This window comes from Trachinotus anak, unplaced genomic scaffold (genome assembly GCF_046630095.1).
Source record: "Trachinotus anak isolate AG129_WGS33_773 ecotype Australia unplaced genomic scaffold, CSIRO_AGI_Tana_v1 ptg000016l, whole genome shotgun sequence".
Taxonomy (NCBI): domain Eukaryota; kingdom Metazoa; phylum Chordata; class Actinopteri; order Carangiformes; family Carangidae; genus Trachinotus; species Trachinotus anak.
The window spans coordinates 4,992,941-5,137,119 of record NW_027273867.1 but is presented as its reverse complement, the minus strand read 5'-3'; the positions used below and the strand labels follow the sequence as shown (position 1 = coordinate 5,137,119).

Here is a 144,179-nt window from a genome sequence, read left to right as displayed (position 1 = left end):
TCTCATTAAAGTATTGGGGACATATAAAGTCACTAGTTCAGCCTTTTAGAGGAGGCAGTTGTCACTATTTTTTGTGAAACTCAGCCCCATTTGCTCCTAATGAATCTTCAAATAGCTGCAGTTCACATATACAGAATACAGAAAGGAGGAAAGAGTAGGGGACCGTTGGGGACTATTTTCAGTGGTGGATTGATATACATTTGATGTGCTAGGGAGTTTTTCTGGCACAAAGATGGTGTACTTGGTGACAAATGTTCATGGGTTTAACTTGACAGTGGTCTTTGCCACATTTAAATGAACACCAGTGAAAACAGGTGCAGGTCTTACATTTGAGAAAGTTGTCTCTAAAGCCTGGATGAAGAAGAGTCTCGCATCCAGACTGGACAGAAGGGGGCAGTCTACCTGTCTCAGGGGGATGCAGTGGAGCTGGGAGGGCTGTGTTGTGGTAAAGACCCTGGCAGGGACTGGGGAGGAGGGCTGCATCTATTGTCTTTTAATGAGAGCCTTTGATGTGGCCCTCTGTTTGCTGTTTGTACACCTGGGTCACTGTGCCTGCATTCAGATTGGCTGTCTGCTGGTGGAGGGGGCGACTCGGCGTATTCCAGGTAACACTTTCCAGTCAGCTGCTGCTGATGCCTGGCGTGGGAAGGCTGTAAAAGCAGCCCGGCCCCCTTTGTTTACCCCCCTCCAGTTTACGGTGCAACGGGGCCCCCCTTCCTCTTCCTACAGTCCTGCTTGGCCTCCAGACCCTGCAGACAGGCCCTGGCTGTCTCTCTGGGGCCCCTGGACACCCGTAGAGGTGTAGCTGCCTGCCAGGGCTCTCAGGCAACGATACTTCCTTCCAGTAGAGCAGGAAATGAGTGTTACCTTACAACTGCTGGTAACCAGGGCTGAGCCGGACATGGAGCAGCGGCTGACAGCAGCAGTGTATATATGAGATATGCCTGGGTCATCCAGATTAAAGGGTCAGATCACCCACATTACAGACATGTTTGTCCATTTCCCTTCAGTGCTTTCTCACAGTGTAGATAGTTTGCTTCAGTTTTAAATTATCTGTATGAATTTTTGGCAAAATGCAAAATACAATGAAAGTTAATGGAATTTTGTTGTAAAAAAATCACCTCCTATAAACTAAAACATATCCTGGTTATTCTGGATCTTCCTCAGACCTGTAACTATAAACAGTTTTCACTGGAGCTGCTCCCAAAGTAAATTATCTCATCTTACTGTGACATTAACTTGATTCTTGTCAGGTGACATTGCCAGAAGGTCTTTCAAATTTCTTTTGGGAAATACATGATCCCATTCACTTCCATCATATTAGGATGGTGGTGGGACAGATCTCAGAAATGTGAATTCAAAAATGTGGCTACAGACTGTTTGCATTAAGTGAGAAATTATGTTTTCTGTAATATGAACTGGCACTGATGTCATTATGAGTGGTTTAAATGGATATTCAGTGTCAAATCAGTGCTTAAATGTTGTGTTTGGGTTTTTATTTATTCTATATATTATCAATTTATTCATTTGTACATTTATATGTTTAAATCAGTATTACCAAGCCTTTTTGGCTTGTGACCTGCTTTTTGTGTGCAAACTCAAAAATGACAACCTAAAATAAAAAGGTTTGCTGTAGTTGAACCATGTTTCCCACAGTCCAGGATTACAGTCCTGATCCAGGTCTCTTCTGAAAGGAGACGCTTGAATGTTTACTGTCACTGTAACAAGTTTAAAGAAACACAAACATGGTACAAATAAAGTATTTCTTTGTCTGAATTTGTTCCTGTTTTGTTTGTATGTGGTCCTGATGTAAAATAAGCCACTGCTGCAGTGATAATGGGGCCTTTAGCAGGCAGAATTCAACAGGAGACCCTCTCAAGGGAATAAACCTGTTTAAGCTGCTGCTTTAACCACAGAGTGAGTTTTTTGTCTTGTTTTGGTTGAAGGCTGAATTTTAAGGAGTTTGACAAGGCTCTAAAATTATCCGGTTATTCACAAGACACTAACTAAAGGAAAAGCCTGAAAAAACTGTGAAGCATACATTTATTCCTGTTTACCATCTTGTGACCCTCACAGATCTCCCTCATGTTGTTTGACCTCTTGGTTGAGAACCACAGCTTTAGACAGAAACTAATTGCATTTTGTAACATCCATCAGTGGCACCTGTAATAAATGACAAGTGCATTTTAGTTAATAAACTGTTGTTTTTTAAAGCATTTTATTCTTTTATTCTCTCTTTATGTTGTTATTTCCTGTTGTTAAAGTCAAAAGTCAATGATCGCCCACGTGCTGTATATATGATGCCATTATTAATCCTCCACATTATGGCTTGGTAAGGTCATAAGATGCTGATAGCTCATTGGTCATGCATCAGAAGGTGACACCATGTTGTGTGAACATCTCATTTTAATTGTGCATTTATAGAGAGAGGAAGTGCCTGCAGAGGAAGAGGGTGATGAGCTCAGAAGTCACACGTCCTCTGACTCTGGGTAAATAATGTTCCTGGCTGCACCTATCATTAATCCTCTGTCTTTAACACTTACTGTTTGTCAGTGGAAACTGGTCTCGCTCCTTTTGATCTCCCCCCTTTGCCCATTCAACCCTCCCACTAAAAAACTCACCCACCCAGGTCAGAGCAGAGACAGAGAGAGAGAGAGAGAGAGAGAGAGTTCTGCAGGTTATAAAAAGTCAGGGGCAGACAGCGGGGCCTGGTTATGATGATCCACCCCAAAGTCATGATTAATATCTGCTAATATTTGCTAATGTCTTTCACAGCTTCCCAGCACAGCTGAAGTGGATCCCTCCTCACGTCAGAAGGAGATAGGCTGAAGTGTGATCTCACTCCCCAGGGTCTGCTGTTAGTGTGTGTGTGTGTGTGTGTGTGTGGGTACATGTGCACACAGCTGGAGGCTGCAGCGAGGAGATTTAACTGTGTTTTCTCACACACTGGTGTCTGCTGACCTCAGCTGCTCATATTTACATCAGGCAACACCGATCGCAGTGGAAAGAAAAAAGAAAGAAAAAAGGGAAACAGGCAAAAACAAACCTGCAAGGAAGAAAATGTGTGTGAAATACAACTTCACTGCACTCCAGGGTGGAGAACCATGAATTAATGAGAATGTTTTTTTGTTGTTGTATGTCTGTGTATAGTACTGTATTGATGGTATTCTATATAAATCAAAATTTATAAGCAATGCCGAGCAGTTCTGCCTTAGATATGTCTATAAATAAAACCTGTAAGGACACACAAAACACACACTGCAGGACACAGAAGCCAAGACAGTCAAATATTTTACTGGCCCTGTCTCTCAGGCTGTTGCTGCTTAGAATAAATAAGATACACGATCAAAGACAAATCACGATATAATAATATGACAAAATAAAAATGCCCATTTCAATATCTATTGATTTAATTACAAATTTAGAAACAGATAAGATCGTTTGTTGAATATAAATCTCTGAATATCGGCTGCATCTTTTCTTCAAAATCATTTATGATATTTCACAATGGAAACTGTCAAAGCTGTTATCATAAAGAGATTTAGCAATAAAAGAGTTAGGATTCATCCTAAGAACATTTTTTAATCTCAAACCAACAAACAGATCCGCAGCACAAGTGTCTCAGCAGTGGAAATAGCAGAATGTTGTTTTATTTCTTTTTCATTTTTTGTCTCTGGTTTGGTTTATTCTCACATTTTCTGTCAAATAATACACATAACACACTGGATCAAATACAGACAATCTGCAAAACTAAAAGCTTGTTGTTAGCAAAACAAGAAGCACAGATTTAATACAGCATGAAACAAGGACGTGTCCTGTACTTATACTCTAGAGCTGCACATCAACCCTGCGCTTATCGTCCATACAGTATTTATTATTTGCACCATCACTCTGCACATTACAAGACACAGGAACAATCTGACAGCTGAGATCAAAAGTTTTTCTATAATAACTACATGTAAAAGTCTGATTTACCTTGTGATTTTTTTAATCATCCTGTTTGTATGAGTATCGTCCTGTGGGTGTGATCTCAGTGTGTTTGCGTACGTTGAAAGGTGAGAGCTGGAGTCGGAAATGTCAACAGCGTGTCAGCGTACCTGGAAAGTGAACACGTTCTGAATCTAACTCTGATGAAAAGTAAACACAAGTAAATAAATGAGTGAATGAAAACAAAGTGAAAATAAATGATATAAACCAGTTATAACATGTGACACAAGCAAGATGCTGTTGAATAAAAGTAAAGTACGAAACAACCTTTCCTTTACTGCACTGTTCTGGGGTTTGTGCACTCTACCTGAATATTTTCTTCTGATGCCACTTTACGCTTGTACTCCACAACACATCGGAGTAAACTATTGTAATTAAAAATAAAAAAACTCCTTCACATTTATAGCAGCTTTAGTTGCAAAAAAATATGATCACTCTTATGAAATTATGATGCTTTCATTCCTGCATTTTAGTCCAGAATTCAATCCAAACTCCTTTTAAATGACCCCCCCCCCCCCCCCCCCCCAGTGTAGTAAAAATATTCCAACCTGATTTCAGTTCAGTTTGTTTCAAGTATTTTCTAAAATCTACCTCATAAATTCTGGAGCAGCGACCTGGCTCAGAGCTTTTATTTTTCAAGGTACAGTCAGTATTTAGACGGCTTCACTGAATTTGTTTTACTAGCTTTAAGAAAATAGATGTTGAGGACCTGCTGATGGCTCGAATTACCTTCATTATCTTTGGGCTTTTACACTGAACTGAACCAACAGTGGATAAAGTCAGACTGAGGTCTGCATCAGCTTATAAATAACTATGAAGCTGGTTTTTACTTGTGATTCTTTATTAAGTGCAGATCCCTGCTGACCATTCTGCACCTCTACTGAAATGAAAGGTGAACATCACAGATGATATCTTCACACTAAATCATTAAATATAATGATTTATTCTCTTTGAGATCAAGCTTTTCCTCTTCAGGAGAAACTGGTAAAAACTTTCATCTAATCTGCTGTAATCTAATCTAACATCACTTAATCCAAACTAAAACTTTTCTTTACACACACTCACACACACACACACACACACACACACACACACACACACACACACACACACTGGGGTTGTAATAAACATGAAGTGCCATCCCTGAGGACAGATGTTTAAATCTAAGTCTAACTGTTTTACTTCTTATATATAATAACCAATGAAAAAGGTTTTCATGGATTTTTTTTTCAAATTTCTCTGATTTGTTTCATCATTTCTAAATGTTTTAAAGTTTATTCTGCACTCCTGACATAATTCAGCCTTTTACTGATTCATGTCAGCCGAGTGTCTTCATGTTTACAGTCGCTCCGTGTCCTCAGCAGCTTCATCACCAGATCTCGGCCGGCTCAGCCTCTGTAGTGTCAAAACTGAGCCTCCTATCATTAGCATGCCAAAGGTCCCAAGGTCTACTGTAGGGCACCTTAGATGAGGGCCGGCGGGGGTGGGTGGGTCTGCGGGGGGCAGGGGGGGCAATTACTGTCCCCACTAATTCTTTTTATCCCTTTCAAAGGGACGGGTGATTAGAAGAGGAAAGTTTAGATTTCCTGAACTTGAAGTGGAAACGCAAAAGTGACAGACGAAGCTCAGGCCTCAATCCACATCAGGGAGGGCTGGGCCTGAGTGTGAGCGTGTGTGTGTGTGTGTGTGTGTGTGTGTGTGTGTGTGTGTTCGGGGGTCCTCAGTCTCAGTAAGCTGAGTGGAAGTGGTGGCTGGTGGTTGTCTCTGTCTTTACTTGCACACAGTACTACAGTTAAAATAACAGAGTGACATTAAAATACAATAGAAGAATAGAAGAAGTTGTACTTTATACTTGTCCTTCACTACATCTCAGGGGAAAATACTTTCAACTACACTTTATTTGTCTGACAGCTGTAGCGCAATACATAACATTTTTTAATGTTTGCTGTATGTTGTTTGAAGCAGCGTACACACATCTTATAATCTCAGTGGGACTCACCTGGTTCAATAAAGGCTAAATACATTTAAAAAAACTCATATTTTCTATGGAATAAGATAATTCAATACAATATAAAGTATTGTTATGGATTCACCTGTCTGAGAGTGTTTTTTTACTCCACTGTAACAATAAAATGCTTCTTACACAAATGCATCTGTAACAATAATCCAGAAATATAGTAGCACATGTAATAACATTAGACTGAAACAGATGTTCTGTATAATAAATACTTTTATTCTAATAATTGAGCAAGATTTTGAGCAAGGACTTTTCCTTGTGATGATGAAATACTGCTACACTGTAAAATCTGACAAGTTGATCTTACTTATTTAGAAAAAACGATTCCCTTGGAAAAGGTTAATAAATATAACAATTAGTCTTAAGTTATGTTGACTTCATATTTAGTAAGTTTAGTTAAAATTTTGTTGTGTTTACTTAATTTCTGAAGTTTTCCCAACTTAAAAATGGCAAGTAAAATGAACTAAGTGTGCACTTTGGTTTTTAGAACTTTTGATTAAAGCAAGACTTTGTCATGTTTGACCGAAGAAATGAAAAAGTTGAATTTATAGACAATAGTACACAACCTCCTTCCATTCAGTTCACACCGTACCTTGTTTGGTCGGGTGTGAAGCGAACTTCAGATGTGTTTGCTTGTGATACTGTTACACAACAGTTCAGCTCGGTCCGATGATGTTGATGATGCTTTTATAGCCACGAGCTTGAAAAATTCTGTCATTTCCACTTGTTTATTCGCCGTTCAGCAAAAGTGACACAGTCTCACTTCAAGTAAGTGATCAAGTGATCTAATACTGATCATATAGGAGTAAACAAGACAATTTAGGCCAATAGTAAGGGAAGAATTCAATAATTCTCCACCAGAATTTGACAAGTAATACATTTAAATGTTTACATGAATAATAAAATATAAAGAAAATCTCAAAAATAGAGGCTGACCCTGGCTGTGGCCCCAACGGCGACAACAGCAAGGAGCTGTTTACTTATAACAGATAAACACAGACATATGTCACAGTTATCAGAATCAGATCATGAAAAAAATTGTCCGTAAACGTCACATCCAAGATTATATCCCACAAATCCCACTGTCATGCCCTTCATCTTTTCCATATATGACATTTTGTGCATGTGATGCATTTTCTCTAATATCCGACTCATTATCACATCATTAATTCACTGTAGCTGCTTTCTCCTCCGAAGACTTCCTCACATTTCTTTGTCCATATCAGTAAAATCGGAGCTTGAGTTATAGTGTTGTTTTGTCCATTAACCACATTATGTCATAATTCATGAAGAAAATAACTTTGTCTGTGTGTGTGTGAGTGTTTTTTCTTCCCAGGGCTGACTCATCCACCTCCCTGTGTTTAGGCCAGCGAAGTCCTCTGGAAAATATGCATCGTTATAACTGTCCCTTTGTGAAGCACCAGCCCTCTGCAATATTTCTCACCTAGGTGTGTGTGTGCCGATGCCAGAGCAGGGCCTGCATCAGTTAACCCTCGGCTTGCTGGGCAGCAGCAGCAGCAGCAGCAGCAGCAGTGTGTGTATGAGGAGAAAAGCTGTGGGAAACCTCCGGTGGCTTTTTCAAGCAAACTTTATATTTCAGAGCAGACGTTCGCTCACCGTGTGGAACGGAGAGGCTCCTCCTTTCACCTCGGCTTGGACTTGCCAGTCAATCTGTGAAGATGTGTTTGGGTTGTGTTGTGCGTTAGCAATTCTTGCCGGGCAACACCTGGCAACCACAAAACACAGCTGAAGTTCAGCCAAGAGAGTGTTTTGTTGCTGCAGCTACAGACGTCTCACCCCTAACTTACCAAACACGCATGATAACTAAATTGAATCTTAATTTGGCGGTATGATGCAGCTTCCTGTGTGTGTGTGTGTGTGTGTGTGTGTGTGTGTGAGTGACCTTGTGTCAGCAGAGCCTGCAGGCCTGGTCTCTTATGGGAATTATGTCCAGTATGCAGCTGCTTTGTAACACTCTGTTTCTCTCAGCCTCCAAAATAAAACACACACACACACACACACACACACACACACACACACACACAAACACACACACAGACACACGCTCAGGGGGAAAAGGAAGAGGTTGCTGAATGATACGGGATGGAAAGGTGTGAGAGAGCCCCTTTACATTTATGGCCTCTGTAGAACTGGAGGAAGTGGTGTAGTAAAGTGGAGTCGCGCTCCAAAGCCCTCACTCAATTCCAAGTACATCACAGACAGACAGTGGATTCAGAAGCTTCGGGAGGAAAAGGCTCAGATCTGAAACACAAAACCTTTGGCAGGATCAGCGGGGGCCACGTAAAACACTGAGTACTGTAAGGACTGACGGCTCGCGAGCTGGTGGCTGCATATTAATAAGCTGCAGTTAATATATTTACAAGTGTATTATTTCAAGCCGAGTCCTGACAGGAAACAAACATCTCGACATAAAGAGCGTTTTCAAGACAAATGTCCACATTTAATCTTGTCAGTGAGTTGAAGATAAGAGAGTAAAACAGTGAAAGGTGGAAGAAGGGTTCAGATCTTTCACTTAAAAAAAAATAATATAAAAATACTATGAAATGTTTCATATGTGTCTCCAGATTTGGAATATTTCCTCCGCTTCTCAAAGTAAAGAACAAGAAAAAAGCTGACATTTTGATGAAGTTTTCAAAAAGCACCAAGGTAGAAGCACCAAAAGATATATTTCTGCATTCTTCTGTATTACAGTATTATGGATTCATTAATGTATAAGCTGCATTTAAACTGTTGTTTGGCTTCTTTATTCTGCAGTGATGCATCACATTTTGTAAAATAATCACAGAAAAGAAAATCTTCATCTGAAATCAGTCTGCAACTGTCGGTGTCAAATAGACGTCATGGCACAAGAAGCACAGCGTTTCTCCCTCTGGTGCAGTCAAAGTATACAGAAGAAGAAAATGGAAATGCTCAAACTTTCACTACAGTTCAGCACTTTACTAAATGTACTTTAGTCAGCAACAGAAGTCACCAGCAGCATTTAACAGTATCACTGGGTGAAATACAAAATCACTGAAAGCTTAACTGAACTTAAAGGACCCATCAGGCAGCAGACTTTATATTCTCATGTATGATGTTATCAAATGATTATTGCTGATGCATGAAACAGTCTAAGTGGAGCTAATCTCGTCTACTTCCTGTACTTTTAGGGAGTTTGTGTCTAATTCTGTATAAAATCTTCATCTGAACAGAACTAAGTGGTGATGTGGAGTAAAAAGTGATGGAAGGTGGTAGAACTGAAGCATAAAGTGCCTTGAAACTGAACAGCAGCAGAGCATCTCAGTAAATGTATGTTGCTGTTCCCATTGGTGTAAATTTTACAAACTCATCATGGGATTTGTTTAAAAAAATGACTAATAAAAATACTAATCATTAATTTTGCTTTGATTTTTACATTTCCTACTTATAAGATGTGGCATGTTTTTACATGAACTGTAGAATGTCAGCTGTAAGAATGAAGAAAAAGGGTTCATTGTTATTTACTGAACTGTCAAATAAATGTAGATAAAAGTATAAATTAATATAATATAATAAAATAGAATTAATGGAAAAACTCAAGTAAAGTAATGTTTCCCACATTTACATCACAGAAGAACAAAGACAAAGCAGAAATCTGAGTTAAAGATTCAGTCACTGTGCAAAGTTAAACTCTGTCGTATGTCACACTGACTACACTCTCTTTTGTCACTTTCTTTACAGGTGAATGATTTATTAGACTTTGAGTTCAGTAAAGTGCTGTTGCATTTAAACAGTAGAATAATCCTGTGAGCGCTGAGCACTCAGCCTCCACCAGGCTGAGATGTTTAATATTAGAGCCTCGGAGGGAGACCTGCAGGCCCATTATGCAAATCTGGGCATCACTTGTGGGCTGTCCACACTTTGGCACAAGAGGAACACAGAGTCTGCCCTAATGGCTCATACCCAGTAAACACTCTCCCTCTCCCATGTGGATTAGAGACAACAAAAGATTAGCACTATTTGCAAATATACAGCTGAGTTCAAAGGCTCTCTCTTTCCCCTCGCTTCCCTTCTTTTGTTTGAACGCACAGCTTTGAATGAGTCCAGCATCAAATGCTATGGACTGAGACAGAGTTTTAGGTATTAAACTATAAATCCCAAACTTCACACTGGCAATAATTTCAGCAGCAGAGTCATTATTTGAACATCTGTAAAAGCTGTAAAAATGTGGATTTTATGAATGGAGTTTGGTTGTTGAAAGGAAATTTCAAATTAAAAGGAAAAAGTTGATTTAGTTTTTAAAAAATCTGTTGAATTGTGGAGAGGGGGTCAGTGTGGTGTGTGGGCGGCGTTTGGAGACGTTGCACCCGCTCAGACAGGCGAGGTGTGTGCGCACAAACCACGCCCCGCATCCCCATGAGGTCCCTGGGGGCCCTTAAATGATGAGGCCTCGGGGGCAAAGGAACCAGTATCACTCACCGGGCCTGATCTCTCTGTCAGCGGCTGTGTTTGAGTCAGAACCCGCACGAAACGTCTTGGATTCAGGTCTTAACTGCTCTTACTGTGGAAATATGACTTCATCCAACCCCGACCAGCGCCTGGAGCATCTCCTCAGCGCCGTGGAGAGCGAGTTCCAGAAGGGCAGCGAGAAGGGAGACGCGTCCGAGAGGGATATTAAACTGACGCTGGAGGATGCAGACTTATGGAACAAGTTCAAAGAGTTAACCAACGAGATGATTGTCACCAAGACTGGACGGTAGGTTCAATAATTCAGTTTACATTTTTTTTTTTTTACAGGTTGGGCACTTTTTTTTATTATGAGTAGCAATTTGTTGCTTTGTAAAAAATGTGTTGAAGGGTGGGCATGGGTGTAAATGTTTTTTGTTTTTTTTTTAACTTAACATCAAACAGGCTCACACACACACTGTCAAAGGTGCTGCTCCTGAGGCCTTCGAGGCCTTGGGACGTTTAAAGAAACTGAACTTTCTGTGATTTGATTGAGCTTCAGTACAATTATATGTTTAAAAACAATTCAGGAAAATGCGCTCACGACGCCTCAGACTAATTCTTACCAATGTGACGCTTCTTCTTCTCTCCAGGAGGATGTTCCCGGTGCTCAGGGCCAGCGTCAGCGGCCTGGACCCGAACGCCATGTACTCGGTGCTGCTGGATTTCGTGGCCGCGGACAACAACCGGTGGAAATACGTGAACGGGGAGTGGGTCCCCGGGGGCAAACCGGAGCCCCAGAGCCCCAGCTGCGTCTACATCCACCCGGACTCCCCCAACTTCGGAGCGCACTGGATGAAGGCGCCGGTCTCCTTCAGCAAAGTCAAACTCTCCAATAAACTGAACGGGGGCGGACAGGTGAGGAGACTTTAAACCAGGCTTCAAGGCCTGAAGCAGCTTCAGTAACTGGCTGAGATTCACTTTAACAGGTTATTTAGTCTCAAATTGTTATTTTGTAATAATAAAATATATCACTGGAATATGAATTTTAAGCTGGTTTCCAAAATCCTCGTACTTATTTGAGTAATTGTAGAATTTCTTCATTGTTTTGAAACATGACAAAATAATATGGATCATTTGTGTCAGGAGAAAGACACTTTTCACCTGATACAACGACATTTTACTGCCGTATTGTCACTTGATCAGAGAAAAACACCAGACTGATATTACTGATTAAATCTCCTGTCACAAATAGTGGCAAACAGTAATATTATGGTGTTATTTATTTCCATAGATTATGCTGAATTCTCTGCACAAATATGAGCCGAGGATACACATCGTGAAGGTGGGAGGGATCCAGAAGATGATCAGCAGCCAGTCTTTCCCCGAAACACAGTTCATCGCCGTCACTGCTTACCAGAATGAAGAGGTCAGTTGTGCCTGTAATATCTCATGAACACTGATTCGTCTTAAATCATCTAAATGATTATTGATTTCTATTGATTGAAATGCTAACAGCTTCTGTCACATTCGGCCCACAGATCACTGCTCTGAAGATTAAGCACAATCCCTTTGCTAAAGCTTTCCTGGACGCTAAAGAAAGGTACAAATTCATGCTCAGATGATCAAGTTAGGAACAAGTGAATAAGCTCTAATAGTGTAGCATCTAATATTATTGTTTTTGCTTGCAGGAGCGACCATAAAGAAGTCCCTGATCACAGTGCAGACAGTCAACAGTCTGGATACTCTCAGCGTGAGTTTCTTTTATTTCTACATGTTTAAAGGTGACAGCAGGATGCTTCTACTGCAATGAAGAGCTTGTTGTTCAAGTTAAAAGTTAACATGCTGTATGACTTGATTGTGTCTGTTTAATTCCACAGTCGGAGGTTGGTTCCTCCCGGGCCAGAGTCCCATCTGCCCCAGCAGCAGCCCTCCTCAGTTCAGCAGCACAGCGGGCCACTCCTCTGGCTCCTACTGCGAACGCTACTCCAGCCTGAGGAGCCACAGGACCGCCCCGTACCCCAGCCACTACCCCCACCGCACCTCCAGCACGAGTAAGACCCCCCGCCCCCCTTACATCTTATATGTACAGCGCATATTATATGTTTCATGTTAAGACGTTAAATAAAAAGGAGAATTGGTTAGTAACATGGTCTGTGGCTCGTTTTCAGACACCTACATGGACAACACTTCGGGTTCTCTGCCCACCCATGACAGCTGGTCTGCTCTGCAGATCCCCAACTCCACAGGCATGGGCACTCTGTCCCACAGCACCAACTCCACATCCAACTCCAGGTGAGCCTCGTTTCCTTATATAGTTCAAACACCTGCACGCTTTGTAATTAGAAAGGTGCCGAATGGCTGCACAAATTCAAGGCAGTTGTGCTTTTATTGTTATTATCTAAAGCTGATCAGTGACTTTCATACTTGGTGATGTCTTTCATCACTGAGTACATGTTATGGGCTGATGATGCAACCAAAATAATCCAATCCACCAACCCTCTTCTCCCTCTCATCCACAGTCAGTACCCCAGTCTATGGTCAGTAGCCAGCACCACCCTCACCCCTTCAGGCTCGGCCTCGGGCTCCATACCTGGAGGTTTGACCTCCCAGTTCCTGAGGGGCTCCTCCTACACGGGCCTGACCTCCTCGCTGCCTGTCTCCTCACCTTCCTCCATGTACGACCCCAGCTTGGGCGAGGTCGGGGTCGGGGAGGCCCAGTTTGAGAGCTCCATCGCCAGGCTGACCGCGTCCTGGACGCCTGTGGCTCAGAGTTACTGAGGAGCTGAAGATTCAACTCTCGTGGCTTTGCTGTCATCTCTGAAGGCTTGAGGCTTTAGGAGCAGGACTAAAGACATACAGAGAGGTCCTGGGGAAGACGCGGAGATGTCACAAGACCTGCAAAGACCCATGTTGGCTGTAGATTATTCATCCCAGAGCCTCTAATTAAAAAAAAGTGCAAGGTTGGGTCAAACTTGACTGATGTTGATGTGCAGAGACAGAACTTGAAAGACAATCATCTTCTTCCATGTTGGACAATATCACAATAGAATAACAAGCCTTAGAATAGCTGCATAGTCAGACCTCTTTCTTTGCTCTTAGTAATTCCCAACGTGCTTGTTACACATTTATAACATGTTTATTACACTTTTTTTTTTTTACTCTTACGGCTCCACACAACCGTCCCAAGCCAAACAATCATGGACACAACCTTTAGTTTCAGAAACATTAAAGATATAAGATGAAAAAAAAATATGGTTCAGCTAACATAACGTGTATATGTGTGTATATAGAATAAATTAACGTCCAGTGTTTTCCATATAAATGTGCCTTTTTCTGGTTGCAATACAAATGTTCCAAGATTGGACTGAAAGTCACAAGTGCCTTCTGTATCCTGGCAGGGTTTTTTTTTTGTCCCCCCTGCACAAACACATGTACATAAACTATGTATTTGTATTTGAACTCGCTGTGAGTTTTATTTATGTCATTTAATAATAAATTAAATATGTTTGTTTTCTCAAACTTGATTTCATTTTGTCTGTTTTGTGGGAACTTATCTAATGATTTTTGTGCTGTGCCTTAGCTTTAAGCACCACAATAAGCTTTTATTACAATGTTAACAAAGCATAAACACATAGAAAACATTAAACACATAATAAAGTCATATCATCTCCCAAAGGGGCAAACAAGGGCCGAGTGGTTCCATTAATAAAGGGTCAAGCAAGAGATGCCTAAAAATGTCATGTCTCTTTTTGAAACCCACAGGTTAGCTTCGAGGTGTAACCCTCACTTTGCCCTCGCGCATCAAACCTCAACCATCCACTTTTTGGCCCTGCGATATGAGCTTTCTTTAAATAACAGCGTCCACACAGCTGCTCTAAGTGAATGTGGCTTCTTTGACGTGTAGCTGAAGTGACAAGGTGACGGAGAAGTGTCCAGTTTGAGGGATCCATCGGGGTACTTTTCCATCACTGGCACCCTTTCGTTACAATCTGCATTGCGGTGCGACATACGGCTAACACGTTCAGATCAGCATGTGAGGAAGGTTGAAGGGACTGAATGTAGACCCAAAATACTACCAACTGAGATTAAATAAATAAAATTAAATACATAAATAAATAAATACAAAATATGCATAATAATACTGATATTTTTGTAAAGTCATTATCAGCAGGAACACAACACAAACCAAACTCAACTCAGTTGAGCAACCTTTTCATTTGCTTGTTAAGCAAACCTTGTCGTCTTAATTTTGTTTAACTTTGTTAATGATGACAATGTTTATGAAAAGAATTCAGTTTTATCATCAGTAAAACCAAACAGATGTAGCCTTGTTACATTAGATGAAGAAAGGGTCTTTTAAAGAAAAAATCATATATAAATTATTCCAAAATAGTAACTGATTTTAGTTTATAATTTTTAAAAATTAAATTAAATAAAATTTTATATTTTTATCATAACTGACTTGAGGTCACAGCTTACACAGTTTTATATTTACCTTTATATTATTTGTTAAGTACAAAGACAAATCTTTAAAATTTACAATAATACATGCTGATGTAAAATTCCATGTACATATATAAATTAAAATAACATCAAACTTACTATAATTACAGGGTTCATTTTATAACAGACAAATCAATACTTGCAGTATCAAGTTTAACTGAAAAGGGGGTAAAAAGGCTCAAATAGCTAAAAAATAAATGGACCTCAGTTGATGCAGCTCTATCACCAGCTCATACCTGAGGCCAGTGGCTTGGCCGTGTGCTCATGATGTCAGTGGTGTGATGTGTGTGTCAGACCCACAGAGGTTCGGCCCCTGAAGAGTGATGGAGTGGTCCTCACCGAGGTGCAAATGAAGGCTGAAGGGTCACGGGGCCACAGGCAAACAGTAATGAAGCAACAATGTGACCTGCAGCTGGTGGGGCCAAACGGAGCAAAGGTCCCCTCATGAAACGCTGACATCTCCCAAATCCTCCACTTTACTGCTTTTCAGGAATTTATCTCTGTGACTTAAATAAAATACAGAAGCTGTCTTTGTTGAGGCTGTACAGTGTCATATGGACTGATCCGTGATATTCAGATGAGCAAATTAACACTGAATGTAGTTTTCATCTAGGCTACACATTGTGCACTTGTGTCTCTGGATCAATAAGACACAGTAAGTGAACGGGATACAAGAACTTTTAAGCATATTTTTTATTTAAAGCAGCTACTATTAATTTCATATTAACAGTGGATCAAATTACTGTGTGCATTGTGAAGGGGTTGCTCATACCTATGCAAAAATGTAATGTAACATCGAGAGTGATGTTGCCATGTATGTGTAATATAAGGGGATAAATTATCATCCCATATAAACATCCTCTGGATATATGAAGATATAAGTCTATAACATACATATATGAAATACCCATAGTAGTAGGAGTAGTTTATGTGCATGTATTAAAAATTTCTATATGATAAACTTTTATATGGTATATCATGTTGTTGCCATGTTAACAATATATATTCAATTTATATTTGCAAGTTCACTAAAACAACATATATATGAAACTTCTATATGCTTATATCTTTTTCTTATTAATTCCTCATTAATTTTAAACATGTATTATTTTCCCATTCTGGAAAAGTGGTAGCAGATTTTTGGACCTAACTGTAAATAATATCTACATATATTGACAGGCCTTAAGCATGCATACATAAGCATACATATTTGTATGGGCTAGACAAAATGTCAATTTATGAAATCTTATTAGATGTCATATATAATTTTTAAATTTTTTTATTTTATATGTACATATTTTGTGTATACAAATTCAATATATCCACATATATGACATTTGCGAAAGGAAAGCGACAAATCTGCAGAGCAATATCAGCTGAATTTGCACTTCCTCTCAGCTCTCTGGAGCGATTTAGCTTCTTTTAGCTCACTGTTTTGGTTTGACAGCCTGTAACTTCAGTGTTTTGGTTCACTCATGCTGCTCTCATGGTGTCACTTTATACAACATCAGGCAGCTGTTTGTAGCGAAAACTAGCTTTAAAAGTAGGATGTGCTACATCCTCAGCGCCAAACAGCAGACAGACAAAGATAGCGACTAGTTTCGATTCATCAAGTTGTCACAGACACGGCTCCATGAATGATCATTTTACTCTGTAACTGCTGGATGTGTAATAGGTGTTTGCTAACAAGTTCACTATATCAATCTAACATGTGGCAAAAAAAATCTGCATTGAAAGTAAAAATAGTAAGAAAAATAAAAAAAACCAAAAATACTCACATAAGTAAATGTAAATGCAATTTAAGTAAAAGTCCTGCATTCAAAACAGCAAAATGTATAAAAGTGTCAAAAAGAACTCAGTAAGCAGAATCTTACATTATTATGTACTCAATATATATTTATCTTAACGTTACTGAAGCTAATTTTAACTGTTTGGATGGTTTAACGTATATGGATCATGTTATTCAACTTTTTAAGTTTGTTTTGTGAGTAAAACTTTAATCTATAAAATATTAATATAAAATATATATAGGTAAGTAAACGCTACAGTATTACAATAATATTGACATAAAATAGACAACTAAAAGAGGAATAATTAAAGTACAAGTTCCTCAAGTACAAGTGTATTTGTTTTACTTTTCACCCCTGTTTTTAAGGCTGTGTTAATCGAGTTTTTTTCTTTTCTTGGTCACAAGCAGAGATCTAATGTTGATGTATTATCACTTTATACAACTGTTATGGCAAAAAGCTGATGATTTTCCAGCAGACGCTGCACAACATCGGTGTTAAATTAAAGTCGTGTTTCTGACCACCTGACAAATTCAAAATTTCAAACTCATTAGATGTTAAATGCTCACCAGTAGTTGGTAACATTGTCTTTCTCTTTGCTGCAGTGTAATAATAGTCAGTCTTGCACAGGTCTGTCATGAGTTTGACTGTTTTACATTTACTGCAGTTAATGTTTAAATCTGAGCGTCAGCCTCTGATGATCATCAACAATACAAGAGTTCTTCACTTCAGCAGTAGATGTAAATACCTATTTGTGTAATTCTGTAACAATAAAAAAAAATGGTGTAAATAAAATATTTTATATCCAAGGAGAGAGAAGATCAGGACAACGTCATATTTACAGGAGCAATATATCAGTTTTTCATTTTTACATTATTATGTAAATAACATACGTTATCCAACTACTTTCTGTGAACATGTTTTATTCAATATGTATTCCTCATATGTCACCTCATATATTTAATCTTCAGATGTTCCTAATATTGTATCAATAATCAACAATGACTTTATTTTGATATTAGCGTGTACATGTGAATCATATCAGATGTAACAATGTACAATCTCTAACAGTTTAGCACAGAAGCCAAAAGTAAGTCATTGAGCCGTTGTGTTTCACCTTCATTGTGTGTGTGTGTGTGTGTGTGTGTGTGTGTGTGTGTGTGTGTGTGTGTGTGTGTGTGTGTGTGTGATGGGCTGTTTATGAGCAGTTGTCCAGACTTGCTGAGGAGGATGTTTGCTGATGGTCTTTGCTCAGTCTGGAGCGGTAAACAGGTCCTGCTGGGCTCAGGGCCATCTCTTCCCACTCAGTTATGGTGTGTGTGTGTACGTGTGTGTTTGTGTGTGTATGTGTGTGCTGATCTGAGGACCCTGAGCTGACTGAAGCGTTTGTCCTCCAAGATGGCTGATCCACTCTGCACACTGCAGCCTGCAGCCTGTGTTGGCCTTCACTAATTGACAACTGGAGTTTGCCTTTGCACACCGGCCTCCTCCTCTCCACCCCCTGGAAGTGTGTGTCCCAAATACGCTTTACAGAGTGTGCCCAGCACCCAGGTGTGGAGGACGGAGGACTCCAAACAACAGATGCAGATGTTGGGTTGGGTCAGTGTTGCCTGATTGTGGTTGAAGTTTTTATCTGATTCACTGACAGGAATAGAATTTACTGAAATAATGAAATGGGACTGAAGTCAGACTTGTGTTTTCATCCAATGAGGCATGAAAATTAAAATCTGACAGATGAAGAAAATACCAGCCTCCTGTCCCGTCTTTGTCCTGGTGTCCCCTCACGTATCCCTCCTCCACTTCCAGGAATGAGCCACCGAGCAGCCTCATGGAAGAAGAGAGGAGGGCGACTCCGCAAACATCACAATTATGATATTGAGTCACATTGTGCGAGGCCTTACGGGTGATTTATGAGGGGCCGCTGCCAAAAAACAAGTCGTCAAGTCTGGAACAGCGAGTCAGCGCGGTGGCGGGGAGGTGTGTTTGCAGACCGCCCCCTCGTCCGCCCCTAAACCCCAACCCCGTTCCTCTGATGTCTGTGTGTCTTCGTTAATGAAGAAATTCTGGTACCTTGGTGAGACATTGCTCTCAGCTGAGCAGACTCTGCCTCCTCTGTGCCCTCAACCCCTGCACAGTCACACAGCCGCCCCACCCAACCGCAATCCCATCAGGCCTCAGGCTTCACCTCCCTTGCTGAAGCAGTTAAAGGAACTTCTGGAAGATTCATGACGTTTGCCAACACATTTTTATTTCCTGATTTTGGGAATTTTGGAGAACAGAGCAATAACTGATCACTAACAAGATATCCTCTTTAAGTAAATATGACTAAACTTAAGTTTAGAGACACCTTTTGTCTTCAGTAGCTGACTAATTGTTGCTTTCATTGAAACTTCTAGCAAATATTGGCAAACTGGAGAAGTTAGTTTCCAACCCAAGTGACACAAACAAGTTTAAAGGACCATACCAGAGTTTTGGCATTTCATGTGTGCACATGTAGAGTTCTGCACTGGGCTAAACCAGAGACCCAAACCCAGCCCTTACCCATGTTAAGACCCAGCCTGGCAGCAGCAACTGGCACCGCCAGGAAGAGAAAGAGAGGAATTTGAGAAACTGAAACTCAAACCCAAAGGTCTGAACACTCTTGAACACACCACAGTGTTTAAGATTTTAATATTACTGCTGTCATTTTTGTACAGTGTAAAAAAAGTTTAATTAGCTTCTAATTAGAGATTATCCTACAATAATAAGACATCTGCAGTGTTACAGCAGCAAAGTGGACAATACAAAAAAATGAAAGCAAAAAAGATAAATAATAGATAATAATACCATATGTAAAATTAGATTTTTCATTCTGTTTTGTTTGATGTTGCATGGTCATGTGGTGCAGACAATCACAATCTGCACTTCACAATAACATTACCATGAAATAATAACTGAACTAATCAAGAGTGTGGATAAATAAATGGAAACCAATGACTAATGACTATGACTAAATATAATGTGTGAAAGGCCTCACTCATAATGAACCAAGAGGAGAATTATCACCCAACAACTCTCAAACTGCAACTCATTTTTTTTAATAAGCTGACAGACATAGTGAAGAACTGGCTGGTGAACATGGTGGAGCATTTAGCAGCTAAACAGACAGATAATTCCCTCAGGAGTTGGTGACGACTGAAGACAGAGCTCAAAGAGGGAATATTTGGCTTTAAAGGTGTTAATATACAATGTTGTTTCAACAGTTTGTGCGACTATGGCAAATAGAGAAAAAAAAAAATCTTTTAATTCAAGTTAAAGAATCTGAAATACTATTTGTAGTAAATTGGCTAAAACATGAAAAAGGGGCACAGACCTTTAAAGTTCTTCTCCAGACATGTTTTTAAACTATGTGAACATCCTCTGCTATGATTAATATTTAGTTTAACATGGTTTTCCCACATAAAAAGTGTAAAAAATGTACCCTTACTTCCTCACTGATAAATTCTGTATCAGGGCCCGCCCACCATCACTGCTTAAATTGGGTCGACCAATCAAAGAGCAGCAAGTATAAGGATGGTCAGAGGAGGAAACATCAGAGAGACTCGGCCTCATGTTTGAGCCTCAGTCAGACCCAGACTCACATGAGGAGTCTGTTGAGACCAGAACCAGAGACTAGCAGAAGTTAGCGTAGTTAGCATCTTTAGCTTGTAACTGGCATTATTTTGCCCGTTCCCAGTCCCTGCAGGTTGACAGGATTGGTTCGGAGGTTATATGACATATGAATCCCTCCCTGTCTGAATCTGTTTTTATGAGACTGTCACTGGTTCACTGCAGTTCAAGGTGGAAATAGTCTTGGTCATTGCTTTGACTACTTATTTCACTCATGATGTGTCTTGTATTATAAAAAAACACCATAAGGACATCTTTGAATCCAACAGCACCCGATCTCAAGATGATTACAGAGAATAGAAAAAAAACAAAACAATTATCCGTTAACCCAAATTATATATACGTCCCAGAAAATTCATCCTTTCATTCTTTAACTGGGCTCAAGACAAAAGCACTGCTGGACACCAGTGGTTTTAAGTCCAGAGAAGACTCTAACAGCAGCAGCTACTCAATGACTAGGACACAGAACCATATAAATGAATGCTCTGTAATATGTCCTGTGTGGTTATGTACATGACGGCCTAAAAATCAAAGCTCAAACATGGCGAGCTGGTCTGTGATCAGCAGATCAGTCTTTGCGAAAACACCACTGTCCCTATGAGACAGATGTGCCAAGAGTGTTTTTGAACTACATGAGCAATTTCACACATTAGGAGGACTTGCTAGCCAGCATAAGCTAATGTATGTTTCCTCCGGTCACCACAGAGATGGTGACAGCCTCTCACCATCCTGACAGGCCAGTCCAGTTAGCTGTGGACAGTCACACAAGCAGGGAAGACTTGTAAGCAAACTGGTCCTCAGTGAAGTAACATTTAGCAGAGGTGCATGATATCCAGTGTGGTCTGAGTGAGAAACCATGTTCTTCACTCAGTCGTAGCTGTATGCTGATTATCTCAGGGTTTGGACGACGTGTCGGCCGCTTCACACAAGTCACGATCTGTAGCTTCTGAAAAGAGCGAATTACACAACAGGAATAAGCCTATGTTCCAATTATGATCACAGCGATCTCTGTTTTTATAATCTTGGATACATGTATTTTGATGCGTGTATTCTGTTTTGTGTTTGTGCATATTAAGTGTGTTATCATGTGTTTGTGTTTGTGTGTGTGTCTGCATATATCTGTGTGGTTATGAATATCCCATTCATCGTTGGCCTGATTGCAGTTGTGATGGTGCTGTTTCACTGCTCCCCTCACCTGGAAATTAGCAAGTGGCTAAATCCTGTATGAGCAACTTTTGTCTTCTTTGCTATTAATGTATTTTGCACATGGTCCCTGATATAAATAAAATGGAAAAAAAAAATAATTTTGAAAAAAAAAAATTTTTATTAAAATTAAAACGTTAAAATATATGGGCATGCTGAGTTAGGGAGATGTGAGCTCCAAACCTACTAGCTAGCTAATTAGCTACTAGCATAACACCCTAAAATCTTTGACAAAATTCAAGTTGCATGCTGGGTGATGTAGCCACAAGGTTTTGACAAGGAAGAACAATAAGTTGAAACCACAGCCATTTAATGTAATCCAGCAAAACCAATCTGATCTTTTCACTGGTCTGATATCAAACTTACTGTTTTCCTTCTGCTACGTCACATTAAAGGCATTTAAGAAAGTAAGCAGGCCTTAAACTGAAACACAGTGCAGCTTTAAGAGACGGGGCCTTTAAGTTGGTTAAGATTAGATCCTTGACGGGTGCAGAGCACAGACGGAGATCAACACCCACCTTCTGAGACGTGCTTTGGAGTGACTGTACAATGTGTGTAATATAACAGGTATAAATCAGAATAGGGTCATCTTAGTTTATGAAAGTTACAGCTGCTGATTTCAAAGTGCAAATGCACATTTGACGTATTTATTTTCTTTGCATTAAAATGGGAGCAAACAACTTTCCCTCCTGCTCTCGTGTTTTCCCCAACAATCAAATTCATATTGTTTCATCAGTGTTTACATTATTGTTACTACTAATATAAATACTATTATGTTACTACTCTGAATATTTTAGATTACTGCTATGTTAAAATGTTAAATACTACTGGAGGTATTAAAGATTTCAAAGAACATGAAAAAAAAAACATGTTTACGTAAAATGAGATCACAGAGAAAATTGATGGATTATAGGTAGGACAAATGGTAAAGTCTTGCATCTGACTTCCCTTTGCACATGTGATGACTTATGTGATCACTTGAGAGCTGCACTAGAAGGTGTAAATTCACTTGCAAAAGGCATCTTATTCATTTAGTTAATAACTTTCTTACTCTTATGAGAACCGGCCTCCCAGATTTCAACTTGTTCATTTATGATAATTTCTTCTGCAACAGTCCATCAGGTTGATAGGACTGGTGCGGGCACTCACTGCACATTAACTAAACAAGGTGACACTCAGCCTTTAAAAGCACTCGGCCTCTTTCCTCTTTAATGAAAACACTGCTGCTCTCTTGTGGTTCAAAACTGAAAATCTTTCCACTCCGTGCACAGTGTTTCTTTGATCCTTAAACATTTAATTGGTACACAATTAGCTGCAAATATCATTTGACTATTGACTTGCATATAAACTTCAAAAAAGCTTAGAAATATGTGGCATCTACATCAGGTCTTCAACTATTATGCAATTCCCCTGCCTGGTGGTTTTTAGGAAAACATATTCTCAATATAGGCCAGCAGCCTTTGGATGTGAGCCAATCATAACACACGGCTGAGTTCAGTGACTCAGAGGGCTGGTGAAAATCACGACTCTTGGCCTTGAACTCTTCAAGGTTGTGAACTTTCAAATTCACAGCCAGTAAAGATACTTATGGGAGCAGGATGAAGCTTTGCATTAAAACTTTACTGCTTAGTTTTTTTCCCATTAAATTCTCCTAGATCAGAGAAATGACACATCAGGTGAAGTGTTAACCCTTGTGCTGACTATGCAGTAAATATAAACACTCACGTCACATCACATCACTCCGGTTTTAAATTCATTTAATAAAAAAATCCAGACACAACATTAAATATTCAAACGACATGCAGAGGGAGAGTATGGGCATTACAGTCATCAAACCTGTTCTCCTGACATGAGAACACATGAGGAGGACACATGAGGGGGGGCTGGTTGGTGCCTGACGTTGGCTCTGATGAGATTCACATGAATCATTATGTGGATTCTGCAGGTGAAGATGACGGCAGCGGGTCTCAGCTGAATTTGGCTTTAGAGAAATCCATCTCTGGATGCTGAGCCATGAACCTGCAGAGACGCGGACAAGGAAACAGTTAACATGTTGTCTCCAAAGCAATAGAGTCATTTGAAATCATATTTTCAAAAGCTTTTTAATGCAAAATAATTATCTTGCTCCATTCATCAGAAGAAATTCTAGTTATGTTCAGGGACTATATGCTGGTTGCTTCTTCCCATGCTTTGATTTTGATCAAACTTTTTCTCCTGCTCTGTAGCACCTCCATCTGGCCACTAAGTGAACTTGTTTAAAACAGTGAAAAGATCCATGATCCCTGTGAGGTGACACCATCAGACAAGACATTTGATTGGACAGACACGATGTGAACTTTATGTCAATAAAAAGAAACTCTGAGACCAGTTATCTCCACAGCTCTATTGTTTAACTCTTATAAAACTATACGGGAGCTTTACAGGCAGCTTTAAAGAGCTTAAAGAGGAAGTGGAGTTGAACATAACAGCAGAGGAGGGCGAGGGGTCATTCACTTCCAACCGTGACGGGAGATCGTCCTTCACATCTGTGCCAGCTATGACGTTAGTCCACATCCAGGGTTTATCTCACTTAGCTACTGCTCTGTGTAATATTTGACACGATGTGACCCACAGGGACGACTGACTCCATAAAACACTGACAAACAATAATCCAGATCTGCATCTTTAAGCATCAGAGAGTTTGATTGAGCAGTTTGAGGAAAACCTTCCCCCTTTAATATGCAGAATAAAGCAGCGCAGTGGTGGTTCAGTGTCTCTGCCCTTTAGCTATGAGTGGGATATACTTCACTTTACACCATTTTCTCTAAGTACATGTGGTTTTGATTCTTGAGATAGTCACTGGTTTCAGTTCATTCTCCTGTTCAGAATCAGTCTGCAGAGACAGGAAACTTGTTTGACCAAGGACATCCAGCATCAGGAACCTGGCCGCCCAGGTAAATGAAGGCTTATCTGTGCACAGCCGCCTCGCTAGCATCTGTCGATACCCTGCATGTGAGGCGTTTAAACTGTACCTACAGAAAACAACCTTTAAATTCACTAGAGTCACTGTGTGCTCATCGGTCACACGCTGCAGCAGACATATAAATTCTCAACTGTGCTGCCTTCATTTTTGTGTTTTTATGTTACGGTACCCTGGTGACAGCTGGAAGCAACAACTGTTTTGATAATTCTTCCTGTTGTTCAAAGACAATCTGATATTTGAGATCTCTGCGTCTTTTTCAAGTCTATTAAACAAAATGATATTGTTAAAATAGCATCAGACACTGCACTCCCACACCGAGGTTAAAAAACTAAATCCGTGCAGCAGAACTGTGGATACTGTCTTTTATTCTTGCTCCTTGTCAAAACCGGACACCTACTTTACCCACAATACAACTGGACCACTTGACAACAGCTCAGTTGGAGATTAGGGTGTGTTATGCTGCTAGTGGCTAATGTGTGTGGTAAGTTCCCTTCTGTCTAACTCCACACCAATTTTTTTATTTTCAATTTTGTCTTCAGCCCCAGCCACCGCTGACTCAAACGACATCACTTGAGGACATTTGTCAGATTTTAATCACAGCTCCCTCTGGAGCCACAAAAGGCTTTACCCAACTTCTTTCACATATGCAGCTCAGGAGTTTACCCTTTAAATGCCCCGACAAGAATCATTTTTAAAGGCTATGCAGTTAACCACCATTAAATAAAACGTGTTTCTTGTGATGGATTACACAGCTCAGCATTTACACTGTGGAAATCACCTGGCAGAGACTAAAATGAAATGAAACCAATGGAAGCCTCCAGGGAAGGAAATCAATGTAAAAATTTGAAGCATGGCATGAAAAATGGTTGGAAGTGACATAAAAATAATTTACAATTTTATGGGAAAAAAACGTAAACCACAGTAAACTATGCTAATACATTTAAAGTGCACTAGAACACATTTCTACATGTTTCCACACTACATGTTCTGGCAGAACATGAGTGTAAGACTGAGGTTTCTGTCAGTTATTGTTCATTAATACAATAACTGACAACAACTAACACACATTGTGTCAGGTCTCTGTGTGGACAGCAGACGCTGTTATTTACGTACAGTTACAGCCGGTGAGTCTGGCCTTGAGCAGAAAGGTAACAAAACCACACAGACGTCTTTCAGATTCACCGTTCTTATAAAATCTTTTGTAAAGCTTTTATAAAGCTTCTGTTAAACTGGCTCTGAGCACAGAGAGAGACTGTCAGCTGACAGAGGGTAGAAAGATCCTTTACAGTTTCATGATGAAACCTGAGCTGAACGGTACAGGTGTTTCATTCTGAGCTGATGTAACTGGAAACTTACTTTTTAAGAATGTCTTGTTTCTTCTGCTCTTCAGACGTAGGCAGACCCATAGATTTCTGCCTTTGGTCGTACATCATCTTCTCTACCATACCACGCGTCTCTCCATCCAGGTCTGACAGCTGCTCGGCAGGAAACACACACGGGGTAGAGCAGGAAAACAAAAAAGTATCTGTCAGTCATCTTTTTGTCATTTTCATTAACGCGCAGTTTCTGCTTCAACGTGTCATCTTTTACCTTCGAGTTCTCTGGACAGATTTTCTTGGTGTTGATTTCTGGATCTGTGGTAACAATCTTGCTCCACCACTCCATCTTATTAATCTGGTGTTAAAGGAAAGAAACAAATTAAATAAAACAACTCAGCAGTTAAAGGTTGGAGTCAGTCCACAGTGATCCACACCAACTCTTTTCTCACCTTTTCCAAGTGCACTGTGACCACTTTGCCGTCGTCGATGAGCCAGGAGCTTTCTTCCACCTTCACCTCGTTGAAGAGCTGCCCCTCAAGAACAGGAGGGTGTCCTTTCAGGCCCAGCTTGATGGTGCGTCGCTGGATGTCCACCACCACATCTCTCCCCTTGATGCGGAACTTCACGTCAAAAGGCACGGCCAGCTGTGAGGAGGTCACCAACAGAAACACACATTAGACTTTGTTTAATTCATGTAATTTAAGACCAGTAGTGGACAGCCCGTTGGGAGAAGTGGGTCATTTCCCCGTGGACTAAGAGTCTTATAGTCGCTGCTAACAGTCAACTTGACCAGTGCTAATATTACAAGCAGGGAGGAACTGACCTGTGTATGACGGCTGCTTTTGATAATGACCATCAGTCACGTGATTTTTGTTCATCCTCGTTTGGAGCGTGAGAACAAGAGCACTGGAAAACTACTGCCCTTCACCTGATGTTTCATTAACTTAGTGACATAATATAGTTGTATCCTACATGTGTTGTCTGCTGTGACTATATCGTACACATGTAGCCTCCATTTTCTCCTGGAAAAAATATTTATAATTGAACTTTTTTCCAAATTTGTTGGTCAAACATCAAATTTTCCTCCCACAGTGAACATTAGTGGCCAAACTAGTCTTGTGGCCCATTAAACCAACAAATATGGCTGCCCTCTGACATCAGCGGTCTGATGGTTTGTGAGGGGGGTCTGGGACGGTCCCAAATTCCCAGCATGAGTTATTGTTTCAGTGCGGCCCTGGTTAAGACCAACGCGCTGGATTTACAGCTGACAGACGATCAAACCTACAATTCTTCTGTTGATTTGGTTCATTCATGTACAAACTTGCTCAATTACAAGAGAACCATGTGTGGGAGGGTGATAGTTACATTACTAAAACTAGTTTATGACAAATTATGTAAAGAATGACTTCATATAAAATATGTATATGTGTTACCTAATGATTGAATGATAGCCATGTCAAATAAATCCACTTGTGAAGGCAAACCTCTGTGTCTCAGTAGAGCTATACAAAATAACCCACAGGAGGATTTCAAAGGTTGTGGTAGTAAATTACATGAAATGATGTTCATATTAAGTGAGACATTGTTTGACAGTTGCAAATATAAAGGAGTAAATTCATCAACATACTGACTGAACTGAATTTGACCTGTTAAAAAAGAAAGTGTTTCCACTAAAAAGTATTAAACAAGTCTGGTTTAGAGGACGGAGCCGATGAGGAACAGCAACAGAAATGGTGAAGGTGTCACCACCACCACACGTCGCACGCTGCTGCTGTTTCACCCTTAAGAGTGAACTGTTGTTTACAGCTGCTCCACAAAGACACATCCTCCCTTCAGAGAATAAGACATGGAGCAATATAGTGCTGGTCAATGCCTTGTACTCTACATAGCTGCATGACATAAAATAGGAAGACTGGATTCCACATAAAACAGACTGTGAAATCCATTCTGAGTGACAAGGTCTTTTACTGCACAGTGAACAGTGTGAACAAATACTACTGACATCACTGTCTCCAACATTTTCAGGCAAAAAGTCTGAATCTAAACATGAGCTCATAGGACTGTCATGTTGAAAATGAATATTATTGGCAATTGCAGCTGAGATCCAGGCCTATACAACCCAGACTTGCTTTAACAGAAAATCGGTAAACTAAGGAGGTGAGGGTGTGTCACATGACATCACTGTGAAGGGTTTTCAGCAAACATCTGGCTGCATGAGCAGGAAGATGATCAGCAACACCGACTGAGAGGCTCAGCAAACACAAGATGCTGAAAGTCAAAGTTTTATCCTGAGGTAAAAAGGAACTCACATCAACTTCAGACAGGGTCTGTGTCCACTTGTAGTTGGGCAGGTCAGCTCCGTTTCCTGCGTTAGGCTTCAGTTTATCTTTGTCCTTCTCATCCTCCTCTCCCTCTGACTCAGACTGTGGACATGGAAATCAAGACAAGTCAGAACCAGATTTTACTGCTCAACACCAAACTGTTGAACCAACATTTCACTGTTCTCTCACCCCCTTCTCTTTTTCTTCTTTGTCAGATGGCTTTTCTGCGTTTGTTGTTGCATTCTTTGTTTTCTCCTCTTCTTTCTTTTTCTAACATACAAAGCACACACAAATTAAAATACATGAAGTAATACAACTGCAGTTATTCATGTGACAGAGCATCAAAGCACCCAAACGTCACCTTGTCGAGCTCGGACTGAAGTTTCTCAGCTTCTTCATCAGTCAGCTCCTGAATTCTGGGACCGTCATCATTTTTCTTTTTCCCCTCTTCCTCTGCTAGCTTGGCAGCTCTTTCGGCTTTCTCTTTCTTTTCCTGTTCCTGTTTCACCTGCTTGTCTTTGTGGGCCTTCAGCGCCAGCTTACTGTGGTGGGCGAAAGAATCCTTGACTAACTGAAAAAAAAAAAGAGAAATGAAGGTTAGGTGAAGATGTGCCTACAGCATAGTCTCAAATATCAGAGGCCCTGTTCAGACCATGAGTTTCCACATTTGTCTCAAGCGACCACTTGTGATCAGATCTCACTTCCTCGCTTTACATGCAGATAAACACATATGTCCGTTGTCATTGTGCTTCTGCATATGTGTGTGTGAGCAAGAGCGGGGCGCAGAGGGGCTGAATGAATGAGACTAATTAGACTGTGGAAGAGGATGTCAGTAGAGTAGGCAGTTCTTCAATGAGGCCCAGGACATATTCATGGTCACACTGTTTAAAGTACATGGTCACATGTGGCCCAGACCCCCCCCAACTGTGGTCTGAGTGATCAAATCTGAAATGCATCCTCAATGTGTCCACTTGTGATTGGATCACTGGAGACAGATGTTAATGCCAGGTCTGAACAGGGCCAGAGAAGCTGTGTTTATAATGACATTACTCACCTTCTCTGCAGCACCTGTGTCGCCACCGATGAAGAAATCAGTTTTGCGGCGGAGGAAGCTGAAAAATGTGTTCACTAACTGTTGAGAGAAAAACAGGGAGAAGATATGATTATAAAACAATGAAAGACTTAAGAACTAAAATGTGTAACAGCAAACTACTGAGCTTGATTATCCCCATCCTTCCACTGACTCTCAGCCTTCTGATAATTAAAATGTCAAATATTATTAGCAAAGAAATGTGTGTTGATGGGGAAAATGATGATTCTTCTAGAAAATTCAGTAAATTGACACCACCTCGCCAAGACACAGTAACCCAGTGCTATTTACAAAAATGTAACTGTAGAAAGTCAGGGAAACAGACCATCTACAACTTCAGTTTGTCAACAATTAAAAGAGAGATTTTGTTGATATGTCCTGCTGCTTTCTTAGTCACATGTAAGCCGAATTCACCACAGCACCCCACTGATTATAGAGGTAAGTTTATGCTCTGTTCAGCATGAGAGGTTTTTCATAATGACAACAACATTAATTAAAACGTGCAAAAGAGCTTAAAACATTTGCTTTGTCGCTATTTGAATGCTAACAGACGAGGTGTGCCCACTAGCTTACAGGCTAACTACATTAGCTTCTACAGTGGCACAGAAGCTTTAGCACATTAGCAACAGTGTGAATTACCTCCTGTACGCCTCCTTCGTGTTGCTGCGCCATAACGAGCAACATCCCGTCATACTTTTCTTCATCGTCGCCCATGGTTGCGGAATAAGAAAAGGTTCAATAAAATGTTAGCAGTGGGAATGACAAGCCAAAAGTTCAGTTAGCGACAATGTGAGGGCCGTAGTCACGCCACTTACTTCCTGGAAACAAGCTCCGCCTACACTGTTTGGGCCAATTGGAGGAAGGAATTCAAAATGACAGCTGAAGTTACCAATAAAGTGACCGCTTTCTGTCGGTGAGGGACTGATGTGCTCAGTAGGAATGAGAACTTTCTAGAGGGAAAAAAAAACGAAAATAACGATTTTACTATAAATATTATTTTAAACCACGGTATGTTACGTTATTATTTTATAGTTCGTTAATTTAATTATAGCAGCAATATAGCAAAATAGCTTGAACTTTGTGTAATGTGGGTTGACATTGTGGTAAAGTACATTTTTATACAGTTGATGTGGTGATGTCCTAACAGTGACAGTGAATGTCATTTACAAAAACATTTTTTTGGCCATGACCATAATTGATCAGATATCAGTGTTGTGCAATATGACAGATGAAATATACGAGGGTGTTGTTTTTGATGTTAATTCATTTTGTTAATTCCATCTTTATAGCGTGTCCATACGGGCTGAGTATGGTGTACTGTCAAACCACATTACTTAATTGCTTCTTTAAATCAGGGACAACTTTTCTGAGCAGGGGGGATGGAGCCAGTAAGTTACCAATGTACTAGTACACCAGTTAAGACAGATATCATCATCTCATGAAATTAGTTTGAAAAATTGTTCACATCTTTATACTCTTTCGTGTTGCTCCTCTCTGGCAAGTGCACTGGGCCAGATGGCTTCCTCATCAATTTTTATAAAACGTTAATTCACAAATTGGCACATCTCTTGATTTATATACTGCACATAATGAATCCTTTGAAACCCATGTCTTTTTTTAAAACTATTGCTCCATCTTCCTCATCCCTCAAAAAAACAAAAAGAAAAAATAATGAGTGTAGTGTAGATGATATACTGTATCTTGCCCAAACAGCTTAATGAATGTGGACTTCATGTATTTAACCAAACTTCCATTTCTTCCACTCTGGAGAGGCAGTCTCTTCTGCAGACAGACTACTACCACACTGAAGAGGGGGCTGCTGCTCGTGGTTTCCTCTTCTGTCTCTTCTCCTGCAGTAAGGAGGTGCGCCTTTCCTCGAGTTCCTTAAATTATAGATTCTACATAGATTGGCATTCATTCATTTATTGTACAAGTACAATTTGAGTAACTGCTTTACTCGAGTAAGTCACTAATACACTAGTACACCATTTCATTATCTCGTGAAATTTTACACGTCTTAATACTCCACTGATTGAAATGCAGGCATTTCATGTTTTTTCACTTTCAAAATTAAAAATTCTCATTGACAGGACACCACCTTATATTTTAGTGAAGAACTGTTAAATACATTTATTGATTATAATGATCAGTCTAACATTAAAAGCCATGACTTCTTGATTTAATGGATCTCCAGTCTCTACTTCAAAGGGACACAACAGGACAACAGCTGAGTTAAAAAAAAAAAGAAATTTATTAACTGGCTGATACTACAGGATAAATGCAATTTTTGATTATCACCAAGAAGAAAAGTGGAGCAAAAGAACAGGGTTAAACAACAGCTGATAAAATAAGCTCTGCAGGGCAATGGTGGGAGAGACCATGACGGCTATACTACCAATTATACTGAGGTGTCTACGAGTGAAACTTGATGGGTAAAATATTATTTTATCTCAACATCAATCCAGTCATGAGCAGAGTATTAAGATCTCGCCTCCTGCGAGTTGTGCTGTAGCTGTAGGTTTTCCTGGTCATAACCTGCAGTAGTTGGTGGGGGACGTCGGGAACTTCTTCACAACGGACTCTGAGGTGGTTTTCCTGGAAGTGATGTTAGCGGCCAGCTAACACCCATGTGTCTTCCACCATCACCCATGAAACATTAAATGAAACAACATATAAAGCTAATGGCATAATAATGACAGAAAGGAACAATACAAACATGGATGTCACATTACATCCTCCAAAATCGTAATTTAAGAATAGTACAAGTGGTTAATTGATCAAACAACACAATAAATGTTCCCTACAGCTAAAAACAAATAATTGTGGGTTGATTATAATGATAATATTAAAGACACTGTGAATGTTTTAATGTCTGTTACCTTGTGTGAAGGATGCTGACAGTATGGTCACATGAAAGATATTGTCTTACAGTATGTGTTACACTTCAGCCATTCAAAAGGACAGACGATCTGGGGACTGACTCATTACATAAAAACACGACATCGGTTACAAAATAGTTGGTTATTTAGTTTTATATTATTTCAGAAATAAGGAATGTGTGTCTGAAAAGAGTAAACTGCTGGTTACTAGTCAGGACTGGAATGTGGCTGGTGATTTATGATTCTGTTATCTAAAGAGGGACAGAGGAAGAGCGGGAAACTTTAGGTGTGTGTGTGTGTGTGTGTGTGTGTGTGTGAGAGAGATCAGAAGACTGCTACTAATACACTATTAGGTTTACTGGGGGATTAAAAAAAATACAAGTGTGATATGATATGATATTGAAGGAGAAGGAGCTCAGCTCTGGCCCAGTTTAACCCCTGTAAGGCACTGATGGAGTGAGGCAGGTAGAGGAGACGTTCGCCTGATGTCAAGGTTAAGTGGTAGGGTCCACTTTAAGGCTGAAATCATACTACAAGATTCTTCCAGGCATGAATATGGGAAATACAGTGTAATATTTGCAATTACAGGTAAGAAAGATATATAAATGTTTCAACCCCCCCAAACTGTTGTTTTTACCTCTTTTTGGGGGGAGTCCAAGCCTTAATGAGGGGGTCAGACCCCTCCCAATACCCCCGTAATTCGAACCCTACAATGAATTTGAATGGCTTCTGACTGATGCCAGGATGTCTGCTACAATTACATTTACTTCTAGATTGATTGATCACTATAATCATCATCATCATCGTCATCATCATCATCATCATCATCATCATCATCATCAGTCTGTCTGCTGTTCTGGTTAATAGATCTATCAGTAATCTATATATCATAATCATTAGGTATACGGACACACAATATGGCAAATTATTATTACAGGTTGAGTTAAGAAATTAAAGATCGTGTATTTCTTAGTTCTGAACCATAAAACACAGTCCTGTTCATTTTTATGATTACAGATGTGCCTGATTAGACAATTAGAAAACATGTATTAATTTTCTGGTTTTCTGGTGTTAGACTGTATTAAAGGATTTGTTACTCAGTTTGTAATGTGAAAACAGATTTCTACCCTGTAATCTTTGGTGCTGGAGCGTTGCTTCTATGATCCAGATGTAAAAAAGAGACACTAGTTTAAATTCAGTAACAAAAATATATTAGGATGGATTGAAGCTTATTTGATTTGAATATGTCCAGCCTTAATTAGGGATACAGAGTCTACAGATTTGGCAAATTTGTCAAACTAGTTTGAGTCATTCAGATAAAATAATGTTGTGGTATATTAACTCAAAGTATCATTACGTATAATAAAGTTTTGTAAAATAAGCAAATGATTACATTTAAATTTCGCTGTATAAACCAGATAAATGAATAACATGAACTTGTACTTGGTGTAATAACTGGCTTTTTCTCAATGACATACTATGGAAGTGATGTACAGTTATACCTCCAACTTTTTACTACAAACTGGTCTCCTGAATTTGATTTGAACGATACTCCGTCACCATTTTCTTCATGTCACGGTCTGCCTTAAGATCAGTTCTTCTGAGCATGGTTTTTGGGCCGGCCAATGGATCATATCTGCATCTATAAAAGAGTGTTCAGTCAGTGCAAATACAAGAGGATAGCACATTTGAACTTTCTTTACGATTTGTAAGGATAATGCTGACTACTCTTTGTCATACTAACATATGCTTAACATGTGTAACATGCTACATTGGTCTCAACTGACAACACAAAGACAGAAAAGAGACATTAGAAGATGCATACTTTAAAACTGCAAAGTGGGAAGAATTGCTGGTTCTGAAATTATTTTCCCCCCTCTGTAAATTCCAATTTAAATTTTTTTGTTGAATTACCTCCCTGATCTTCCTCAACATTTCCTAGATAATTCAATAATACTATATGTTTTCACTGTGACCAGAAGCTTTAATTATTTCAACTTGGTTTGTCAGAAAGTTCTCTCCTTTTCTGCCAGTTTACAATCCATACAATGAGCAGCAGTTCTGGTCAGGTGATCATGAATGTAAACAAAGTAATACTAGAATCTGTGAATCTGCCAAATTTAGTGGCCCTGCTGTTACATCAACAAACAGGGTTAGCCTATAAAATTATCAGTTTGGTGGGTTGGGTGAACCTGGGATGGAGTAAATCTCCAGACCTGAATTATTGTTTCAGTCCACCTCCGCCTTGGACCCTGAACTTCTCCCTTTGTCCCCTGTATATTTGTTTCTTAACAAAAGAATAAATAGTCTCTCCCTATGTTTACATGTTCTTTACAGGTTACAAGATTTTTACATGGCAAATGAAAATTAATATCTACACTAATATTCCCATTTATATCCAACTGTGCATACCTTGATGAACTCTGATTAAAGGTCTGCATTGGGACATTTGCACATATCCAAAAATTGTTTAAAAATATGTGTTTTCCTCCTTTCATTCAGAACTGTTGGCTTTTCTTTTGGGAATGCATCTCTACTCCTGCCATTCAACTTTGTGTAAAATGCACAGAGCTGACGCAAACTGCTGTAAAAACCCCAACTGAGACCCATATTCCAAATGTGCTGAATACATGTCTTAAAGAATGCTCCTAAATAAAAAAAAATCCTCCTAAAATCTATTTCTAAATTTGCCCTTTCAGATCACGTATACTTCAAAGCCCTTAACTCTTACACTCTGTAACCATGCTCTTCATTTGGTCGTACAAATCCAACTGCATTAACATAAATATCTCTACATAAGTATCCCCAACAACATTTTAAATTTTATTTTGACTAATCATTGGAAAACAAGTCTTCTGTCTCAACAGAACTTCTTAAACTACCAAGTAAATGCCCTCTTTTTAGAGATAGCTAAAAAGGCTTATTATAAGTGAGCAGAAATCAACCTACATTCTTTGCCCAGTGTGGCTCACTGACACAATTTCTTATCTTATACTTTTTTACATATTTCATTGGTACTTTCTTTTTGATTATGTAGTTGTGTTTTAAATACATTTTTTTCTGTCATTATTCTAGCTAATTAATCCATTATAAAGTTTTTTTTTAATTAAACACAATTGCCATATTACCCAACAATAGTAAATACAATATTAAAATGACTTACGCTCTAAGGTGTCTCTCAATGGCCTTCCGTTCATACACTGTTCCATGTTTTGTTTTCACAGGATCAACAAATATCTTCTTGGTGAGTGGGCAGATGAGATGGCCGGGTACAAACTGAGACACAGGCTCCACCAATTTCTTTCACATCAGAAGTAGAGAGTAAGTATTAACATGTCACAATTAATTTAAATGTGTAAAATGTGATACATAACATGCACTTTGTTAAAAAAAGAAGCACATTCTAACTTAACTACATACAACTTAATGTCTTATAATTATAATTTATAATCTAATTGGTAAAACTAGCATATCATAACTATAAGATAGTGGATATTCATAATGAAACTCAAGGTCTTGAATTTCTGTTAAATTCAAAGATTGTGTTTAAATTGCTTGAATATATTCAAAGCTACAATATAGACCTAGTTTGGTTCAATAAGGGTTCAAAGGATTTATAGAAGGGATTGGATGCTGGGTTTGTATATAATCAAATACCATTAAACTCCAGTTCTACTGTTTGTGCTATTTATTTAGTTCCCTACATTTTTCCTTTACCCTGTAGAACTTTTCAAAATACTATAGTTCATTTACCTGCTCCATATCGGTCAGTGATTGCCCAGCAGTTTCCTCAGTATGTTTTTTGGCTTCCTGTTCATACTTCTCATGGCTGGTCAGGAATTCCTCAGCCAGAATGCTTCACAAAAAGGAAATGTATTTTACTGAAATGCTTCATTAACCTAACAACAGATGAATGTTTTATTTGCACAAAGATGTTGGTAAATTTCTTTCAGACAGTATATTTGTAAAATGTATTTTATTTTGCCCCTACATTGGTGGTTTCAAAATCTATCAATGCCAGTGTGTTGTGTATAAAATTTGTGGTGTCTAATTTCATGGCAACATGGTTCAGTGTTGTACTGTATGCAGTGGGGGCTGCAAAGCAATTCATAATACCCTGAAAAGATATTCAACAAAATTTTTGAAATGGATACAATTTCAGAACACCACTGAGATCCATCACCCCCCTCACAGACAAAACATGTATTTGCCTACAGCTGGTGACAAAGGCATAAGAAGAACTGAGTCCATGAGCCTAGTATTAGCAAATGTGTGTCCAACCGCCATCAAACTAGTACTTCATTTTTGAAGTGGCTTATTCAACCATTTACATTTTGATGTGCAGACAAAATACAAACTAGCCTAAATGTGAAATTTGTTACTGATAATGCTTAATTTTACATTTGTAAGTAGCATTTTACTGTTAATCTGTAACAACGTGTGAAACTTGCAAAAAGTTGAGCATGCTAGTGACTTTGCTAGGAACTTAATTGTACACTCAAAATAATTTCCAATGTCACTAAAATGATTTGAAATATCATAGAAATGTACTACAACACTTATCTGTCATACTATTAGATTTCTACATCTGCATTATATGCACAGTATACCTTAATCCAGCTTTCTCTCGATTTATCATAAAGTATTTTCAGGTGTCAAAGCACATCCATTAGACAATGAATGATGCAGCAGGTGCAGCTGTATCTGACAGTGTTTATTTATTAAATTCCATTTATGCCCATACAATCTTAAGATGAAGCCTAACCATCTTATATAATAAAAATCATTGATCTGTTGGTGTACCGTGGGTATGTAGGGGCTGTCTTACCTGTCCAGTGGATCTTGAGGCTCAGGGACAATCAGCAGTCCATACACAGCATCGAGGATGTCTCTCATGGTGATTTGGGCGTTGTAGTTTCGGTCAAATATGTTGTGGCAGATGCGCCCCACACTGTTAATATTGCAGTGGTAGATCTTTTTTTGTGTTAAGAAAATGATAAAATATAATTGAAGCACATTATATTACTTACAATTATTTTAATTGTCATGTTTTATTAACCAATAAAGTTCTTAATTTGTGCATATACACCAGTCAAAATGAAACCTATCATTACAGTACGTTTCATTTTCATGATTCGTAACATGTAACTGTTCATTTATTTTACAGGATACGTGTGTTACAAAGCGAACAGTTGGAGGCTTCACCGGGTAGTCAGGACCAAACTGACAGAACAGCTCAAAGACTCCTTTCTCATAAGGAGTGTCAGGAGGGCCTTCCATCAGAATCTTCCAGAAGGCTAAAAGATTGAAATAAGACAGAACAGTTCACTCAAATTAGCTTTTTATTAATTATTGCTTCAAACTAAATAAGTGTTGATATATAAGCCTGCATACACCTTGAATTTGGTGTAAAATATAAACAAATTTTTTTTATTTACTATGTTTTGGGCAAAGAACCAGAGGCACATAATTTTTAGATAATAATTATTGTGTCCCAGTATGTGAAAAGTCTTTGCCATGCTAAAAAAGAAACAACTCAACATAAAAAATTAAATAATGATACAATCAAATTTAAAATTTATTTATTATATTTTTTTAAATATTAGATTTGGATAAAACTTTTTTTAAGAAAACATGCCACTTACTGAAGTCTGATTCAGAAGGGAAGACATTAAAGTAGGGATGTGGGTTACAATGCAGGCTCTTCATCTCCTCCAGGATGCGTCTGTCCTTCTCCATGAAGCGTCCATCTTTGGCCTCCTGGATCTTCTTTTTCAGCACACTAGTTTGAAAGATTAGTGCTTTAGAATTAATACACATTTTATAATAGTTTAGATTATAGACTGCTAAGAGTGATGTAAAACCCTCTTTCCAAAAATGTTGGGACACTGTAAAATGTAAATAAAAACAGATATATAAATATATATATATATATATATATATATATATATATACCAGTCCAGAACTGTCACCCACTGAAAACATCTGGAGTATCACGAAATCAAAACTCGAGCAGCTGATCTCCTCAGCTCCCAGACGTTTACAGAGTGGTGTTAAAAGAAGAGGTGATGAACACAGTGGTAAACATGACCCTGTCCCTGTCCCAACTTTATTGAAGCGTGTTGCTGGCTTCAAATTCAAATTGAGCAAATATTTTTCATGAAACAATAAAATTTCAGCATTTCAACATTTGATATGTCGTCTTTGTTCTATTTTCAGTTAAATATGGGTTTATATGATTTGCAAATAATCATATTCTGTTTTTATTTACATTTTACACAGTGTCCAAACTTTTTTGGAAACAGGGTTGCACATTTACTTAGAGCAAGAAAAAACAAGTGTGGAATTACAGACATTACAATTTTCTCTTTACGAGTGACCTAAGCTGCTTTTACACATGCACTGTAACCCTGAACTTATCTAGACATTACCTGAAGGATAACAGACTTGCCAACTCCCTGGTATTAAGTCTGTGTAATATCCGATTGATCTGACAAAGTAATCTTCTGCAGATGAGGCATGTTTCTACTATCTATGAATCGATGAAAGAAGCCTATTCTGTCACTTACTTCTCTGTCACTGTCACTTTACTTCTCATCTGGCTTGGTAGGATAGCCTCTGGAGATTCATCGTACCCATGAGTAGCAAAGAACCCTGTCAAAAGACTCTGGAAAAATAACAAATGGACAAGAACCAGTACAACAATGTAATTTGTTTAGTTGGTTATTGTTTTAAATGGATTACTGTTATGTCGTCTCAACTTCTAAGCACCTCAAACTGAATCATGTAGAACAATCAATGTACAAACCTCAGTGATGGAGGATGGGTCAGCTTTGTTCTTGGGTTTCCTCATCTCCAAAGAAAGAACAGTCTCTATCTCAAAAAGCTTGAGACCATCTTTGCTTGTCTCTGGTTTGAAACAGCAACCTCCTAAAAGCAAAACAGTTTAAAAATTAACCACAAACTGTGCATACACATTTATATTCATGACATGTTCCAGGATCTGAAAAATAGTTGTAGTTACCCAGGTTTTAAATGTAGTGTCATTTTTCTCTATGAATCTTTTCCTCTTCACATTCCCCGGTTAAATATTTTGTGAAAAGCCTTTGTAGTCACTTGCTGTGTCTCAAATCATGTACACAATATACTCATTGGTGTAGTTTGTGAATTTTGTCAGGGTAGTGTTGTCTCAAATCAAACACTGTTGCTATCCACTTACTGGAAATGACAATCGCAAAATGTGACCTCAATTGCTGACTGCCAAAATTGCCAATGGGTATTTTGCTCTCGACTTGAAAATGAGCATCTAATTTTCCTGTGTGTGCCCCCTGTGTAATGCGACATGGAAATTAAATTCTTATTCTGACAATGACAATTAAATACCCCCTTTTAGTACCATGGATAGTGCCAATTGGCCAGATGTACAAAAACACTTATTTAAAAATTTTAATATTTGATAGAAATAATCTAAAAATGCAATAGCACAACGTGTTGTGAAGTGTAAAATAAAAAGGCTATTGTCAGAGGAGTGCGAGTGCTGATAGCAATGGCATGCTGTGACTTTAACTTCGATGTGCAAGTGGCTGCTGGACTTCCTGACGGGGAGACCGCAGTCTGTACGGGCTGGCAGCAACACCTCCAGCACCATCCCTCTGAACACGGGAGCCCCCCAAGGATGTGTGCTGAGCCCCCTCCTCTTCACTCTGCTGACCCACGACTGCACACCGAAAGAGAGCTCCAACATCTCCATCAAGTTTGTGGACGACACAACTGTGGTAGATCTCATCAACAACAACGACGAGACCACCTACAGGAAGGAGGTGAGCCGACTGGCCGCATGGTGCAAAGACAACAATCTCTGTCTGAACGTGGAGAAGACAAAGGAGATTGTTGTGGACTTCAGGAGAGTGCACACCCAGCACGCTCCTCTAACTATCGACGGTACTGCAGTGGAGAGAGTGAGCAGCACCAAGTTCCTGGGTGTGCACATCTCTGAAGACCTTACTTGGAGCAAGAACACTGCATCACTGGCCAAGAAAGCCCGACAGCGCCTGTACTTCCTCTGTAAACTGAAAAGAGCCAGTGCCCCAGCCCCCATCATACACACCCTCTACAGGGGCACCATTGAGTCCAGCTGCATCACTGTGTGGTATGGTGCCTGCACCGTGTCGCAAGACCCTGCAGCGCATAGTGAGAGCAGCTGAAAAGATCATCGGTGCCTCTCTCCCCTCCATTCTTGACATTTACAACACCCACCTCACCCGCAAAGCCCTCCGGATTGCACTCATCCCACTGCCTCTTCAGCCTGCTTCCATCAGGAAGAGGACTGCGGAGTCTCTGGGCCAAAACCAGCAGGCTAAAGGACAGCTTCATTCACCAGGCTGTCAGGAGGCTCAACCCCTGCACTATATCATTGCACTACATGGCACTGTCCTTTTGTAAAAAGTTGTTGTCTACATTACATTTATATTTTATATTTTATATTTATATTTTTATATTTTTATTGGCACCGTGGGTCCGACAGGACTGAAATTTCAATTGTGCTGCATGTCCTGTATGTGTAGCATAATTGACAATAAAGCTGACTTTGACTTTTGACTTTTGACTTAACAGACAAGCAAAATAAGAGACAATAAGCTCACTACAGCCTGTCAGCAAAGCAATAAAAGCCATGTTGAGAAATAAAGGGTTTCTGTCCACTGAAATGCTAGGGGGCTTTTAATGTGAAATAATCACAGGAAGTTTTGAGTTTGTATTAACATGAAACGCAGTAACTTCAACAATGTGCCTGACCACACCTCATTTTTTTAATTACAATTTTAAGACCAACACACCCATGGGTGCTCAGATGCACACAAGTGTATTTATTATTTAAACAATGTGGCCACTGGGAAATGACAACTGCTTTGGTCTGAAACTCCCAAAGACACTTGAGTTGCACAGATGTCAGATAGTATTAAAAGGGCTACAGCCAGTTCTTTCAATACTGATGTAAACCTATTCAAAATTAAATATGAGCCTTGGCACCTTAATTTACTGTCTATTATTTTGTTTACTTGTTCCTCACTTGTTACCCATTCTCCATGACAGCCTGGGTGATGGCTCCTGAGTCTGTATAAGGGTCAAGTTTCCAAGGGCCTTACATTAGCATGGTTTACTTTGGAGTTTTATTAATTTGGATCATAAGGTTTACCCAAAACTAGAGAACCCAAGTTTCAAAGAGGAAACTGGCTTTTATGGATTTCATACATACCTGTTGCAATGCTGATTCCATGGAGACAATTGTTTTGGACATTTCCAAGAAGAATAGAATCCAAAATGATGTTCGATTTTATCAGTGAGACTGCAACAGACACCGGCTTGTTTGTGGATCTATGCACAAATATACAGATATGTTCTCATAAAACATGACATAATACACAGGAGTTTCACATTTGTATGCAAAGAGCAACACCACGTCAATTGAACAATGCTCAATTCACATCAGCCCAGCAATAACAATATCCAGTATCACTGCTCTGAAATATGAAAAATAGAAACAACTGAAAGAATAACATTAACAATATTATCTAAGCTAAATATAATAAATCAACCTAACATTAGATGTTAAATTGAAGCTCAGCACATGCACCCGTTGGGGTCATTTTAGAATCAGTTAGCTAGCGGGAATGTTTTTGGTTTTTTTTTTGCTTAAATTAGTTTTTTAGATAAAATGCATTTCTTTTTATTCTAATAAACCTTTTTCAAAGCATACTCAGATACAACATCTCCAGTGTCAATGGCACCTATGAATTTGTATCACGAGCCCTCACAGCTATGTAAGTCTTCACCTCAAACAAATTATTTTGTTTAACAATTACTCTGCCCCCTGCAACATGTGATGCAGTGTGTGAAAAGTCATTCTGAGTACTGAGAAGATTTTTGATTGAATCTCTGCATGTAAGCTGAAGATTTTCACCACAGAGACATCAAGCTCAGCCATAGCCGCAAGAGGTAGGGGTACTGGGGGTACTGCAGTAATCCCCACCCCATGGTCACTAAGGTTTATTATCGTCATTGTTACTGTCTTGGTCAGTCACCTCTGCTCCTCATCACCCATAGTATCCTTTGTTTTGATCACTGGGAGCAGCACAAACTTCCCAGATGGTTTTCCTATGATATGTTTAGTGTCCTATGCTAGGGACATATCAGTAAATCAATTCCCACTATTTTTGGTGTGTGTGAACTACAGGACTGCCATGTCCTCACTTTTCAAAATTGTCTCCCAGCATCTAAAACTCAACATGTTCCTTATAAAGAAAGATGTACACACACACACACACACACACACATACACACACACACACTTACTACTATCTTTTTTACTACACGTACTTCTATCTTTGCGAGGACACTCATTGACATCATGCATTCCCTAGCCCCTTACCCTAACCTTAACCATCACAACTGAGTGCCTAACCCTAACCTAAACCTAATGTTAGCTTTGGCATCACAGCTAACTAGGATAGCAAAGGAATTTTACCCAACATCACATCCATCTGTGAGACACAGAATGCGAAGTCGACAGTCTGGAAACTCCTTCTTTACTTTTTCCAGCTCAAGTATTCCATGTTGTAGGGCATCATAAAGCCTGGTTCTTCCAGTTGCCTTAAGAGTGTGCACGTGTTCCTAAAAAGGGAACAGTCGTATTTAGGTGTATTAACCTGTTGCATTATGCTCAAGAACCTGTGCTATATGCCATAAGGAAAGAAAGAACATATCTTAACCTTCAACTGGTATTGAAGGTTTGATACAATTAATGCTATGATGTACTGTATTTACCTTAAACTTTTCAAGCGTCTCTGTGAATGTGTGGAGCGTTGTCACTGTAGAGTTAAACTTAACAAGGCCAATGACATGATGGAAATCATAAGCCATGCTCCGTGTTGCAAAGTTTTCAAAAAGCTCTTTTACAGCATGGATTTTCTGTATTTCCACACTCCCATAGCAGTTCTCTGCCATGGATGAGCTTGTATCTATCAGCACCTGAGGAAATTAAAGGTTGGAAGTGATTGAGTTGTATTCTTTATGCCATAGTAATTTTAAATGAAGACCTTTTGTAATTTTGTGCCATTACACTGCCCATACTGAGTTGTTTGCATGTCTAAAACAAGCTTGTGCTGACTGCCTGCTGACTGTAATGACACACCCTGGAGTACAAACAAAATTGTCAGCAGTTAAGTTGTTCTTTAAAGTGCAGAATTTGGAAACTTGTTAGAGCAGGTGTCTGCCCTCACAGTTTTCTGCCTGAGTCTGATGCAGTTTGATCTGAATTGAACTGAATTATGACTTTTTCAAAATACAATCCAAGTTGAGACTTTTTGACCAAGCACAGCTGTTTTTTTTATTTGTTCACAACAATATTATGTCCACTCTATATGCAGCATAATATAAAATAACTGCAGGCATAGCACTTCCCAAAAGATCACACTAAGCAAATCTAACACCCCCCTCTCCTTTAAAAAAAAAGAATATAACATATACAAATATATATAAATAGCAATACAGGAATACAATTACCAGTATGGCTTCTTTTGGAGTCCTGGTTGTGACAAATGAATGGTCATCCCTATGGTCACCAGTTCTGCAAAAAAAGTGGACATTTCATGTCATGTTAGGTAAGGTATCATGTTTATAGAAATGCATGTATGCAACAATGTATGATTTACTTAATTAGGACATTTTACTGATTCTTTTTTTTCGTGAAGAGAAGATGAGAATTGCGTCCACTATTCAAAATCAAAATATTAGAGCCCCTTTATTAAGTAACCACACTCCTTTTTGAACACTTTTTGAACTGAGAAAATTGCTATTTTTTCCCATCTAAACTCAATAATCTACACTGGCAATGTAAAAGCATGTTTTTAGAAATCTTTGCAAATTTATTACATATCAAACACTGAAATCTCTCATTTACAAAATTATTCAGACCTTAATTCAGTACTATGTAAAAGCATCTTTAGCAGCAATAACAGCTTCAGGTTTCCTTGTGTAAGTCTCTACAAGCAGATCCTCTGAAGCTCTGTCAGATTGGATGAGAATCATCTGTGAGCTGCCATTTTCAGGTCTCTCCACAGATGTTATACAGGTTTTGTGTGGTCTTCACTTCGGCTACTCAAGGACAGTTAAAAACTTGTCTTGACTTGTCCCAATGTTGTCTTGGCTGTTTATTATCTATTTTTTTATTTAGGTCACTGTTGTGCAGAAAGGTGAACTGTCACAACAGTCTCTGGTTACGTACTCTCTGGAGAAGGTTTTCTTCAAGGACCTCTTTGCAATTTGGCTGCATTTATCCTGATCAGTCTTGCTGTCCCTGCCGCTGAGAGGTTCCCCCAATGCATGATGATACCCCTGATTCCCCCACTATGCTTCACCGTATGGATGCTACAAGCCAGGTGATGAGCAATGTTTGGTGTTTGCCAGATATGGTGTTTGGAGTCTCATTAGACCAGGGAATCTTTTTTTCTCATGCTCTCTGACACCTTTAAATTATGTTTGGAAAACTCCAAGTAGGCTATCATGGTTTTTACCTAAAGTGGCCTCTGTCTATTCACTGTACCATAAAGGGCTGATTACTGAAATGCTGCTGAGATGGTCATCTTTCTGGGCGAGTCTCCCATCTCTGCAGAGGACTTCTAAAGCCTAAAGTCCTTCTTGCCTGGTTAATCAGTTTGGCTGGACGGCTAACTTTGGGTTAGAGTCCTGGTGGTTCCAAATCTTTTTCATTTTTCAATTATTGAACTGTGGTCCTGGGAACTCTCTAAACTTTGGAAATGGTTTTATACCCTTGCCCTGATGTATGCCTTGCCACAATATTTGTGGTCTACAGAGAGTTCCTTGGCCTTCATGACTTGTTTTTTTGTCCTGACATGGCGTGGACCTAATAGATTTTTAGAAGTTAAATCTCATAAGCCAGCAGTCTTAGCTCCCAACCCTTACCTGATGTCCCATGTCTACTATACAGCGGCAGTGAATCATTGATTTAAAGTGGCGCTGCTTTATTTGGTGTTTCTATTGGTTTTAATCTTCTGGTCTGTTTGTTGTGGAGAGATGGATACCTCCACAGATAATTCAGCTGTCGGTAAAAACCTCCCAAACATCTGGTTCATAAGTTAGCAGTTAGTCAGTTAGCTTAGCAGTCTAAGCTCTCAACCCTTCCCTGATGTCTGCCATACAGCATCAGTGAAACACTGACTTTAAATGTGACACTGCTTTCAAAGCTTTTAAATGTTATAATCACTGGGTCATTTTATTTTGGAGAGGAGGAGACCTCTATGGATAATTCAGCTCTAGATAAATCCTCCTGAATGACTGACACTGAAGAAATCTAAACCTTGAGAAGCTTATGCAGTGGTGGAGAGGACAACTCTCATGATCCCACGCTATTTTATGACCTCAACCAACACCATCTTTGTTATTGTATTGATTTAGAGACCCCGAATGGCAGAATTTACATACTGTTCATTTAAACTTTTATTTTTGATACTACAAAAAATTTAGATACTCACTGAGCTGCCAAAATGTCCACATCCACCTTTTCAGTTTTGCCAGACAGACAATTGTACACCTCAATCAGTGCAGGTATTTCCTTGTTTTTACTCAGATAAACACCAAGATTGTCTGCAAAAGAGCACTTGTTAAAAAAAATAAGAAGCCCAATAACAGTGCACATACCTCAGCACCACAGAGCACAAGAAATATAACAACAAAAGACAGTGGCAATCCTGAAGCTTCACAGCTCACTTCAAATTAAATAATTTAAGTGCCAAATATCCATGTTCGTGTGTCCTAAGGCACTGAACCCCATATGCTGCCAATAGTTAGACCAGCATTGCAGTCTAACTTGCTGCCATTGGTGGAAAGCATGTGTGCTAGTTGGTGAATGAGAAAGTGAATGAAGCACTTTGGATAGGAGTGCTATGAAAATGTTGCACTTTGTTTAGTAAACAGCACATGGAATAATACTATATGCTAGAGACAATTGGTGACTTCTCAGTTCCCTTAATTGCATTCATGCCACTCTCACTTGCAGCTTTTCCTTGAAAAACAATACAGTAGGGTGGTGGGTGTTTGAACATCTGTACATTTATTTAAAACCTGCATTCTGTACCTATTTATACCATTTAGAGATCAGTGAAACCACAGTTCACAGTGCTCATACACTAAATGCACAAAAACATTTTTAATGGCTAGAATGCATTAATATAAAATTACTCATTAGCATTTATTGATGTTCTGTTTGTAAATTCATAATTCAGTAATCCAGGTTATGATTAGAATGTTTTATAATGTTTTGTTGAAATAATTTAGTGGGCAAAATGTTTTAGACTTCTCAAAGTGATTAATCATGTCTCATATTGTGATTTCTCTCAATGATGAAGAGTCCTATCATAGCTATCATATCATACTGTAGATGATGTGATATTTTTGAGTGAGGATGACAGTAATACTTTTAAAAACTGGACTAAATGTGGTATAAAAGTGAGTGTTTCAATATAGGCGGCAGCTTGTCTGAAACTGACGTATATAAATTTATTTAATTTAAAATTTCACATCTACTTTACTTTTAAAAAATCTTGCTCAACATCTTTGAATGACTGTATTTCAAAATGTTGTCAATTTAGATACAGTAAATTCAATGCTGTCAAAACAGATTCAGACCAAGTATGTAGGAGAGCACAGATCCTCTGTCTCTCTTCTCAGCCTTCGAATTCAGATTTTTTTTTCTTGTTTAAATTACAGAATAGAGTCATGTAGCCTATACTGTATGTACTAGTGTACAGTCAGGTCCATAAATATTGGGACATCGACACAATTCTCATTTTTTTGGCTCTAAACACCACCACAATAGATTTGAAATGAAACGAACAAGATGTGCTTTAACTGCAGACTTCCAGCTTTAATAATTTAATTTAATAATTATTTACATCCAAATCAGGTGAACGGTGTAGGAATTACAACAGTTTGTATATGTGCCTCCCACTTTTTAAGGGACCAAAAGTAATGGGACAATTGGCTGCTCAGCTGTTCCATGGCCACGTGTGTGTTATTCCCTCATTATCCCATTTACAAGGAGCAGATAAAAGGTCTAGAGTTCATTTCAAGTGTGCTATTTGCATTTGGAATCTGTTACTGTCAACTCTCAATATGAGATCCAAAGAGCTGTCACTATCAGTGTAGCAAGCCATCATTAGGCTGAAAAATCTAAACAAACCCATCAGAGAGATAGCAAAAACATTAGGTATGGCCAAATCAACTGTTTGGAACATTCTTAAAAAGAAAGAACGCACCGGTGAGCTCAGCAACACCAAAAGACCAGGAAGACCACGGAAAACAACTGTGGTGGATGACCGAAGAATTCTTTCCCTGGTGAAGAAAAACCCCTTCACAACAGTTGGCCAGATCAAAAACACTCTCCAGGAGGTAGGTGTATGTGTGTCAAAGTCAACAATCAAGAGAAGACTTCACCAGAGTGAATACAGAGGGGTCACCACAAGATGTAAACCACTTGTGAGCCTCAAAAACAGGAAGGCCAGATTAGAGTTTGCAACATCTAAAAAAGCCTTTACAGTCCTGGAACAACATCCTATGAACAGATGAGACAAAGATCAACTTGTACCAGAGTGATGGGAAGAGAAGAGTATGGAGAAGGAAAGGAACTGCTCATGATCTAAAACATACCACCTCATCAGTGAAGCATGGTGGTGGTAGTGTCATGGCGTGGGCATGTATGGCTGCCAATGGAACTGGTTCCCTTGTATTTATTGATGATGTGACTGCTAACAAAAGCAGCAGGATGAATTCTGAAGTGTTTTGGGCAATATTATCTGCTCATGTTCAGCCAAATGCTTCAGAACTCATTGGACGGCGCTTCACAGTGCAGATGGACAATGACCCGAAGCATACGGCGAAAGCAACCAAAGAGTTTTTTAAGGCAAAGAAGTGGAATGTTATGCAATGGCCAACTCAATCACCTGACCTGAAGCTGATTGAGCATGCATTTCACTTGCTGAAGACAAAACTGAAGGGAAAATGCCCAAAGGACAAGCAGGAACTGAAGACAGTTGCAGTAGAGGCCTGACAGAGCATCACCAGGGATGAAATCCAGCATCTGGTGATGTCTATGCGTTCCAGACTTCAGGCTGTAATTGACTGCAACGGATTTGCAACCAAGTATTAAAAAGTGAAAGTTTGATTTATGATTGTTAATTTGTCGCATTACTTTTGGTCCCTTAAAAAGTGGGAGGCACATATACAAACTGTTGTAATTCCTACACCGTTCACCTGATTTGGATGTAAATACCTTCAAATTAAAGCTGGAAGTCTGCAGTTAAAGCACATTTTGTTCGTTTCATTTCAAATCCATTGTGGTGGTGTTTAGAGCCAAAAAGATGAGAATTGTGTCGATGTCCCAATATTTATGGACCTGACTGTATGTCCTACACCAGTGGTTCCCAAACAGTGGGCTAGGAGGGTATTTTAAGTAGGCTGGCAAATTATTAGCAATACAGGACAATTTTGGTAAAAAGATGTTATTAAATGATCATCGTGTTTTAAATGTTTTAAAACACAATGATCTTTAAAAACATTTAAGAAATATCTTTCTTGTCAATGAACTTATATGTTGTTGCTTCTGGACCACATCATATATTTGATGATGCACGCTAAAAGATTACATCCATGGCAAAAACTGTTGAATCAAAATGGATAGCTGGTCAGCAGCAGTAAGAATTAAAAGGAAAGAGACAGATGGTGAATTGACAAATAAGCTGCCCGACCAAACAAAAAAGAAAAAAATTAGCTTACCTCGCATCCAATTCAGTCCTGAATGTTAGATTGTTATAATTAAAGTAAAAAAGTGCTCTGTGAAACATTATTTGGTGCCGTATTATATGAGATTTGATATGGGCCATGAGTTGGAAAAGGTTGGGAACCGCTGTCTTACACAGATTCCCTTCACTGAGACTAACATCCTGTTGTCTTTGTAGCACAAACGATAACTTAGGCATACATACACTGTTATGACTGTAACAGCACCAGATCCACCAACAAACATTTCTGTATATTAAATTTAGCCTGTTCAGCCTGTTGATTTAGTACCTTCTTTCAGCATAACAAGACATGGGTCTTGAACTCCTAGATCCTTCAAACGCAGTGGTGGAGATACTCTGAGTAGAGGGAAAACTTCCAGTTGCTCAGTCATGTCTCCAAAAGTCTTCCCAGTACTTATATGAAAGCTGTAATTTAAACACATGTATTACTGAACAGATTACTGTGTTTTGGAAACTGTGAGAACTGGGTCATCTGAGCAAAAACCGAAGGCAATGAGGGAAACACTTGGTTTTTAATCTAACTATTATTCATAAAGCTGTTTTCAATGTGTTGAGTGAGTTTATATAGTAGTGCAGGATACTGCCCACATCAAGAATTAATTGCTAATTGTAAAAATATATCTCTTTGGAAAACAACCAGCAAACAAAAATCAGTTACTATATCATCATCAAGTATTTTAGCATACCAAACATGCAAATCGGTATAACAATGCTTTGATCACAAATGTGTCTTACATTGTTGTACCTAATTTTAGCATAATTTTTAAACTATGAATTTAATAATACATACTTCTGACCAGTCACATTGCCATGAGAAATCCAAAGATGATATGTTGAAATTGAAGGATGAACACTGAGCAAGATTTTCTCAGTGTTAGTATCTCTCCTGAGAGATGTTTCTTGCAAAACCTCTTCAGAGCAGTTTGGAATCTTTTCTCCATCTTAACATGGGAACAGAAAAAAAAAATATAACGCCCTTGAAAAAATAATCCTCTTAATAACATATAATTACTCACCAACAAAATAAAGAGGGGAGTCGCAAAAATAGTTACCAGAAACCCTTACACCAGGCAATATGGCTCATTTCATGGTCTTGATTGTGACTATAGTTTATCCCTTGTGTTTCTAGTGTTCTTTCCCTTTCTTGTTTCATGTCTTCCCCCCGTCTCTGTGTCTATGTGTGTTTGTCATATGGGTGTGGCTGGTAACATCCTATTTAATGTGCAATTTGAAATTGCATGATAAAAAAGAGTAATGGAAACACATGAATTTCAAAAAATCTCTGATCTGAGTCTCCGTCAGACTATTTGACTTCAAACGAGAGGCAGACTGCTGGAAATCTGTTGTAATATTCAATTGGAATGGTAGTGCGAGAGGAGACAACCCAGTTTTATTTGCATAACATCACTTAGCGGAAACACAGACAATTCGAGATTGTTCTGTCAACTTTTCTAAAAAAAATTTGCAACTATTCTGTGCTTCATTTCCTATTCTTGCCAGCAGTCACACGTGATAAATGCTTCACAGGCTTCGGGAACATTTCCAACTGCTTTCAAACTGGCTCAGGGCACTCCTCTGCCAAAAAAATTCTTGTTTGACCCTGCTCGTGTGGAGAACTATCAACCTGTCTCACTACTTCTTATCTAAGTGTATAGAAAGGGTGGATTCTGAATTCCTGAATTCCTGTTTGAGAGTGGCCACTCCACTGAAACGGCCTTGTTGTCTGTAACAGAAGCCCTAAAGGCAGCCAGAGCTGCAGTTCAGTCCTCAGTTCTTATCACCCTTGGCCTCTTAGCAGCCTTCGATTCAGTGAACCACCGCATCTTGCTATCAGCACTCTCCAACGGCATCATGGACAAAGCCCTTTCTTGGTTTGAATTCTGTCATACTGCACACTCCTTCACTGTGTCATGGCAAGGGAAAATATCCTTAGCCTATCCCCCTCCAAACTGGAGTGCCCAAAGGATCGGTTCTGGGACCCCTCCTCTTTGCTATATACACCACCTCCTTGGGTCCAATTATCTGCTCACATGGCTTCTCATATCACCACTATGCTGACGACAGCCAGCTATACCTGTCATTCCCACCAGACGACCCCATGGTCTCCGCATGGATCTGAACTTGTCTCTCTGACATATCTGCATGGATGAAGAAACACCACCTTCAACTAAACCTCTCAAAGACTTAAGTCCTAGTCATCCCGGCTAATCAATTTCTTCATCATGATATTGATATCGAAATCGCCTGTTCATCCCTTAACCCATCTAAGGTTGCAAGAAACTTGGGCATCATGTTTGATGACCAACTATCCTCCTGCGACCATGTTGCATCCGTCTCTCAATCGTGCTGCTTTGCTCTATACAACATCAAGAAAATCAGGCCATACCTGACTCAGTAGGCCACCCAGCTCTTAGTCCAGGCCATGGTTGTCTCTTGCCTTGACTACTGCAATGCTCTTCTGGCAGGCCTTCCTCTGTGCTCAGTAAAACCCTTACAGATGATCCAGAAATCCTGCTGTGTCTTCAATCAGCCCAAAAGGGCTCATGTCACTCCACTACTAATCAACCTACACTGGCTACCCACGGCTATCCGAATCAAATTCAAGTCACTAATGCTTGCCTTCAGAGTAACTTCTGGGTCTGTATCCATATACTTGAACTCAATCATACAGTCTTATGCTCCTTCTTGGCCACTGAGTTCCTCCAGGGAATGTCGTCTGACAATGCCATCCCTGCACAGAAGGCAGTCTCAGTCCAGATTGTTCTCATCTGTGGTTCCCTGATGGCGGAATGAGCTACCAAGTTCTGTCAGAGTAGGGGCATACCTCTCTATTTTCAAGAATCTCTTGAAAACTCATCTTTTCCAAGAGCACCTCTTTTCCTAAAACCTTAACTTGTCTAACTAGCACTTGCTATGCACTTTTTGATGCACTTCCTTGCGTAATCTCACACCACTTATGAAACAGATGTACTACCTAATACTTACATGAAGGTTTCCCACTGCATTGTAGCTTTACTATTGTACTTCACCTGTAAGTCGCTTTGGATAAAATTGTCTGCCAAATGAGTAAATGTACATGTAAAAACTGCAATGGAAACCCAGCTACTCATGTATTTTCTCTCGGTAACCTTTATTTCCTGTTTGACTCTCCTGCCATGTTTGCCACACAATGCACCTCTCCATGACCCCCTCATCTCCCCAATCTCTAGCTTTAGTCTGCCCTCCAATTCATTCCCTTCTAAGCTGGCAAGTCATCAAACCCTGTTCACTGCCCAGTCTTCATTCCCTACTCTGCTCTGCCCTTTCCCCTGTCAGCCTCCACCTGCTGGAAACCCCATTTCACCAAAACAATAAATCTTCACACTTCACCTGTTAAATGTAAAAATGCACAAATATCTTTTCATCAATAGGCTCTGTGACATACACTTCATGAGACAAAAGGTTGAAATTTAGGTAGCAGAGTTAGATATCCAGGTTTTCCTTTAAATGGTGTTTGAATTAAAGGCACTGCTTTGAACACTGTTGCATTGTTTCCACCCACACTAAAGCAAAGTTCTAATTAGTAACTGACCTAAACTTGTTTTCATCAGTTCATAATCAAACTTTTCTCCAAGCTGGTACCACAGTGTTCCCTCCTGGTACAGGATGTCAATATAACGCCAGAGAGACGTTTGAAAAAAGTTTTTTTTTTTTACCTTTGATTTTCTGCAGCACAACTGCTCTTTCCAAGGCACCTGGTACTCCAGGAACATTGACAGGTTCACAGAAATGGCTTCCTTCTTCAGACATCAGAGAACATGGTGCATAGTTCTCATGATCTGATGTCTCTTTCTGTAAAAATAATACAAGGCAGGGACATTACATGAGACATTTGGTAGTACTGGGAGTCTCTCATTTCTCTACAACACTTGTTACTGTGTAGCCCAAATTAAGCAACTTCAGTTCAATTTTGCAATGACAAGTTTGATAGTGCACAGTGTCTATATCTAAAAGAAATACATATAGATCCACAAGAATTCTAAATGATATGTAATATAACAGAAGGAAAGCATACTACATGGAAATACAGGGAGAAAACTAACATAATTATCTCATTAAAGGTTCATCTTAATATTATGACCTATAGGTTGCAGTGAGCTTACATGCATGTTTAACCTGAGTTTGATGGATCACAGGAGGCCAATTATTGGCTTGTTAAACTAAAAAAAAAAAAACACCCCAAAGGCGTGAATACAGATTTAGCCTTTAAATTAATTTGGAAATACCTTTGCCTCTGACATGAGATATGCCCAGCAGTATGTTGAATACTCAAAGACATCAAGGTCCTCAATGATCTTTTTCCCTCTTTCTTTTTCAAGTTTTGGCAAAAGCTCTCTGAAGAGCGTGTACAAGCCTTCAACCACTGCGATCTGCAGGAAAAGAAAACAGTTACGATTCTCTCAAGGTCACTGGGGAAACAAAAATTAGGTTATAAAAGTATTATTACACCATTTTTTGTGTAATTTACCTTCTGAGTCCTGGACATGATTTCATTCTTGCAGAACAGCTGATACAAACTTTGGGCCAGAGGGTTACATCCAGTAAGTTTCCGTACGTAGCCGATCAAATTCTTGTGTGGAACCACTGGAGGTCGAACTTTCTAGATGACAAAAATATTCACATATAATTAAAAACTGTAATTAGTAATACACAGTTTATTAATTTTTTTAAGTGTTTTTGTTAGTAATACTAACTGCAGTAGTAAGTAGTAAGTATTGAGTACATACTATATAAAGTATTTTTAAGGGGTATTCATTTTGCTTGTTGTTGTCTTACTAAGGGTAAGAAGAAAAGATCAATATCAATTCTGTCTCTGTGGATTGAATATGCACAGCAAAATAGATGAAAAGGTGAGGGTTTAAATAATAAAAAAAGAGCAACAGGTCATTGTACTTATATATATATATATATAAGCACAATGAATGAAGTATATATACTTATATAATATGACCCATGGCTTACAATGATATACAGTGACGACAAGAGGACACTGATTCCTTTTGGGGTTTGTTGCACTGACGGCTTAACATCATCATAAAAGAAATCCGTGGGTGCTGGAAGCTCTGCAGTAAATGAGGACAGCCAGAAGTGCACTGTAGACCCCTCTGAGATTCCACAGCTTTCCAGTGTGTTGCCAGCGCCACCTTCACCTCTGACAATGTAGTTGATAAGCACATGAACAAACGGAACTGGTGAGCGCACAAAAAAATCACATATTATTGTTAATTATCAGATCAGAGCCCCTGCTAGCCATACATTACAATAATTCAGAATTACTTGTAATGAAGAACATGTGCTGGGATCCCACATTCATTTGCAAGATTGTTCTTCAAATTAGCTATTGTGTCTTTTGCCAAGTCCACGTTGACCTCGAAGTCTCCCTGTATAAGATAATACAGGGAGAAAAATTAAACATAACCATTATGGCCTCCATGGAAGAAACCATACAAATGTTACACAAGCTGATGTGACATGGTAAAGGCACATGCATATTATCACAGCAAAACAGCTTAAGTGTGTGCCTCTCCATTATTGTGTATGTAGTGTTGAAAGTTCAAATTTGTTGAACTTTGACCCAAGCTGCATTTGTGGGATCAGCCTGTCACCGTTGACCACTGGTTGAAGTGAAAGAGGGACGAAAGCCTGATGATTTGTTTGTTTTCTGAACTTCCAGAATTACACAATAACAAATTTGCCTCATATTAAGACCAAACAAAAAACATATTCACTTGGTGAAATATCAGTGACGAGATGCTAACAGGTTTGTTACAAAAACACTGTTTGAGTCTCAGAAACATATTGATCTACTGCTAGAAACATTAGCACTGTAGCTAAAGAGGTGGCATTAAGTACAGTGCCATTGGCAGATTTGTAGCGGCAATTACCAGCTAACACATGGTACAAGACCCTTGTTTTTTCATTGTAATGTGAATATGCCTTCAGTCAGTCTTGCTACCAGTGTGCCCCTGTGGTAAATTATAGTAATGCAGCAAAGAAACCCCTAGACAGTAATTTTCACATGGACCCCCAATGTAAATTCTACTGGAGGGACTAGTGGGGTCATTGAAAGACTCTAATGAACATGGCCAAAACAGCAGCTCACAAACCATGGTGGGTTGTCACCTGGTTAAGACAAAAATTGACAGTGTAATTGAAAGTGTGCAGTAAACTCACCTTGAGCATGACATGGCACCGAACTGTATCTGTTCCACAGGTTTTATTTCCCAGTTGCTGTGAATTTGGAGGAGCTGTATACAAGTTCTCCTTTGGTGTAAATATAGCATAGATTACATCTCCACTTTTAATGTGTCTGTCTTGTAAAGACCCTGTAGATAAAACAAAATCAAATTGACCACCTTAAATATATTAACATAACATAAGCATCATGCCAGGTGATGTCCCTTACTTGTAACTCACTTTGGATAAAAGTGTCTGCCAAATGAGTAAATGTAAATGTGATCTAAATGTGATTCTTTTCAATTTTCCTCCTCAGACATTACTCTGTAGCTCCACCTATAAGAGGATTCAGCTTTAAGATACTTGTGGGTTTACATTCTCCCTAGAATTTGACGTGTGTAAAGTGTTCCAAATGTGACAAAGCCCTATGGTAGAAAGTTAGGTGACATTATTATAAAACTTGGATGGATGGAAAGGTCAATAAAACCTTGGACTTCAGTATGGGAGTCTGTGATCTTAATCATGAGTTTGTTGTTGCAACCAAAATGATAAAAAAGCTAAGATTAGAGGAATTTTACCTGTATTTCAACAGTGATTCAAACGTAAGAATTTTTAAGGCACAAATTGTGGTGTCAGATCAGAAAACAACTCTATATGTTGTCGAGGGCACAGACAAGAATACAAGACAAGAATATGAGTTATCCTTTAATTTGGAGGACTCGAGACCTGTGTTGTAAACTATCTGGGTTATTTACTACTGTTGATTAATTGCACTTCTGAAATGAAACAAATATTCTTTTTATTCTATTGTACACATGGTAACTGAGGTAACTTTCCACCAGCGTGTCCCTCGTGGATCATTTTGAGTTAATGAGACTATTGTTACCTCTTTCCTGTACTTCCCTTTACATAAATCTGTATGTAAAACCTCTGCTAAAAACTGTGTTTTTGTATCAGATTTGAATGAACTAGTAAATAATTAGGTCTACGTGTAAATTTATTCTAAAAATGAATAAGCTTAGGGGCGGCCTGGTAGTCGAGTGGTTAGGGCGCGTACCATGTGAGTGTAAGACTTAGCAGGCAGTAGCCGGTTCGACTCCTGACTGGCTCGACTCTTTCCTGCATGTCATTCCCCTCTCTCTACCCCCTTTCCTGTCAGTCTCCACTGCACTTTAATAAGCCCCCCCCCCCCCCCAAAAAAATGAATGAGCTTACATGTGTTGAAAAAGGGATCATCTGTCAGAGGCATCCCATCCAGTGTGTAGAGACAGACGCCTTTGGATGAAGGAATACTTTCAAGATGACAAATCCTCAACATCAGATCGTCAACTGTATTTTGTGCTGGATCCAAATCTGTATGTTCAAATTTATAAAAATGTATCATTTACAAGGGTGTGTTTGTGTTTTGATAATTGACGTAATACAAAGATCGTCTTTTTTCAGTGGTATCCAAAGGGACATTAGGCAAAGGGACTTTAACAGCAAATTTTCAAATGATGAATCAGATTTTAACTCATATAAACACACAGCTCATGGGTTTTATACATGGATGTTTAAATATTTAAACATTCAGTAGCAGTATTTAAAGATCCTGTAAAGCAAATTCACAGATTTGTTTATAAAATCAATATATATGTTGGAGAACTATTCCTGAAAACGTGTGAATCATGTGAAACTTGTGTGGTACTGAATTGTGCAGTTATACGTTAAACTGTGTTTCATCATTTTTGTGTTGAGTGTTTTTTCAGGCGGGGCCTAAACGGGGTACTGGTGATGCACTTGGTCCCCCAATTAGCATATCCCGCCCCCAAAGCTGTAACGGTATAAAAGTCTGGAGTGTACCAGCATCAGCGGTACTCCCGCTGAGTGTTATTGCTGGTTAGTTAAGCCTTCCCTCCCAAAATGTGTCTTTCCTACAGGCTGCAATACCAACAGTGTGGTGTTATTAGTAATTAGAGAATAATGTATGAATAGATAATCAGTTATTCACTCATGACGTTTCCTTGCTTTTTATTACCAGAAGGATAGTTCCGCTTCATCCTTTCATCAAATACCCTCTTCCACTAAAATTAGCAGGTATAAGTGGGTTTTTTAAACGCGGGTAAACCCTTTTCCACCACCAGGCGAGTTTGTCTTTCTGTTCGGACTCAGGACACAAACAACTGCAGGGAGCGATGTCACCTCTGCACTTAGAGCACAGACACACACACACACACACACACACACACACACACACACAGAAGCGGTGGAGGGAGAGTGAGCTGCTAGCCGCCCTGCAGACTGGTGAAAGTCGTTCCAGCGTTCCAGAGTTGAGCTTAGCTTTAAGCTGTGTTAGCTTCTCTGCATTGGCTCCCTGTAAAATCCAGGATAGAATTTAAAATCCTCCTCCTCACCTACAAAGCCATTCATGGTCAGGCACCATCGTACCTTGGAGAGCTTATAGTTCCCTATTTTCCCAATAGGACACTTCGCTCTCTAAATGCAGGTCAACTTGTGGTTCCCAGAGTTTGTAAGAGCAGAATGGGGGGCAGAGCCTTCAGCTATCAGGCTCCTCTCCTGTGGAACCAGCTCCCAGTGTGGGTTCGGGAGGCAGACACCCTCTCTACCTTTAAGATCAGGCTTAAAACTGTCTTGTTTAGTAAAGCTTATAGTTAGGGCTGGCTCGGGTATGTCCTGACCCATCCCTTAGCTATGCTGCTATAGAGCTAGACTGCTGGGGGATTCCCATGATTCACTGGGCGCTCTCTCTCTATTTCTGTCTCTCTCTCCCTCTCTCTCTCTCGATGACTTCATGCCATTAACTTTGTATTTCTTCTCTCCCGTAGTTTGTGCTTCTCCTCTCTCTCCCTCTCTCTGTCCTCATTCTGCAGGTCTCTCTGCCTCTGGAGCAGCAGGATCCAGATCCACCACTACTCATCTTTACTATTAACCACTGTTACCTGTCATCATTATTATTGATAACACCATTACCGACACAGCTGTTCCTGGTCTCTCTCTCTCTCTTCTCTCCCCTCTCCTCCCCCTCCCCCTCTTTCTATCTTCTCCTAAACCCAACCGGTCGAGGCAGACGGCCGCCCACCCTGAGCCCGGTTCTGTTGGAGGTTTCTTCCTGTTAAAAGGGAGTTTTTCCTCCCCCCTGTCGCCAAGCGCTTGCTCGTTGTGGGAACTGTTGGGTTTTTCTCTGTAACAAAGTAAGGTCTTGACCTTACCCTGTAAAGTGCCTTGAGATAATGTATATTATGATTTGGCGCTATACAAATAAAATTGAATTGAAATTGAATTGAAATTGAATAATACTGGTTATTTTTTCACAAGTTTGGAACCTAATTTTATATATTTGGCAATATTTTTATTCATTCAAATTTGGCAGGGGGTTTGATATGCCATATTTCTGTGGTGTGGCAAACTCAGAACTCATGCATTTTTCTGCTTTACAGAATCTTTAAAACAAATCCCAGCTTTAAATGATGTTATTAGAATACCTGACAATTCACTGCCACTGTCATTGTTCGACCTACCATTGTTCCTGTATTTCCTTGTGTGTTTGTTTGTTCTGTAAAGTCTGTTGTTCCCTTATTACCCACCTACATTCCATCCTCAACCAACCTGCGTCATTTTATTTTCCTCTGTTAAGGCAATAGGTGTGTCTCAAAGCATGTCCTTGCTCAGAAATCAGCAGAACCAAGTATGAACATTTTTCCCTGATCTGTTTTAGCTCTGTCAAAATAAACTTCATTTCCAAAAACAGGGTATAAATTGTATTGTTTTCTTACCTGTGATGCATTTCAGTTCTGGACATTTGGGGTATGTGTACTGCAGAGAGAATGACTTCATGGACTTTTGCACTGGCATTGCAGTTGGGTGTGCTGGGGCTCTAAATCTGCCAATGGTTTTTTTCATTGCAGAAAAACGGTTCTTTTCCACCTGACTTAATCCTGTTTGGAAATATAGGTTTATCTTAAGTTCAGACTTAAAAATGACAGCAATCAGTTCTTACATTCAACTCAAATGAGTTAATACTGTAGAAACGTAACTCAAGATTTATGTTTTCTAATTGGATTGTTCATATAATATCAGTAATATTTTTGAACAAATATTCTTTAAATGTTTTTAAATACAAAATAAATTCATATTACAAATGCATGAAGCACATTATTGAAGCTAGATTTGGAGGAGAATAATAAAAATAGCAAATTCAAAAGAAATCTAATTTATTTTTTAGACACTCATACATAGTGTGTTATGCAAATACTGCTCTCAGTATGTGTGGAGTGTAATGTACTCAGATTAGATCATGAGAGTTTCCTGATCAACAAGTTTCTGTTTTGTTCTCCAGGCAGTGGTGGACAGTAACGGAGTAAATTTACTTGAGTACTGTACTTAAGTACATATCCAGGGGATTTGTACTTTACTTGAGTATTAGATTTCTTTGGTACTTATTACTCTTACTTGAATACATTTCCAAGACAAATATTTTTACTTTTACTTGAGTAAATTTCTAGGAAGGCTGAAAAGTACTCGTTACTTTCAGGTCTGCTCTTTTTTTTTATTTTTTTATTCTAAAATACTATTGGACACAAGCTGTGTTTGTCAAAGAATGAAACCTATCACAGTGCACGCTCTCCACTGGGATCTACGTAAAAGCGGATAATAATATCGGGACATGGGGAGACAAGACAGACATGGGGTGACGGACATTGGGAGACAGGCACGGAGACAGACAAGACAGACATGGGGAGACAGAGTTTGTTGTGCTCCTATATTGTACTGGTACATGTCCTTCCTGTAAAGTCAAGTGACTTCAACATTGAGTTATTGAAAGCAGAGATGTAGTTTTTTGTAAAGCAGTGGTTCTCAACCAGTGGTCTGGGGACAACATTGGTCTTTGAGGGGGTTCCAGTTCCCAACTTAGCTAAATGATAGAGAGTTAGTTGGACGGTGCAGGTTCATTTGGTTACAGTTTTAATGATTGTTAATAAACACTGCATCTGCAACATCTGCTGTCCTCTTATGATCCCATTCATTTTATTTGTTCTTATAGGTGTTTCTGCAGGCTTTATATAACATTGTGGTTCTAAAAGCAAGCACATCAGTGCAGGTGGTTTCAAAGAGTTAATTCTCAGAAACAGGGGGTTAAAAGGTCCTTAAATTCATTTAGAAAAAATTATAGTAATTCATTGATGTGAAAAATAAGAAGTTTACTCTTACTCTTACTCTTACTTTTACTTAAAGTAAATTTAAAAGCATGTACTTTTGGATACTTAAGTACCTTTAAAAGCAAGTACTTTTTTACTCTTACTCGAGTAACATTTAGACTGAGCTACTTTTACTTGTAACGGAGTAAATTTTGACCGGTAGTATTTGTACTCTTACTCAAGTACTGGGGTCGAGTACTCTGTCCATCTCTGTCTCCAGGTCAGTTCTTCACTGAATCCTGCTCTTCTTATGGTCTGCCTTACTTGGCATATTAATGCCCACAAATTCTCCTTTCTTCTGTCAGTATGGTTTGTTATGTTGAATTTTAAATCATCTTATTGATAATTGTCTTCAGTGCATTGAATACCCTCCTTATGTGAAATAAGAAAAAAATCTGTATGCTAAACAGAAAATGAAAACTTTAGACTTCCAACCACTTCATTTATATTTAGTAATCTTACCAAGGTTGTTTAAGTCTTCCTCTGTCACTCCATCAATGAAATCTCTCTCATCTTTCACACCTAACTGTAGAAACTGGTTGTAGTAAGACTGCAGCCTGTGCTTCTCAAGTAGGTTGAAAATCGCATCCATCTAAAACATGATAATAAGCAAATATCAAAATACTCCAAATATAATTCATTACAATTCATAATATAAGAAGCCAGAGATGTTGAGTCATACTTATTCTATATGTTTAAGAATATATATTTATATGTTTTGCACAAGCTTACCTTGCTGTGTTCCAAGATGCATCAGTTGTGGCGTTTGGTTTCTTTTTCCAGTATTTAGGGGATGGATGTTTTGTTGGAAATGAAACTAAAAGGCTGAGCTTCACCCAGAGACTGTGGGACAGCCCACAAAGTCTTTGCTGGCACAGATGGAGCACAATTGCACAGCTGAGAAGTGAGTCAGCCTTATGTTTTGCAAAAATCAGATCAGATTGTAGGATGGAAAAACTATGTTTGTCTGTCTTGCTCTGTCATTGAGAAGTGAACTTCACAACTCGTTAGAACAGGTTCTGTAAAACTGGTGCTTTGAAGGGTTTTGGAGCCAGTTTTTGGCACTTCCGTGTTGGCTTCCTATCACAGCTGGGGAGGCTGCTTGTGCTCTGATCACAGGTGTAACATCAGGTGCGCAGGCGTGGGGCAGCAGTCCGGAAGTGCTTCCAGTCCGGGGCTTCAGCACATGGATGTACTATAAGAACATGTCTTATAATACATCCATGCTTCAGCACCACCGTGACGCCAGGGCTGAGCGACAGTCTCTGTCTGGGCTTTTGCTGATTTGTGTCCCCCGCTGCCTGCAGACTCCCCCCGCTCGTCATTTCCCTTCTCACCACACTGGATGAGCTCAGCTCTCCCAAACTCTCCGGACCCTCTCCACCCACCTCATACTCCTGCCGTGGTCTGTTCAGCTCCTTTACCCCCGTTTCAAGCCTCCATGCTGACTGACTGTGCTCACCAATCAATCACCTGCTTAAAGCCTTTATTATCTTCATAAACAATGCGTCCCTAAAGCCATCTACCAGTGGTGGATGAAGCATTCAGCTTCCTCAGTAAAAGTGGTAATACCACACTAAAAATACTCTGTTCTACTCAAAATTTAAAGTATTATTAGGAAAATGTACTTAAAGTGTGAAAAGCAGTAGAGTGCACCCTGTCAGTATTACTTATTTCTTATGCAGAATTTGAATGGCACACAAAATATAATATTATATAATATAATTATTATTATTTTCATAATGAATCATATTATGTTGCAATTATATATTTTGTTTGTGAAATCTGTATTTGTAAAGTAGGCCACTATTATCTAAATGTAGAGGAGTTAAAAAGTACATTTCCCTCTGAAATGTAGTGAGGCAGAAATGTAAAGTATAATAATAATAATAATAATAATAATAATATATAAACATTCAAGTAAAGAGTTGGGTTAGGGGTTATAAGTACCTAAGAACTGTACTAAAGTACAATACATGGGTAAATAAATTCAGCTACAGCCGTTCACAACATTGCAACTGAAAGGAATCTTGTATCAACCTGTGTGAGCTGCCTTCAATTTTTGCAGCCTTTGAAAAAATTTTCAGCAGCACTATAAAATATAACATGCAATGAAACACTTAATATACTGTGTTGTCATTTTAAAATATTTATACCAGTATATATGTATATACATATGTACATATGTATAATGCTGTTAGAAGTAGCTATTAATACAAAATCTTATCAATTGGATATCTTGGTTTTTTTTTCTTTTATTATTTTGATTATTATTATTTTGTTTATGGATGCTAATCAAAATGCCATCCCAGCCATTTGCTTTGCTTACTGTGAACGCTACCCTGTGTTGAAACTAACTGGGTCAGTCACGGTAAATGATTTAAAGGAATTGAACAAATTCATAGTTCAAATTCCTTGACAGTTACAGTATGGTGTTTGAAGTGAACTAAGTGCATCATATAATAACCTTTTAACTTGGGTGGGTGCATATTTATATTGGCATTATCAAGATCAGTAATTCATACATTGCCTGAGTTTTTGTCTGTAATTTCATAGTTTTGCTGAAACTCTTTCCAAAACTGTGTCTTGCCTGTGTTTCAGTATAATAAAGATGTATCATTTACAGTCAAGTAAACCTGATAGAGGCAGACTTTGTCAACACTGACCTCGCATACGTATCAAGTTATGTTTTACGCCGGTGTCAAAATCGTAATACTCATAACCTGTCAAAGAAATCATTGTCTTTTCCATGCAGGATAAAGGTGTAACTGGGGCGCAGGTCAGGTGGCAGCCTGTGCGTTGACCCTGTCAGGCCTTCATAGACTGGTACAGGCTGAGTTAATGACTGAGGTAAACATGATAAATGTCATTCACCCCTGCCAGCTTCGGTACTTCCTTTCTCTGCAAAGCTGCTGAGTTTAACTAGTCTTATCGTCTCCACGTGGAAGGAACCTAGATCTATGGGAAGTCCATGGCCACTGGTTTTTTTTTTTTTTTTTTCTTTCCCCTCAATGGAGGGGCTTAAAAAGGAGGGTCAAGGCTGAGTTTGCCGTGAGCAGGTGACATCATGAATAAATAGGGACTGTAAGGACTGAGCTTGATCACTGAGTCCGGCGGTTGATGCTTTCTGGAGCTCACCGACCCGCTTTTCTTTGCTTAAACTTTTTTTTAAGGATCTGTCCTTCTTCATTATGTTTTCTCTTGAAGAGAAGACCACAAACAAAACTTGCTCTGGTTACCAGGATCAGCATCCTCACACTATCCTTTATAACATCTTGAGCTGGAGAGACAGCGACTACCTCAACGACAAACTGAACTCTAACTCTGGTGTACACAGCTGCCACTGCGAGCAGAGGAGGGCTGTTTGCCTGAAGGACCCAAAGGCCACCTGCCAAGTTGCCTCCGGTGTGCTGGTCAAAACCATCTGCTTCATGAGAAGTTTACCATCCTTCAGTCAGCTTCCATTGGGAGATCAGTTGTCACTGTTAAGACACAGCTGGGTTCCTTTATTTGTTCTGGGGCTTGCACAAGAAAGGATAGTGTTCGAAGTGACTGATGTACCAAATTCAAGTATCCTCAGACAGATTTTGCTCAGACCGGGACTTTCTGAGAAGGAGGTTGACCAGCCAACTCTTGCCAGAGTCCACAGATTGAAATCTTACTTGCATCAGTTGTGGGACCTGGATCTCAGCCCGAGGGAATATGCTTACCTGAAGGGAGCTATGTTGTTTAACCCAGGTAAAACATCTTTTTGATGGCTGAGTTTCAATAGCCATTATAATTAGTTTGTAAGATGTGATCTTTTACAGAAACTTCTCTTTTCCCACTACAGTTGTTCAAGGATTGAGCGCTGTGTTGTTCATTGAGGGTCTCCAACAAGAAGCTCAGGAAGCTCTCCGACAAGCCGTCCACCTCCTGCACCCGGAGGACGCCAGTCGCTTCAGACACATCCTCTTAGCAGCCTCTGCCATTCTGAACATCAGCCACAGCCTGGTCACAAAGCTCTTTTTCAAGCCAGTTATTGGCAATGCAAACATGTTACATTTATTAACAGAGATGTTATTTGTCCAGTAAGATTACAGAGAATAGACTTTCAAGTGTTGTAATATTGAATTTTATACAGCGAAAGTATGACAAGTGCATAAAATAAACTTTCAAATTGTTGAGTTTAATGAAGATATGATTTTACTGTTGTAATGTGCTTATGGAGGGAGGACTGAGAGGGAAGCATGAGCTGACCTTAAAAAAATTGTAAACTTTGACTCCCTCATGTGGCCATATGTGGCAATCAACAAGCAAGCAACTCCTCTTTCTGTTTCACTTCATTTACTTTATTGTTGTATTATTTTATGAGACATCTGTTAAAAGATGGGATAGTTTCAACAGAAGAACACAACTTTACTGAAAATATAAAGTTCCTTTTTTGGTGAAGACCCAAGCATTATACATTGTTTTTAAGAAACCTGACAAAGTATGACATAATGTGAATGAACACAAAATGGTTTCAGCAGACATTTTAAACTGGTTTAGTGAAATAAGAAGCATGTAGGGTAGTTTATATGACACAAACATATTCATCATTTCTAATTAGTCACCATTTGTAATTAGTCATTTCGAAAGAGCTGCGTCTTTGTCCAAACCAGAACAACCAGTTTCATTATAACGACATTGCTGCTGCAGCCAAATGCTTAACTCGCTAAAAACACACTGTGGTGTTCAGTTATTTAAAGCATCTGGGACCATTTTACCTCAAGACAAGAAAGTCGTTTTTTCTATATCCTTAGTAAATAGGGCACTAAAGGAGAAAAACGTCTAATATGGACATATATTTAAAATATGAGCTACCCATGTTTTTTTAACTGAAGCCACTACAATAGGGTCTATGACCAACAGTAACCATAAGCTTATGCTGATAAGAAAGCCTCAGTGCGGAAAAAATTCACCTTGAGTCAGCTGGCCAAATTCCCATCAGGACCCAGGAGCAAACACATTGGTATGAGAACAGACGTTCACTTCATGAGACAGCCTGGGATAATGTCACTAATAAGTTATAGTACCTGATACAACCTGAAGTACAGCTGCAGTTCACACCAGCGTTCACAACATCTTTAAGTTGGAGAGGCAAGTTACAGACAAACAGTAGATGACACAATAAATGACAATAAACAAACTGGTTACCTTAAAACCTTAAGATATATCTGCTTCATATCAACTTCATATTATGACACTAACAGTGATATGCTTTGGAAGGAAAAATCATACTCCACATAAAAGTCGCAATTAATTTTAAAATGAAAAGAAATCTTAATTCAAGATCCACTTACTAGCTTTTTCTGTAGCTTTGAACTTTTTTCATTCTTCTTCCTGAGAGGATACCACTCTGTCTGTGCTCTGAATATGAGACTGGAAACCATGGGAAAAGCTAGCCTGGGTTTGTCCAAAGGTAACAACAACTCCTACCAGCACCTCCTCTGCTCACTAATTAAAACATTGTATATTGTTGGTTTATTAAGTACAAAAACATAGTAAATAGTCCAGTAAATAACCCAAAATTGAAGCACAACTTATCGTTTTTACACATTGGTTTTGGACAGAATAAACAGACAAAATATAACGAGTTATAATTGTGATCATGAGAGATGTTGCTAGGCGGTTTTTGTTGCCTTTGGACAGATCCAGGCTAATTATTGCCATGTTTCCAGTCTTAATGCTAAGCTAAGCTAACTGGCTGCCACTGGCTATCATTTTCAGCATACAGGGATAAGAGTGGTATCAATCTTTTCATCTAAGTCACAGCAACAAAGCAAATAAGTGTATTTCTGCCAGCTGAGAGAGTGTGGCTGGTGTGGTTTCATGTGTGTGTGATAATGGCATACTATCGTCACCTACTGTAGCGGGAACAACCACAGAGGTGGTTCTGGGTACTTTGGCGGGGGTTTCTAAATCTGTTAATAATGTAATTTTGTTTTGTCACATTTTTAAAGTAAAAACCCATTTCTATTTCTAGTATGCTACCAGGCACACATAACAAAACTCAAACTAAAAGCATATTTACACGATTTCAAACCTTAAAACTGCCTTTTTCTTCCTGCCAAATATTCTTACTTCATCCTTTTACATTATTGAAACATTTTGAGCAATGCTATTCTCACATCAATTTGAAAAATTGTGAACAGAATTTCTGATCATTAGTCTAGGATTACAACTGTACATGGGCGTTACATAACCACTCAACTGAATACAGTTCAAAATCACACGCAGCTTTTTATAATCAAATCTATGATGAGAAAATGAAATGTGCTAAAAAAAAAAGATACAACTCTGTATTTTCTTTTTACAGAACTAAATCTAAATCTGCTTTTATAACTACAGCACAATAATCTGACCAGCAAAGAGAGTCAGGTTTCATGAAACTCCTTCAAGGACGAGGGGACGGTTAATCAAGATAAAATATTTAAGAGCTGGTGGTATCTGCCTGCAGGACAAGCTCTCAATGAAGCAATCCTTCAAATATACACATAATATTCATTAACCACAAATATCTACACACAGAGCCCTGAGTTCACTGATGTCCTTCAGACAATGTGAATTTTCACATTTTCTTTTCCCACAGCAAATCCATGGTCTCTACAAAGAGCCTGGCTCAGCCAGAGACTCCTGTGCAAGTAGTGTCCCCTTTAACGTCTCATACATGACCTTGACGACACAGCACGACAAATACTTCAAGCATCGATGGCAGGAATCATGTTCTCACAGAGGAGCGAGTCAGTGAGACACCTGAAGAGTTAGTCGCTGTGTGAGAGGCCGAGTAGGCTGTTGGAGAACTAGAAGTATGACCTGTAAAAAAAAAATGTATCAGCATTAGTTTAGAGACTGATATTTTTGTTTCAGATAAAGTGGAGGCAGAAAGATGATGAAAAAAAAAAAAAAAAAGGTGAACATTAAGACAAAAATCTACACTTGCTGGTCTGGAGTACCTCACATTATGCTGAACAGCAAATATTGAACCCCATTCGACAAGACAATATTCATCAGCCAAACCATCCACAGGTCACCTTTTTAAAAATGTCCTCTGAATTAATTGTTCATGAGCTGGAGCATTATCTAATATTTTAGTAATACTCATTTCTAATCAGAAACAAAATATTGGACCTGATGTAAGAACCACTCATATGAACAGACTTGCTTTTTAGTGGCACATACAGTGCATACGCAGAGTCACATACAGATGTAGAGAATCTGCCTTTTGAGCACTGGTATCACTTAAGAGCAATGTTTTTCAAATGTGTTCCTGTGTTTTTTTTGTTTTGTTTTTAGCACATAAGGGTGCAGGATACACATTTCCTGACAATGGTTTCCCACTGATCTACGATGGCAGTAATGCAGCAGGAAAAGCAGGGAAGAAGAAAACTGCACATAATTAAATATACATGTAAACAAAGGCTGAATTCAAATGCCGGACTTCCCCGCACTTGCAGGCTCATAAGGTCCACGTGATAGTCATGTGACAGAATGGGCACACACAGGACAGTAAAACGTTCAGTTTCAAGCCGAGTGAGCAAAGCAGATGGCAGATATTTTTGCAGGCGACAGTCGTGGTCAAATGTTGAGAACAAATTTCCAGTGATTTGGGACGACACCATACAGAACCATACACCGTGTACACAGTGTACTGCATGTGAATGTACTGACTTAGGTATCCGATTGAAACAGATCATTTGTTCAATCAATTAAATTTTCCTTGACACCTTATTTTTTAGCCCCACCCACCTGAAGTGGGCAAAGACCCACCCCTATCCTGCCTTTTACTGGCTGGACAGGACACCTCTGAGTTATACTACCTTCACCTGAACAAACTCATGTGTTCAAATATGACTAAAACTAAAATAAACTTAATGAGAGGACAACTTAAATGTTTCCATTCCCCTTGACCAGCTCCCATCATGCACTGCTTTGCTTTAGCATCTAACTTCCTGTTACACTATTCCCTCTTAAATTCAGTCACAGGAGCAGGTGAACTGGTGACACTAAACAAGTTTTAAAAAGCCGCTGATGAAAAGTTTATCAGAAAACAAAAACTTTCCTGCATTAGGCCCATTACTGTTTTCTTTCCATCATTCCCAGTTTAAAACCCTGCACACTGATGTAATTCTGCAAGCGGAAACACAGGCACTACAGTGTCCAGTCAAAACAGCAGCATGTGCAGCCTGCGTGACTCATTTCACTGATAAAAACTATTTACATTTCAGCCTGTTATTGATGCAGCCCTGTGAATAGGTTCAAGGTAAGTTTTAACAGCAGCTCTTAGTCCACATATGAATATTTGTCATGTGACCCACAAAGCCGTCTGTTGTCTGGGTGGTTTCCTGTACTCGATATGGTTGACCCACTAAACATTCACAAATCACACAATGTTTCTAGGCGAGAAGGTCAAGACCTAACATCATTGTTCAGGCACCTTTGCATAGTTAATTGGTGCAGACTCAAAATCAAACAATTTAACTGCACCCTGCTCACTGTAGTGTAAATATGTATTTTTAGATTAAATGTCAGCTCTGGTGTCATATTTCTATTTTCTATTTTGTCCATCCTTCATGGTATAAAATGTAATTGAATAATGATTTGTAATCACATAAAACTACACTGTACACTATAAGCCTAGTTGTCAAACTCCTGCACAGAGGCGTTGCTGTCATCAAGGGCACAGGAGTCATATCCTCTGTGTTTATTTCGGGGGAATAAAGGTGTTTTAACCACCTGGGTGGGAGGGGTTTGCATCCTGCAGTGAAAAACTTTTACATATTTGGTAAATGGTCTGCACTTATATAGCACTTTTCTAGTCTTTTCGACCACTCAAGGCACATTTTCCAGACTGATTCTGATTCTGGTACTTTTAGACTCGATACAAAAAATAAATCTGACGACTTTCAGTCCAACAAAAAGAATATATAAAGAATCTAGCAGAAGTTTATGCCTGGTCATGAGAAGGCTTTGAAACATCCTTGATGTCTCTGAGGGAATCGTGATTATATAAGTGAGAGCTGATGCTCACAAGGCAAGAAAAATTCAGATGTACATTTTTTTTTACAGGGAAGAAATACGTCGGTCAGATCTGAAATATAAGCCTGTCTTGTTGTTAAAAAGCTGGAACTTATCAGGAAGTCAAACCGGTGTCAGACTCTGTTTGATGAAAACAAACCCTGGTATATGCTGCTCATGTACTACTACAGTATGTGGGCAAACACATGCACGATGGATTTCCCCAAATAAATTTTGTTATGGGAAACAAAACTTGGATTTCGTTCAAAGCCACTGAACAAACTACTGAGACTGACACAATATTCAAGCTACAATTCTACATCTGATTTTCATTAAAAAACAAGAACATATGTTATGAATGTAACCGTATACTGTCTGTGTAATAACATAATAAAGATTAATTTCTTACCTCCATTGTTTCTCCACATCTCCCTGGCACACTTGTCAGAGGAGGTCAGCTCTGATATTTGGATGTTTGGATTTGATTTGTAGTCATCTTGAGGAAACAGTGAAAACAAGAGTGAACAGCAAGTCTTCAGAGACAACACTGATAGTTTGGGAGTAAAGAAGTGAAAACTGTCGCTGTGTGCATTGTTTCCACTAGTATCTTTTTCAGCAGTGATGCTGTTGTGTACACATGTGCCTGTATGTACATGCATCAGTGGATGAACAGCTTAAAATGACCCTAGAATCATTAGAAAAAGGGTTATTCATGTTTGTCTTGTTAATTTACTGGGAGTTTTTGACCCTTAATGAGCTCTGGTGGCCCAGATAACTGTAGTAATACATGTCAAAGAATGAAATGCTTCAATACAAACAATTACTTACACTATTTCTATTAACCATAAATAGAAATAGATCATATAAACTAGCCTTTCAGAATCATGTGAAAATTAAGTATAATCTGACTAAGAATTTAAGTGTACAGGACAAGGTTGCACCAGTTTGCACATATGATCAGGATATTAATAAAACCATTTTGATTTGTTTGTGCAGGCAGAATAAAAATATGTACAGGCAAACTGTTGAGAAATATTACATTTTTAAGCAAAGGCTTCAGCATCCTATTAATGTCCAGATTACTCCAAAGTGGTGACTGCATCACCAGAACAAACCATTTTGCTTCATTACTTCTCAAATTGTGAGAATTATACATCAGATAAATAAAATATCATAACTTGACGATTCCTTCAGGAGGGACAGGTAGGTCTATCTTGTCACCGTATGCTGCTTCTCCCGGGTGAATCATCCAGCTGCTGCACACACACTCACAAACTGCCTCTGTTAGTCTGCTAAACGGTGACACTGTGCATGCATGTGTGTATTTGTTTGTAGTTGTGTGGAAGCCTCGGTGCAGAAAGGGCAAGTTTGTGGTGGTGATGTTTCACTGTGAATAACCACGTGAAAGTGAGGAGAAACACTGGCTTACTATTGTTGCTGAATGAGAAGGAGTCGCTCTCCCTCATTGTCTCGTTCCCGCTGTCTGACAGCGTCCTCTCGATCCTGGAGGTGGGTGGCCTCCTCTTCGCGCTCTTCCGGGTGCTGATGCGGATGATGCCGCGCACCAGCCGACACTCGGCTTCCTGCTCGTCCATTTTGTGCTCCTCTGCCAGCGAATTGATGAGATGATTGATGGCCTTGCTCTTCCTCAAAAACACAGAGTCTGTGGTGCACCTGGCCAACTCTTCGATCTGATATTCGGAGTAGAGCTCCAGAAGCTTCTTAGTAATCAGAGAGTCCACATCCTCCTCGCCATCCTCCCAGTCGTCAAACCTCATAGACTCATGCAGGGAGTGATTGCTGGAGAGGGTTCGACCACCAGCTGGAGGAACATATGGTGCAGATTTGGTTTCAACATCTAAATACTCCCTGGGACTGTCCACTTTGACTCCACCGATGCGGACATCCTCAAGCCAGTCTGTGCTATCCTCCTCTTTGTTGTCTCCTGGGTTCACACTTTGGAGGCTCACCTTCTCTGGTTCATCTGGGGAGCTCTCGTTTGGCGCCAGGCATGGAGCAAGAATGGAGCGCTGGCAGACCCGGTACAGGCCACAGGTCAGCACGCTGCATATGAAGGTCTTGCAGCTCCTTGGAGAAGTGCAGGGGTTGCAGGTTTGTGCTGCAGAGGCAGGGTCAGCTGAGCCAGGAATGAAGCCAATGGTCTCAGTATCCTTCCCATTTGCGTCTTTTAGGTGAGCTTTGTGGACTGTCTTTGGTTCTGGTAGCCTGTATTCCACTGGGTCCACACAGCGCTCCTCATATGACGACCTCTGGCTGCTGCTCCGGCTCGGTCCATGCCTGTAGCTACCAGGCCCTGAGCTGTGTCGCAGACTGCCAGTGGTGCTGGCAGACATGACTAACTGGCTCCAAGGTCTGCATAAGCACAAAAAAAAAATTTATTCAGTTTAGGTGTGGCTAAATGAAAAGATAACGTTGACATGACATCTCTAAACAACTGTCATCGAAGCTTGCTATCGATCCAATCTGTAAGGCAAAACCTAAAATCACTTGTAGCCACCTGAGGGCATCTCTCTTCAAAACCAATGTGAAACTACTATCCCCAGGTGGCAGGTAAGGTAACCCAACTGGTTCTATTGAGGATGTGTAAACACACAGTCAAGATAATTACCTATGAACATATCAAATTAACTGTATGATGTCATGGGGATTTCTAAAATTGCACTTGAAGTGAGGCATTGTAAAATACAATGATTGTTACAAGAATGGAAAACTACAACAAACACAGCAAACAACACAACAAACTTCATTAAAAAAAATCGTTATTTAATGTCCCTTTGCTCATGGGGGGGAAAGAATAAAAATTTAAATTGACGGATTCCGTCAATTAGCGAGAACTACAACTCTTTAAAGCCCCAAATACAGCAACTCTGTGTAAGACCGCCAAATTTCATTAAAATATGAAACTGTTGCAGGTTGCGAAAATAGCGAACTGAATAAAAAATCTCGTTAAATCTTAAATTATCTTAGATTACACGGCGTATTCATTCACTGAAATCATTTCCTAGTTTTAAATTGCGAGACTCTCAGAGAATCGTGTGTCATGACGGACAGGCTGCGACGACTGTTTACAGTAGTCACACCATGTACTTAGCTAATAAGCAAACAGTGAAATGAAAATATCGTTTTACAGTTTTTCCTCACTTTTAGCCACTAATACCAATTACACGTCGACGCTTGACCGACATTAGGAAATTCCCTTTCGTGTATAAAAATGATTTTCACTTTCATGGCGACCTGTCATTACTGCTCTTTCCTCCATTAGAGGACTTACGAATCTCCCAGTAAACATTACTCACAGTATTCACGGTGTGTCCACCAACCGACTCCCGAGTTAATGTTGTCTTCTCCACCTTACATTAAACATTTCTGTTTTTAATGCATTTTGAAAATCCAGTTTATCCAATCTGCTCCAAAACTCCAGTTTCATTAAAGTTTTCGACCAAGTCCGCGTACCTGAGCGTCAAGGTGGAGGAAGCACACCAGGTAGCTGCAACAAGAACTTAAACTTCCGGTTATCCCTTACAAAAATAAAACGCAAATTAAATTGCCATTGTGATTTTAGCTTAGAAATGCGTATTTTGTGGGTTTCCGGTGGTAATAACACACCGTAAACTTTTACAAATCACATAGCAAAGGCCACAATCAAATACAACATGTTCATAACATAAAACCCCACCCAGTATTTCTACTTCACCAAAACCAAGTCGTCATTTTTTAATAGTTTTATTCTGAAATTTCCGGCCATATTGTTGACAACTCCACATTTAATGACGCTGCGTCAAGTTCCCTACAGTGACGCATTGATTTACCGGAAAATGTACAATTTGGCAACTATATATTTGTCTTTTTGTCTACAAACAACACTTATTGACAAAAGTATAGTGTTGAAAGTGTGAAAAGTATTCCAATACATGGTGTGGCTATTTTATGAGGGCCATCATTATAAATAGAATGTACTGTTTTAATACCTAATTTATTTTGAAAGAAAAATAACCGGAAATCCATCTCTTCTTTGTGTTAAGTTTGACAAAAGGATGACGCGTTTTTTTTTTTTTTTTTTTTTTTTATGGCAGCACGGCTAACCAGCACTAGTCACGAATGTGTCAGGAGGACTCGTGATAAGAGAACAATATGCATCATAAATTACAAAGTTTTAGTGCTCCTTGTAATTCGTGCCAATAGGACAAACAGGATATTAGCCAAACGTTTAGCTAAAATGTGCGAGACAAACAAGCTAACAAGCTAGCGGTGGTAACGGTATTTTGGGTTTACTGATGTCAAATAGTCCGCAGCTGGCTGAGCTGGTTGGTCTGAATGGCACAGCTACCAAGCTAACGATGGCCAGAGGGCTGATGCTTGAATTTCTGCTGAGCATTTCTAGAGACAGACTTAAAGATGAACAAATGACGGGGCATGGAAAGTAACGGGTGTGCAATTTCGAGCACGGGGTCTTTGGGTTATTTACAGCTGGATACCCACAGTCAAGGATTAGCTTGTTTTCTCCGTGGAATGACGACATTTGCTCGGTTCAGCTGCCTCAAACTACACGGGTGTCGGTGATGCTCTCCATCGCTGGCCAAATGCCCCGATTTTCTGAATTGGGACAGAGCAGCCAAACTTCACTATAAATCATGAAAAACTGCGAGTATCAGCAAATAGACCCGCAGGCACTTCCGACACCCACCCCGACCCCTCCACCTCATCATGGAAACGACAGTGACAAGAAAGAGGAGCCGAGAAGACCGAGGAGAAAGTGGGAAGTTTTCCCGGGTAAGAATCGCTTCTTCTGCGGGGGACGGATCATCGTGGCCCGGCAGAGCGGGGTCCTGCCCCTCACCCTGGGCCTTATTCTCGTCACAAGTGGATTATTCTTTATATTTGAGTGAGTTCATGTTTCACATTAGCTCTGTGATTCTGCCATAACACCGGCTGGTCCAGTTGTTGTCCTGGTTGATAAGCGTATGATACACCAAGACCGACATTTGAATACGTCTCGCCTTTGAGATTATCTCGGCTAGAAGCGCTGTACCACCTCTATAAACTGATATTTTATTAATACAACTGTCTGTTGTCTTAGATCCACGCCGAACTGTAGAGTAGGTCCTAATGATTGTTTAAAAAAAATCCATATTCATGTTAAACAGGAGTAATTTCTTGACTATTACGATTCAGCTTAAAATATCAAAATACATAACGCAGTCTTGCCAAAAAAGTAAATATCAGGGCGTTAATGTGACATGATTTGTATTGTAATAACAAGAACAACAGGAATGGTGCCTGGATATGAATGTTGCAGGTTTTTTTTTATCACTGTGTAGTGAAAGTGTGTTCTGACTCTAGGGATTGAGATGGTGATTAAAAGCACTGAATATTAATCAAAACTAGATTCCTCAGTGGGTGAAAAAGGAGGCTTAGTTATATGAGACAGGACTTTGCTTTGATCGTGGCTAATACTTTGATATGGTCGTTGTGTCTTGGTAATTCATCCTCTCTCTGTCTGTGGCTGCCCCGTATCGCAGCTGTCCCTTCCTGGTCAAACACCTGACCAGCTGCATACCTGTTATTGGAGGAGTCCTCTTTGTTTTTGTGGTCATCACCCTGCTTCAGACCAGCTTCACTGACCCCGGCATCCTGCCCAGAGCGACACCAGACGAGGCTGCAGACATCGAGAAACAGATTGGTAAGGGCCGACTCTGGCACAAGCTCGGGGCAGAACTATATGGATGTTTTAAATGCTTTTGACTTTGATTTCCAGCATCTTAAAATTTTACAGATTTTAAAGTGCTCGCTGTTTTTCCCCAGAGTGACATCCCTGCCAGTTTATGGCACTGAATTTGGACTACCACTGGCACCAGAGCTTTCCATGAGGCCTTTATATTTCCTCAAGAGAACTTTATCCCTAAATGCAAACTGCTTAAGCTCAGCTCACTTCTTTGGAAGTTGCCCTGTGCTCAGTAGCATTCATTTATGACAAACTTCAAGGACAAACTATTTTCAGCACTGTCATAAGAGCTTACAATTAGTTTACTTTGCTTTAGAGCACAATTCACAGTTCAGATTGAGGGCATTGTTCTGCTAGCGTCGGCTGTTTTACTCTGAAATCGAAACATAATGCAAATTGTAATGGGGCAGTCACCACACTTATTGATGCCAGTTTAGTTTTAATGAAAAGGACTAATGGAGAAATTTTGAACAGACTCATTTGTATTGGCAGCCATTAGGGTCATTTTTCTGAAGGAAAGGTGTCCTGTTGGCCTCTATAGCTTCTCAATTTGGTCTGAACTATTTCAGGGCTCAGAAATGTGTTGTCTCTCCTGACGATGCTCTGCACAGATTTTACTGTAATCTGTCCTTTTTTTTCCCCCCACCACAGTCCTGTTTAAAGCGGTCCATCGGTTATGTTCACTGTCAGTTTCAAGTCTTGCCAACATTATCTTTCCTTTCCATATGGCATGTTTCAGTGTAATGACCTCAGTGTTTAAAGTTGGCACCTTGCAAACTCCTACTCATGACCAAAGTTTAGGCAGCGGTGATGTAAGATGTTCATATTACTCAACTGTTCTGCTGTTGTTCCAGCTATTTCTGAAACAGAACATACAGTAACCACTTTGTCTTTAAGGAAATGGTTTGGACATTTTATTTCACCCAGTTTTCTTTGAACAGGCGTTTTAGGCTGAATTACTGATCAAACTGAGCAATTAATCCAAATATTATTGAAATTGCAATATTCAAATCAAAGGAGCTGCAATTTTTTTGATAAAGAGAAAATGTATCACAACATACATACGTAGATGTAAAGTGTTGTGGTGCTACAGAGATGCCCCGGCCCACAAGTCAAATTCTCCAGATGTAAGGGAACATTGTTTGCAACAGACCCTAGCAAAAATCACGTCATCATTATTTTTATTTCAGTGAAAATGAAATTCACAAATTCCTGCAAAAACTATGAGTCATATTACAATCACAATGTCTGTCAAAATAATCACAATATATAATATAAAATTTCATTAAAGTGTACAGTGTAAACTATGCATTGAGGACATATAGTAGTTAGTGGTGATGTGGTACTGGACAATGTTATATTCAGAGGTGCTTCTAATACTGAGCTCCCGTCACGTATGTCAAGGGAAAGCTTGAAAACTTAAAAACACCTATAATATAATATTATTAACATAGCTGAATGTGCCCTATCCAACAATGTCACAAAAACCTGAACATGTTGAGCCTCATAAAGACAGATGTTATGGCAGGGCTGTCATGTTGTGTAGCATTAGATTACAGATTAGCTATACCTAATAAAGTCCACATCTGAGTCCTCTGAGAACAAATAGAGGAAATGCTCATTTCAAGCTTGACACAAATCAAAGCAAAGTTAACGTGGTGTTAAAGGCTCTGCAACAGTGCACAGGAGCTTTCATTTACTTCTGTGCTTAGGTTCACACTGCATGGGGCTATGTTGGGAACTATGAGAAGTCACCATACATGCTGCACAAATAAGAGGGATAATGGTGTATATTGTGACGCCCTCATGTTGTGGTCAGACCAGGTTTCACCAGGTAAAACTGACTCTCGTGCTGCAGCAAAAGCCAGCAAGGAAATATCTTTGCTGCAAAAGCTAGCGTGACTAGCCTGCTAATAATAGCCTCCCACAAGTTGAAAATTACACAGCTTTTGCTTGTAAACACTGTCTTTGAACTCACTGCAAACAAGCAGCATTCCTCCTGCTGTTATTTGTAGATAAGATAAGATAAGATAAGATAGGACTTTATTGATCCCACCACGGGGAAATTTGTGCGTTACAGCAGCCAAAACACAGGGGTAAAGAGCACAGAAATAAGAGCAGCGAAACCACGAGAGTCGGGAAAAAGAGCTTAAAAAACGAAATAACGAAATAAATTAGTAAAACAAAGAAACGAGTAGGGAGCTGCGGTAACAGGCCGGCCTACTGTGGCGCCATCTTGAGAAAAGGAGTAGTATTTCACCATTGGTATTTCTTGTGCTCTTGTATAATTGCCAAGCATGTAGATGCTAATGGGACAGGCTACATAATTAGCTCTTAGCTCTTACGTGTCTTTTATCTGTTTTCCCCTCGTATATCTTCTTGTATGTCTATATCATTTTTATTTGATGTATTTTGAGTCTTTCATTTGATATTCTTTGAATTGTGAAGCACTTTGTGACTAGTGTCTGTGAAAATGCTATATAAATACATTTTGATCAATTGAAATGATCAGTAAATGTGATTCATTTTGTCCTCCTGTGTCTCTGTGTCTCTGTCCGTCCCCTCCTCTGTAGACAACACTGGAAACACCAGCTATCGGCCTCCACCGCGCACAAAGGAGGTCCTGATCAACCAGCAGGTGGTCAAGCTCAAGTACTGCTTCACCTGCAAGATGTTCCGGCCTCCACGCACCTCCCACTGCAGCCTGTGTGACAACTGTGTGGGTGAGCTGCGGACACACACTGGCGCCATGACATTTACCCATAATAAATAATAAATAAAGGCTTCACAGAGCTGCAGCGAGCATCATTCCTTTACTCCAGTTCATGCTGGACCGACTTGAATGACGTATCGAACCATTCCTCCAAATTAAAATGTCAGTTCTTGTCATTGTGAATTCTCCTTTGGTGCGCTTCTCTTTCAGAGCGATTCGACCATCACTGCCCCTGGGTGGGGAACTGCGTAGGGAAACGCAACTACCGCTTCTTCTACACTTTCATCGTGTCGCTCTCCTTCCTGACGGCGTTTATCTTCGGCTGCGTGACCACACATCTAGCGCTGAGTGAGTGTTTATGCTCTGGACCACAGGTGTTTCACAGTTTGAAAAGCTGGCAGGATCTTACTGATAGTAGCTGCTAACACACCTGCCTCTAACGGCACCTGCCACCAACTGTTGGTGTTTGTTTTGTCTCACTCGCACCACCAGACCGGTGAGGTTGAAACTAGTATCAACATTAAATTCCAACACATTTCCACACCTTTTCACCTCCTAATAAATTCAGATGCACACATGGAGCCATGCATCACTGGTATTCTTTCCTCTCTTTCAGGGGCACAAGGTGGGAAAGGCCTGGTGTTTGCTCTGCAAGAGAGTCCGGGCAGATATCCTTTACTCCTGTAAAATGTGCTTGAGGTTTCCTGAGTAAACAAACACTGTCAGTGAATTTATTTATTTTCCTTAACCCAACCTTTACTGCAGTGGAGCTGGTGATCTGTTTCTTCTCAGTCTGGTCCATCTTGGGCCTCTCAGGCTTCCATACATATTTAGTCGCTTCCAACCTGACCACTAATGAAGACGTGAGTTTGGAAAGAGTTTGCACCCGCACAGAGTTTGGTGTCTTATGGTACAGAAATAGGTTGAGAGCATTTATTTAGGAGCTTCTTGTTGATTATTTTTCGTCAAAACTAATTGAAAAAAAATAATTGAAAAAAAAAAACAAAAACTCAAACCTTTGCATAAACATTGTAATAAACCTTCTTAACAACATAAAAAAATGTTGTTTTTTTCCAGATTAAAGGCTCCTGGTCAGGGAAGAGTGGAGAAGATGTCACCAACCCATACAGTCATAGAAACATCTTCATCAACTGTTGCTCTGTGCTCTGTGGACCCATGCCACCGAGGTTAGTCTGAAGTCTCACACAAGTCTCACACATGAATTACTGATGGACTCATGAATGATTAAATCCTCAAGCTGAAGTCATCCCAGCACTTTTCATTTGCATATCTCATCCAGATAGAGACTACATTGGGCTTTCCTGATGTCATGGTCTCACAGTTTTAGATTCTGTTAGCATCATCACCCAGCACCACAGTTCACTGCAATAATGCCTCTATAAATGATGAGGTCTGGCATAATGCATAATCAGGGACACATTTGATCTATTGATTATTAATCTTGACCAAAAACCCCAGGACGCTGTCTTATTTTGAAAGGTTCATGTTGTGTTTGCCTATGGGATGTGCAAGAAAAAGGTTTTATTTGTAGCTCTGCAGTTTTTGTAAACAAAATGACGACTGAGTTTGTTGTTCAAAATGCATTTGCCACCACCTTTTTGAGTCTGTACAGTTTTTGTTGCTGTCCAATTTGTGAGTGTTTGTTACTAAGCGTTAATGAGATGAGGAGACTAAATCTTTCCTTGTTTCTGTCCTGTTTCAGCTTGATCGACAGACGAGGTTTCCTGCCTGCGGATGAATCTGCCCAGACAGGTGGCGCGGACATCGAGGTGCCGGCTCTGGCCACTAAAAGCGAGATAAATGTGGTAGGAGGATCTTCCCAGCTGGCTTTTGGCTTTCAGGATCCCCTCTCTCCTGTGCCTGCACCTCCCAAATCCCACCAAAACTCTTCCTGTGCCTGACAGAAGCCTTGTTGCCTGCTGTAGCCCCAACTCAGCATCTGTCTGCTGCCTGTTGTTGATGGCAGTGTATGGGTTCATCCCTTCATATTCTGTATTTACACAGTATTTATTACTTCTCTCAGCGGAAACAAGACTTGAATTTATCTCTGAAATGCAGTGGCAATGTGGCGTGTGCTGACATAACTACATGAGTTTAATCAGTTGAATCAAAGCTCTCCAATTGCAGGTTAAAGACACAGAAATGAGAGGTATCAATGTTCCCGTCTCACTCAGGGTTGGGGGAGGCAAATAGGTCTATTTTACAAAAACAAATTTTTTTAAATGAAGATTTATTAGGGTCTGATTTGCTGCTGTTCTTGTCAGCCTGATGACTTTAGGTACCTACTGCAGGGAGTTGATGCACTGCTGAACAGCTCAGTCATGTTTACCTCATGGAAAATCATAACTTGTGTTCCTTTTGATGGAAGCACCAACCACTATGTATTTTTTTTTTTTATCTTTTGTTATCACTATCTACACCAAGTGTTAAGTTCATGTGCAGTATGTTGACTCAGGGTGTTTTATGAGGGAGCAAGAAATCAGGAGTTTAAGACTCCTCCTCCTCCTCATAGAGCTGCTCTCTTGTTGTTCTCCCTGACAGTGAAGGGATGCCTGAAGAGTTGTTTACAAGACTGTGGTTCAGATAGAGATGCGGTGTGAGCCACAATGCTCTCATATCAAGTAGTAGAGTAGCTGCTGTTTGGCCTTTAGAAAGACAAGCAGCTCTTTTTTTGTTTACACCAAAGGATTTTTTTTCCTGTGTATGGAATAAACTGAAAGCCAGTTTGAGCTGCAGTGTTTCTATTCTTAAATTTATTTTATTATTGAGATGGTGAGGGTGTAGAAATAGTCTTTTGAATTCAGTTGACACAGTGAAGCTGTGAGGGAAGCCTTGTTTTTATTCTTTGTTGGTTCCTCTTCCCCTGTCTCATGTTAAATTAAAACGGTAAAGTGCCAAATTCTCTGTGACAAATCAAGCCATCATTTCCCACTATTTTCCCCACATGCCTTTTATTCCTTGTTTTTTTGTTTTTTGAGTTGTTGTCCATACTGTTTTTATACATATTTCTATTTTGTCATGTATCACAAATTAAAAAGTAAAAATGTAATAAAGCATGCATATTTGTCCATGCAGTTCATCATCTGTGTATACTCATTTTTCATGGTTTTGTTTGTCCACCCTCCCACAGATTATGGGATATGGGATAATTGTGTTTTCCAAGGGGAGAAAAGCTCAACAAACAGTCCCAGTATCAGTACATTCGCTGTGTGTCAATTCACCCAGTCCTAACTTGTTGTTCTGTATGTGGTCTGTCCCTGTGCCTGTCCTACCACCAACACTAGGAGGAGAAATGTCTGGACTTTGCTGTGTCCTGTACTGGCTGATTAGCCACATGTAGAGCACGAAAACCAAGGCTTGAGCTTGGTAAGCCTGTTTAGAGAAAGGGAAAGCGAGTGCAGAGTCTCTGTGCCCACTGCAGTGCTTGCATGACCTCCTGGCCGCCTTCTGTACTTATGCATTGCTTTATATTAAATACATTGCAGACATAGCAACATAATTTAATAAAATATAGGGCACTGTACTGTGTATAAAACGTATTCAAAATGTACAGGGTGTGTAGTTGTGGCTCAAACAATAACACTATATTGTGTCAGTATCGGCTTTAAAACTGACCATTTTCATGCCATAGATTTGCCAATATATATATACATACATAAATAACTCCTGCAAATAAAATTGTTATACATGGATTAGATGTCTATCAAGATTTTTCTCATCAGATATAAGACATTATTACCTGTAGGAGGAAGTTCATTCAGAGATAGAGGATAGAGAAATTACAGCCATGTGATTTATGATAACCTATAAAGACAACTGAAATACACACTGACAGAAATTTAGCCAGTATCTAATAATATTTCGTGGATGCATTATTTTTAAGTGTGGGGAAGAACACACTGAAAACCATCTTTTAAACCTTCAGTTGACCTCTGAACTGAGGTTATGCATAGCTTTTCACACAGTGACTAGTACACTGGTATCTCTTTTTTTAAAAGTTATTTTAAATTTGAATAAATAAAAATGGACTCCCAAGGCTGTATGCTCTTGAAATTGATCCATAACTATTCACACACTAAGCATATTATAGCTTCAGGGCTGACGACATTTTAAATTCAGGAGAAAAGCAGTGTTTGAAGCTGCACTACTCAGCAGCACGATGCTACCATGTTAGCATGCTGACAGCTTGATCTTTAAGAAGCAATTTATACGTTTTGCTATTGCTACATAGCCAATGTATCTCGGCAACTGCTTCTTCAACTTTGTCCATTCTTTTTTCAAATCGGTAACTTGCATGCCGCCAACTGCAGTTCAAAGTTTCTGGAGTACTCTTTTTAAAAAAACATTTTGTACTGACCAAGAGGAAGATTTTGATGTCTTTTCTTTGTCTCACAGAAATAAATAAGTTCTTATTTGGAGATTGGAGACTGTTTCTCCTAACCCCTCCTTAGATGAAATAAGGAGCAAAGGAAGAGATCATGATCTGAGAAATCAATCCTGTCCAGTTTGAGAATAACAGGAGAAACACCAGAAAAGCAGAAGATCTTTTGCTGTACTTACCAGCCTTCATTTGATCACAATCACAATTTCAGATGCTGTGCAAGCTCATTTATAAGCCAATCAAGTTTTCTTTAAGATGTTACTGTTGTCTTAAGATCTGATTATTTCAGACAAGTAAAGATCAGAGCAGTGAGAGAAAAAAAAGACTTATCTTAAGATCTTAGAAGTTGACTGTGAACTGTGTCTAGGAGAATAGACTAGACAAAGAAGAGATCTTATTTTTGTATTTTCCTTTCCTCTGGGGAGTTCTACCAGACAATGCTCTTGGATCTTCATTGTGCTAAAAACCTATCAAATATGATCCCCAAGGTGTCATAAATATGCAAATCTATGGCATGAAACATTTGGGAATTGCTGCTTCAGATCACTCATGTGTCCTGCCCACACTCCCAGCTTTCCTTTTATTCATCTTGCACAGCTGTTGCCACATTCACTGAAGTGATTTAGCACCCTGCTGCTCATCCTGTTAACTTCACTGGCTCGTCTCATCAGTGCTTGTCTTCTTTTTTCTACTCTCCACTTTCTTGCGCCTCCCCAGTGCACACAGGGAACTAAAGGTCTGCTGGAGTCAGCCGCTCTCCCTCCGCTCCTGTCCACCTCCTGCCCTCAGGGGAAACCTCAGACAGCTCACACCTGCCCAGACAGCAGCCCTGCAGTGAACTCTGACCCCTCACCGGAGCTTTCCATGAGCTGCGGGGCCCGCCATACTGCTAGCTCCCACGGCGATACTTCTCCATCACATCACACCAAGACTCGCTCAAAGAAAAGTAAACGAGTGGCTCTACATATTCCCAACCCCGCCTTCGACATCCCTGTTTCCCCTACCTCTCCGGATGCTGCCAGCTTCGACCCTTTGCACTGACCGACCTTTATGATGACTTTCTCAAGTGAAAACACACATTGTTTGAAGCTTGCATGCTGTAAAACAGTGAGATACAAGTTTGATTCCAATTTCTCCTTTTACTGTCTGTCGGTTCCCTGAAAGTCCTGGGTTATCGTTATTGAGTAAGGGTGATGACAGTCACAAAGAGATGTTATTTTGTGTGATCAATCAACAGGAAATAGGAAAACTAGAGCAGAGCGGATGAAGATTATCTGGCAGTAAAGGGGTTAGGGCCACGGTCTTTGGTACAGAATGGAAAGCACATAAAAAAATGAAATGTTTAAGAGGGAGGCACTAGCAAACTGAAAGAGCCATATGTCTTTAAAATGATTCTCATGTAAAACATGAATTTTACCAGCATGTCAGATCCACTAAGTTTTGTGAAACAGTGGCTTTGATGTAACATGGAGCTTGAAAAGCATTGTACGGAGGGTTAAAGCTCAGAATCTGTATGTATCTGTAAAGAGAAAAAGTTGCTGTTAAAGGGAAAGTCCACCACAAATACAGAATTCACATAATAATTAATTAATAAATAAGTAATTTCCATATTACAGTGCAGCTCAGTTTATAGTGTGAATCTGAGCCAGTTTCTCCCCAAGTTGAATAGCAGACAGACAGTTTGTACTGATGATGTCATGTTGAGATATATAGGCGATGAATAATGGAACAAGTCAAGGATATGGGGACAGTGTCTTTGATCATTTTCATTATTGACATACAAATGGGTGAAAAATTAAAAGACAAACCTATGTGAATTATTTTAATAATAATAAAAAAAATTCAGTACTTCTCATCATAGATTCTCCAACTCTGTGGAAATCTGGTGGAGGGATGACTCCCCTTTGTTTACTAGATGGCAGCTGGTTGGTGAGGTGATTGCTTGGTGATACAAACGACTAAAACACGACATCAACAGACATGATTTGGAAGCTACAGGTGGTGTTGTGCTTCAAACAACATGCTTGTTGGATTGTCGAACATCATCTGAAACCCAAGTATAATAACTTGGGAAGTTATTATACTTTAAGTATTTATAAATCACTTACTATAAACTAATTGTCACACAGAAAACCTGGAGCCAGGCAGGAGTTCAGCAATGGAGTACTTGAAGTGCATTTAAAAATCGATCATACAAAAAGCACAGACAGTAAGGGGACTGAGGGGGGCACAGGTCATTTTTGCCCCAGGTCCTCTAGCAGGTTAATCCGGACCTGGCTGGAGACACGGTGCTCCAACATCTCAAAGAGGTGTCCAGCTGGCTTGAGGTCTGGTGACTATAAAGGTCATACGAGTCACATCAATTTTCAAACCATGTGAATTTTATTTTTGTGTGGATTTTTCCTTTAAACAGCACAGTGGGTTCAGTGTGTATCAGCTGTATTGGTGTGTACTGTTGTTCAGATTTCCATGCTGTAAAAATGGCAGTGAATGCAACTGCATGAAAACGACTAAAGACGTATTCTATGGTATTTTTTGTTTATTTAAATCCATTCAAATGTCACATCACACACCTCAGTGGACCTCCGCCGCCTTTTTTTGGAGGAGAGCCGTGTTTTGGACTCATGAACATAGTTGTGTAGCTGAAGCAGCTGAAGCAGCATTATTAATTCGTGCTTGTGTTATCATCAGTGTCACACAGTAAAATTTAAAGCTCCGTCAACTTCCTGCTCGCACTTTTGTCTCAGCAACAGCAATACCTGTCCTCTCCTCCTTAAAACTGTTTTACTTTGTGCGCTTTGACAAATCTAAAACATGTATGTGAATGGTGGACGTGTTGATTTGTTCTCAGGTGGAAAGCTGTAGGGGTTAGGTATTCAATATGCAAGTTCTCTGTGACATATATCATGTTAACTCACATTGTAACCTAATGGCAATAGCTGCACAAAAATGCAATGACCCGACTCATCCCCATGCACTCGTAAATCGTTGGCATGCACACACACACACACACACACACACACACACAAGCACACGTTGTTCGTCTGTAGTTCACCTAAAAAGTGTCAACACTGAGTAGAGAAGCATCACTTCATGTGGAGTATTCAGTCATTCCAACATCCTCTGGATATCAGTGAAAGTGAATGCAAGCAATGCATTTATGAGGAGAAACACTTGTACTGTATTTGTACAAACTGTATGGTTATTTAAGCCAATGCTACTGTCAAAATAAAGAAAAAAGGAAAACAAACTCTCCTCAAGTGAATTGTTTTAATTCCTCTGAAATGCTGCTACCGACCACTAGATGGCAGCGATGACCTATCAACCTGCAGCAGCAGTCAGATAATCCATCCAGTCAAACAGTGCAGTAAATACTCCAGACACCTACTGAGGTTCAGGCGTTTTTACCACTATCCACATCTTTGTCGCCTAATTACTTTGTTTTTCTTTGTCTTCCTCTCCTCCTTTGCAAACACTACATGTGAAATAAGAGAATTCAGTACAGTGTCTTTCTCTGGATGTGACTGTGTAATTGGAAACAAAATGAAAATGCTTTCAACGTTTTGTGCTTCATTACAAAGCCTCTTTGGGTTTATTCCGTCACTCATGCGGTGAATAAGTTCACAGTCAACCTGTATTCAGGCAGCAGGCAGGTGTTTTACAGTCAGAGCAGTGGTAGTCTTGAGGCTGGAGAGAGAGGTGGACATGTAAGCGTTTGGTTCTTCCTCTGAATTCCACAGCTGACTGTGAAACTGTGGGGAAAGTGAATGAATTGTGTTCTGTCCTCAGCAGCAGCAGCAGCCTCCAGTGAATTCCATTTCATTGACCAACGGCGTCAGTGTTTCCAGTGTTAAAGCCCCTTAAAACTTGGTTTCAGGTCTTAGGAATATTTCTGTTAATAGACAGTCATGTATTAGGTAAGCAACATGAAAAATGCACAAAACCAGTGGTTCCCAACCTGTGGGCTGCGACCCACTGGTGGCATTCAACACAATTATGCATTAAATAATCAAATAAATAATAATTAATAATAATAAATTATGAAATAATCAATGAAAAATGTACTAAATCGAAACTTTTTTTAAATTCCAAATGTAGAATTTTCAAAACATAGATTATAAAGAACAATATAAACGCAGAAAAATAACATTCATGGCAAAAACTTGCGTATCAAAATGGATAGCTCGTTAGCAAAAGGAAGAATTGAAAGGAAAGAGTCAAGAGACAGATGGTGAAGTGACAATGATCTCTCCCTGTCAATCAAAAAAGAAAAACTGATCTTTCAGTTCAGTCCTGAAGGTTCCATCATTATCATTAAAATAAAAAGTGCTCCGAGAGGGCATTATATGACTGTATTGGGTTGGATGGGGTAGTTTAGCTGGGCCATGAGTTGGAAAAGGTTGGGACAAAACAAAAAAGATCTTTATAGGTATCATTTATTAAGAGTTTAACATACAGCTAATTTGCATCACTGTGTGAGCGTGGTTTGAACAGATGTATCTGACTCTGTGGCAACACAACAGAAAACTGCCATCAGGCAATGTGACATACTTCTTTTGTCGATTATTATTATTATTATAAAAATCATGCATTTATATTCATAATTTTTATAAAGACAATAATGATACCAATCGACAAAATAAGTAAATAAAATAACAATCAAGATACAATTAATATGTGAATAATATAATAATAATGATAATGAACTTCCATGTTGACATCAGCTTCTGAGTCTGACTCTGACAATCCTAAATCCTGACTGGTCCACAGCATCTGTCACATCAGTTTTCTCGAACAAAGCCCCGCCCACTTCAAACTAACAAGATGAGCTCGGACAAAAACACAAATCCAGAAATGTGTTGGGCCTGCTCTGACTTTGGCAGATAACAGTTTGCTCATGTAGCAATCATTCGTCACTCAAAGACCGACGTTAACTGAGACAAAGAAGCTTTAACGTGTTCAACAAACTGCTGAAAGCGACAGGAAAGAGAACAGAACATGCTTTCTCACTAACATCAACACCAATGAATTCCATTCTACTGAAAAGATTTCGGCACCGACTGCCAAATGTTTGGTGACTTTGGATTGCTTTTGTTGCTTTGACTCAGCAAACTGACATTTACTTCATGCTCTCTGAGTCATGGTCTGTGTTATATAAAGGTGCCTGTTACCTTGGTACAAATCACAAGCATCTTCACAAACATCCATTCATCCACTTATTTTTTATACCTCCTTATCCCCTGCAGAGTTCTGGGATGGCTCAGTCCAGTCAGCACCAAGGGAGTGAGACGCAGGGTACACCAAGGACAGGTTGCTAGTTTCCATGAAAACAAGCTGCCACCATTTCAGTGCGGAAAATTATAAACTATTAGGTCTGTTGTGATGTGTTTGATCCTCGTTGTTCCAGTCTAATGTGAATGCACAATAAACAAGGCTGTTGCTATTCGCTTTGCTAACGCCACATGGAGGAAACTAGCAACACGCCACACCACACCGTCTGAGAGTAATGTCTGGAGCCATAATTGACACCACAGATGGAAAATTTGTGTATAAATGTGAGGCTGTTAATGCTGTTTGCAAACTTCACCTGCCTAACAATAAAGCCCGGTTCATACGTCTGTGCAGGATTGACCCAGAGCCTGTGCTGTGACCTACACAAGTGGTCTATGCTGTTGTGTACATTAACACTTGCTGCCACTGTGTGTGCATTTCACAGATTTCTGACTGAAACTGAGTGGATCGTGCTGCAGTTGGGGCTAATAAATGCTGAACAACGGTTACTTTTAATGACATTACTGCAGTGCAGAAAAGACAGAAGATGTCAGAGGAGGTGGTGTGTACAACCATCGAACTGATTGAGGCAGAAGAGAGTGTTTTTTGTGCTTTCACCTGCTACTGAGACACGTGGACTAAACACGCAACTAAGCAGACCAATCACAGTTGCTGTGGTCTATGCTGCTGCATCCAGTAGTTACATTTCCCGGGAGCTGCATGTCAGGCTATGGCGTGGGCTACGCATTCAGCGCTTAAGTATCAATGCCAGAAACATACTGCCTGCATTGTGTGTGCGTGGCGGCTGCGTCACTGAACTGCTGAGGCTTGCATGTCTGCTGCGTTGCTGCTATGTGAGCTCTATCATTCTACATATATGTATATATACAATTATATGATTTATTTTTGACAGATAATCTCACTAAATTGCCACTGTCTCCACATGCAGCTGCTAAAATGGTTAAATTTTTTTTTTTTTTTCATGTCTTGGTCACATTCAGGTTCAGCCTAGACCTTGAAACTGTCAGTTTAATGTAATGTTGCTGGTACGACATCAAAATGTCTGTCAACAGATCATCTCCCTGTATAGTTTTCTTGTCATTCCACATTCTTACTGTAGAGATGATCAAATGAGGAAACGATTGTGTGCAATAATAAACACTCACTGAGCACTAGCGTGAAGCACAGATCAAGATTAGTTTATTATATTGTCATTCACACAAGAGACAGAAGGTTTGAAAATGCAACTTTTTCCATTAAATATTTATGATGTTGTTTGATTCAGGTTTGTCCATTTTCTCCAGCACCACTTCACTCAGACCAAAGTAAATCACAGTGATGCACTGTTGATGACTGTGTTGTTCTGAATGAGTATTTTTTAGTATGTCTCTGATTGACCATGAACAGGTGGCCCGTCAGGACTGTAGGAAAAGTCTGTGTCTGGTACTCACAACACGAAGAGAAGACTTCAGGTTCTGTGGGAGACACTTTGTCCCAAACACCACCATCACAAGTGTAAAGAGGTGTTGCCATCAGTAATTTAAGACATCACTTCAGAAAGCAGCATGTTGTTTTAAGCCTAGTGCTGCTCACAGAATCAACAGTGAAAAGGAGCCTAATGTTATAAGAGAGTTTAGCAGTGTACGTCATACTTTCCTTCTTTTGTAACCCTCCTCAAATTTCCCACCTGGAGATCAATTAAGTGTTGTCTTAAATGGTTTCCATTTTTGTTGTGCAAACTACTCCCAGAAGCTTTTTCACCCCCATCAGTCTTGGATGTGTTCAGTAATCTGGAATAATAATGTGTATCAATGTTTTTGGGGCCTAGTCTTAAAGCTACACTTATCATTATTTCTATATTCACGATGGCTGTGTAATTTGAACAGTATCGCTCATTAAAATGAACCCACAAAGAATAATCTGTCAACTCTGCAGTTATCTCAGCTCTACAGGGCTTTTTTAGCTTCTATTAGCTGACTGCTCTTGGATTTTTGGCCTCCAAGCTTTACTCCCACTTTCAAATAGGAAGATTATTTATGGAAGGTGATGGTGGGTGGCAGCCCTCCAATGTACAGTAGGCAGCTTAAGAGCCAGATATTTAAAGATAAACGAAAAGCCTGCTGTTCCCCAAAACTCTGCAGAGCTTTTTAGACTGTTTTAGCTCTTTGCTTTTACTGTTTTGGTTCTGTTGTACTGTTCTATGAGCCTCATCTTCAGCCACAGCAGGCAGCTCTATCTGTCAAACACTAAACAGCAGAGAGGCAAAGTAAGAACATTTTAACTACCTCATTAGATAATAATATGTCAGATGTTTAAATCTTGTTCTGCCCCCCAAATAGCCCCCAAAAAAATCAATGAATGAAGCTTGAAATGACAGGGGTCAATGCATACAGCATAAATCTAATTTGCTAATACTAATTTGCATCTGGTTAAGTGACCACACTTGCAAATGAGCTATTTGGCTAACACTGGCTCATATACAGTAATGCTGATCAATATACTTTGTACCTGGAAATAAATAAACAAATGACCTCTGACCTCTAACATTACTGCCCGTGTCTGAATCTGGCAAGGATTTCAAATTATTTAGTCGTAAATGTCAAATACAACATGCGACTCTCGAAAATGAACATAGTTTCAATTATTCCAAAGGCTCTAATGTAAACCATATTGATTTGGTCAACTACTTACAATCCCTCATTATTAAAACAAACACACAATTTAGGCTTTACATGATGTATCCCTATGTTTAAATCTATGTTTAGCTTAAAACACTGACCTCATATGATGTCATGTATTATGACTTTTGTTTGTCTAAACGGCATGTTAGTAAAACATGAAATCATCATCATGCAAAGGAGCCAAAAACCTAGAAATTCTTGCACCAAATATATGAAAGACTGCACATCAGCAGTGTCATGTCTTTACAGGTTCTCTCCAGCTGTCTAGCTGATAGTTTACCTGTCTGTCTCACATGTGCGCGGCTTACGAGGGAAGCGGGGCTCCCCTCTCAACGTACCCTCTTAGGAATGTCAAGACAAATTAGGTTGCTCCCGGCCAAAAGAGTCTGCCATGTTTAATGAGTTCCTCAGAAGAACAAATAAATGTTTATGGAGAACTGCTGCGTAACATAGCTGATCTCCCCTTCCTTGTCTGCTGTGTATGACTGTGTCATGAAAACACAGAGCTGTTGCCAGGGAGATCTCCCCTCTCTGCTTAATGAGTGGGGTCTTTGTCTGCGCTTTAGGCTTCAGGTTAAAACTTTTCATCACCCTTTACTATGCATTCACTTCTTGGCACTGATAACATCTCATCAGACGCTGCGACCAACTCTCATTTAGACGTGTAGGCCTCCTGCAGCAGCCCGTGCCAGTCAAGATCAAGAGCAGGAATGGGCACATTTCCAGAAGTTCATCATGTTAACATTACTGAATTCAGCTACCGTTCAGCTGAGGTGGGTTTTACAGGTTATTTACAGTGTGGTTAAATCTTGCATATATACAAAAGATTTCTAAACTTTCTGATTACGTCAGTCTACGACCTTGGCATTTCATTTATAGACTCTCGCTAACGACATGGGATACACTTGCATTTGCTGTTGATTTGAAGGGAGATCAAATAAAGGCATCGGGAGCAGAGTGCACCAGCTGGGCGGGTGCCTGGGTGTAAGGTTTCGTCCAACTCCAACTCAAAGTAATGACTAAGTGCACCAGTTAGACTTAAGTCCTTTAAGCGTTGCACCTGGGTTAACTTTTACATCTTGCATGGAGCAGGTGCAAGTTGGAAAGTCAGACTACATGGTACATGGTAATAATAACTGCAAAATTACTGATCACGCAAAAAAGAAGAAAAACGACGATGGCAGCGCGTCTTGTGTAGAGTCATCCGTGATTGGACAAACCCACTTAATGTCTCATCAGACACTGAGCTAACTGAGAGGTTTGCCTTGGGCAGAAAACAGCTATTTGAGCAATTTAAGGAGCTCTTCCCCCAACAACAGCATGTATCGGACAGTGGCGCATCATAAGACCAGGCGCAGCTACGATGGTCAGTCAGGTTTGGTACACTTCACAAAGTCACAGAGTCCAAGGTAGCGGAGAGAGGTATAAGAGCTAAAGACCTACTTTTCCCCCCTGGTTTTTGGTAGCCTCATAAGCTTGTCAACTCATACCGTGGAAGAAGAGAAATAGTGAGGAAGCACATAACACAACTGTCATTGAAGAATTAGCAAAACTTGCAGTGAAAATGCAGTAAAGCTGTTAATCAACATGCTCCATCATTCTCTCACCACCATGTAGTTTTAACAAATTGTGTTTATGATGCAAAATGTTCATATGTTATCATCATCATTAATAGTATATAAATGATTATGTGAAACAATCTGAAAACCTGCAGCAAGCTAACCTCTGCCCAAAAAGTGACATTTTATCAATTATAAATATTCATGCAAAAGCCACATGCTAAAGTTACTACTCAGTATGCATGTTCTATACATTCTTCTACATTCTATTACACAGTTTTCCCTCAGATTCTTTAACGTGTTGGTCTGTCACCTCAAGATCTCCATCAGCTGCGTTCACAATGTCTCAGTATCAGATGAGTGCAGCAATGCCAGTGACTGAAAGAATGAAATTGTGGTTACAAGTAGCTTAATGTTAGTTCCCCTCACAGGGTGCCGGCCTTGGGTTAAAGGTGAAGAACCTGGACATTTGGTTTGGGGTTGAAAAAGGTGTAGGTTCGATTATGTGGAAATGATTCAGTTAAGGTGGTCCAAACATCTGGTCAGGATGCCCTCTGGACACTATCCAGTGGAGGTAGTCTGGGCACATCCAATGGGAAAGAGAACTTGGGGCACAGTTATACATCTCATCTTTCTCATTCTATCAGTTTCCAATGACAGAACTCAAAGACTTGACAATGGAGAAGAACATCTGGGCTACTTTGCTCAGCCTGCTGCCACCATGACCCCAAAGTGGAACAATATTGATGGGTGGCGTATCCTCAGTGAAAACACTGCAGGAACTACTGGAGGTAAGGCAAGAGGTAAGATGGAGGTCACAGTAACGTCTTCGACTCCAATCCAACTACGTAATTTTTTGAAAGCTTTGGGAACTTTTCAAGCCAGTAGGGAGTATTTGATACTGAAAACATTGCACTTGAGATTTCATCGTGCCTTTAAATTCCTTTTCACTGTGAGAACTCAGAGTTCTTCTTTTGTGGTGTCCTCATTTTCCAAGTTGCTGCTGCTCTCCCGCTGTGCTGCCTCCCGTGGTGAAAATGCCTGACTTATCCACAAGTATTACGTGATATGGGATCAGACTGAACTGGTATATTTCTCTTTGGATGGCCAAAACTGTCTCCTACATTACATTCATATGCAACCAATTTGCTTTGTCTTCTGGAGGACATTTTCTTTTTTGTGATATTCTTGCACTGCAGAGAAAAGTCGTAGGGAGGAAGTCGGGGAGAATTCTTGGGCGTACAAAGCACAAGACTGACACCAGAGACTCTTATTCCTCTCTCATGCTTCAGGCCACTGTTGACTTTTTCAACATGTAACAAAGACCATGAACTTTCTCTAAACATAACCAACTGTGATTTGTGAACCAGGTGACCCCAGTGTTTCCCTTCCCTTAAATCCACCCAAATCCACAACCAAAATCATGGGGGGGGGGGCATATTAATATAAATGAAAGTTAAATCTAGGTGGTGTTGAGATATGGCTGGAAGGGGCTGCTGTTTTAAGCTTGCAACTGGAAGGCACAACAATGGATCGGAGAGAAAAAAGTGACATAACAAATGAGTGCAGCAACAGCATGATCACATAACAGATGAAAGTACTGGTTGAATTAATAAAGAGAAATGCCAACAGTCATCGTGCATGAAGCGTAAAATGAAAGAACATAAATAATGGAGAGCCAGAATATAAAAAGGAGATTTTTAAAAAAGTTTTTCTGACCCTCATGTGTCTGAGGTTGGACTGATGTAGAACAATGTATCTGGGTGCATGTAAGTCATTCAGGTTGGTTCCTGTAGCAATGCTAGCAGAGCTAGCAGTGTGGCTCCACAGGTGGCAACGTCATTCTGTCGGTCAGTCAGCAAGTCCACCACTTTGGTCTAGAAATCTTTCTAATAAACATGCTTCTAAAGGCCTAGTTAGGAACCAATGTGATGACATAAATAAATAAATACATAAAACTATCTGGAGAGCAACATCCTGTAAGGGCTGGGATGTGGTGGGATGTCAGCTACAGGTAGGTCTTGTTTTCTTTTCAGTGTTCTTTGGCCAAAATTTGTTTACATATTAGCAATCTAGGACCATTAAAGTATGCCAAATTACCTATGATCAGTTCCTGTATGCAATGTATGTATATACTGACAACTATGTTTGTTGTTTTTTACACTAAACATCAGAGAAGTGGAAGAATCAGGAAGTCACACAGATTGATAATCAATACATGTTTCATGTCTGTATGTCAAGATTTGACTGAGTTTGCTTCACATTCACCTCCAGCAGAACATTCGTGTCAAACACAGACGACATCCTGTCATTTCACGATGGTTGAAATGCTGCCTGAAATGAGTTAAATTACTGATCGACACAGTATTTCATTCCTCCCTACACCGCTGTGGACACATGGTAGTTTTCATTTATACTTGGTATATGGGTAGGTAGGTTGCTGCATAAGTATTGTGTGCATGGGCACCACAAATCAAAGAATGAATGGGACATCCATGCAATAAGAGCTGCTTTACCCTTGCACCTTGTAGCGTAGTAACAAATTGGTGGGTAAACAAGGTCCACACCAGAGCATCACATACACTGTCCGATGACTAAATTTACATCACATGGACCCTAGCACACTCATAGATGCAGAAAGTATAACATTAGCAAAATGCTAATCCTGTCCGAATTGGGCCTAGTCTAACATCAACAACAGTGACGCAACATAAATACAAAGTCAATGTAAATCTGTGCAGAAATGGTTCTGCAGTTGACAGGAGCTTCCTGTTTGTCTCAACCAACTGTTCATCTAAGTCAGTATCCAGACACTTCATATCTCTATGTCATAGACTTATGTTATTTGCTATATTTATATTTCTGGCCAAATCCCAGTAGAGCCGGTTGCAGCTCCAGCTGTTTGAACCGTAATCGTGTCATTTCATTTAAACATAAAAGCAGTGATTGTTATATGACTCCCTGTCAACACCTCAAGCAGATGCTTCCGCGAGGTATGTTTTTTAATGTGTACTTATTGGAGTGCGTGATTCAACAGGTTCAGTCCAGATCTAAAATTCCTCCAGTCAGCACTGTCTTCCTCAGAAGGAAATGGCTGATTTGTCACATGTCCAAAGCATCAACACAGATGTTGGACAGTCTCCACTGCCTTGAGAAGATTCATGCATATCCGCAACTTCATAAATCCACTGCTGACTCAGTTCCATTACACACTCGCTTGTGTCTCTTCGATCCGTGAATCCCAGAACAGATAAGTGTCTCGTCATTTTGTGTGTATTGGTTGATACTCGGGGGCAGGCTGTCTGACAGCTGGCAGATGGAAATTATGATGGAGCACCTGGAGGCCACGTGTTGCTTGGATTGGAGCTGGAAAGTGGACTTTGTGACACTGCAAAAAAATAGTTGAAAGCCAAAAAAAAAAGTGTTTTATTTCTTAGTTTGGATTTTAGGTGCGGTTGCTACTGGATAACCTTTCTTTTCCTTTTCTTCAGCTTTCAAACCCCTGCCTCCTCCCAAACACTGTGACAGAATCACTGCGTCAGGTTTTTCATGGTACAATTAGTATAAACTGTGGCCAGTTTTACAGCGTGGGCTGGCATTGCCTCACCCTCCTCACCACCAACTGTTCAGCCTCCGACGCTGTGTGGGGTCCACCAGCGTGAAACCCTGTGGAATGGATGGGGGGGGGTGTGAACGTGCAGGTTAAAAGGTGCCTTCTTTCCAGCAGTGAGAAATCACATGCAGCCGCTTGACTCGTGCAGGGAATTCATCGATTTTAGTTTAATAGCAAGATGTGCGAGATATACTTGTGCGTTTTTTCCGGAAACTAAGTAAATAAATAAATCACCAGTCAAAAACAGTTGTGTGTTTGAATCTGGAAACAATTTAGATGATGAAAGATTTGCCACAACCTTAAAACCAGTTACTGGTTTTAAGGTAGTGGCAAATCTTTCATCATCTAAATTGTTTAAAACCAGTTACTGGTTTTAAGGTGGCTGGTCGGTGCATTTCCACTGTGACAATGCAGGAGGGCAGGAAGTAGCATAATGTTCTTACAGCACAAGTTTTGCGTAGTGGATTTGCAATCCCATCTGTGCCAAGCGGATCACTATCACCTATCACCTAACCACACATAGGATGTTTTTCTGCCATATGTCACAAATTCATACACTATTTAAGACACAATTTTACTTAAATGTCTACAAGGATAAAACGATCAAGTGATGACATTTTACATCCGCATGGTCAAAAGTCAACTTCACTGTGACATCATAATGTTCTGGCAAAAACACTTCTGGCAGTAACTCAGGAAGGGGAGATTGTGACCATATTTCCTGCAGCTTGGCTGGTTTGTGGAGGCAGACAACTGTGGGGGGGTGATTCTAGTTCCTTGTAACACCAAAAAAATCGTATTTAAAAAAAACACTTATGACAAAGCATGTCTCTGTCCTTTGTGTTGCTTGTCCGAATAAATGTTCTTTGCCTCGTTGTGTAATTGGCTCATTACTGCCCTCACTCATACTTACGTGTTTTTCATGTGAGTGGAAAAACACTTGTCTTATCCAAGAGAAATTATAGTCACATCTGTGCCATCAGTCACAACAGATACCAACACTTTTTAGCTGTTTTACTTTACATTTATTTTATTTTTTTTTCCACAGTTGTGTTATCTGTGAGGTGTGTTTGTGTGTGGGTACATGTGTGTGAATACATCCGGAAGGAGGATTTTTATTCATGGAGGACGACGACAACGTATGAACTATTCTGTACTGTTAGTGTTTGGTACTGCCTTCATGTATTTATCCCTGCATGCACCTCTGACCTGATATCTAAAGATATCAGGTCAGAGGTGCAACCACCTGATATCTAAAGATATCAGGTGGTTAAAGCACGGAGCAAAGATCAAATGTAACTACAGATTCTCTATTGTTTCTCCCATTCCTTTTTTGTCTGACATTTATTTAAATATGCAGCTCATATAAAAGCTCAACTGTTCATGTGATCACTAAAGAGAATCAAGCTCATCACAACTTATGAACAACACATAAGATATTAAAAGATGTGCTTTTGAGTGTAATATAAAGAAAGACGAGATACTGCTGAGCTTGTTTTTGACCTTGGGAGGTTGTTGGGAAGGTTGCTGGTCATGGAGGCTACAAATGGACCTGAGCCTTGGTCGGGCCTGCCGTGCAAGTCCAACCAAGAACCAGAAAATAAGAGGCCTAAAATAGAGCAAAGGACTGCAATTCTGTCAATGAGCCGTGTTGTGAGAGTAAAAATAATCCAGTGGGAAAATATAATCAAAGGGCTCTCCACTCCTTATCCGTATTTGACTCCATTCAAGTTAAAATAAAGAAACTGTGAGAGGAAAGCGTTGAATTTCCCACAGCGTTCACAATACTATTAGGAGCGTGGCTGTGAACCCCACAGATGACATACTGAGGGAAAAAGAGGAAAACCAAGATGAGAACTGAAGAAAAGCATGTGGAACTAAAAGTGAGCAGATGTATAAATATAAAAAAAAAGTCAGCTATTTAATCCTAATGAATCTAATTTTATCTTCTACTTAACGACATGACCAGAAAGCAAAAAGACCAAAGTTACCTCTTGAAATTTACTCAGTCTAAAAATGCAAATACATTCTCACCAAAAAAAAAAGAGAAAAATCTATTTTCCCTCCAAATAAGAACAATGTGTAGGAGTCAGACACAGGCGTCACACAGAAAGCATAGGGACATTGAAATAGCAGAACAGAAAGAAGTGTACAGTGAGGGAGCTGTGGTTGAGGTGGTGGATGAGAAAATACATTGGCCTTTAATTCACAACTTTTACAGAGAGCACGCTGTGAGTCAAGATTTAATTTCTAGCTTTAGGTTTTGTTGTCTCACCATAACCAAAGCTTCTCCCTAACTTTAGCCAAAATTGTTTTAGTTGCCTAAGCATAACCAGAAGCTTGCCTGAGCCATAAATACAGTTGTTTAAGTTGCCCAGCCTTAAACCAAACCTCAGCCGGTGTTCATTTACTTGTGGGGTTTGAATGTAAAAAACAGGCATCCTACTTACTTGCAGTGGACAAACTGAACTGTTCTGACAGTGCATGAGCTTGTGGTCTCATCATTTCACAAGGCTTTACAAAAAGCTTTGATTATAAAAAATGAACCACTGATTAGTTACTACACAGCTGAAATTTATTCCAATATACTGTGTATCCTTCAACTGTTAGGATACATTTACATGTTTTTTTTTTTTTTCTAAGTGTATATTCATTTCTGATTCATTCCAGCAGCTTTAATTAGCTATAGGTTCATCCCTCTGTGGAAGCAGGTGCAGTACAGCATGTCTTCCTATTACAGTCTTTAATTGCGGTGTTTAAAGCAAAGTAATTTACTGATTACACCTTGTTCATTCAATACCTACATGCTGCTAAATAACCACAAAGATCTATGGTCATTATTTTTCATTGCAAAAGTCCTTAACATGCCTACATGCTAACTTCCTGGGCCCACCTCCCAACACGAAAGTATCGTGTCAAACCCTGGACGATTTGCTGCCACTCCCTGACACGGCTTTTTGCCCTGTTTGATAAATGACTTAATTAGCAACAATGTACAGTGTGAACCCGGCAGATGTCACGTGCGAGTGCACAGGTTGGGCGTGTGGAGATGTCACGAGAGATGATACTTATGTACAAAGTTCATGCCAAAATTCTGAAAATGAGACAGTACTTGTTTTTCCTCATATTATCGATGGTACCGTAAATGTCGTTGCTACTGGAGATGTGATAATAACCCTAACAAGCGTCCTTGCATGATAACAAACCAGAAGAGACAGTAAACATGTGGCAGCAGACGGTACAGCAACAGGTCCATCATGTTGTGAAAAAAAAACACACACACACACACACACACACACACACACACACACACACACACACACACACACACACACACACACACACACCATAACTGGCATACAAAGATATTTTGTATTTGACGCAGATCATCAGGGACAAATTATAGACAACCAGTGAGGAAATAGTGCCACACCACATCAGCAGGCTACAGTCATCACTGTTCAGTCTGTTCAAATATAACGCTGACATTTTGAATGAATATTTTCACACCACTTGATCTGTCACCTTGTTTGTTAATTTTAAATTCCTGCTTGTTTTCAATTTTTTTGCTGTGGTATCGAATTTGGTATTGAGAGTCGTGGAATTTCAATAGTATTGGTACTGACTACCAACATTCTCGTATCCAGAATCCTTAGTGCAGCTGAAGTGGTCATTTGTGCCGTTAAATTGAGCTGACCAGCATTGCTAAAACAAAGCATCATCAATGTATTTGAAAAGGAATTTGACTCCATCCCTGGTTGATTTAATAGCCACCAGACCAGTTAAATTTGGCCACTATGTTCATCTGGGTGGAAAGTTATCCAGATTACAAGATGCAAAAATCTGGGACTGACCAACAAGTAGCCTGTTTGAATATTGAGTTTTCTTGGTCTGCTATGGCTGTGGGTGAACCCTCAAAAACTCTCTCATTATAGCACATACACATGTACAAGCCCAGACACATAGAAATATTGGCCTACACATGAAATACAGAGTTAGCTCAAATGTTCATAATCAGGCATCAAGGACATAAAAAAACAAAAAAAAAAACTTAAGACTCACACATTCACTGAAGTTAAACATAATCTGTGTGTGTTCCTAGTGTTTTAGACCGACCTTGTCCCTTTCTGGCGAACATGTCGCTTAGTTCGCAGCATTTATCTGTGTCTGTAGTGAGGCCTTTCCCTTTTTTATTCTCTCCCCCTCTGCTCCATCTTACCTTTTCTTCTGACCATGATGAACAACCGTCCATTTCTCCAGATGACGCCTCTAAAAGGTTGTCAGTGGAGAAGCAGGTGGTTTGGTATGTGGTTCACTGAGAGATGTCAGGACGTTATTCTTGACGCTGCTTATGTGTAGAATCTGAACGATTCCTGGTTGCTATGGCTGGTCAGGCTGACCGTTCACAGCGCAGGCTAAAATGACCCAGGGCACTTGGAATTTTCCCGCTGCCTCAGACAGACTGTGAGCGTCTGATTTCTGAGGATACAAAGAGTTGTTTTGTCTTTATAATACTCAGAAAATAAGTATTCACTGTTTTGCGCCGTTTCTTTTGTGTAATTGCACATGACCATCCCTTCTGACTGTGACCACTATGTCTCAACTAAGATGAGTCAACTAAGTATGGACATGTAGTTCAGTTGATCAGTTTCAGCGTAGAAAAGCCTGCACATTAATTCATCTGCTCCTGTTGTTTATGTGTCAGGACAAGACACTAGCCTGATGTGATATCTGCAGACTGCTGGCTAGTTAGGTATACCACCTAACATCAGATGCTTTTTGATGTCATGAATTCATATCTCATGAATCATCAGGAATAATCAGTTCAAAGCCTGTCATTCATGACCGACACATTAATTAAAGCATTCACTAAGGTAAGCACATCATCAAGAATTATGATTAATCAGGCATGATCATGATGTATTTATTATCTGCACAAAATGTGGACTTTACCACATTGTGGGTAAAGCTACAGTGATGGTAAATTAATTTAAAAAATTCATGCATGAAAAAAAGCACAAATTCAGTCATGTCAGACTTCTTGAATTATTAGAGAAATATACAAGAATCCACATGAACCTATAGGCTACATGCAAACATGCTAGATCAATATATCAATTAATGCAAGAACAAATCTTGTTCTATTATCATGATCCATGAGTTATTAACCATGTTCATATCTTCTTCACAGTAGCCTTCAGGTAAATGGACATTAGTACTAATACTGTATATTAGTGTATATTAATACTGTAGTCATCATTAACTGTGAATGAATTGACTCATGAGATGTTGTTGCATGAACACATGAAATATCATGAAGTAATGCATGAACTCATGCTCGTGCTACATTTTCTGTTAAGCTGGTAAACATTAGGTGCTGCTGTAGCTCGACTACTTCCTGTGTAGTGCAGCCACGGTAACCTCTGTTAATATGAAAGAACGGACTCAGTATGTTGTCGGCACCTCAGTGCAGCTGCTAACTCGACATTCAAGAACAGGAATAACTAAGCCCCCAAGCTACTGCCACTTGGGGAGGTCTTTATTCCACATTTTTCACAGTTTTTTCCACGCGCTCCCTCTTCCACTGTGAACAGTGTGGTGCCATGGCCCATATCATCTGCCCACAAAGTTTGTGAGTGCGTACTAAATCTGCATGAAGCTCTAATGAGGGAAGACCACCCCTGAAAGACCCTGCCATGCAATTAAGTCACCCTCCATATGTAAAACTGCACAAAGGTGTATTGTTGCAGTGCATTACCCAAGGGACTGTATAATCAAAACAATTAATATGCAGCTGCTTGGCCCAGATTCTCTGATTAAACACATTCATCACCTTTACTCTATTTTCATGGCTAATGAATTTTCCACAGTTGATGATATTGCACTTAAAAGTGCACACGTGGGGTACATTTGGATTGAAGGAGATGTCCCACATGTACATGTTGAGTGTTGAACAAGCAACCTAAACTATGCATAGACTCGCAAGAGATGTCATCTACATGTGGTAGCAGTGGTTTCATCCAATAACCCTTCAAAATACTTGGATTATCACTGCGAGACTTCAAAGACCTATACTTTGTCAATCCCATGATGTATACTTCTCTCTACTAACATCAAACGAACGGACTCCGATGAATTTATGTGGCTGTTAAAAAAGGTTTTAGGCTAAGCGTAAACGGCCTGACATCTGTGCTCAATCTTCACTGTGGCGTGTAATGAGGATCACAGGGCCTTTGTTCTCTCCTACAGGAGAGAAGGAGCCAAGGCCCGAAGCTCAGGTAAGCCTGAATGTGCCATACAGCTAATGGAAAACATTAGTGATGGGCTGTGGAGAACTGCTGAACTGAGGGGTCTTATTGTTGACCTTTTAACCATGTGGTTGGATCATCAGTTCTCACCTCTGACCAGAGGTTTGGCATCCCTGCAGATAAAAGCAAAGAGTACAGCTAGAGCCTCCACCTGAGTATGACATACTTTCACATATACAGTGCAACTTTGACCTGTGCTCAGCTAAAACTGTAGCATGCTACAAGGTCAGGGTCAAGTAGGTCAGGCCTGCACACACCATAAAGACATGAGCCACAGCCGGATCTAGTAGTCTTAGGTTTTGCTTTCTCCTTAGAATATAATGCTGAAATGCAAATTTTATGTCTTTGATCATTTTAACCAAAAGCCATTGTTGTCAAAGTTAGCAAAATTTACAAAATTAAAGTTGCCGTCTTAAGTTTTATCTAAAAGTTATGAATAATTCCCACAATTCACCCTCTGTAAACTTGTAATTTTTTTTGTTTGTGTGTGTAAAAACAATAGGTATTAAAATGATGTGTTAGGGTTTTACAGGGGCTTATGAGCTGGACCATTTCTTGATCGACACGTTTACTGACACGTTTTGTCATGACTTGGCCAACTGGCAGAAACTTTAGTAAAACTACAACTTGTCATTTTTTGTATATGTGACTTAACGGTGTTGGTAGATGAATTTTGTTACCTCTAGGCAGAGACAGGACAGTTCTATCAACCTATGTCTAGTGTTTATGCTAAGCTAAGCTAACTGGCTGCTGGCTGTGGCTTCATATTTAACAGACACACATGACAGTGGTACTGATTTTCACCTCTAACTTAAAGCAAAAAAAAGAATTACCTTATTTCCCAAAATGTCTCAAGATTCACTGGTGTATCTGAATTTTAATGCTAACTTATTTTGGTTTGTTTGTCAGGCGGCTCTTGTAATTGTGACTTCAGTTCCTTGAAACTGAAAGGTCCCCTTCATGTGGTGCTTCTGTTAGTTTGTCCACACCACATGAACTCATAGGGGCAGTCTTCTTGTTGCAGCTAAGATGCTCTGCAACACTTCTTCACCAAAGGGCACTCGACACTTGGGTGGTTGTTGGTCAGCGGTCGTGATGGTGAAGGACTCTGAATCAGCACTGTGTCTTTTTAAAGGAACCACTGAGAGCTGTGAAATGTTAAAGCCTGTCTTTTTTAGTTGAGGTCAGAAGGGGCTAAACATAGGAAGATCTTCACTTCACTTAAAACAAGAAAAAAAAAAAATGTCCTTGAGATTTTCATAAAATAAAAGCATGACAGACTGTATTTTATCTGACTCAGGTTGTGATTCAGCCACTTCGTGAAAACTGATTAAAGCTGCACATATCAATACTTTTTTATTCACTGTGGGTCAAATGATTTTGTGTGATGTGTAACAAGTGCCTCATAGTGACGAACCTATAAAAAGACCCGATCACCTGATTCTGCAGATCCCCCCAGACCTATGGTGCATTTTAGCTTCTTTCAGCTCATTGTTTTGGTTTTAACGCCACAACTTCAATGTTTCGATTCATTTTTGTCATTGTCAACCTTTCCAGCCACAGCACGCAATAATTTGAAACCTACCCAGCACCAAATGGTAGACAGACAAAGTTAGCAGCTAGTTGTTAACTGTATGGAGCTTTCTAACCTATTTTAGCTCATTGTTTTGGTTTTCCCGATCACTAAATCTGCTCTTATTAATCTTGTTTCCAGCTGCAGCTGACAGCTGTTTTTAGTGAAAAGCCTCTGACCACAGTGGAGAAATCAGAGCTGGTCAGTTTTCCCAGGAGTTGGCAGAGACCAAAGAGCTAAGAGGAAAACAGGTAATGCAAACACGACTCCAAATAAATGTGAATGTTGCTTCATGTCTTGCATGTGAAATCAGCCATGGTTTCATAATGCTTCAGTCATAGGAACATTACAAGGTGATAAGGCGTGTTTTTCAGCGTGTTCCAGTTCCTGCAACAGACTAAAAATAAATAAATACTTTTTACTTCCTCAGTGTCATTTGATTCCAGTATGAGAAGAACTGCTGCCAAGCTTCAGGTAGTCTCACTGGAAATGATCAAAGGTTAAACTCCAAAGTTGGAATGAAGCAGTTTCAAATATGTTTTGACAGCTTGCTTTGGTGAACCCTGTAAAAAAAACCCTGACAATTTGTCTTACCTAATAAGGTAAGACAAACCTAATAAGGTAAGACAAACCTAATAAGGTAAGACAAATCACAAAGACAGCAGATAGATAGATAGATAGATAGATAGATAGATAGATAGATAGATAGATAGATAGATAGATAGGCAGATAGATAGATAGGCAGATAGATAGATAGATAGATAGATAGATAGATAGATAGATAGATAGATAGATAGATACTTATACAGAGTTGATATATACTGAGTATTATAGTTTTAACAGCACTAAAATTACAGCCATACTCTGGTAATGATTACATTACTCCACCTGCCACTATAAAACTAATCCCATCTAAACAGCAGTGTAATCTGAAAGTCCTTAGACCACACAGGTGAATAAAATATCAAACCCTGAAAGTTTTCAGGTTTTGAGGTGTAAATCCTGACACAAGCCCCATCCTGTCCACTGGACATGGACCAGAAGCAGTGTCTCTGCTGCTTCAAAGGCCCAGGCAGGTGTGCCCCGGATCAGCCTCCAGCATCAGCTACTCTACACTGGGGTGGAGCTGGAGCTGCAAGAGGTCTAACCAGACCTGTTGGTTGTTTGATGCCATAGAGAAAATTGGTTTACCCCTAATGGAGCATTCATTAGTTTTTACTGCCATTACACCTCATAAAGCATGTTTTGATCTCTACTGATCATGTGGTGTGAATTACAAGTAAAAATCACTCACTGTGTCTTAGTTCTTTTCCAATTAATGGTGCCACACTGGACTCATGCATGTTCATTTTCAATAATGTTCCTTGATACTAAATTTAATGTTATGTGCGATAAGATTTTAAGGAGCCTCATGTTCAGTGTGCCTCTAGTTGGCATATACTGCAATCTGGGTATAATAAAACTAGCTTTAATTACCTCATGATGAGGGATACTGTATCCTAAGACCTACCCCTACACCTGTGGTGTTTATCCTCAACACCTATTTAGTGTTGAGGGTAAACACCACACTTCTCTTACCTTGTATTAGTGATTGCATTTAGTGCACAAGAGCAAATATGTGCTCAGCTTTATTTCCAGGTTGAGCCGGCAGGACTGTTCCCGTATCTAATTTAAAATACAAGTATCTGAATAGAGTTCAAATTAGAGTACACAAATAATCTTATAATAACAACACAATGGAAGCAAATGAAAGTACGTGTATAACTTTAATATCCAATGTTTGAACGCACCTGTCATTTAAAAATCATCGTTACATTTTTAAAACCGGCAGAGACTGGGGTTTGCTCTTCTCCCTCACACTTTTCTCGTAAAAACCGTGTCCTCAATCCACACTGCCAGTGAAGATATCCATAAAAAATGTTGGACAGACAGAGGCAAAGCAGGATAAAACATGGGTGTAATTTAGATGACTGGCTGATGAAAAAAACAAACAAACAAAAAAAAAACAAACAAAAAGAAAAGAAACTGATTCTGTTTGTCTCTCAGGATTATTCATAGGTCACCACTGGCACACAAGTTTGCTACAAAGGCCTTAAGTAAACAAGGAACACAGGGACAATACTTCAAGGAAATCGTAGATGTCCCCATTGTTTACAGGAAAAATGATACCTCCACTGCTGACATGAACAATGTTCATGTAATCAATGGGAGTGTCTATGATTTCCTTGAAGTATTGTGTGTTCCTTGTTTCCTCAAGACCTTTGTAGCAAACTTGCTTGGTAGCCTATACTTATCCTCATGCCTATTATATGTCATAGGTATTCAAAGCGGTCTGGCAAGAAAAAGCTACAGAGTCACTTGTTTATTTTTCGTAAATGTACCATTGTTTCCTGGATTCAAACATGTCCATGGTTTTAACTTATAGAAACATGTCCTCTTTTTTTACCAGCAGCTAGTTTCTCTGTCTATTAGTTGGTTGGTTTTAGAAATGTAAATATACAATAAATTAATAGACAAACCACTAATATTAATAATAATAACAATAATAAAAAATAAATAAATTATTACATCAGTTGCTTTGACAACAATGTCTTGTATGTGGTCACAGTGAGGTCACACCTGGAGCATTTTGTGTATATGTTACTAAAAGAGACAAGTTGGTGTATTTAAAAAAGTGTTTCTGTGAATGTATTGTGTCACCAGGAAGGCGTAACGTGTCTTTTTGTGGTAACAATCTTTCCCCAGCTCATGTGATTCATTCATTAGACCTTCACTGATTACTTTCATTTCTCATCACATTGGAAATGTACCCGAGTTAGAAATGAATTTGGTTGTAACACTGGTGTCAGACTGGTGAACAGAGCTATTTTTCCCTTTTGTCACAAAGAACTGCTTATTCATGTTGAAATAATGGAAGAATGGACAATATGATGCATGGCTGTGGCATTATTTCTGACATTCTGAAAAGCCAGTAAAAACACATGATTTAACATGGAAATGGAGCATGATAGCCATTTGGTTTCCTCATTAAGTTTTGTCCTGATTCAATGTTGCATATACCCCCTCTCAGTTAATACAACCCAGAAGCTAAAGGACTGCTCGGATTTTTGAGTTCATTACGTTCTTTTATTTGATATTAGATAAGATCGTGAGCACTGAAACCATCTCTCTGGTGTCGACAGTAGTTTTAACAGGTAAGCATGCAGCCGTAGGCAAATAAAAGGTTACTAACAGTATCTTGAAAATGAGAAAATAATTACTTGTAGCAGTTCTGAATGTTATGGTTGGTTCATTTTAAAGGAACACGCTTGTGGTTTTGTATGTTTTAGGCCATTTACTGCAAATTGCATATAGTACATATTATTACTACTAATCGTTTTTTGAAGCAAAGCACATGGTTTTTTAGTTGGATTCCCCATCATCCAGGCAGCCACTGCATCCAGTTCATTTCACTCAGGTATATGAGCATCAGCTTGAGTCATTTCGGACATGTTTACAATGTTTTTGTGGCCACTTATATTTGTCACCTAAAACCATAGACATGCGATACGTCAGCATCCAAACTGCCCTGTAAATAAAAAGGTGGAGCTGTAGTTTTGTGGATAAAAAGCACTGTAACGTGTACATTACTCAACCGATTCCAAAGAGTCGTTTTTGTATTCAAGGGTTCATGATCTACGTGGAGTCAAAATTAAGTAAACAGTTTTGTCTTTAGTTATAATCTGGTAAAACTACTAAGTAAAATAAATGAAATGAAATAAATGAAATAAGATAGGGAGAGACTATGGCAGTTAGTCTGCTTTTAATATTTTCATAGCAGTGAAAGGACGGCGTGACTCGATGCTGTCGGGCTGGACTCTGCTTGATCTCTCCTATAAGTAAAGGCTTACAAATGCCCAAAAAGAAAAAAGGGAATGAAAGGATAAGATGAGATGTGCCTTACAGATCTGAAATTCAGGTGTTAAAGCAGTGTAACAAGGCTATGGTTGAAAAAAAAAGTAAACACATTGTACAGTATAAATAGATTATAAGTGTAATGTAATATTAAGTGAGATGTGTTAGTAGTAAAACAACATATATAACAATGTAGTACATATATATATCATAATTATTGTCCTATACATGAAATAAGGGGTAACATGAATGACCTAAAACTGTGGGTTAAAGCCCTGGTGACATAACTTGTTAGCACACAGTTACCTAAGACACATCCAGCAGATACAGAGCACCATTAGAATTCATTTGCATTCTTGTTTCTAGCTTTCTTTCACCTTTGTTTTCAGTCTCTACAAACCCCTGAGAGAAATATCTGACTCTTCAGCTGATAATCCTCCATTCTCTTCCCCGGCTACTCGCTGTTTGTCTGCTGTTTGTTTAATGTCAGGCAGGTCGTGCACAGTGGGTTTAACGAGCTTTTTGTGAACACCGGTTACCTGCTGTTTCTGAAAACAATGCTGTGAAGGTTCTTGAGACTGAGCCAAAACAGTCAAGTTGTGGTGCTGGAAAACCAAAACAATGAGCTCAAAGATGCTAAAAGCTCAGTGAAGCTGAAGGAATCTGCAGTCAGGTGGTAGTTCACTGTGGCTTCGTCACTAAGAGCGACACCCTTTCACACTATGCATAGTCATTTGATATATATATAAATAACTTATATAGGTTTATTAAAATAACATACATATAAAAAGTCTATATGCTTATATGTGTTTTCTTTATTATTTCTCATTAATTTTTGTCTGATTTCCCATTCTGGGTAAGTGGCCTCAGACTTTTGGACCCTACTGTGTATGATATCAACATATACTGACAGGCTTTGGGATGGACATATATTTATGTAACAAATATCTACAATATAAACATACATAAACATACATCTTTGTATGGGCTAGACATATCTGAAACTGTTCCAATTCCTAATAGGTTAAATACATAAATTTTACATATGTTTTTATTTTATATGCACATATACAGTATTTCATATATGGTAATTGAATATATGTAAATATATTATAAGACAATGTTAATAATTGCTATATAGAGAGAATTCACTGAACAGTAACATATGTTTTCTGCCTCTATTGCTTCCCATCATGCTTGAAAGCACCACAGCTGTCACCATAATCATTTCCTTTAATGTTATGACATGAGACTTATTTAGTGACACAAATCAGGGGGTAAATCCAGTGTGTCCCGGAACAGCAGCTGCAGTAAATGTTATGTTTACTATGGTGATTGTATCAGTGGGGCTGCCCTATAGTTTCCATGTTGACATAAAAGCACGCAGGCTGTTATGTAAGAGAGGCAGTGAAAGCAAATAGTAGAGGGTCGGTGGAGTGACACAGTTTGTCACAGATGAGTGCCGTGCCTCAGGAATGGCTGTGACGTAACAGAGAGGCCCTTCCAGCTGAGTGAAAAGTCTTTTTTTTTTCAACAATTCCTTATATCACTTTCATAGCAGAACAAGTTATGTACGCCATTCACCTGTCCAAATATCAGAACAACAATCCCCATTGTTTAAGTTTTTCTGTATTACTCCACTAATGGACTCCATGGGGTGGTTATTTTGTTAAATCGTGATTGACAGGGCAGTGGAAATGATATTTGCTAATGTAAATGTTATGTGGGAAATCTAACTGAATGTCAAGGTGCTGAGAGCTGGAATCAGTCTGACAAGATAAATAGATCTGTTGCAATTTCCATTCATCACATTTAACAAAAGGCGAGCTTAAAATGTCACTGTTTAACCTGTCGGCACCATTATTATGCTGCAGTCCAGTGTGTGTGTGTGTGTGTGTGTGTGAGAGACATTAACACATTCTTTCCTTCCAAGGAGGAAAGTCACTGTAGTCACAAGTGGAAAAGAGGAGGCAGACCAGACTCGATGGAGTTACATAAGAGTGACGTGTTTGCCTCTTTAGGCATGCAGGCACTATTGTTCCTGTTGTTAAGCTGCTGTCACGCGAAATCTACACAAAAGTAGAGCAAATGCAAATGAATATCCAGCTGAGATGAGATTAATGATGGCAGGATGTTCAGCAGGTTGTTCTCACAGCCGTGAACTCTGCTTTCATTTCTTATGACATCCACCAATTGTCATGTCAGGTACTAAGACGTGATGCCCTCTTTTTTTTTTTGTTTCATAACAACAGCAGTAATCACATACCTTTTCAGTAACAAGAACATCTAAATTAGCACCACACCCATTTTGCTTTTCTCTGCAGTTTTGTGGTGGAAGGACGGGGTTTTGGGTGTCAGGTGTAACTCGTGGTTACACCTACAAACAGTTTCAGCACAGTGAAGTTGTGTATACAACATGTATGCTTCAAGTTGTATAATTTCCTGGTGAAACGAACCCTGTGTTACTGAATGCTAACGTTAAAAAGTGGATGACTCCTTAAACACAAGTCTGTTAAATTGATAGTTTGGGTTATTTGATGTTTGAGGTATTTATCTGTAATCAGTGTGTTACCTGCAGTAGATTCAGATCACTGTCCTCCCAGTTTAGAGGAGCAGCCAAGGGCACAGAATGTGAGAGATGTGGACAGGACCATCCGCAAAAACATGTCTTAGCCACAAAAAGCTGACGTGTGTGCTTTATTCTGAATATTTTCACCGTATTATCTCACTATCTACAGTTTGTGAACCACTGAGCTACCAAATTACAATGCACAAGTGCAGTCAATACACTGATAATAGATAAGTACCTCACACAACCCCACTAAAAATGACCCACCTTCTGTTTTACACCATTATGAAACTGGAGGCAAATGTGAAATAAGTGAAACTAGAAGTCTATTAAAAGTTTGATGTGTGTTTTGTTAGGGTTATTTGTCAGTGTTTTCATTGCTGTACCATATTTTAATAAGATAATATAGGTAGACTGTCCATTTCCTATCTACCCCTACTCCACTATCCACTGATTTCTTCTACATGTTCCAAACACATGCATCATTAAAAATGTAAAATGCACTATTTCCTGTGCAGGAGAGGATTTTTATGTGGATAAAAAGATTCCTTTGAAAATCCACAGATTGAATTACTACAGTATAACATTAATAGATGATGCAGAGTAGTGAAATGGACATTTATTAATAGGGAAAAACTTATTATATTATTATGTAATATTATTACTTTAAAGAAATATTATGACTTGAAAGGGGATCAATTGCACACTGGCATGAAATAATAACACCTCTTTGTTTTACACCCTCAGTTTTCACACTTTGCAGTTTCGAGAGTTTGAAAGTATTACAAAATCCTCCCAGTTTGCTTTTTGGTATGTGCGTGAAAATGTTGCTCCCTTACTGTTCTGGAAAGTGGAATTAGATGAAGAACTGTGAGGCAGATGAGAAAGCCATCAGCAGGGAAAGCAACTGCACTTACAGCAGAGAGTGCATTGCAGCAAATGGCTTCTCCTGAATATTATGAAATGTAAATGATCTCGTAAACGAAGAAAGTGGAATACGGGAAACAAGACTTTTAGCACTAAACACAACTTAGGTTTTTATGAAAGTTAATAAAAACGTATATTGACTGTCGTTATCGAAGACTTTTAGTGTAAACACTAAAATTAGTTTAATTATAGTGTTTTTTTGTTTTTTCCTGGACAACCATAACTCCTGTTATTAACAGATATATACACACACACTATAGATGAATGTAGGTTTAGATAAACCCATGCCCACTCACTGCCATCTCCCTCGCCTCAGCTTCTTTCCTTGGTTGGAACTTACTGTTATGTATATATCTTTGCCTGGCTTCACTTAGACAATTGTATGTATTTCATTGTTTGGGTTCAAGGACAGAAAACACCAGTGAAAACAGAGGAATGACCCCCCCACCCCCCACCCACACCCCCATGGGGCAGCTACTCATGCTTGCATACAGAGTAGAAGAGCTGCTGAGCCTTGAGTTCTTGTAATGTTTTAGAAGTGTGTCAGTTGAGAATTGTTAGATTGAAAAGGTGTGAGTTCTTCTAGTCAGGTGTTCTGGGCTGAGCAGGTTTAGATGGAGCTTCCTTCTTTGGTTTCTCTGGTTCATCCTCTGCTCCCCTTAGTACCTGGTGTCTTGGAGTGCCTCTATCTGTCTTTTACACCTTCACAAACACAACCTCACCTCCTTCCTGGTTGAGTTTTAGACTATTGAATAGACTGATCTCTCCTTTAACACCACAGGTGTCCTCATATTCATCCCAGTCTGGTCTGATTTCTGGGTTGCAGATGTTTGTGAAGCAGCCTCACCTTCTTCTTTCTTGCTGAAGGAGGCATTGGCACAACCAGTGTAAACTGGGCAGAACATCTGGTCTTAGACTAACGCTTGTTTACAAATTTTAAAATGATTTAGTTGCACACAGAGGACAATTACAATGACCTAAGTAAGAAACAATAATGGTAACTAGGGACTTTCTGTGTACCTGGAATAACAAGATGTCAACAAGCTGCATCTGTCTTTGGATTAAGACAGTTACACTGGTGTCTCTGGCTCACTACCATGCCCCAGATGGGTCCTGTAAATTCAACTTTATGACTAGTATTAAAGGGTAAAATCCTCTTCTCAATAACAGCTGAAAGAAATAACCTAACAGGCTTCTCAGTCTATATAGGCCCACTGTGTTTTGTGATTTATTTACAACATCCCACCTTTTATTTGTGGGGGGGGTGGGGGGTTTCTCATTTATAAAAGGATTCAGAAGCTTAATTCAGCTCTCCTGAAGTCTTTTTGGGTCAATCCCTAAAAGCTTTGCACTCCTGGATTTTAGAGGTTTATCTCATTCTTCCTGGCAGATCCTCTCACGCTCCGTCTGATTGGATGGGAGGCGTCTGTGAGCTGCCATCTTCAGGCCTCTCCACAGATGTTCAATGGGGTAGAAGTCTGGACCTTGGCTGGGCCACTCAAGGACAGAGACTTGTCCCTAAACCACTCCAGTGATGCTGAGAACCCACCCCACAGCATGTGGCTGCCACCACCATGCTTCATCATACTGTAGGTATGTACAGTATTAACCAGGTGGCGGGCAGTGCCTGTTGTTCGCCAGACATGGTGCTTATCAGCTCTTCCAGAAGAGTTCAATTTATGTCTTTTCAAACCAGACAGTTCCTCATACTCTCTTTAAATGCTGTATGGCCATTTCATTTTTAATACATTTGTGAGAATTTCTTCACTTTGGCATTATGGAGCAAAATTTTATGCTTTTAAAACTGAATCAACAATACAATGAAAAGCTAAAAGTGAAGGGGTCTGAATACTTTCTGAAGCCAGGGAACCACGAGTTACTGCTACATCAGGATGTGTTTTTTCTTTTGTCATTTTCAGTCATGTTTTCTTACTTCTTACTGGTGCTAATAGCACTAATGTGCTAATTCCCAATGTGATCATCATTTATTTAAAGCAAACTACGTGCAAGAGTGGTTAGACAGAGAAAATAAGGCCTCCAGAGCAATCTTCTGCTCAGACAAAAGACTTGGACAGTAGATAAGCAAATGGCAAACAACATTTGCGGGGGTGTATGTGCTTGTTGAACAGGGCCTTCAACATTTAACGCTAACAAAAAGCAACAATTTTGTAGAGCTTGTATTGACAAATCTTTATAAGGTGTGGACTACCATTTGTAAGCAGCAACCACAAAAGCCCTCCTGAAACAGTTACAGGTGCATCTTAAAGTGTCACGTGCCTGTCAGTCCCTGTGGCTAAAACTTTTTACTGTCTTTTTTCTCAATCATGTGACTTTGAGGAATGTTTCTCTAGTCGTTAAAGCACCAAGACAGATGGATTCAAGGTTAAGTTGCTACAAAGAAACATACCTGATGTGCAACATGTGCATTACATGCAAATTTTAAATGTTTTGCATGTTGTCAGTCTGCTTTCCTTTTGTATTCCTCTTTCACTGACAATTTACAAATATTACATAAGAAACACAGACTCTTAAATATTGAACGATGATGCAGGATGACGAGGTGTCATATGATCAGTGGAAAATGATTTGGGCTGTTCTGGAATCTCTGTAAAACAGGTCAGTCTTCGTTATGACCTTTTTTCCTTCTGTACTTCACAGTATCACCAAGTGAATTGCATCATTTTCCTGTTCAGATGAAAATTCTGGTGCACAGTGACTGGACCAATAGTAATCAGGCCTAAAAGACTGAGACCTAAAAGATTTTCTATTCCAATGTAGCCCTCATAAATTAAAGCAAGTGATCCCCTTATGGAAAAACACCTGATTGGCATTTTGGTTTTGCTCAGATGAATTTCTCATAATTCCCTGGATAGTTGGATGGAAACATACAGTATCTTCTACTACGCCCCAAACTTTCCAAATTAACAAGGTTTGTTCATTTCAAGTTCATTTCCTTGGACAAAGTTGAGCTGATGACGGAGAGCTGATAACTCCGTCAGCGGGATGTTAAAGTTGGTCTGTTGGTTGGTTAAACAGCCATGTAATTTTGTACAGGCATATGTGGATTGTACAGATATCCAAGGTGCTAATGGAAAATGTATTATTTTTCCCAAAAAAATCAAGAGTTATTGATATTTACTTTGGATCCTTTCGTTGACATAGAAAAAAAAACAGCAACACCCTTCCCCCAGCACGTCAAAATACAATACTCCAGGTGGTTTAACTAATATTATCATTAGTAACTTACACAGACAAGACAAAAAGAATTTAAGATGTACCCAAATTTTGGCTGCAGTCATTCTCAAACTTCTTCACATCAAGGAACCCTAAGCTGATGGAAATTAGACTCCAGACCCCCATTTGATAAGATTTTGTCCCAGAGTCTGTCATTTGTGAGACCCATGACCAAAACAGTCACACATTTTGTCAGTGTCTTAAGTGAAAAGAAATTATTCCCCTTTTTGGTGGGAACCTCAGGAACCCCCCTCAAAGACCCCAGGGGGTTACCAAACCCACTTTGAGAACAACCGTCTTCATGGAACAATAATTTTCCACCAAACTTCACATTAGATATGGAATTTGCAGTTAGCAAATTTATGACAGACATAACAAAATAGTAAAAAGCCACATTATTTTTTATAAAGAGCTGCTGAATAAACCGGTACACTGCCAGTGTTAGTGAACTGAATACAAAGGGACACACTGTACTTGGGTTATATTATGGGCTATAAATGATTTTAGGACATTTGTATGATGCATTTGTGAAGTTGTGCACTTTATTGTGTGTTTATAGAAATGAACATTTATTTATTTATTTCAGCAGGAAGTCCCATTGAGGTTAAAAAAAAACAAAACTCTTTTATAAGAGAGACCTGACCAAGATAGTAGCCAAACTCCACGTATTAAAATACAGCATTAAACATGAAATAAATAAAAGACACATTGGCCCTATGAGCTACCAGTTGATTATGATGGGCTGTCCTCTGCAGCGTGTTCTCTAGTGTGTGGCAATGTAGTATTTTATGCTTTAAACAGGTGTCCTATATCTGTTTTCGCCTTGTATGTTTTTCACTTTTGCTTTTATTTGATGTATTTTGATTTTAATTTTGAATTTTAATTCAAAAGAATGTGATTCTTTTGATAGTGAAGCACTTTGTGACTAGGGTATGTGAAAAGTGCTATATAAATAAATCTTAAAGGCTTAAATAGAAAGTGTGATAGCTACTCCCATGCACCGACCTAACCATCCCAACCACCCTTTGAATCAGACTGTAATAACAGTTGTGAGGGTGTTTGCTCAAACTGACAGGCCACTATGGGTCACAGCTGATCCACACATGGAGTCTTAAAGAAGCAGACTTTTTATACAGATAAAATATTTAGCTTTTTTCCCCCCCAAACTTAAAATAGCATGGGCTAAATATATCTCTAAAGATACTTCATTTCCTCCACATATATATATTTAAAACACACTAGAGCAGATGTAGTGAGGAACTGGCACAGCTGGAACCTCCCGTGCTCAGCTCAAGAGAAGTAGCGTCTTTTAATTGCGCCTAACCAGTAATTACCGTATTTCCTACAGTCCTTGAACCTGCCATCTGACGCATGGGAAGTTAAGTCCGTGTGTGTGTGTGTGTGTGTGTGTGTGTGTGTGTGTAGGCTGATTGTAGTCTTCTGTATGTTGAAGCGTTCATAAATCTGCGTCCAGCCAATAGGGAGGCTCGCGTTGATCCCAGCTCGGTAAAAACCCGGTGAGAGCGCAGAGGCGGCTCCAAGCAGGACAGACAGTCAGTGGAGACAGAGACAGGGAGCGCAGGCACAGAGGGGACTCCAAGTCGCTGCTGTGGACATGTGAGACATTCTACCAAACTTTCCCATCGCTCTATTGCATTTGTGGAGGTTTCTGAAAGCTGTCCCGCAAGAGGAGCCAGAGAGAGACGCGCCGGTGCCTGTCTGCGTTTTCCGCCTCATCCACAGACATCCCATCATCACCTGCTCTTCCGCCCCTGCTGCTCTCATCAAGCCTCTACACCTTCTCTGGACACTCCGTCGAGCCCGGTCGTCATGTCCTCCGGTGATGCCTCGGAGCAGAGTCGGCGGGTCAGCGTGCTGTCTTGGGATCAGGTGCGGCGTTTGGACTCCATCCTGGGGGAGAGCGTTCCGATCCACGGCCGCGGAAACTTCCCCACGCTGTCCGTGCAGCCCCGGCAGATCGTTCAGGTGAGACCACGGTCCATCCAACTCTCTTCATATGTATGTCACTGTCTGCAGGAGACAGCACGACACTAGTGATGGAGGAGAGGAATAAAAACGTGGATTAACTGAGTGACCTCCACTTGATGCTAATTAAACAAAAAACATTGTGAGAAACTTTTTTTTTTCAAGTAATCGTGTAACTTTTAGTAGTTTGACTTAGTGTGGTGGTCATACAATAGTCAGACCCAAGAGGTAGGCTATATTTATCATGTGGAACGTCTTTTATTGGGAAAGATACATATTTAATACAGGCTGCAGATTGATTTCTGTTGACTCAGTGTAAGAACCAGTGGTTTATAAATCACAAGTGTCATGTCAATTAAGGGAGGGGGGAAATGTGTCTTTGCAGTGTTATGAGACTTGCTGACCAGGTTGAAAAAACTTATCTGTATGTAATCCTCCACCCCCACCTAGCACACACACATATGCACACACACACACACACACACACACACACACAAAATCTGTGGAGTGATGTCCCTTTTCTTGCACTAGACACTTTTAAAATTCCCACAACAATTGAAGTTACTTACATAAATATCTGACATAATGTCTGTGCTTTGGTGGACATTTCCAAGTTGTCACATAAACAAGTTTTAATAGAAATAAAGTTGCATGGAGTGTTTGTGCTAAGATGGACACTTTTCAGTGGATGTCAGTTTTATAAAAGAGTAAATTCACTTGTTGCTCTAAGAGTGAAGATAAAATCACCCTCGCTCGTCTCAGTTTCATGTGCTGACACACAGACTGCCACTGCTTTTATGGGATATATTTGTGCAGTGGTGAGGGTTTGTGGCAGAGCTGATTACACTTAAAAAGACATTTGATCACTCTCACTCTTGACACAGACATAAGAGTGGGGATGATCTAACACTCTGACCACCGTTTTCCACTAGCTCACTAATGCTCCTGCTCCTTCAGTCATTTTTTTTTTTTCACAGTTCTCGTGAAAATGAGGGAGAGATAATGACTGAGCTCCAGTGTATTTACCAGGAATGAAACATATCGGGAAGAGCCTGGGCTGCAATTTTCCTTCACATTATTTAAAGGTCTTTGCCTGTAATCCAGGTTTAGATTTCACTTGAGTGATTCACATTTTCTGTGGTGATCCTGTGGGGAAGAAAAGACCCTCACACACACATAACATTTCAAGGTCCCCTATAATCAAGGAGGCCCCTACCATCTGCACTGAACATCCCCACTAATGTATTTTCTTCATTACGCAATCCAGTAGACAACAGGGACCCCAAACATTTTTCTTTCCACGAGCCAAAGCACTTTTTAAAAAGCTTTCAAAGACCAGCTCTTGGAAAGTTAACCCACTGCTTCTGATGAAAGGCACCAGTGTCTTTCCTCTGTCTCCAGTATCTGTCCTGCCTGAGTGCTAATGTGTTAGCATGTTGGATGTAGCATAAACCAAAGTTAAAAAAATGAACATTTTAGAAATTCATAGTTGATTTCTGTGTGTAGCATGAACAATTTAACTTTAACTGCTGGTGTAGTTTGAATTAGCAGTGCTAACGCTAACGCCTTATGCTAACACCATATGCTAACCCTAACACTTAAAGAAAGCTACATTTTAAAAGTTGCAGAAAACGTATATTTTTAAAATCTAATTATGGGTATTCTATTTATTCAAAATAACATTTCAAATATAGAGGTTATATAATGATTGAATGGTGATTAAAAAAATCCCTATGTCTCAGGCACAGTTCTGTCTGGAGCATATGCTAACGATATAGCAAAGCACGCATTACATCTGTTACAAATAACATTTACTTTACACTTGTCACTGTAAAGCGTGCTTTTCAAAGCATGTTGTTGTGGATTTCATCAGCATAACGCACCTGGAAGTGCGGACTGATTTGAAAAGTCTGCCATGTCACCACGCAGTGACAGTATTGTTTCTGACAAAAATAAAAGCAGATGCCATGTTCTCTGTCATGGAATATGTCAACCAGGTTTCAAGTTTCTGGAAGATGATTTTCATACCATATGGACATGAATGGAAACCAGTTGCTGCCTGGAAAGGAGGAGAAAAAAAAAAAACAACACACCGAGTGATCTGAACCACTATGATATGTTTTGGAAAATGGTTTACAGTAATGTGGGGTATTCATGATTCATGGTAAATTGGCTAAAACATGCAAAACCACCAGTCTGCTCCTTCAATGTCATTTATTTTCAGCCCACGCACCAGACAGAGCTGTCTACCTGAGACAGATAGAGATGATTTCAGAGCCATCACATACTGGAGTAAGGTGACCAACGGCTCACACTCCCAGAGAGTCAGAGGAGCCCCTCTCAATGGTGGGTTTGTCTTAGGGCCACATTTGAATAACATCTGTTTGTGGTCTGGTTGTGAAGCGAGGCATGGGAGTGGGGAAGGAAAACTTCTACTGATACTCACACTCTGTACTTCATTTAATGTTGACAGTCATCAACCCACAGTCGGAGTGATTGGCGACCCTCAGCAGGCCATACCTGGTAGCGTCACACCACATGATGATAAACACAGAAATCTGAGGCGTGTGTCATAGGTTAGATCATTTGTTGTGTGGGTTCATGTGAGGGGGCCAGCGCGTTTTTGTTGGCCACCAATTGGGTTGTCTCTTATTTCAGCCCTGCAGGCTATCATATTTAAACTAAACTGTTGTGTCTACAGTACATATTTGAGATAGGTGTCCTCCCTTTTCCTTTTTTCCACCCACTGACCTGCTTTGACCATTGTGCTCTTTATTTTTATGCTTTTTTGAAAGTAATGAAAGTAATACCCCACTTTTCTTGGATGGTAGTGAGTCGCCTGGACTTGGAGCAGAAAGTGAGGGGTGGATTAGAGCCTGTAATAACACTGGGCTTGTGGGTCAGGCTTGACAACGTATCACTGTGGTCAGTGAAAACCAGTCGCCTGACTCCACTGTGGCCCTCGCCAGACTGTAAACCAACCCCTCACTGGGCTATTGTTGTGAGACTGAGCAACATGAAGACACCACATGCTTCCAGTCGTCCCGAGAGAAGCTAACCTGGGGCCGCTCAGTTTAGATTGTTGGGTAATGATTTATTAATCTTCGTACTTCTTGGGGATCAAAAAGTGTGGACAGCAGCGGTGGAATCTCTTCAACTGGATTAAGTTAAACAGGGGTCTTTGTCTTTAATACTGCCAACATGACTAATTCTGCTTGATGAGTATTTGTATGCCATATAATTTGTTCTTTAAATATCAGTGCTTTCAGATCATGATTTGGTATTCTCCTTTGAAACAAATAATTCAGACCCCTCTCGTTGGGAAGTACAGTTTATGACAGATATAATTCACCTGTTAGAAAGGAAAAATCTGAAAGGACCTGAGCTGGTGACGTCAGTGTTTGTGAAGTTTTGGCACCAGTTAATTTTTGCAGGATACACAGCAAGTTGAGTGTTGAGTTCAGCACTGTACTATGTAAAATATGATACAGTGTGAGTTACAAAAATTGGAGCTGGTTGAAGGGGCAACTGGCAAGACTGGGAGTAGGTTGAGACTAACACAGTTGCAGGCTGTATGAGGATGACTATTCTTACCATACTTACTTTTAAAATCCTGTCAAATAAAGTTTGAAGGGTTTCTGATACATTAAAACATCCGTGAGCCCTTGAGACAGATTAACATATCCTTAACTGAACTAAGGAGAAGCAGCATCACATTTGAGCCTGTGACTCACTCTGGTCTGAGCATTCAGGTGAAATGACCACCCGTGAAGAGGAAATTCAAGGAAGCTTTTCAAATCAGAGGAAAAACCATCATCATCATCATCATCATCCCCCACTGCCTGCCAAGCTACTGTACGACTGACTGGCTGGGTTAGTTTTGGAGTGGATGCGAAGGTCAGGGACTCGTAACTTCTCATTCGCTGTCGCCATTTGCTTGGCACAGGGACAATCTGACTCACTGCCTGGAGCTCTTATTGGTGTCTAGGGGACTATGGGCTGGTAAATGGCTGGGTCATTTCAAACTGCCATAATAAAAACACATTCAGGCCACAGCTTAAATGAAATACTCAAGGAAACTATTGAGACTGGAGAAGGAAAGCGGAGAGACTGTTATGTGTCGCCAAGGCGTTGTCAACACCAGACAGTCTGGTGTGTTTGTGGCTCTTTTTACGAGGCTTTCTGTGTGAACGTCAGCGGAAGTGTCTCCCCTCGCTCGACTCACCAGGTGCTGGTGCGTCACGTGGGAAATAGCCTATTTTATGAGTGCTGAAGAACGGGGATGGTGGGGGTGGTAGAGCTGGGCTTCTTCATATGCTCCTGTAGGGACCCCCCCGACAGGCAGATTATGGCGTGCTGTTAACTCGGACCAACTGTTTAAGTCTGAGGTCAGAGCAAATACTGCTGTGGGTTTCCCTTCACTGGACGGTTAAAAAAAAAATCCACTTCTCTGCAGTTTGTCCAGTACCCTGTGAAACCATGTGTGTTTTCACTCAACAAAGCAGCTTTTCTCATTGGAGTTGGAGAAATAAGGTTTATTTGCTAAAGCTTGGCAACAAAGTTCAATATAAAGCTCACTGTTAATATTCTTGAAGTTTTTTTGTCTCTTTCAGGATTTAGATGACAGAAGACTGGCAGATTAAACTATATTATCACTATATTAAACTATAATATATTATCATAATGATGATGAATGTATGCACAATCAGAAGTGTGAAATGAGCTAGCTAAAGACTGGACGCTAGGCGAAGCAGCTAGCACAGCTCTGTTTAAGTTCAAAAACAACACCTCTAAAGTTGTCTTGTTTACACATTTTATATCATTTTATTGATTTTATCAAAGATAAATGCTAAAATTCAGTATGTGGCTTGAGGGTGAGTTGTTTTCTGTGACTATAATTGACAAACATTACTTAATTTATCCAATACGAATGGGTAGCATTTTAGCTAATGTTCACGTTGCCAGATATGTGCACAGATTTTCAACATCCAACATATGAATGACCCTAAATCTAAGTTTCTGTTTTTGTACAGATTAAACAACCAGATGCAGGATGTAAATTTGAGCTATAGAGACATTTTCAGGATTTTTCTTTTCTTTTTTTTTGGAGACGGCTTGGCTCGCCGTCTCCCCTGTGTTTAAGCTAGGCTAAACGCACTTGAGTCCAACTCTCTGCTTGACGCACAGACATAAAATCTGTCTTCTTATGGTATCCTTGGAAGGAAAGCAAATATGATTATTTTCCAAAAATGTTGAAGTCATTTCTTTAACATCAGGACATTTTATCTTAAATGCAGTGGAAACACTTGGCTCTTATCCAGGTGTGCTGAGATCACAGCAGGTGAAGTCAAAGGGAGGAAAAAAATAATAATAATTGAGACATAAACTGTACATTGCTCATTTTACTTTACAAAACACAAGAAAAAAAACTTTTTTGCACCATAAATTAGCACAAGCACATCCTTTGTAACTATTGAATAGATGAGCATTATTAAAGAGGGATTTATTGGATACATTTATGAAGTTTAAAGTCTGATAGGATTACCTGGCTGGCCGGATAGATGTCTGCTCACACAGATTGATAGCTAACAGCAGATCCCAGCGGCTCAGAGAGTTATTTTTCTTACGGACAGCTGTGTTATGGACTTCTTGTTTAGCTGTTTTTCTCCTCTCAATGTCATTTGACTGATGCAACAGACAGGAAGCATAAACATCTCAGCTGTCTGTAGCTCAGCAATTTTCCCAAGCATCGCATCAGTGACTGCGTGCTGTGTGTTCTTATAACCAGATAAATCTTTTTCCTTGCCAAAGAGTGTTTATACAGCAGCAGAGGGATCGCATTTTCTCAATGCCAGCCACAAGTTTAATAGTTCACAGCTTCTTTATTTTGGAGTCTCTTAAAGCAGACAGGCACTGACTTGTCATTTCCCACAGCTTATCTCAGTTGTGCTGATGTTAATTTATACATGTAAATCTGCTAAATCAGCTTCCCAGCTCATTAGGGTGCACTGTATAGTATGTAGGGCACTGTCACCCTTCGGCAACAACGCTGGTTATGGATAATGATACTCTGAGTGGGGGATCACAGCCTCTAAGCAGCCACTTTGTTGACAGTGTCCTCTAGCAATATACTGAAAGCCTACCTGCGTCAGGAATCTGCCACTGGCCTCATCTGGCTCTCCCTGTATGAACCTTCTGCATTTACCTGCAATGAAATACTCAAAATTCTGCAGCTGCAAATATTTTATCATTATTTATAATACATTTGCTTTATGTCCAACAGGCAGCACATCAGATACTTTTTATTCTAAAGGAGAGAGCAGCTCCTTTTATTGCACGTACAGACTTGTTTTCTGTGTCAGCCTCTTCTGATTGTTATCTTTTTCATGGATACCCATCACTCAGTTTTTTCCTCCCTGTCTCTGTATCTTTCAGGTGGTCAGGGCTCGACTGGAGGAGCGGGGCGTGGTGGTGCGTGATGTCAAGCTGAATGGCTCGGCAGCCAGCCATGTGCTGCACCAGGACAACGGCCTTGGCTACAAAGACCTGGACCTGATCTTTGGCCTGAATCGAACTGATGACAAAACCTTCCGGCTGGTGAAAGATGTGGTGCTGGACTGCCTGGTGGACTTCTTGCCTGAGGGAGTGTGCAGGGAGCGAATCACAGCCCTCGCCCTGAAGGAGGCGTATGTGCAGAAACTGGTGAAAGTTTGCAATGAGACAGATCGCTGGAGCCTCATCTCGCTGTCCAACAACACCGGCAAGAACGTGGAACTAAAGTTTGTGGACTCCCTGAGAAGGCAGTTTGAGTTCAGTGTCGATTCCTTCCAGATCACCCTGGACTCGTTGCTGCTGTTTGACCGCTGTTCGGAGACGGAGATGTCTGAGACCTTCCACCCTACAGTGCAGGGGGAGAGCATGTATGGAGACTTTGAGGAAGCTCTGGGTCACCTTCGCTCCAAGACTATCGCCACCCGCAGCCCAGAAGAGATCAGAGGCGGCGGGCTGCTCAAGTACTGCCACCTGCTGGTGCGCGGCTTCCGGCCGTCGTCTGAGGCTCAGATGAAACAGATGCAGCGCTACATGTGCTCGCGCTTTTTCATCGACTTCCCTGACATAAGTGAGCAGCAGAGGAAACTGGAGGCGTATCTGCAGAACCACTTCGCGGGCATGGAGCACAAGCGCTACGAGTACCTGGTGACGCTGAGGCGGGTGGTGGACGAGAGCACTGTGTGCCTGATGGGCCATGAGCGCAGGCAGACGCTGGCACTTATTTCCGCCCTGGCGCTGCGCGTGATGGCTGAACAGAACGCTATCCCCGCTCTGTCCAACATCACCTGCTACTACCAGCCCGCTCCCTATGTCAGAGACGTCAACTTCAGCAATTACTATGTGGCACAAGTTCAGTCACCCATGGCCACATGCAGTAACTCTTATCAAACGTGGCTGCCTTGCAGCTGAGCAATGTCTTAGGATGTCTGGAGAGCTTTCCGTTTTAACTTCCCGTTGATGTAAGCTGAGCATTTATTACAGTGCTCAGTACCTCTGTAGCAATGTGGCTTTTTGTTTTGAGGCCCAATGCAGACGAAAAGGAATTCATGTCTTCTTTTGCCAAATCTCATATCAAAACCATTCCACTAAATTATATTAATACTGCTGTAAAAAAAAAAAAAAAAATCTCATTCGAGCCATTATAAGTATACCTTTTTTTTATTCTGTTGTCATTTCATAACCGGTGTGGATATGCATGGACAAATATGAAGGGTTGATATGTGACAGAGGAACTTTGTTACTTCTTTTTCTTATCTGATGGAGACTTGTGATTTGTGTCTTAAACGAAATGTAAATACTTCGTACAAAACGAAACAGAAAGCTGTTTTTTGTTCTGTCTGTGGTTTCAGCTTACCTGACTGGGAGGGAAAAAGAGGACCAAAGAAATACTTTCTTGTGTAGCATGACAAAAACAAAGACTGTATGTGGTTCCAAGTGCCTGAAACTGACCAATGTCTTGATACAAGTTGCTATGTAAGAACTGTTTTTGAAACTTTTTTCAGGTTACTGTACATTTCTATATCAAGGGTCAGGGTATTTGTTTTTAAATCATTAAAAAAATGGCAAAAATGTAAAGATGTGGTACGTTGGTCTTTCTTTACACTTTCTGTGAAGTTCACAGAGTTAAGATTAGGACAAGCTATTTTGGTGTGTCCCAGCTGAATCACATTATTCTGGGGATGTGCGTCATGAATACCTACTCTATCTTCATTCTCTGTATCTTACTGTCTCAGTTTCTGTGTGTCTAAAGATCTTTTTCATTATCTATCTTTCACTATCTTTCTCAATCGCGCACAAGCTCCACAGTGTGTTGTCTGTGCTCTATCAGCCAGACACTGACTGACTGGAAACAAACACTTACTTGTTCGAGCTCAAGATTCCCAAGAGCCTCAGCCTATACATTAGCCATTTCCTTCCACTTGTGCAATCGACCAGACCAGGGGTTTCCTTGGCTTCATTCAGACAGGGGAGATTGCTGTTGCTTGTCTTGGATGAGTTAAGCTCTGAGGGGGCAGCTGAGGACCAGGTGGTGAAATGGGATGGCTGGCTTTTCAGCAAATATAATGATGCAATTCCAGCACTTCACTTCCCGGATGATCACAACAGTTCAGTATTTCATTCCTTACTCCCAACATTCCTCCCATGCTGATATTTTATCCTAATTACTTTAGCATGAAGGAAGATTCCTTGAGATTTAGTAGAGCATGAAATGGCATGTTGCAGGGACACACCTGTTTACTGTTGCCTTTCACAGAGACAGAAAACACTTGGCCATAAAGCAAGTGCTGGAACACTTGAGTGAAGCGCTCACTGATTTCTTTATAAAAGTTAATTGGGAAGCAAAGCGTCTGTCAGAGTGATTAAGAGGGGCGTGATATAAATGCGACAAGGGAAATTTTCCTCCCTGGGTTAGCTGTCAGACTTGTCTCCACACTGCAACCGAAACACTTAAGGAAACACAGGACATCCCTAGAGTTTTCCACTGGAATAAACATAGGCGCATATTAGTGTTGCAACTGAGACAGAGTTTTTCTTATCTTTAACAAACCAGTGATTTCTGCACCTGGGGGCCAGCCCCTAAGAGTCAACGAGAGGGTTGTGAGGTGTATCTGTGGAGATATATAATATTAATTAACAAACTACAGCACGTTGAAAACATTTTGAGGGTTAATTAGCTCAAGTTTGATCTCAATGAAACCTTCCTTCTTTAGCCACTCTTGCATGGCTCTCTGATGTGTTGATCTATTCATCTGTTGTGTCACAACTTTGGTCCGGACTGAAATGTCTCAACAACTATTCAGTGAGTTTCCATGACAATTGGTACAGACATTCATGATCCCCAGAGGATCACTCAAGCTAATTTTGGTGACTCTCTGACTTTTAATCTATTAATCTATTTTTATTTTTTTCTTTAGAAAGTTTTTTAATGGCCCTTTTAATGTAATTATGCAAACGCAACTATCATAAAAAAATCAAGAGAAAACACAATATAACCAAAAAAGAAACATCATCAACAACAAAAACCAACAACATAAAAATAACACATGAAGGTGGGGAGGCGGTTGCAAGGTTGACAGCCAGAATCCACACCAACAGATGTAGCCAGTGACAGTTTACACGATTGAACAAGGAGCTTGCGGACAGTGTCCCAGTGACTCTCAAGGCTCTTATCAAAGTCTTTAAACAGGCAAGCTGCTCATTTGATGTTCAGTAAGTCCAGGTATTCCTCCAGCCACACATCCCTGGAGAAGCAACCCAGTTTATGCTCCTTCCAGTTTAAAAGAATTAGTCTTCTAGTAGATAAGACAATTTTGTTTTTTAGTGAAATGTCTCTATTGGATGGATTCCCATGATACAGTATTTAGTGCAGATATCAGAGGTACCCAGAGGATGAATCCTAATGATTTTCGTGATCCCCTTTCTTTTCAATTAGTACCAACAGCAGGTCAAAATTTGAAAATATCTTGTGAAATATCTTAACATGTATTTGATGGCACAAAATTCAACAAAAATATTCATGGTTCCCAGATGATGAATTACTTTGTTGTTTCTTTGTTGAAATTTGTGGTTTTGAGTTAAATGTCTTAACAACTATTCAGTGGATTTCCGTGTTATTTGGTACAGACATTCATGATCCACAGAGGATCAAGCCTGCTAATTTTGGTGATTCTCTGACTCTTACTCTATGGCCACCATGAAATTGACATTTTTGATTTTTAGTGAAATGTCTCAACAACTATTGGATCGATTGCCATGGAATTTAATACAGGTATCATTGGTACCTAGAGGATGAATCCAGATGATCTTGACGATCCCCTTTCTTTTCATTTAGCACCACAAGCAGGTCAAAATCTGGTGAAATATCTAAATGTCTACTTTATGGTACAAAATTTGGCAGATATACATGGTTCCCAGAGGATGAATCCTAATGACTTTGGTGCTTCTGTGATGTTTACTCTAGTGCCACCATTTGTGGTTTTGAGTTAAAAGTTTCAATAACTACTCAGTGGATTTCCATGACATGTGGTACACACATTCATGTCTCCCTCAGGATTAACTGTGACAACTCTTGTGATCTCTCCATTGTTCCTCAAGTGCCATCATCAGGTGGAAAGTTTCATCTGTTAAATATTTTGGGTTTTGACAGTATTCCCAGAAACAATACTGAGGACATTACCTTGGTGTCACTAGTGGTAACATAATCCCCACATAGCTCATATTGTGTGTTTCAATATTTCTTAAGCATCACTGATCAGGGTTTGTATGGAGGAAAAGTCACTTAAGATTAGCATATACTCTTAATCTTGAACTGCCCAAAGATATTATTATTTTATTAAACTTATTGCTGTGGTGATTCTGCACTGCGTTTCCCCAAAATTACTTGTACATCTACCAACTAAATCCAGACTGTAAATCTGGGCATTTTTTCATCCAGAACCACCAGTGGTTGGATTTTTTGGGTCAGATTCAAACATCTGGATTAAATTTGGAACAGACAGTCATGCTCCTCACAAAATGAATTAACTCATCCCCTGACTTTTCATTTGGCACTACCACCAGATCACTCATCATTGTATCAGGTTCGGCAGTAATTGTGTCCCTAATTACAATGTTTCTACCTCATTTTACACATCATTACATTAACATTGTCACTGTGTGAGCATACTAGCATGCTAGCATTAGCATTCAGTTATACTGGCTCTGAGCTATACATACTCAAAGAGTGGCTGGCATAGCTATAGACCCTTGGTCTTGTTTTTACATAAAATATTACTTGAGTTAATTAATCATGGACAAACTCAGATGCTTTGAAGGGTTGTGGTTGTGGTACAATGAAAGCTCAAACCTTGAGTCATGCACCATAAATTTAAGGCAAGGTGGCTACACTTGTGTTTTTCCTGGACAAATACCACAGATAAATCTGACACTGTGGCAAGAACTGTGGTTCATACTGTTCCTCAGCACACACCAACTCTCAACAGCTTGGCCCTCTCACCCCCCGTCCTCCCCAGTCTTCGTGGGTGGGCCCTTGTGGGTTCAACTCCCACCACAGACATTGGCTTGGAGAAGGTTCTGTTATCATGTTATCCCTCCATTCAGTGTCAGTCTGCTGTGAAGAGTAATCTGTGTCTGATGTTCACAGTGTGCATGTTGTTCAGGGCTGTGGTAGGTTTGCATGTCGGCTGATTAGATGATGGTGGATGTCATTTTTAGTGGTGACAGATACCACCTGGGGAAGGATGGGAAGGGTCAAGATGAGTGCAGAGCCAAGAGTGGTCTCCAGTGTAACAAACTGTTCACCATTGTCAACTCTCAGCTCCCTGTCTGGGTATATTGGCTGCCTGGGGAGTTTGTAACAGAGAAACAAATTTGTTCCCTGATAAGCTGCTACACGGGCGGCTGAATCTTCTCAAACACAAACGAATGCAGTGAACTTTTAAGAGCTTTCCTGGGGGAGGAAGTTAAAGGACTATTTATTATGGGAGGTAGGGTTTAGGGAAAATTAGAGAAGAAGTCAACAAATCAAAAGACATATCTTATATCAAAGAAAGTAACTATGCTTTCCCAGTTTCTCCCATAAAAGCACCACATGTTCAAAAATTCAGCTTTGAGATACAATATAAACGAGTGAAATTCTTTTTATTCAAGAACGATTGAATCAGATTGATACTAATTTCAGTCTTTCAGCTGAAGAATGAAGGAAGTGGTGCTGAAGTTTTTCTCATAAAGCTGTTTTACTGGACTGGGTGGCATTGCTCCATCCATCATCCTGTCGTTAGCAGGCGAGTCCCAGGGACTCACAGGATTTCTAATTGTAGGATCTGTGGATATTCAGCGGCTTCACCATGGTGACGTTTATTTGTTGACCTGAAATGCAAAGGGGCTGTCTGTACCATACATTAGGCAGTAAAAAACTATGCATCCACCTTGGCTTTTGCTGCATTTTCCTTACCACAAAATGAGTTAAAAACCTGTTTATTGGGAAATTTCAAATCAAAAATAGTGAAACTACATGACATTTATGTGAAAGTATAAAAATCCAATGGCTACAAAAATCTATTCAGCAAATGTATTTGCTACTGTTTTGCTCACTTGGGCTGACATGGGCACAAAATGTATGATTCATTCGTGAGTAGATTTTATGTAGTCAAACTCTGAGGCTGACAGTTTATTCTTGACCTTGGAAACAGCAACACTTGAGATGATAAACTTTGTGTAATAATCATTGTGACATTGTTTGACTATTCCTGCAAGACAAAGTGTTAGCTATGATGCAAAGGTATGCAGTATGAATTCTGCAGCTTTATACATCTTATACCTCTGACGCCCTGGTGGTCCAAGTGACTGACGTCTAAGATATTTTAACAATGTGTCATGTTCAAGTCAAAGGTACTGGTTGATTTACTGGTTATAATGCTAAAAATGTCTTAATAATACAAGTCCCCTCTTCTAAATAGCATGTTTATCAATCACTGGGAGAGGAAAACAGTACAAAAAGACAAGAAACTCCCTTCTTAAATACTTGTACCAATGCAAATACGTTTCCTTGTCAAAATACTGCTCTGGATTATGCCCATACATGACATATGTGCATGCACTACGTCTCTCCTGTCAAATTTCAACAGGTCATTTCATGCATAGCCTCCTAAAAATCCCTTGCGCATGCGAATGGTACTTGAATGCAGTCTCAGAAGGGCGCACAAATTAAGTTTGATTTGATGAAAATCGCCACAGTGGTACGGCGGTTAGCACTGTTGCCTCACGGCAAGAAGGTTCTGGGTACAAACCTGCTGGCCGGCCTGTTGCATGTTTGACTCTTGTCTGTGTGGGTTTCCTCCGGGTACTCTGGTTTCCTCCCACAGTCTAAAGACATGTGGCGACTGTAAATAGCCCTTAGGTGTTTGTCTTGAAGTATAGAGTGGTGACTTGTCCAGAGTGTGCCCTGCCACTTGCCCAATGTCAGCTGGGATTGGCTCCAGCCACTCCTATGACCTTCAAGGATAAGTGATACAGCACATGGATGCATGATGAAAAACTCAAGGTTTATAACTTTGAGGTGCTCAGAAAAATTAATCCCTTGACAGAATCCCCTCAGAAAATTGTGATATAATCAAAAGTTTCAGAACAGCTGCTACTGTGACTGACAAAGTGTCAACCTTGAGCTATGTCCCTTTAATGCATATTGAGAATCATTTGAAGTGTATCATGGTCCCTTTTACCTGATACCACTCAAGCATTATGTGAAATATCTGAGCCACAAGAGATTTGATTCCAATTCCTGTAGCTTCAAAAAGAAGGAAATGTCAATCTTCTAAAACGATAAAACTACAGAGAAACCATGACATCTTTTTCTTCTCCAACTTGACATTTGAGGTCAATTGGACAAAAATAAGAACAGAAATAAAATGTCACCAAACTCCCAATAAGGAAAAGCTCAGATGATGAATCAATCAACAATGTCAGGCAAGTCATAATTTTCCTTGACCGACAGTAGCTGAATTTATTTTTCCAAAACAAGCAGAACAGAAGTGTTCTTAGATGCATCCAGTGCTCTCACCGCTTTATTTGAACAAATTAGTGAGTAACCTGTAATTTACAGACAACATCACAGGCAGTTGAAAGAAACCTAGGTCTGTGTTTTCATGACAAATAAGGGCTGGAGCACAGACGGGCTGAGCACTAAATTCTGTTGAGTCACTCCCAGACTGAAAATAATGAACTGTATTTTTAAGAGCGTGTCCCAGACCACTGAGGGTGTAGACTATAAACAAAAAGAGACACCGTGTGAGCGCACAACACAATTTTGGGGCAGATTTGCTGTATGGAAATGTCACGTCTTGAAATGGCACAGGGTTTTATTTTTCTTTTGTTTTAATATGAAATGGATTATATCCACTCACAGTCTTCCACACAACTACTGCAGCTTCATCTAAAACTCGCAGTATCATACCAACATCTGCTCAGACCAAACACCAGCCTGCTTTCATTTGGTTTAGAGGAAGATGGGCGGGGGGGTGGGGGTCTCTCTTTCCCTTATCCGACCGGCTTCCTGACAGCCACAGTAAACACTGGCCCTCTGAAAGGTCATACTGTTTGTCACCCATGGGCCCCTGCGAGGAGCTCTCCTCTCATAAATATTAATGGCCACTGTACCAAATAGGGCCACTGACTGTTAACAAGGGGTGTGGAGGATGGGAGGGAAGCTCGCAAGAGGCTCCTCCACTGCGGGGGCCATGGGAAAACAGAGAGGCCAAAACTGGAAAAGTCTGGCCCCTGCCTCTGGCATATGGATCTTCTTAGCCCAGTGTGAATGGAGCCCTGATCCCTCGTGGCTTTGATTGCCTGGTGCTCACTTTGGCTTCAGAAGTGAAATCAGCGATAGCAGACAGTGTCAATTTCGACCACATCAGCTATCCTGTTGAATAACCAACAACCATAAACTCAAATGATTGATTACCTTCCAGGCTCTCCAAACCCTCTACGCATCCAGCTGGGCTGCTGCTGTATGGGAGACCTTGTTTATCAGTTGGCCTCAGAGAGCTTATATAACAGTGTTATATAATAATATGAGCCACACAGACAAGTTATACCATGAGGTCCACTCCATACTACTCACGAAACCCCTCCACCCTCAAAAAAAAAAAAAAAGCCTCAGCACATCTGGTTGTCTGCTGATTTCAACCAGAGCCAAATGATACGCAGACAGGAGCCAGGATGGGCAAAAAGAAGCTTTATTTTAGTCCAAGACAACCATGAGTCTGCAGACTGGGGATAAAAATTGGGAAAACTTTGGAGGGATGTTTGCTTGATTTGGAATAATTTGCGTTTCAAGAAATTTCCCAGCATTTAATAACTTTACTTACTGTGAAATGTGCTTTCTGTGAAATCATCCAGGTAAGTATGTATGTGCAGCATTTCACGGGGTCCTGATGAAAGTTGGTATAAAACGTGTTAGTCGACTCATAAAACATCAGGCCTAAAAATTATTATTTTAAACATACTGCAAACATCTCCTGCCTGTTAGCGCTGGGGCCCATTTTCCTCTCAACTGGATTACCCAGGGTTACACACTGTATCAAGACTCGCAAAGGGAGGCAACATTTCACTGGCAGTGTTGATGTTTCCTTATGAAATACGGCTCAGCAGGTGATGGCATCAGGGCTCCGTGCTGAGAAGGAGGCAGGGGAGGTTGATGAGTGAGCCACAAGGCAGGGTCTTCAGCTCGACTCGTGGTAAGCAAGGGGGAAATCTGCTCAGGTGGGGACGGACAGGCCTGCTTCTGTTTCCATCAAAACCTCTGCGGGTTCTGAATCTGTCAGAGGGAAAAAGTGTATCCCATCATGACCCTTTTGTCAGATAATCCTCAGATTCACCAGCTGATTGTCACGACATGATCAGCTTCATGAGTGACTTGAACTGAGGGATAATTCCTTCCTTCAATCACACACTACTCACTGATGCAGTCACAGTCGATTCATACAGTCTGTCACAACCAGACGTGAAGTTGTAAAAGACAAGGCAGGACACAATAAACACCAGTTAGTGCTGATCATAAGCAAAGCAGCTAATTATGTAGAAATACAGTGTAGTTGTGGCTGTAGCATTTTCATGTGCACAAAACCTGTTTGGCTGCTCTCTGGGGCTGAAATATGGCAATACAAAACTCATACAGACAGTTCTGGAAAATGAACCAGATTTAATATGTTAATTAATGATTTGTTTAGTAAGGCATATTTTTAAAAGTACCATATTTTTCCAGTGTTTTATTTGAAGTTTTGATGTGAGCCTCTCTTCTGATTGGCTGACTGTTTTCTGAGTGATTGAATAAAATTACAGCAGATTTCAGGTAAACACTAAGAGAAACCAAATCCTGTAAGGTTGGATGGTGGGTCCAGGTGGGCTGGGCTTTGGACTGTCTCTTTTCTCTTTAATACTTTCACAGTATTAATATAGAACTGAGACATCTCACTTTATACAGTACGGGACCTTTAAAAGCAAGGCAGCACTAAGCTAGCTGTTTTATCCTGCTTCCAGTCTAAGCTGAGCTAAAGTGGGTCCAGCTCCACACTTTACCCACAATCATGACAGCAAGGATGTGTAATGTATTTTCTAAAATGTCAAATTATTCTATTGAACATCATGAAACAAACACACATTAGCTATATGGATTTCAGTAGCTACATTAGCTAACAGGTTTGAGCCAATGAAGAACCACTGGTTCAGTAAACTTAAAATATCCTCACATCATCAAGTCATGCCACCTTCACATGTGAGATCACATGTCCACCATTCCTACATACTGTGTGTTTTTACTTCCTTATCTGTATCATGCTTATTTTACAAAATCGACAGCCTCAGCTGAATGTGACAGGTTAGTCAGCATTCATATCACTTGGCATGCAGAAGGGTCAGTTCCCCAAACAAAAGGAACAGGTGGCAAAACATGGGGAGGTGTAACATTGTGTCCAACTGCTTCAGTTCCCACGCAGTGACTCACTCAGATAACATCTCTGTTTTCAGTCCCACATGATTTACATGCAAATCATCTCTTACAGATGTTGAACCGGTTACTGCTTCTGTTTAAGAATTTAAATATAGATCTAGTTTGAACATAACATGACTGTCAGAGGTGTCTCTGAAACCAGGCTGTACTCCAGTGGAATTTGATGGTTTTCAAAACATGATGAATTTACTGGTTAAGTGGAACCTGGGACGGTGAACTATGACCTCTATCATGATTCTGAAGGGATGTGTGATGATTATTGATCTTCAAGTTAGGAAAACTATGACAGTTGGGCAAAAACATATAACAACAAACACACAAACAAACAAAAAAACCTCAAGGCCCACTTGCTAGCTTTTTTCATTTTATAGTAATAATAATTCTTGATCTTCAATAATAGTTTGACCAATAACAAACAAACAAACAAACATAATCATAACTCAGTGCCCATTTACTAACTCTTTCATGGCCTTTATCAGCAGCTCATGACAACATTGTGCTGACAGTTGAGCCATCAGTGAGACAAATGAGAAAATTCCTTTTTCGGATGAAAACCATGGCACGCTGTTCAAAGCTGTGGAAAATCCAAAAAGAAAAGCTGGTAAGTGGACCTTGAGTGAAGACTTTTTTTTTTTTCAGGGTGAATTTTCATGTTCTGCTGTCAAGAACTGGACTTGCAGGTCAGTTCAGTGGCTGGACTTGTGTTACTTACTGTACGTCTCATTAAAGTCACGTCACGTGTTTTAGTTTAATTTTTTCTTTGCGTTCCCTGGAGCTGTTTCAAAACTGTTTTCTTCATGGTCGGAGACATTTGTCACCATATAGTCTGTTCTGTGTTGGCTTCATTATCCGCTCCATAACAACCCAGTCATTTCATTTTCATTTCGTCTTGAATAGCATGATTTATACAATGGCAGCTTCTTTCATCTGCAGCCATCCCTCCTCTACCCTCCTCTCCCCTGCTCCTCCGCTCCTCCACCTCTGCACATTCATCCTCTTTTTCGCCTTTCTCAGATTGATCAAATATTTGCTCTGCTTGCGCCCTGGCCTGTTTATTTTCTGGAGTGTGTTTTGAGCAGTGGTCTGGCCTGTGCGGTGGCTCAACAGTGCCGTCTCAGACGTCCCAGTGTTTGGCTTAACAGCTAGGGGACGGAGGCTGGGCCAGGTCCGGGGCTCTGGGTGCGCCGGCAACATTGGCTGCTCTCCCCATCGCTGGGCAAACTGGTCCTGTGAGTCTCACACACTGTGGCCATTCACTCCCCTAGCACACACAGGATAGAGTATGGATTGTTTGGAGGCCAGTGGCAATGCCAGGAATGCTGAGCCCTAGTTCCTCTCTGGGAAAAAATGGTATTTGGCTCTCTATCTCTCTCTCTCTCTCTCTCTCTCTCTCTCTCTCTCTCTCTCTCTCTCTCGCTCCCTGCCTTTGAAAGGTTGCAGCAGTCTGATGAGAAGGATCACTAGGTGCATTAGCCGACCTGTTTCCTCTTTCCTGCAGATTCCAGCCTGGCCAGTCAGAGAGGGCCTCCCAGCCAGAGGAATCCTAAAGAGACTCACTCCTTCCACATCGGTATTTCCTGACCCAGTCCCACATCCCCAGTGGCTCATTCACAGTTATAGCAAATAAAAAAAAAGAACTGAAAGCTATATGGGGATGCACACATAAAACATCCATCTTTAACTCAGCATTGGTGATAAACATCCATTTAGAGTTTCAAACCATCAGCTACAAAAAACAACCACTGAGCTGATAGAGGCTAATTTCCATAGTTTCTATTTCTAATAATGTTTTAAATCTATTTTGTATTTATCATGTGATATTAACAGTGATTTAACCAGCTGCTCATTGGCTGTTAAGTTTTTGCTCCTCATCAGGCCTGTGATGATCCCTCATAAGTGCGTATTATCATTTTCATTTGCCTCAGTGAACGCAGGACGGGGATGATCTCTTACGGCTTAAACGGTTTTGCCATATGCGAAACCATGATCGTCGAGGCGTGCAGACCCCGCCATCCCTGCAGATCTAATTCGTCCAATCTCAGCCGGGGCTGTGCGTGACTGTGTGTCCACTCAACAACTCAAGCTACTGCACGCTGTGAATGTAATAAGAGCAGAGGGGTCAGAGAGGATATGAAACACACTCCAAAAGTCATCAGAGGAGGGATTGTAAATCTGGAGTTGTCGAAAAGCAGAAATAGGTGAGTACTTATTTATTAAACACTGTGGAGGCTCTTGTGGGGTACAAGTGATATCAGGTGGAAAAGGGATTTCCCTTCAGTTGAGTGATTTTTTTTAATGTCCCAGTAGATTGCGTGTTAATATCCCTTCCAGCTTTGTAAACAACAAAACAGAGTCCAATTCCAGCAAGTTACAGAAGTGTAGGATTAACAGAATAGTTCCTCAAAACTGAATAAATGCAGGCATCAAGGGGCCAAGTGGAGAAGTCAGTAGGAAAAGGTGCTGCAGTATCCAAAACCCGGTTGGTCTATCAGATTCATTTTATGGCAAAAAGGCTCTAGAAAACACTTCGAACACTCACCAATTCCTCCCGGGCTGTTGTCGGCCTTGTGTGAAATTCTGCTTTCAGTGTGTCTACACATGCCAGTGGAGATCCCAAGGGTGAAATCCCATCCCTTCCTCCTCACCCAGATCCCGCACTGTCCTCTGAGAACATTCACAGCAACGCATAATGAGCAGATAACTCCTATCAGTGTTGTGCAAGTTCACACTTCACAGAGGTTTCTCAAAGTTCAGTTCACACAGACTAAGATGAGCAAGTTCACGTTTGTTTCTTCTGTTTTGTCTAACGAGCTGCTCTCAGTCATTCTGTTACAGTAGCACCTCCTCCGACTCATCCGTCCCCAGCCGCCAGCCATGACCACAGTACTGTGTATGACTGTGGAATCACACACAGCTTTGTCAGCAGCTGCGACCTGTTGGGGGCCAGCATGAACGGGACACCGCATCACTGTGTTGTTTGAATTGCCAGCACTAGTCTGCCACACATGCTAGGTGCTGTAAATCCTCGGGTGCTTCTTCTTCTGATGTTTGTTGGCAGTTGGTGAACAGCTTTTTGGTGCATTACCGCCACCTTCTTGTGCAATGCTCTTGTTCAAACTGATTAGTTGGAAACAGGAAACATTCAGTTTATCGTTCACCATCAGTGACTTCTATGTATATCTGTGTTTTCACCACTCTGTATTTCTGCTGCTTTACTCTGCAGTTAGTTTTATAAGAAGCAGCTGTTTGATTTATGTAGCTTAATATTGCTACAAAAAGTCTATGGACCAGGCCTGGTGTCCTGGTGTTTCTATCACTTTGTCTTATTTATAGTTATGAAGGTAGGCTAATTAACAGAAACACCTCTCTGTGTAAGGCAATATAGCTAAAGACATTACATCCTCCAAAATGGAGAATGCACAGCTTATGTTGCTCTTTTCTACTCTTATCGACCACTAAAAGTGCTTTACAGTAGAAGCCACATTCACCCATTCACACACACTCAAACACTGATGGAACAGCCATCTGAGGCAATCTGGGGTTCAGTATCTTGGACACTGGACACTGCGACACGCTGACTGAAGGAGCCGGGGATCGAACCGCCAACCTTCTGATTGGTGGATGACAATTTTAATGAAAACTGAACATTATAACAGAAGATTTATTGCAAGACTATTGTGTTAGACTGTTTTAGTTTTAGCTAGATGTACCTAATAAACTGCCAACTGATTGTATATTTGTAACATATCATATTTGTACCCTAACCCCACAGCTCAGATTTTCAAACTACAAGTTTGTAGTCTTTAGACCCAACCAGCTGGATCAAGTGACATCACTTGAGGCAGTTCATCAGCTTTTGTGTCATAACTATAGTTTTTTTTCCCCTTGTGTTTCTGTTTTCCTCTTCTCCCATGTGTCTCCTCCTCCCCTGTGTGTGTGTGTGTGTGTGTGTGTGTGTGTGTGTGTGTGTTGTGAGTGTGGCTTCTCTCTCCTGGCTCCACTCCACAGCTGTGGTTAATCATCTCATCAAGCTCACAGTTGAAAAGAAGCCTGGCTTCCCCTCCACTTGTCGCCAGATTGTTGAGTGGTAGATGCTCTCAGCCGCTTTTCCTTCTTGACTAAATTCTAGTGTAAGTTGTTGTTTTCCTCGTGCCAGTTTGCTGCCTTCAGCCAGCCGTCACCTGCCATGCCATCCTAGCTGCAAATCTCCCTGCAAACACTCAAGCTGCAACCTCCAGTCGAACTCCACCTGTCTCTACCTTCCCTTCCATTTTTGCTATGTTGGGGAAAAAACAAAAAAAAGAGGAAAACAAGCTTAAAGTTTTCTTTCCCTTACATACTTTACATTAAACCACCTTAAAACCTGCTCACCTTGTCACCATTTGCTTCCAGGTCTTACAAAATTACCAAAACCATTACATCCTGTGCAGTTCCCACTGCTGTCACAAAAGCCTCTATACAACTTTTTGGCTGGACGGCAACAGTGGGGCCAGCCCTATAATCTGGAATGACCCTGACTGACTGAGTGATCATATTTCCATCACTGATCAGCCAAGCGTCACGTCACTGAGTTTGAGTTTCTGGTGGTTCTAGTAGGTGGTGTTTACAGCTGCAGCGTTGCTAACTTAGTGCATTGTTGCTAACAGACTGGGTATAAACCTGGTACCTGTCTGGACCATCTAAGGATGTCAACTGGAAGCTTAGGGCTATGCCTCTTGTTACAGGCAGTCTACTGAGCCGCTCTGGTTTCCTGGCTGCTTGGGGACTGCAGGGAAGCAGAGAAGCTCTTCAATACACTGAACCCCTTCTCCATTACAGTAAATAAACTACTTTCATTACAGGTATCATCATTACTAGAGGAGGCAGAGGAATAACTCAACATCCGACATATCAAGCAGAGAGAGGGAGAGGGAGGGAGGAAGAGAGAGAGAAGTCATGGCTAACAGCTAAATAAACAAGCAGATCTGAAGCATGTAAACAACAGAAACATCAGCAACTGGGAATGAGACAATATACTTCCTGCAGCGCAACAATAAAAGCCCTCTTAAGAAATAAAGGCTTTCTGTCTAATACAATACACTATATACAAGATACATGATACAGTAAGTGTTGAGTTAGTATTAATATAATGCAATAACTTTAACACCACAATTGGGAGCGACTGAAAATGAGATTTCATACTGAAATACCACTATGACCAGTTCTGCATATCAAACAGAGGGAGTTAGAAATAAATAACTGACTCTGATTAAACTCTGTTATGTTCCGGAGTTCAGGTAAATAAAGGCTAAACTATTTCGGATCCCAGGTGGAGGCTGTGTCAGAGACAAAATAAGAGTCTCTTCTAACTTTCTCCCTGAGTGATCATTTTACACTATGTAAGTGAATACAGCTGAAAGCACAGCACAGTCTTTTTTTTAATTTACGTGTTTGGTGATTTTATCAGACGACGTCACGGTTATAAGATCAGGATTTGACCATAGGTGGTCCAGCCATATGCTAGATTTTGGTCTAGTCTTGTTTCATGTATGTAGTACCATTCCCTGAGATCTACTCTATATACAGACTCTGATGTGTAAAATTTCCCCTTTTAGTCAGATTGATATCAATATTCTCATCTCATATTTCTTAAACTAGATCTACTGAAGCCTACTACTACTGTCTGAAGCCTGCATTTTTGTGTAAAAATATCACAGTTTGCCACGCTAATCTAACTATATATTTGTAAAAACTATGAGAACAAGACTCAGTTTGCAAAAAAAACACAACTGAATTCCGCTTTCAGATCTTTAATGACACATCACCTCATGTCAAAGAAAATCTTTCTGACAGTTAATTGAAGTCTCTCACACAAAGTTCTCTATAAATGTGCTGCTTTCTGAATAAACCTGTCCACACGATAACCGAGGAAGCAACTAAATGTAGGGCAGCGTGACCCTGCACTGACTGTGTATGGTCACAGAGGAAAGACTAGACCTCGTGTATGAGCTCTAAACACTGAATTTCACAGTATGGAGTCTCTCCGCTGTGATATAAAATGCACAGTTTGCTCAGAAACGCTGTCATTATGCTCTAAAGTGATACTTAAAGCAAAGTCGGATGAGATGTTCACGTGCCAGCAGAGGGAAAGAGGAGAACATTCTTCCATGTGTTTGGCTTTAGGAGAGAAGAGGTTGCGTCGTCAGCTGAATTAAGATCCACTTCTAACTCTCTCTAGATGATTATATTATCCCCCCCCCAGGTGACATGTGAGGAACATTCATTTTCTTTAATTAGTTGCTTTAACCCTCAAGTGCGTCCCATCTAAGGGGCAAGTCGCTGAAGTGCAGAAACATCGAGAGCTCCTGGGTTTTTCTCTCAGGAACGCCAGCTAACAATAACCGTCCTCCTGCAGGTACAGATTTCAAAGAAGGCGCCAACTCTGACACTGTTTTCTGTATCATCACTGGATTCCAGGAGTTATTCTGTGATGATGTCTATTTTACCTTTCTGGTTTCTCTACTTTGTCATTATGTCCCATTTACTTCTGCTTCGGCTTGTGATTTTCCTATATTCAACACTTACTGTGTCACGGGTGCACAGTACATTGTGGTTGATTGAAAATAAAGCTGGTGAAAAAATTAGTATGTGTTTCTCCCTCGATCAAAAGTTTAAGAAAAAAAAAAAAAAACAGTGGAAGTGATTTTGTTCCAGTTCATGCTGCTTTACATGTGCTCCAATACATGTATTTGATAGCAGTGATTACTGGTTACTTTGCAGATTAAGATTTTACATATAAAACATAGGATCAACTCACAAAATGTGATGCATTGTTGCAGATTATAGCTCTCAGCAGCATATAGCATCAGAGGGGGAATTACATATTGACAGTTGGGTGGGGCGACTTTTTCTCCAGGGTGAAAGGGAGCCCAGAACAGTGCAGATGCTTCAGTGAATTTAAGTGTTACAGTCCAAAATACTGTGCTTGTTTAACTAAAGCTGTGAAATAAAGGTAGAGGAGTAGAAAAGTACAATATTTCCCTTAAATTAAATGTAGTATACTGGAAATATAAGCAAAGTAAGTACTTATATAGTAGTATATTTACTCTAATTGCGCCTTCAGCAAGCATTGTTCAATTACCAACCAAGGGAAAATTTCTGAATGAAAACAAAAAGAGCAGCCTACTATAAAAGCTAAACCACCACAGCCACATTAAAATGAAATAATACACTCTATATGTATACACTCTCAACTAATCCTCTGTTGTCTCACTGCTCATGACTGAGCACCAGTGTTTGTTAACAGTAGATAATATATGACATTTTAGATTGGTCATGAAAATGCCAACACAGGGGGCGGCCTGGTAGTCGAGTGGTTAGGGCGCGTACCTTGTTGAGCACCCTAACCACGCTCTTAGCAGGCAGTCGCCGGCTCGACTCCCGACCGGTCCGACTCTTTCCTGCATGTCATTCCCCTCTCTCTACCCCCTTTCCTGTCAGTCTCCACTAAGCTATAATAAAGGCATAAAAAAAGCCCCCCCAAAAAAAAATGCCAACACTGGAAATGAAAAGGCGCTAACATTAGTTAACTTAACTGTAACTTAAAGTTGAAGTTAGAAACATGCTAACATCAGTGTTAATCTGTAGATTCTTGACACAAATTCAGAAACTCTGAAGGTAAGAAAGCAAAGTGTATTAAACAAGCTAGACAGGTAAATTTATAGATGTTTCAACCACTCCAACTGTTGTTTTTATCTCTTTTTGTGTCTCAACCAGATCCCCAATACCAAAGTAATCAGAACCCTGTACAGAATAGCTCATTTGAGAAGAAGGACACACTCTCATGTCTGTATATTAAAATTGGTCCTTCCTGCAGGTTCTTCTATCCTATCCTGAAGCTCTGTCAGTGACCACTGGCTTCTTGGTCTCCTCCCTGACCAAGGCCCTTCTTGTCTGTTTACTCAGTTTTGCCATACGGCCAACTCCAGAAGAGTCCTGGTGGTTCCAGACTTCTTCCATTTCACATTCATTGAGCTGACTGTGCTCCTGGGAACACTCAAGCTTTAGAAATGGTTTTAAACCTCTGCCCTGATCTGTACCTAGCCACAAAATTTTATTGCAGAGGTCTGCAGAGTTCCTTGGACTCCACGGTTTGGTTTTTGTCCTGACATGCAGTGTGAATTATGGGACCTAATAAACACAGGTGTTTGCCTTTCTAAACTATATCCAATTAATAACGTTTGCCACAGGACTCCAACTTCAAGACACATCTCAAGCAAAATGAAAGAAAACACAGTTTCAGGTTCCACAGCAAAGGGTTTGAATCCTTTTGTAAATTTCAGATTTCACCTTTTCATAAATTTGCAAACATTTGTAAAATAGTTTCATCTCTTAACTTTGTCAGTAAGGGGTACTGAGTGAAGAGGCAGCCCTGTATCAGGCTACTGTACAATAACTATACAAACACGTCCCATCTACCCAGTGCTGTGCTGACTGATGGGCAAATATTGGGGACTTTTAAATGTTTGAAACAAAGTCTGCAATAAGTGAAGGGGTCTGAATGAATTTACTTTTACTTTTGAACTTTAACTGACTTTAAGTATTTTTACAGTATTAACAATCTTATCTGAGAAACAGATATGAGTCCATCTTCCACCACAGGGAAAATAAAAGCCTTTGTCTCTCAGGGAAAGGGACCTTTCTGAAAATAATCAATGTGACATCACACAATCTAGATATGACTAATTATCAGCATTAATATGAAAAACACCTGTATGCTAAGGAGACATGAAAGATTTATGACTTGAACCTTTTTTCAAAACGGTTTCCTTTAAACAATAAAAGACTACCATTGCTCAAGAAAGAAAGACTGCTGCCTGTTTACTTTGCAAGAAAAAAATGACTACATAAACTGTTTGCACAGCTATCTAGAGTACAGCCTTGGCTAAAAACAACACTGCATAAAATCATAATAGATGCACAGTTTCACAACACCCTGTACTCTGCAGAGCTCGCACAGTGGCACAAATGGCAGGTCCTTGGCAGGAAGTAGACTGGAGGGTTAAGTAAGGGTGGCGGCTGGCGCTGCTACTGATTTCCATGGGTTTGGATGAAAACTGACTGGCTTTTTATAGCACAGTGGCCGGGCGGGGTCACAGGGTATGTGTGGCTCAGAGCATTCACTGTGTGGGAGTGTGGCACTCATTCAGATGGAGCCGAAAAGAGAGACGGTGAGAGAAAGAGAGAAAGAGAAAGAGAGGTGGTGGATGAAAGGAGGGGAAGGCAGCCAAGACCAAGGCTGAGAATAAACGAAGAAGAGAAATGCTAATGCATGAGGTGTTTTAGCTTCACCTCCCCAGAGATCTCCTCTGTGTTGTTTTGGAAAGGTGTCATGAGCTATAGAGAAGAGAAGCACTGATGGGAGTTCAGCAAATGGACTGAGAGCTGCCAAGCTGTGACAAGCCAGGCCACTCCTCCATCACAGCCTCAGGAAATACCCTGGTCCCAGTCCCAGATCTTCAATCACCCAGCTTGTCTCTGTGTTTCTCAAGTGTGTGTGTGTGTGTGTGTGTGTGTGTGTGTGTGTGTTTGTTGTGCGTCTACATGTGCATATGTGCATGCTTGTTATCTTCAGATGAGTCAAACTGAGTGATTTACACTGGATGAGAGTCTGGTTTGCAGCGCTCTGAGTGAGCTTTTTTTTTTTTTTTTTTTCCCCAAGCCAATTTCAGCAATATCACAGATGACAGAGAGCTCAGAGGGATAGAGAGCTGTACGGCCAAACACAAGTTAACACATGAGCCCTTCTGAGTCATACCAGGGATTCCTCTCTGCTCAGCAGCTGGATGAGGAGGACCAGAGCACCAGGCAGCCCCTGTCATCCAGGGAAATATATATAAAAAAAACAAAAAAAACAAAGCGGGCCATATTAACTCAGCTCATCGCTGGTTTGCAAAGTTGAGAGGGAATAAATGAGGTCCTCAACAATATATAGGCTGAGGAGCAAATTAGAATTAAAGGATAATTGGGATTTATAATGTAACCAGCACCAGACCTGAGGGAAATCTGGACCGGCAGCAAGCGGCACACAGGCTCTGGAGCACTGTGTATTCAATATGAAGAACTGTGGACTGATAGACAGCGGACCAAAGTTAATGGATTAAACAGGCCAGAGCCCGTTTATTTCTGAGCACAATTTCATCCACTTCTGAGGAACTCTTAAATTAAATAATACCACTCACATATCCCATAATTATACAACAAAACCATAATAAGAGACAGAAAACATTCTCACAAAAAGGAAAATAAGTGCACATGAATTCAAAATACTGTAACATACAGTCAATCTAAAGTTGGTCGACTTAAAATACTAACAGCTACCAAAATAATAATAATGATACAGAGTAACTCATTCCTACTGTTGCTGACATATTGGCAAATGCAATCCTGTTTACAACCATTTGACACTTTCTCACACATTACACCCTCCAACACTTGTGTGCTATGGCAGCAGTGAACAACATGGTGGCGAGCGCCTAGGAGTGGGAAAGTAGTGTCAATTACTTCATGTACCTGAGCAACATCTAAAAGGTGTATTACCTCAATAAAAAGAGTACGTGAAGAGGGTGTTTCAATAAACCGCTACAATAACAACTTGGTTCTTAGTTTTGTAGTTCATTCAGTCTGGTATGATAACATTGTACTGACCAAAGTAACTGCTGAGGTCTGGGAGCACAGTGATATAATCTATGAGAAAGTCTGACGGGGCAAGAGATAAGAGCAGTCACATGATCAGACAGGTTGTAAACAAGCAAACAGTTTACCCAGATTATATAAAACACTTTTTTAGGAGGTAAACTGAAAGTGAGTGCACCCTACATGTCAGTAATAATTCCTAAATGCACAGGAAAGTGCACACAACTACCACAACTAAGGAACTTCTCAAAGGAGTGTAGATGATGCCCTCACCTACCTGACTCAAGCAACATCCCTTGAGGCATTTTATCAGACTTTGTGCAGCTCTGTAGTCTGTAGACTGTGGGCAGGTAACGTTAAACAACAAAAAAAAAAACATTAAAAGTAACAACACACAATTATAAAATACACAAATAAAAAGACAAAATCATTTCTCAGCATTCTGAGTACAAAGTGATCACAGATCTGCTTTGACTAAGGCCAGTGGAAGAGAACGCTCCCTTGTTGCAAG

At 40.0% G+C, this 144,179-nt stretch overlaps 7 protein-coding genes across 7 annotated transcripts; 4 read left to right on the top strand and 3 right to left on the bottom strand.

Moving 5' to 3' along the window:
- Positions 1-10,164: 10,164 nt before the first annotated feature.
- Positions 10,165-14,511, top strand: tbxta (T-box transcription factor Ta). Its single transcript, XM_071500234.1, has 8 exons — positions 10,165-10,739; positions 11,083-11,347; positions 11,724-11,858; positions 11,971-12,032; positions 12,121-12,182; positions 12,310-12,483; positions 12,601-12,724; positions 12,952-14,511. The coding sequence occupies exons 1-8, from the start codon at positions 10,423-10,425 to the stop codon at positions 13,208-13,210; spliced, it is 1,398 nt and encodes a 465-aa protein (XP_071356335.1). The 5' UTR covers positions 10,165-10,422; the 3' UTR covers positions 13,211-14,511.
- An 8,802-nt stretch (positions 14,512-23,313) lies between these two features.
- Positions 23,314-30,095, bottom strand: nudc (nudC nuclear distribution protein). Its single transcript, XM_071500691.1, has 9 exons — positions 29,905-30,095; positions 29,230-29,307; positions 28,537-28,746; positions 28,365-28,445; positions 28,164-28,277; positions 26,304-26,498; positions 26,126-26,209; positions 25,892-26,010; positions 23,314-23,592 (listed from the first exon to the last, which is right to left on the bottom strand). The coding sequence occupies exons 1-9, from the start codon at positions 29,977-29,979 to the stop codon at positions 23,541-23,543; spliced, it is 1,008 nt and encodes a 335-aa protein (XP_071356792.1). The 5' UTR covers positions 29,980-30,095; the 3' UTR covers positions 23,314-23,540.
- Positions 30,096-31,938: 1,843 nt separating this feature from the next.
- On the bottom strand, positions 31,939-61,353 carry LOC139634306 (uncharacterized). The gene is made up of 25 exons (XM_071500680.1): positions 61,159-61,353; positions 60,889-61,018; positions 59,005-59,166; positions 56,447-56,584; positions 55,229-55,380; positions 54,332-54,435; positions 54,017-54,206; positions 53,523-53,654; positions 53,281-53,424; positions 52,711-52,846; positions 49,806-49,956; positions 49,284-49,420; positions 45,692-45,803; positions 43,704-43,767; positions 42,966-43,169; positions 42,667-42,812; positions 41,398-41,516; positions 38,953-39,074; positions 38,714-38,811; positions 37,790-37,926; positions 37,317-37,441; positions 36,973-37,118; positions 35,898-36,000; positions 35,308-35,444; positions 31,939-33,786 (listed from the first exon to the last, which is right to left on the bottom strand). Exons 2-25 carry the CDS (start codon positions 61,016-61,018, stop codon positions 33,660-33,662), a joined length of 3,216 nt encoding a protein of 1,071 aa, XP_071356781.1. The 5' UTR covers positions 61,159-61,353; the 3' UTR covers positions 31,939-33,659.
- A 1,972-nt stretch (positions 61,354-63,325) lies between these two features.
- Positions 63,326-64,631, top strand: nr0b2b (nuclear receptor subfamily 0, group B, member 2b). Its single transcript, XM_071500325.1, has 2 exons — positions 63,326-64,164; positions 64,259-64,631. Exons 1-2 carry the CDS (start codon positions 63,618-63,620, stop codon positions 64,498-64,500), a joined length of 789 nt encoding a protein of 262 aa, XP_071356426.1. The 5' UTR covers positions 63,326-63,617; the 3' UTR covers positions 64,501-64,631.
- A 104-nt stretch (positions 64,632-64,735) lies between these two features.
- On the bottom strand, positions 64,736-72,980 carry kdf1b (keratinocyte differentiation factor 1b). The gene is made up of 4 exons (XM_071500324.1): positions 72,783-72,980; positions 70,895-71,838; positions 69,875-69,961; positions 64,736-67,263 (listed from the first exon to the last, which is right to left on the bottom strand). The coding sequence occupies exons 2-4, from the start codon at positions 71,817-71,819 to the stop codon at positions 67,169-67,171; spliced, it is 1,107 nt and encodes a 368-aa protein (XP_071356425.1). The 5' UTR covers positions 71,820-71,838; positions 72,783-72,980; the 3' UTR covers positions 64,736-67,168.
- A 999-nt stretch (positions 72,981-73,979) lies between these two features.
- Positions 73,980-83,492, top strand: LOC139634189 (palmitoyltransferase ZDHHC18-B-like). The gene is made up of 9 exons (XM_071500504.1): positions 73,980-74,368; positions 75,006-75,166; positions 77,782-77,931; positions 78,132-78,269; positions 78,538-78,589; positions 78,682-78,784; positions 78,999-79,108; positions 79,645-79,747; positions 83,041-83,492. Exons 1-9 carry the CDS (start codon positions 74,118-74,120, stop codon positions 83,362-83,364), a joined length of 1,392 nt encoding a protein of 463 aa, XP_071356605.1. The 5' UTR covers positions 73,980-74,117; the 3' UTR covers positions 83,365-83,492.
- Positions 83,493-115,289: 31,797 nt separating this feature from the next.
- tent5bb (terminal nucleotidyltransferase 5Bb) lies at positions 115,290-124,065 on the top strand. The gene is made up of 2 exons (XM_071500508.1): positions 115,290-115,938; positions 122,374-124,065. Exons 1-2 carry the CDS (start codon positions 115,783-115,785, stop codon positions 123,397-123,399), a joined length of 1,182 nt encoding a protein of 393 aa, XP_071356609.1. The 5' UTR covers positions 115,290-115,782; the 3' UTR covers positions 123,400-124,065.
- Positions 124,066-144,179: the final 20,114 nt, after the last annotated feature.

Bases quoted from the DNA above. Each gene is read 5' to 3' on its own strand.
- tbxta (XM_071500234.1), top strand. From the start codon at position 10,423: ATGATGAGGCCTCGGGGGCAAAGGAACCAGTATCACTCACCGGGCCTG. The intron at 11,348-11,723 runs GTGAGGAGACTT...TTATTTCCATAG, and splicing joins AACTGAACGGGGGCGGACAG to ATTATGCTGAATTCTCTGCA. The intron at 12,183-12,309 runs GTGAGTTTCTTT...TTAATTCCACAG, and splicing joins ACAGTCTGGATACTCTCAGC to TCGGAGGTTGGTTCCTCCCG.
- nudc (XM_071500691.1), bottom strand. From the start codon at position 29,979: ATGGGCGACGATGAAGAAAAGTATGACGGGATGTTGCTCGTTATGGCG. The intron at 26,499-28,163 runs GTGAGTTCCTTT...ACCTCCTCACAG, and splicing joins AGACCCTGTCTGAAGTTGAT to CTGGCCGTGCCTTTTGACGT. The intron at 26,210-26,303 runs GTGAGAAAAGAG...CTTTAACACCAG, and splicing joins TCACAGTGCACTTGGAAAAG to ATTAATAAGATGGAGTGGTG.
- LOC139634306 (XM_071500680.1), bottom strand. From the start codon at position 61,018: ATGGATGCGATTTTCAACCTACTTGAGAAGCACAGGCTGCAGTCTTAC. The intron at 56,585-59,004 runs GTAAGAAAACAA...TTGAACATACAG, and splicing joins AGAACTGAAATGCATCACAG to ATTTGGATCCAGCACAAAAT. The intron at 49,957-52,710 runs GTAAAAAAAAAA...TCCCATGTTAAG, and splicing joins TGTGCTGCAGAAAATCAAAG to ATGGAGAAAAGATTCCAAAC.
- nr0b2b (XM_071500325.1), top strand. From the start codon at position 63,618: ATGTTTTCTCTTGAAGAGAAGACCACAAACAAAACTTGCTCTGGTTAC. The intron at 64,165-64,258 runs GTAAAACATCTT...TTCCCACTACAG, and splicing joins AGCTATGTTGTTTAACCCAG to TTGTTCAAGGATTGAGCGCT.
- kdf1b (XM_071500324.1), bottom strand. From the start codon at position 71,819: ATGTCTGCCAGCACCACTGGCAGTCTGCGACACAGCTCAGGGCCTGGT. The intron at 69,962-70,894 runs GTAAGCCAGTGT...TGTTTCCTCAAG, and splicing joins CTTCTCATTCAGCAACAATA to ATGACTACAAATCAAATCCA. The intron at 67,264-69,874 runs GTAAGAAATTAA...TTTTTTTTACAG, and splicing joins GATGTGGAGAAACAATGGAG to GTCATACTTCTAGTTCTCCA.
- LOC139634189 (XM_071500504.1), top strand. From the start codon at position 74,118: ATGAAAAACTGCGAGTATCAGCAAATAGACCCGCAGGCACTTCCGACA. The intron at 77,932-78,131 runs GTGAGCTGCGGA...CTTCTCTTTCAG, and splicing joins CCTGTGTGACAACTGTGTGG to AGCGATTCGACCATCACTGC. The intron at 78,785-78,998 runs GTGAGTTTGGAA...GTTTTTTTCCAG, and splicing joins ACCTGACCACTAATGAAGAC to ATTAAAGGCTCCTGGTCAGG.
- tent5bb (XM_071500508.1), top strand. From the start codon at position 115,783: ATGTCCTCCGGTGATGCCTCGGAGCAGAGTCGGCGGGTCAGCGTGCTG. The intron at 115,939-122,373 runs GTGAGACCACGG...TGTATCTTTCAG, and splicing joins AGCCCCGGCAGATCGTTCAG to GTGGTCAGGGCTCGACTGGA.